The following is a 144,179-nucleotide window of genomic DNA, read 5'->3' as shown; positions in this document are numbered from 1 at the left end:
AAAGTGAGGGAGTTAAGATGCTACTTTTGTCCAAGAGGATCTGATAAAAAATTAATTGTAACAGTAAACCAGAACTCCAAGACTAGAATACAGGATCTTCTCATAAAACTGCAGCTGTAGTCCCAGAAGCAGGAATCAAAATTCAACTTTACTTTCTCTAAAGGATCAGACTCCTATCCCTTCTGCTGTAGAAGCACACTGCCTCCTTTCTTCTGAATTTGTGAGAATTAAACTCTGAATTAATGCAGCCTAAGAGTTGAGGTAGTCTTCTCACAAGTATGTATTTCAACTCCATAAGCAGAGAATGCAAAGATCACCAAGACTTCCACATTCCTTCCAAGTGTTTGGCTCCATAAACTTTCAAAATTTCAAAATTATGAAGAGTAACCCCTACTTTGAAAGATGATGAGAAACCTACTGTGAGAGGATTCTGGGCTGTGGATCTCATGATGACCTTCCAACCTTCCACTCCAGGAGCTGAGGGTCTAAATCTGTGGCTTTCAAACACAGCCCTGTGTTTAGCATTTTTTGTTACCTAGCTGTTGGCCATTTTTTGCTAAACTGCATTGACAAAAGGCAATGATGCAGAAAGCAAAATTCCAATTAGTTATAAGAAAAAAAATTCTCTCACAATGAGAGTGGGTAAACTCCAAAAATAGGTTGCCCATAAAAGTTGTGGAATCTCCTTTCCTAGAGGTGTTTAAAATTCAAAGCCTTGAGAAACCTGATCTAACTGAGGTTGACCCTGCTTTAGTAGGGGGAGGGCAGGGTTGCACTAGATCATTTCTGCTGGTTTTGTCTAACCTGAAAATGTGGACTTTCCATCCCCAGAGACCTTGGGACCCAACTGGAAAAAGCTCTGAGCAGCTGGGGCTGAATTCAGTGTTGATCTAGCTTTGAGCAAGGGACTGGATACTTGAGCAAGGGGCCCAGCGATTCTATGGCCTAATGGTTAAAGTGGTATGTCTTGATTGAACAAAAGACTTCAACGTGGTAGACCCCAATTTAAATGGATTAGAACTTGAAATCTGCTTTTATATCAAGCTGATATTTTCTTCTTTAAGGGCTCAAGGATGCCACTTTTTTAACAGAGCTCTGCTTTATCAAACTTTTCTCAATGCCACTCATCCACCGTAATTTCTACAGCTTCTCTGATTGTGAACACAGAGCCCAGCATGATGTTCCCATTGCTGCAAGGTACATGGAAATCTGGCCAGCTTCCTTTCTGTTACCATCCTGTAAGAGTCTGGTTTTGAAGACAAAGCTGACAGCAATGTTACTTTATCCCTGACTATAGCACGATGCCAATTAAGGGCATGTGCAGGGGAGGAAGCTGCATTATAAATATGAGCATGGATTTTTATTGTTCACAGCTGTCTTTTTCTCCTCAAAAAAATTCTCTCCCTGCCCTAAATGTTCATCATAATAGCTGAGAGAGACTGAATTGCTTTTCAGCTTTAATAATGAATCTGCAAGTGGAGGAAATAGGTTTTGTCTGCAGTTTCTGGAATTTTTTTAGCAGCAAAAATTGCTTCACATAATTCATTTATGTAAATATCCTCATGGATTAACTGCATCAAACTCCTTGACAACTTAAAACTGCTGTGCTTGTGTTACTGCAAAGCATCCTGCTGCCTGACAGCTTTTGGCAGAAATCTAGTAAACAGACATAACTCAATTACATGAGTTTTAATACAAAACTGAATTATTTTATTCATAACATTGTTGTTCTATGTGTTTATTAAAATCTCCTGCTTTCCTTTTGTGTTGATTAAATGGAAGTCAAACTGTTAAAAGAATCATTTGAAGATATGCTGAATTCTGCTGATATAAATTGGCATAGTACCAGGTTTGGTCTAGTGGTTTCAGTAGAGCAGGAGAAATTTAACAATCATGCCTTATAGCCTAGGCAACTTAGAGCAATTGAGCATAAACCTGAGCAACTAATCAGCAGACTGAAGAACCCAAGTGTCTCTGGTCTATTTCCTCTAGGTTTTTAAATTCTATTTAGTTTATTTCTGGAAACAAACGGTTGCTGGAGAAGAAATTTTAAGAAAAGGCATATATAAACAATTTATTGTGGGCAAAAAAATATCTTTAGAATTAAGAAATATATAGTGGAGCTCTAGGAAAAAAAAAAGCACCATCAGCAAATAAAAAATGTTAGTTTCTTCCTACCAGTATCCATGTGGCTTTAGAACTGATTGATCGATGCCATCACATGCCAAAGATGATGTGCATTTGTGCATTTAATAAAAGCACATATTCCTTTATCCTTTGAAAGTCTCATTTTATCCACATGCACTGTGCGTACCTCACTGGAAACTACACATTTTTGCAGGTTCAGATCAGTCTAGGCTGTTACTGGAGGCAAGAAAACCCTCCCTGGAAATTCTGACCAGCCTGGGGAGTTTATGAAAGCTCATAATGGACAAGCAATAGCTCTAGCTTCTGACAAACTTCTTTCCCTCTCTCCCTTGATATATATAGCCCCTGATACATCTTAAGAATCTAAAAGCAAGATACCACCGTTTAGACTGAATATTCTGACACTGCTACTTTTGAATATGAAATGGTCACTCTCAAACACAGGAGCACAGAAGGAAGTGCTGCCTTCCACAGAAGCAACTGAATGCTCTGTGAGGTCCTTCAAGCACTGTGTTGGCCAGGCTGACGGAGCAGTTTCTGGCCCCTGTGTGTCAGAGCTCCTGACTATTGGCCCCTAGATGCTGAGGAACCGAGGTCCCACTCAAGGGCGAGGTAACATCTTGTTCCCATGCAGGACTAAGTACACAATCTGAAAGTTTCCAAGGAACACTTCCAAACTCTGGATCCTACTTATGCTGGGTGGAGCTGTTGGCAGTCGACAGTGACTACAGAAGCTAAGCACCTCTAAAAAGCAGATGGGTGGAAAGATTCTGTAATGCTGCGAGAGCTTCTTCTGTGCTTTGGGAATCTGATAAAATGAACAAGATAATAAGGTAATCTCAGACTATACAGACTTTTTCAACAGGAGCATGAAATAATATCTAGATTAGAGTCAAGTGGTTTTTATGTTAGAAAGCTCTTAAAACTTCTCAAATTTTCTTGCTTGGTAAGTTTGAAATGAAACAATACATTTTAAAAGCAAACTGCTTTCATTATTTTTCAAAGCTATATCTAAGGCAAGCCTCTATGCTTTTTGTTACGTGATTGCACTGTTGCATACAATGTGAAATTGGGGACTAAACCTTTAAAGCAAGAAACCAAGCAAGACATTTCATGGTTCCTGTTATGCATAGCCCTCTGATACTGGGCAGAATAAACTGACTTTTCAGCACAAGGCAACCCCTCTCTCTATTTGGAGTCAAACACCTAAGTTCTCAGTACAAGCAGAAAAAGAACAAGGAATACACTGTGAGAAGAAATTGAACAGTTCGAGGTCCCAGCACTGACACTGGAAATGCACAAAAAGTGGTGGAAATTGAAGCTCTCTCTGTTATAGTGGGTTTCAATGGCAAAAAGAAAGGCAAAATGAAAGGCAAAATGACAGGCAAAATGTAATGTAATTCCTAAGACTGTATAGTTCTAAATTTATGTATTTGATTTCCATAGTTCATTAGCTTCAGGGATGACTGCAGTCGTTTCCTTCTGCCTTTCATACAGAAATGAAATATGTGGGCAGTGTGTTTTGAGGCAGGGAGGGCAAATGAAGGTGAGTCCACAAGGGAGTTTAACTGACCTAGCATCAAAGAACCAACCTTGCTATTTTGCAGCTTCCCTGATGGGTGGTTGGTGCACAGCACAACATGCTTCAAAACAAAGCTATTAGGAAGGAGGTTAATCGATGGGCTAGACTGGGGAGGTCAGCTCTGTGATGTGTCCCAGAGGCCTTCATCATTATTCATCTTTACAGGCAGCAGGCTGACATGCACTTGTGCATCCTTTCAGTCCACGCACGTCTTCCTCACAAAAAGTGGGGCATACAGAATGGGGAAGGAAAGGATGGCTCCCCCATGCCGGGGTGTCACTTTCGATACAGTCTTGAAACACATATGACATATACACCAGGAAAAGAAGTCCTCCCAGGTTTTATAGTTTTGGTATAACTGTAGGATACTTCAAATTCCAATTTGAGAAACAGTCAGATTTATCAAACCAAAGTAAGTGTCCCTGTCCAGATTGAAGAACATGGATAGCCTCCAAGGAGAAAAGAGGGATCAGAATATGCAAGAACAGAGATACAAGGAAGAAAGTTATGTGGGGTCCGAATTAGTATCCCACAAATAGAATATTTTAAGTGTCCATATGGCAAGATAACAAAGACCAAGAAAATGACAATTTCTTGGTACTTCCGTTGGGAGACATTAGAGATTTTGTCAAAAGCTGTCAAAACCTGTTTTAATTGAAATTGAGAGGTGGTAGTTGAACAGAGTACTACCTAGTATACTACTGAACATTCAAGGGCTCTGATATGAGAAAAAAAAAAAAAACAAAAAACAAACAAACAAAAAAAAAAACAAACAACAATGATAGCTGGTAAATTCAGAAATTACACAAAATCAAAATGGGACTTACGTTAAGCCTTTGATTTTTAATTGTTCATTAGTGGCCCAAACTTGTTTAGATTGGTCCTTGTGAAGAAGAAGTTCCATCTTAGGCAGATAGACAAAAGAGAATTAAGACATTTTGTTTTTTTTCTTTAAAGGCAGGCAGGATTAAGCATAGTTTGTATAATACAGAAAAAAGCCAAACAGAAAGCTAGAAGATTAAGGGATTTGCGGGTGGGCATAGAACAGATAAAACATACACATCTGTAGCACAGAAATAAGTAAGAATGGAAGGCAAACTAAAGTGGGGAGAAAAGTCACATACTGTTACACCTGCTGTCTTTTGATAAATCACAGAAATCCCATTCAGTGAGGAGGGCAAAGCCTGAGAGAGTGGTAGTGACAGGGAAAGCAATGAGCCTGTCATAGGCACCTATTAACCTTGAAACCTAAGACTGCTTAGCACAAATAATGGTCATGAAAACAAGCATAGAGCAAAGAAAGCCCACCTGTTTATGAGTTTCCAAAATGCTTTGAATTATGAAAGCATAGTAGTTCTGAATGTAAGCACTAAGGCATCACTTAACATGTTTATGTTTTGGTGAGCTGATATATATTTAGATGCATTTGAATCCGGTCCTATTTTGACCCACTGTGAGCATCAGCATGATTCTAAGGTTGTTCCAAAGATGGATCTACTGGCAATCCAAAATGTAATTGTCTTGGAGTAGCAAAGAGAGAGAACTGTCTTTGAATTGCCTTTGTATGGTCAGCCTGCAATGTAATTTTCAGCACTGACTCCCAATTCTTCTTTGCACATTAATGTAAAAGAACAGACTAATGGACATGCTGGCTCCAAGAAATTTTTGTTTGCTGTTGATTCATATTTTTGTTGCACACACTGTTGTACACTGTAGATTGTACCCTAATGTTTTGAATGCTTTTCTCACTCAAAGTTAAAACTGACATGCTTAAAGAATTTAGCCAGAAAAATTATAGTTTGTAATAGTGATTAAAACTCAATTGATAATCTATTTTCAGTTACTACCACCAGGAATGTTAAAGCACTTACACAGTAAATGAACAGTTCCAAGAAATAGACATAAGAATTGGCTAGATATCACTGGAAAAAGGACATGGAACTATGGCGAAGCAGAAGTAATCCTACCTTCGTAGCCTAAATGGAAACAAAATTATTCTGTTGTTGAATGTTTGAAATACAATGACTGTATAATTTGCTCGGAACAAACATCATTAGCTTAGGTGATACTCATAACTCTCTTCATCTCAGTCTTCACATAAATCAGATCTACCCTGCCCTCAGGGATTTTTAGAAACTTTGAACAATGATTAATATTGACATATTCTTAAATATTTCGCTCAGATACTTGCTAAATTATTGATGCCTGTCAACTCAGTGATTATTTGAAAGAAGGATATTGGAATAATGGATTAAAACTCAAAATCAGATTATGTTTGATGTCTGTGTCAACAAAACACAAGTAATAAAAAAATCAAGTGAAACATAACAGATTTTTAAGGGTGGTCCGAACCACAGCCTGAACAAGAGCTGTATGAGACAGAACAATTTAGGATTTTAAAGGAAACAAATATTTGCTGAATGGCTGACATTGCTCTGAGGGCAGCTGACTGTCACCAACTTCTCTAACAATTAGGTTCTTCTGAGATAATTTCAGAATATGTTTACAGTGAATGGAATACCCTCTCATTTTTTCCTTTGATTAAATAGTACTTGTCACAAATGGCAATCTGAGCACAATAATGGTTTTCTCTTGCTTCTCAATTACATGTTTATATGTAACAGTGAAGAGAATTAATTTTACAACGAACCTCCAGTTCCCTACAAATACCTGACTGGGAACTTGTGTACAGAGGAGCTGCAGTGATCTAATGAAAGATGTAACACTAAGGCAGTTTATTTTAACTGGTGCAAGTTTGTCTGTAAACATTCATTAGTCTTGTTGCATCTTTCTTTACAGAAATGATAACAAACTTCTCTTGTATCCCAGAGAGAAGCAACATCACACCAAGTACTTACCAATTGTGTACAAACACAGAAGATCTAGTTACAAACAGACTGGTCTTCTGACTGGTTTCTGGCAGCTCACAAAAGGCAGAACACACTGGGATCCACCACCAGCCTCACAAACTATATAAAAGTTGAACATTTAACCCTGATGTTTAAATACGCTAGTTTATTTTAGCAGTAGCTCAAAGCTTTCTTAAGGACCTAGCCTCTCTCCCAGAGCCTGGAGCTAAGTGAGTCCCTGAGGCTCCCCTGTACAGCACATGGAGCATGAGGTATCTCAGAAAGATGCTTTTGTTTACCATCACCTTCAGCACTTCCTGCTGGCTGGAAGGAGAGTCACAGATTTCACTCCACCCCATCCCAAGGGCTGTGGGGACACAGCTCAGGTCACTTGGAGGTGGTACTGCAGAGCTCTCCTCTAGATGTTGCCCTTTGAAATGCAGTGTTAGAGCCTCAGCAGACCTCCCATAACACAGAATTAAGAGGACCCTCCAGTAATGTGCCGGAACTTTTCAGTCAGTGATGTGGATTTTTCACAGATGGAAGTCTACTCCCCTTTCTAAAGACTAACCTGTTATCATTAGATCTGCTGTTTATAAGGTTATGAATCTTAGGAAGAAATAACTGGTAGGAAAGATAACAGCCTTTTCCAACTTCAGGCATCTAGTGGGAAGGAAGTGCCAAAAAATACTGAATGTAGCAGAATGGAGGCCTACCCACCCTGCTCTTTTTCACAGCCCTTCACAACTCATTTTAAAAAAATAAGATCTATAGGTCAATCAAACGTTCTTGGTAAACAAGTATTTTGTTGCAGATTTTAAATGGCATTTGGCTCCTACACATGTGAAGAGATGCTTTGCACCTTTATCAGCGTCACAGAAGTTATGAGTAAACCTGGGTGCTCTACCAAGCACTAGAAGCAGAGTCTACATGCATGCCCTAAGGTGCATGGGGTGTGGGTGAAGTGAGACTGCATTTATGCCAGTATTCCTTTCCTTTACTTGACCCTCCCTCATGTCTGGGTTTCCACATGAAAAAGACAGCAAGCCATGACAGGTGCACAAGGCTCAGTCTACAGTTAGTCACTGAGGTCTGGAAAAGTCTGGTATTACATTTTTTGAGAACTTCTGTTTGTCTGCTTCTGAAGGATCTAAAGTGTTTAGAGACAGGGTTTTCCAGTTCTGATCATGTAAGATTATCTAGAAAAGGAGGATAATGTTGCATAGAAAATGAAGAAATCTCCTATTTCTCCAATGATTTAGAAACATCTGCTCCATGTATTTGTCATCCTGCTGCTTACTGCTTAAGTAGGTATCTCTTCAATTAATGCATCATGTGTAATGTTTCAAATATGTTAATTATGTTAATATTACATTTTTTAGCACTGGCTTACTTAAAACCTCTATTCCTCTCTTCTTCCTGAATGTTTGAATTTGTTTTCATTTAGGTGGAAATCTCAGAGGCAGAAATATGTATCTTCTGGCAACTATGATGTCAATACATACTGGGTGCTATATAATTCAGGAAAATGAAGAAATGATCCCTCTTCCTCTTCTTTTGTTCTAATGTACACTGGTTCAATTTTGTTGTATTTGTGTACAAATAGATACTCTGAAATATATTGGATATAACTTTCCAGATATCTGATATCTGATATAACTTTCCAGAATACTGAAGTATTCCCTCAGGAATAAATTGAATGAATTGAACTAAAATGAATTGAACTAAAACCAAAACACAATCAATTGTCACTCCAGCTAGCTGTCTTCCTATATGTTATATGAGTAATGCTACTTTTCTACTTTTACCTGTGGAAAAAGTCTGTCAAAGTCAAACTTCACAGCAGTTTCCATAATCAACACTCATGCACAAGTACCCTCTCAATGGTGGTAAATTCGAACTGTTGTAGGAATTGTATTAAGCTGGAGAATGTTTACTGGCTAAGAGACGTTAGGACGTATAAAGCTATTGAATGTAGCCATCTGATTCCTAAAACAGATTATTTCTCCACACTGTAGAAGTGACAGTAATATTATACACTACAACACAGTTTCACAAATGGCAATTTTCTGGTATCTGTTTTCTTAGTTTTATTCTGAACTATGCCACAATGTTTTCAACTCAATACCTCTGAAAATTAAAGTCAGTAATTTACAGATGTTTAACCTAAGGCGACCATTTGGGAACTTCTCTAAATAATAGCAGGAAGAGCAGTGCTGAAATGGCGGAATGGAGAATGTGTCATTATATAGGAGCATTACTGATCCTTCTAAAAGAAAAACATAAAAAAGACAATCCAGTAGCACCTGATAGACTCTGTCAGCAGTTAAGAACCCTGACAGTTGTTAGCAGTGTCTTGGCCACATATCACAGAACTATAAAACACTGCACAAGGTGAATAAACTAACTGATCACCATTTCCTTCTGGTCCACATGGTCCTCCACTGCAGAAAGAGGTTCTGTGCTCTCTCCCTCCATACACATACGCAATACAGGCCAGAATAGCCTTGTTATTAAAAAAAAAAACTAATGTACCTCTTTGGTTTTGAAAAAATAAGTGTTAATTAAAATTGCTTTCGTAAATTCCAGTTCTCCATAATGAATGTGTCTCTAACTCCCATAGTGTTTATAAACTCACTTTTGAGCTCCTGAGTTCAACCAATGAGCCCTGTTACTTTAGGTCACCACCAAAAAAACCCCAAAAGTGTGATCTTGTAAAGCTTCAGATAACATTCTTTGACACATGAATAATCTGACCAATGTAAATAAAGGATCTTCTTGAGATCACATTAAAGGTGATATCTTGTATTTCAATTTTTCATATTAGAGAATTAATTCTTCCTTCCCAGACACTGTTAAGCAGTTAACTGGAAAACAAATGTATCAAATTAATATAGATGTCTGCTTGGGAAGTCTGAGTGACTGTTTGCACTAGAGTAGACTTTATACTAAAAGAAAAAAAAAAAAGACTTATTGCAGCATATTCTCATCAGAAGAAAATAAATTTCAAATGCCCTATGCAGTGAATCATGCTTTATTTACAGTGTCAGTTTGAGAAGAATATAACAATAGCACTAATAAACAACATTGATCCAAAGCTTATTACATGAAGTTAAAGAGCTGCCTGTGGCTTGTGTGCCAGGCTTATCTGAAAGTAGTTCTAAGTGCAGTATTTTTGTCTCTGCATCCTTGTCTGTTCTGCTTTCCAAGTGTTAGATTGTATGAATTAGCTTTTCTTTTTTCCTTAAAAAGTTCCTGTTGTTCATATATCAGGTTGCTAGTATTTGAGGAGGGGTTTAAACTACGGAAAACACTATGTCATTGGCAGCACAAAACATTCTGGCTGTTCATAGCAAGCTACAAGAAAGACAACTGGTACAAGTTTCCCATTTTACATAGCAGATAGTGGTATCTTGTTGCATAGAATCAAAGATGCTCAGATCTGGACTAGCAAAATTCCTGTGTGCTGAGTTTATCTCCTACTCTCTGTTGCCATGTAATCCAAAAATGACAGCAATAAGAAACAAGAGATCACACTGAGCATAACCGGCTAAAATAATATTTTAATAATGCATACTGTATGCTCATTAATGCTGTACAGGCTGTTCTACTACACTGTTTACTCTCTGTAATGAAAGCAAGTTATCTGCAACTCTCCAATAAGAAATCCGAAAAGTTGGTGCTTTAGCCAGATGAGATTCAGCCTTTTTACCAATTACACTCGCAAGTATTGCCTCTGCCAGCCTGTATTTTACAGCTTTCCTTTGGATCTCTGCATTTACCCTGAGCTGTAACAAAAGTATGTGTGAAACATGGGAACATAGTCCATAAGTATTTAAGTGCTTAACTGACTAAAAAAAAGTCAGGCAATAGCTCCTTTTCACGTTGTTCTGCCAAATTTCCAAGCTAGCTGCATTATCAAGAATCAAGGCTTTGACATTAACTCTGCTTTTCAAAGACTTTGAATATCATCCATCCTGTCAAAGACAGCAACTTGCATTTTTCACTGAATTTCATTATGCTGAATATATAACTTGATAAAATGCCAATATTCTGCTCAAGTTTGGCTGCAGTACAGTGCAGTTACTTTTGTAAAGGAAGTACAGACTGAACTCCCTTCAATTTAGTACAAAGATGTGCACATGTTGTGCACACGAGGTGACAGTCTGCTGGACTCAGGGGATATTGGAGCAAATCTGAAAGGACACATTCAATATGAAGACAAGTATTAACATTCCTCTCCCAGACCCTTTATGATTTTTCCATGAACGGGATCATTACTGTTGGTAAAGAGAGTATCCTTTAAGAACCATATTCTCTCATGGTGGTCATGGACATACTTTTTCCTATTGACAGATACAATAGATATCTATTTTTAGTTATGTGTAAGGATAAAAAGATACTTTCTTGCCTTCTTTTCATTGTAAAACTCACACACAGTGAAGCTGTAAAATGCAAGTTTTCTATTGATGATCATTTTAGAGCATGCATCCCCCAAGGCTGGCAAAATTATGCCATTTTTTGAAGCCCATTTGCAGTGGCATCCTCCAATATTGATACATGCCTTGCATTTTTTTATTATTATTATTTTTAATTTAAAGGAAACTAACCACTGAATCTGAATGATGATAAGTAAGAAGAGAAAGAGATACATGGAGTGAGACAAAATCTGAAGCCATTCTTAAAGCAGCAGGAGTAGCAAACTATCGTATAGGCAGCCTGGAGATAAATTAATAAGATCCAGAGTAAAATTCAGCAACACAGATCCCAAGCACATTGCTTTTCTTTCTAACAAACATTTATTCTGCAAAACTGAATTGCTTATTACATGGAATTATAAAACCATATTGCTTACAGTAGCCTGGTTCCAGCCCCATGCTCCTTTTACAGCTCTGGGCTCCTTTAGGAGTGCATTAGCAACCATCAGAAGCATTAGAAGTACCGTTGTGGTACCTGCAGCCAAACCCCCCAGGGGAATCGGGGCTAGTATCAAAACTACCTGCACTGGTATACATCTCCTCATATCTGATTGCCTGTCTCAGAAACCACAGAATAAAACAAATGTGGAAGCCTTGATCCCAGTGCTGTTTGTTTTCAGAGTAATTATCACTGTTGGCAGCTCTGACAGAGAAGGAATGACTCAGAGTGAATCAGTACGTCCACGAGCAAAAGCAGAGTGTTTACAGCTAAAATAGGACACAACTACAGTTGCATAAGCATATCTATACTACAATCATAATAGAGAAGCCTATCATACATAGTACAAACCAAAGTGCTTCTTTCTCCCTCCTTTCCATATCCTCTATCAGTATTTTTAACATGAGGAATCATATCTGGATTGTTGCTAATGACAGATTTTTTCAGGGAATGTCATTCTTGTGGTCTTTCAAATGTTGCACTTAAGCCGAAATTTGGGGTTTCAAAGATTCTTTTAAACAGTATCAGTAAAATTTGAAATCCTGGACTGCCCAATCCATCCTGACTAGAAAAGGAAATATCTGGTTTTCTGTAGGGAAATAATTTATAAAAACCTTTTGCTTTATGTAAAAACTTGCAACCCCCATTCGAGTGTGGTGAAAAAATCAGTTTTTGAAATCTTTACAGTAATTTTCAAATCAAATTCTCCTATGGTCAGCTATATGACAAGATCAAATTTGCCTGCCATTAATGTACACAATGCACACCAAACCTTAAATACTGTTATAGTAAAAACTTTCCCAAATAACTACCTGTTGCTCTGTTTTGAGTGGATGTAGGCTCTACAAGTGGTGCCAACACCAGTTTTGCACTGAGACAAATCAGGAGTTGAAAATTTTGTGAATTAAGAAAACACCCCCAGGTCCGGAAAAAAAATTCACATCACTGTGGCCATGACTTGGGATTATAATACAGTCCAGTCTAAGTTATTGGTCTCTGCTCTCAGAGCAGTCCATATTAATCAACCGCTTAATGTAAAGGAGCCTTCACCTTGGCTCTCTCTGATCCAGTGGGGTTTCCTGCACTGTGACATGGTTCAACCAGGGACAGAATCATCTGTCTCAGAATAATACAGCATACAGCTTGTGGGAATGGAACATTTGAGCTGGGACTCCTCTAGGCTCAGGAAGATCTGACACTAAGTGGACTTTCTGGTCTAGCTCCTTGGCTATGGAAAAGAGGGTTGTGATCAGTCTCGTGGCAGCAGCGGCTGGAGACAAGGCTAAAAACCAAGATAGAGCTGGACTATTGGAGCAGGGCTGTGTCTGCAAGGACCTTAAAGTCAAAGTAATGTGCAGTGGAACTTGAGGGACTGAGCAAGTTGTCTGAAAATAACAGTTAAGGATTTAAATAGAATCTATGTGCCTAGTTCCACTTCAGATCAACTCCCCTGTGCCCAAGTTTTATTGTCTAACTCTTATGTGCCCTGTGGTACTCACTAAAAATATACAACGCCTGGTCTGCCCTGGATTTGCCTCAGATCTTTGTTAGCTGTTACATTCCAGCATGCTCTTTTCCATCCTTGGCAAGATAAATCTTAAACAAGACTGGGGTAGCAGAGTTATGTTTAATATAACTGTTAAGGCTATTTAGCCTTATAGCCCATAGGAAGCAAAGGAAATTTACTGTGAGACATCCCCTGTATGATGGCACACATCAAATATTTACCAAGTAAAACAGAACCTTAATGAAAGGCCATTTTCAGAGCTACTGCTTAACATTAAACATGCAGTCGTGAGTGCATAATTTGTCAAGTTAAAGCCTTAAATATCTTTATCTCCTCTAGCTCTCCACACCATTATTGAAGGTTAAAATGAGGTAATGCTTCTTTTTTGTCTGTTTGCTCTGGCAAACAGACTGTAAGACACTAACTGCTTGCAAACAAGGACAAAGTCACAGCCAAATGAAATGTTGAATTAATGGTCACCAGGTAGTTATTAAAAAAGATCTCTACCAATTGGAACAGCCCACACTGCATTACCAAATGGGGTATTTTTTTCCAAACTAGATATATCTGCAGTGATCCAACAATAAAACCCCCCTTCTCTAGTGCTAATAACTGCCTGAACCCTTGTGGTGTCACTTTTCACACAGATTCATTTTCTGAAGATGCTGTGGAAGACTGGGGAACAGCTCTGCCATCAAATAAATCCAAAGAATTTACAGCAAATTCTTCACATAATATGAAGAATCCTTCTTCTTAAAACTCAGCATAAGGTACTAGCTGCAAGATTTAATGATTACCATGAACTCCTTGTTGATCCTTTTGAGTGAAATTTGAGTTTACTCAAATCTTTGCTGGAACATGCCAGAACTGTTTTTTTCTAAGTGCCCAAGACTTTCAAGTATTAAAATTTTGGACTCAAACTGACAGCTTGTGTCCAAATCTTTTCCTCATTTAGGTCTTTGCATAGGAGACCAGGTGCACTGCCAACAGGCTGTTTTGTTCAAATGATATGCAAAATACTTGGCTATACACCAGATAGGTATCTGTAGAATATAAGGGAAATGGAATTTATACGCAGATCAACTCAAATCTTCATTTGCTGGCCAAATGAATTGTGCTTAATTCGCCTCCGGAAATGCTCTTCACATGAAGAGATGACACTTTGTACCTTTCGCATCTCTGTTCTATGGCTTCATTGTTGTTACCATACACAATGTCTGAATATTTTCACTGTGGATTAAAAAAAAAATTAGTTCTAAATTCAAGGAGCCCTAGAAGTCCAGTTTCACTATTCTCTGTTGGGAGATTTGTCTCCAAGACATATTGTGCAAGATCCTCACCATCTTTTCATCCATGCAGTAAAGACATGGCTTGTCGAGTATTCTCTCCATTTTGATTTATAGCTAAACTCTTCCTGACACACAAAAGAAGAGTCATTCCTGTTGGGGTTAATAGGACAGAAACCTATATTAATAAAGAATTTTTGGTAGAATTTAAATAAGTTTATTAGCTATTTTTTCCAGTGGAAAAAAAAGTTGCAGAACTAGAAAATGGAAGACTCATTTCATATATTTGTATTTTTCTGTAACACAATTTTATTTCCTATAACAGCCAGAAGAAGTTTCAGCAGATCGTTGAGTATATCTAGCTGTCCAGAAAATTCAAACAATTTTTTCAAAATAAAGGCTTATTGCAAAAAAAAAAAAAAAAAAAAAATATATATAGACTATGCTTTATTTTATTAGTATTATAAATTCTTCATGATATGAAACACAAGCCCTTTTCATCATCTGGAAGCAACTTGCAGCATACATTTTGTAGCATAATTCATCCACTTTTGGATATGGACACTTTTTTGATACTCAGAGGTGCATCCATACATCTTGTCCATACCAACAGTGTTCTTTTAAAGTACATCTCTTAATTGCTCCCACTTACTGTTTATGTATCACAGAAGAGTCTTGGAGTACATTAATAGGTTCCTTCTGGATGAAATGAAAGCTGAAGGTGGACCCTAGAAACCACCTATGACCACAATTGACCATTCAGTCCACAGGATCTGATCTGAAGCAAAACCCCTTGAGAATTTTATAGTATGGACATTAAAGACTTGATGCTAACAAGCCCTATTAGGCCACAAGATTAGCCAATACAAGTGTAGTCTAAGTGCATCCCTGTAAGGTTCTGTGGATCTGGAGGTTGGCCACCAGCAGCCACAGACCCACTAAGAAGCTTCTGACATACCCAGAAACAGAAGTTCAGGCGCAACAAGAAATTTAGTACCAAAACATTCAGGTCTCAGAATGCACAGATTTCTCACAGGTTTGGCAGCAGCTGAGCACTGAACAACACAAACAGGAAAAATCTTTTATGTACTTAAGCCACAATCCAGTCACCAATGTTCCCAGCTGGGCAGGTTAGGGCTCTTTCAGTTTGGAGTTTTTCGTGTTTGGTGAGCCCCCAACAATCTCTGTGCATCATAAAAGAAGTCTCAGCACTTAAATAATGTTTTTCCTCCTGCAGTGGACAAGCACTGAAGTGAATTACAGAGCTCCATACTCTGACTCCAAAAATTCCTCAATGAATACGTATGTGACCCTGTGTCACTGCAAGGAGACATTATTTGAGATACTAGAGGCATGCATTAGCACACCGTTGTGCCCTGACCAATTAATCCTGCTTCTCACAGGGCTGCCCAGCCTAAGTGGCACACCCTGCTGACACCTCCTCCTTCCTTCCAGGACCACCAGCTCAGCATCACATTCAACAGCACAGATGCAGCTTCCACACAACATACAGAGCTTTGGCCTTGTGTGACTGAATGTGATAACAAAGACTCACCAAAGAAGGGAAAAATAAAACACCTGGCAACGGCGCAGGTGGTCATGTCATTTTGCAAAAAAATGATTGCAGGCTGCTTCACAGACAACCTCTACCAAGTGCATTATTTACATCTGCTTTTTCAGTTCTTTGAAGTGGACCGGCCTAATTGAATCACCACTCTGATGTGTCAAAAAGACCAGTCCCACACAGCGACAGAAACGCTATATACCTACGGAACCACAACCGGCAGTAGCTGGCCGATAAGGAAATCTGCTCATGCCCATCAGACTCCAGACTTCCACAAAGGCACCAGCTAAGGAGAAACAGACCTCCTTCCAGTGTCTCTCAGGTAAACTGACACTCATCCTCTGCAATATTTTTCACAAGTAAATTAAGACAGGGCTAGTTTAATTTATAGTAGCCTGTTAACACTTTCTTGGCTAGTGTGGCGTTTATACTCCTCATCAGAGAACGTTTTCCCCTTGAGTTTCACACATTTATTATAATGCTACCGAACTTTGCTGTACAGTGGACAACAACCTACTCTGTAACTACACCATCAGTCTTTTTTACAGCTGTAGCCCACTCTGTACACCCTCACTGAATCAGTACCTAGTAAATTTAGAACAAAGGAAAACATGTATTTTTGAATCCGCTTCCTAGATCAGACGACCATTTCCCATCAAAAGTGATGAGTGCTTTCTGTGGCCTTCAGTGGACTTTTAGCAAGATCTGTGAACTGCCACCTTCTTGCTAGAAAATCTGTTTCTTTCACTTAGAGCATTACATATTTTAAACTTTGAATGATGTGAATGACTTAAGCAAAAAAAAAAAAAAAGGGAAAAGAATCTCAGGTATTTCTTGCATCTTGTTTTCACTTGTAACTCTGGCAATCTGGCATCAAAGTAACAATAGGGACACTTAGAAAATGCTATGGTTTATCTTCATTACAAAAGTAGAAATATGAACTTCTTTTTTGGCAATGCAGTTTCCACAGTGACCATGCAATATCATCTGTTGTTTGTCATATGGTGGTGTAAGACGCCCACTTTTTCTTGCTGATGTCAAAACAATAAACGAAAACTGAGAAATCCTGGCATGCATTGCACATATTCTTAAATATAGATCTGAAAGTAGATATCACTCACAATTTTGTTGAGTATAATCCTTTGATCCTCTGACAGAGAAATGTCACAGATAGATATATAGCCTGATCATCAAAGTTATTATATATGCCTCCCACTTAGCTTCAATAAGGATGTTTGCACAGGCAATGGAAGCAGTACTAGGGAAATTCCCATCACCCCATTTCCAAGGCTTGTCCTCTGGAATAGGATCACTGCAATTCTGGCAGTACCCAAAAACCTCAGACAGAAGGCGGACAAACTCTTCCACCCTGTACCGGTCACTGATGATCCCCACCTCCCCAAAGCTACTAAATGTATTTCATTAAGTTTCTTTGTAGATCTAACCTCAACTTCACCCTCTGTAAATAAAAATCATATATCTTGCCTGAACTAAAGGAAAACAAATGGCAATATGGGTTAAATCTGCTTAATTTATTTCCACACAGGCTGGTAATATTTTATGTTCTTAGCCATTCCAACTCATTCCGTGCCTCTCTTCCTCCTCATTGGAAGCTGTTACTTACTCATTGGTTGTACGCCTATGTGCGTATGTGCAACCTTTGCTATCTGGTGGAGTCATACAGGATCCGGGTTTTTTGAATGGAGCTCCTGCCAATACCATTAACTTATACATTATGCTGTCTCTGACTAACAGTTTTGCTAGCCTGAAAGCATTACATTTTAACTAGAAAACACTCATGGGATTCATATTTCCAGATATATTTGATTAATAACTGGAAGTATAAGGTAAGTCTCATGTTTGATCCTTGTTCACAGGAGGCGTATTTACATAGGAGCAGACAATGTCAGTCTTACATGAAACAGTTGACAACCACTGCCAGGGGGCTGGATTTCACCTCAATTATCTTTGACCCAGTGCCTTGCATTGTACTTTAAACAATGCTCCAGGAATGGAGCAGTCTCACAAACTGTGGATGTAAACTAGCCAATTTTATATCCTTGCCTCTGAAGAGGCATATTGTTTGCTTTTGGATCTGACTATTATCTGCTGGGCTGGGCTGGGGGGCAGGTTAAGTCCAAAAATAACTGTAGGGAAATTAAAATTCTATGTTGCTTTGCCAGCTACTTCTATTATTATATCTAATTATCGTGAGAACCTTTCCTCAGTTCTCACCAGTAATTTTTTCACTTAAATAACTTGTCATAATAGCTGCCATCAAAGCTCTTCTTTGATTCTTTGATTCAACTATAGTTATTTTAAATTCCTAAAATGACACTTGGAACTTTCTTGAGACAAGTTTTTCAGTGACATATCCACTGCATAACTCTGTCAAAGTCAGAGCAAAACCTGACTCCCTGAGTAAAGTTTTTTGATGAAACTGATTGTATTGAAATGCTTTATGCTATGGATAGGGTAGGAAATTCAAGTTTTAGTACTAGACTTAGATGTGAGATCAGCAGAGGAGATGCATTTGTCTTAATGTATAATTATTTAATTGCTATTAGTGTATTTTCTTTATTGCATTTTACCCTGTCTTTTCAAGTTCCTTGTATAATAAAGCAAAAGTTATCAAATAATGGGCAAGTGTATCAGAGAAAATGTAGGTATAAATTATGGGTGCTCTGTGCTGTTTTAATAAAGAATATTTTTGTTTACTTACTGAATTCTGTTTATGAGGAAGTAACCTTCAAACAGGTTATAAATATTTTCCTTATATGACTCAATGAATCATAGGGTTAAACTTTTTCTTTTTATATATAAGCATGAATTTCACTTTGTGTGTAACAAATTAGTTCTTTTTTTCTGTTCTATTAATAATTCATTTGATATGTTCACCTCCTAATATAAAGCTATGTGAATTTGCACATATATGGTTAAAAGTCATCTTGAAATCCTAGTGCCAAACAATTGGAAATAAAATCTGAGTCTTGGTAAGCCATTTCATTTACATTACCGTTTTAATGTAATATAGAATCTTTAGACTTGTTCTTCTGAAGAGAAAATTCTTGTAACAGGTCAACAGCACACCTGCTGTTAACATTTGGTTGAAGCTAAGATGTCATATAAAGGCTTTAAAGGTTCAAGTCAGATTAATAAGTAGGATTATATTTCTGAGCCAAATTTAGATTAAAGAACATGCTTTCTATTAACAATAGTATTCACCTATCCCAAAGAAATGTATTTCGTCACCTAATTCATATACCAGCAGATATGTGGAGCTACTCAGCTGGTTACTAGTTAGTTTTGGCTGATCAAAGTCGTTTTCTACTGAAAGACAAGAGCCCTTTGGAAACAAGAGCTTGACTTGAAAAAATCCAAGTTTCAGCAAGAATCGGGAAAAAATTTCAGAAATATTTCCATTGGATTTTCCATAAAGATTGAAAAGAATTATATAAATATCTGATATCCTCCACTGTGATCACCAGGCTTGGGTTTCTCTGGTGATACGATATCTCTGGATTTGCCTAAATAGCTCAGCAAGTTGATTACATAGCTGGTACTTCGTTTTATCCTCAGCTCTTGTACATATATTAATCATCCCCTAAAAACACAGTTTCCTAGGATTTTATGGAACTAAATAGTTCTTAATATAATTGAGTCTTGATACTTTAGTTAAGAGATGGATAGACACAAAAGTAGCAAATGAAGCATGTTACAGATCAGCTCCAGACGAAGTTTTGAGCTTTTTTACTTTGAAAAAGTTAATATTTTTCCTTCTGAATAATTACAATTCAATTTCCCAGACTATTGGTAATATTAAAAAAGACAAAACCAGGTAATATTCTCAATGTTACAGTGCGCTGTTGCTGTAGGATAAAGAGTGTCTGTCCCTCCTTCACAGTGCCTCCAGGAAGGCAAACCACTGTCACACTGGGCCTCTTGTCTCTGTGTCCTGGCCAGATTCTTGCTCTCTCTCCTAGTCCTCAAGTTTTGGGATATATTAATCAATTAGCTACAAAATATGCAGACCAATGATGACAGTTGTCCAGTAGAAGTAATAAGATTTTACATTCCCATAGCTGCTTTCCAGCCATGTCTGTAAGAACTGTTTAAGCCTCACATGTCAGAAACAACCTAAAAAGCAGTTCTTCTACCACATTTTTATAATCAGTTGCATATTTCTATGTTTTCTCATTTTATGTCATCAGCAAGGCCTTATGTCACTCTCTGGCTACATATTGCTACATAAGCTTCAGTAAATTCTTTCTATACAATGCTGTACTAAACAATTTTTTAAGAAAGCTTCTGCATAGTCTCACTTGGTCTGTCAAAAGCACTAATATAGTTTACTTAGTACTTTGTCAGATTACGATTATTTTTATGTGGGTTAAATGCTACTCCTATTATATATAATCAAGTCATGTTTGAATAGCTGCAAGTGAAAAAGCCAGTTGTGCTCAAGATAAAATGTTTGCAAATCTTGAATAAACCATTTATACAATTTAAGGAAAAGTGGAAATCAACTCTGGGATTTTAGTGCCTGGTGTGGTGATTTTTCTGTTCTAAGATAAATTATACTTTCATAACTTCTCATAATCCAAAGTAGAAGCAGCATGTGAAATGAAGTTTACTTTTTGCTATTATTTTCAGGTTTCTTCCATTGTAGTTGTTAACAAAGGACCAAAATAATGACATTAGTTTTAGAAGATGGCAGAGTGTGTAGCCATGGCAACGGAGAACTTGGTGTGTACTCGCCTCCCAGGTATTTACTGAATTTCTCAGGTGATGTCAACATGCACCGAGTTACTCGCTGCCACAGCCACACTTTGTCAGTACCTAAGGTGGTCAGGTTAGTACTAACTCAGCTACAGCCCAGTGAGCAGCCAAGGTATACTAAAGTCAAAGCCCCATCTCCTTCCAGGGTTCACAGTCAGCTGTGCTGACTCTCCCGTGCACTCTGATGCTCAGGCAGAAAGCAATCTGCTTTAGATTTATTGAAGACAGACATAGTTTGACCAGGAATGTCAGTGTGGAGTTAAAAAATAAGACATTGCCCTCCAGAATGCAAAATCTGTGGGCACCACTGCAGACCTCCTCACCTCCCCCTGGAAGTATTGAAATGACACAGAGTTAAATATCTGGGGACAGTGAAATGAAATACAATATACCAATTCAAGTCAAACAGCCTGAAAAGAAATGCACTGTTTTGATATTCCTGATGAAAAATTTAAAAAGGCAGAAAAATAAGTCTTTCTGAGCACAGTTTCAATGTTGTTCTCTCTGGGTCTTCTTAAGTGCTACTTTTAACTGCTCAACTGTATTTTAAATTACTTTAAGTTGCATTGCTTATGTACCTGAGTGAACAGAAATGTACGCAAACATGCTTAGGCAGGTGGTTTTTTGCATTTGTCCCTTATGCAAAGACTGGTTTTGCATTTGTCCCTTACAGGTAAGACTCTTTCAGTAACCAGTCTGCAGGTGAGTCCTCTCTCTTTCTGAGTTGTGTCTACTTACAACAATCAAGAGGAGTAGGGAAGAAAAGTGCTGCAAGGCAAGAGGATTGAACTTTTATGTTAACACTTAAAAACTTCCTGTGCTCATGCAAACTCTTAAACATAAATTCTAAAAACTTGGCAAAAAGGAATGTTGTTTATCTGATACCAGTGACTGAGTATGGGTGTGGGGAAGATCTTAAGATCAGCCATAGATGTCAGTGTAAATAAAGATCGGTGAGTTATTAGGCCAAGAGTTTTCTGACACAAGCCATATATTGATAGAAAATCGTATCATAAAATCATAGAATACCAGGTTGGAAAGGACCTCAAGGATCATCTGGTTCAACCTGTCTTGGAAAATTAGAATAAGTCCCAAGTACTGTCTTTGCCCTTGCAACCCTAAGTGGATACTAGTAGATTCTGAATTCCTTGCCCAGCCATACTTTCTTGTTTATATTTAGTATATAAACAAATTACACTAATCATAGAATTCTTAATGCTTATGCATATTGTCCATTAGCTATATTACCAGAGGATCTGCCAATGTTATGGTTTTTGGTTTTTTTTTTTTTTTCTATCCCTGAAGCCTGCTATACAATTAGTCAATGTGATTAAAGGCTGCAAATCAGAGGAAAAATGTTTGAGTATACATCATTCAATATACCACACTACCACTAATGTGCTATAGTGTTTCTCTTGCAGATTTTTAGTAATCTCCACCAAATTTTCTACTTAGCTATTAAGTATGCTAGCTTGTCTCAGACCCCTTAGTGTATGATCTTTATTGTGATCAGTGGAAAATACCCTAAACTGTAGCAGAACTGCCTAAGGTAAAAAAAAATAAAAATAAGGAAGTCTTAAGTTCACTGGTATTTTTAGGTATCTGTCAAACAGTATGAAGGATTTAAAAAGTTTGACCCTTTGGAGCCCCTTCCATCTACACAAACTTGCAACCCAGTTTTTCAGTTCACAGAAAACAACATTTTTCTCCTCTGTTTTACTTGGCTTGAATTTCAATTGGAACTTCTCTTTCCCACAGTGTACTCTGAAATGACATACAGAGAGAGAGAGAGAGAGAGAGATCAAGCATTTTTTTAATGGATGACAGAGCTAGCAATAAAGGTCTGCGACTTGCTAATTTTCAGTCAGCAACCTCTTCAGTAGTGAATATGCTAATTCATCATTATGCTCTTCAACTTTGAAAATGCATTTACAATATACCCTCAGGAAGTGTGCCTTGGCCAGTCTGCTAGCCATGTGTTAAAGGAGGAGTGAGCACAACATAACCTTGACTGTAGGACCTCCAGCCAGCGCCCCCGGAAGAGGACAGAGAGTCACCCTGTACCACAGCAACACAGAAAAGCTATTTATCATCAGCTACATGGATTTCAAAACAGATCAGTAAAAGGTTCTACATCATCTCATTTCTGGTTGGAAACGTCTAATGAAAAAGCAGGCTTTGCATGGTTATTTGAATGTCATTGTATGTGAAGCTGTGGTTGGTTTATAAAATAAACTAATCTGATGAAAAGCAATGACATGGTTCATGATTAAAGCTTGCAATCAGCAGCAAGTAATAAGACAGTGTGGAAGACCTCATGTTACTTTAGCCTAAGTAGTCTATTTGGGCCTGATGCAAGGACATGCATCTCCTAAATAAAAGGCAAAACAGGGGAAAGACAACCTGCAGTTCTGAAAAAGCTCCAAAAATCCCAGGAAAGAAGGATCTGACTGTATCTTCACTGAACAGCAGTCTTCACTCGTCAGCTGTGAGAGAGAATTCAACCACACAGTTTCTATTTTTTAGCATCGCTTTGGATATCGCATACATCTAGCACTGTAGCTGCAGCACTATTAAAATCAAACTTAATTTATGTTTCTCATTGTAACTGTAAATGGGCTTGGACTATCAGCTAGCTATTAACCTACGGGAAATGCCTTTTGACTTGATCATTGCTGTATCAATCTACAATGCAGACAACTGATTATGCCTGTACAACAGTATCAGCTGTCACCTTTTAATTTACTTAGCGAACAGTAATATAAATTCTTGACAGGTACTACAATCCATATTTCCCAAGCTGCTGTCAGCCATTCTGATAAGAGTAATACTGTAGTTTGCTAGAGTAGCAGCCAAGTTGATGCTTATGCATAAGCATGTAAAATAGAAACCCAGTCCTGTGGGAAGATATGTGCTGTACCCAGAGAAGCATTTTAGTGTGTGTTTATCTTTGAATACAAGAACAACCTAATTATTTCTGTGAGCTGACTCAGATGTTGAATATCGAGTATATGTTGACCAAATTGGCAGAACTGAAACCATAATACTGTGCACTTTGCAAGGCTGAACCCAACGGGCCTTTCAGCTCAAAAACCAAGGATTACTGATCATACCGGCAGGTCAGTCACTCATTATTGTTACATGCTCAGTATCAGTCAACTGCACAAAATATATTGAAAAGCATTTAGAATAAAGCTTTGCATTGAGATTATTTAATAATATGTTGAAAAAGACTAAGCAGAAGTACTAAAAAGTTTGAGCCAAATTGTACCATTATAAGTTTACATAGAGCATGCAATGACTTCATATCTGCTGACTGCAGGGCAGCCACATGCCTCTGTTTGAAAGCAGAATTTGGCTCTACGACAGCTTAAAAACAGAAAGAAGCCTTTCAAACCAGTTGGTGGATAAATACTTTGTACCAAAGGCCTTTGTATTTCAACCAAAATGAATCACCACACTTTCTGTTTAGACAATACTTTTTCAAATCAAGTCAGCCTTAGGAAAATCACTAAATCACATATTTGTATTAAAATACCTCTTTTTTTTTTTTTTTCTCTCAAATGAGAAGAATTCTAAACATTCATGACCTACATAGCTATTTTCAGATAAATAGGAATTAATTATATTTACAGGGCACTTCACTAATTCATTTTTACATTCTGATAGCAGAAAGCCTGTTAATGGAATTGAGATACTATAGCAACTGTTTAAATGTTTAATATATAAAACATACACAGATGGGATCAACTGACTTAGATGATCACATCTGATTATAAACTACATTATTTACCCTCATTAGTATGATTACACACAAGCTAATAACTAAAGAGGGCAATCAGACCACCAGGGATGACCAATGGCTGGTCAACTTCCATAGTTTTAAACATTACCAAAATCCCTGGTGTGATTTGGACCTGTGCCAGCTAACCTTTTCCCAAACAGTTCAGCTGAGAGCATGGGCCAGGGACTATTCCCAGTGATCAGTTTGCATGTGATCACCTTCTGAGGGGAAGAGAGTTTAGATGCATGGACATGAGTATGTATGTCTCAGGGCCAGAGAAAACTCCATAGTCCATTGAAAATCACAGACACGGAATAATTTCAGTTTGAAGGGGCCCCGGCAGTTACCTGCTCCAGCTCCCTGCTCATTGTAGGGCTAACTTCAGTTAGATCATCGCTCAAGGCCCTGTTCACTTGAGTTTCCTATATCCCCAAAGACAGGGACTCCGCAGCATCTCTGGACCACCTGCTGCAGCATTTGACCACCTTTATTGTGAAGCTTTTTTGCATTTCCATTAGTCATAATTTTCCTTGATTACAGTTTGTGTCTGTTATCTTGCCTCCTTTTGCTGTTCACCCTGTGAAGATTCTGGCTCCATCTTCTCTATAGCCTTCTGTGAAAGAGACACCAACAAGATCCTCCTGACCCTCCTCTTCTCCAGACTGAACCAATCTAGGTCTTTCAGCTTCTCATACATCATGTGCTCCAGCCTGACAAATATTCTGGTGGTTTTCCACTGGACTCACTCCAGTTTGTCAATGTCTTTGGAAGCACAAAAGTGGACAGGTACACTCCAACATAAAAATTGCTCCCCCAGGTTAGTGCCATTTGTTAACTTCCTGAGTGTGCTTTCCCCACTTTTTGGTCAGCAGCAAAGATTAATGGTTCCCATGAGATACTGCCTTGGCGATTCTTCTGCAACATCCTCGGTCTGGGCCTGACTCAAGAAGTAACAGGCTTTTCTTGAGATTACTAGTGTAGGGGTAAATTGACTCTTATATAACTGGAATAACACATATCCAAGATAATGATCTATATTCATTGCACCTACGAAATCTGGTTCAGGGTATCACAGATGTTTTTCATAGAGTCATGCTGGCACTAGACTGGATATTAGAAGCAATATAGCATCATTTCCATTGGAGCTAATGTAATTGGCATTTTAATGCACAAATCCTATGATGAAAAGCAGTATGTATTAATCCAAGCAGAAGTCTTTGCTAATTTGGTTTTATTACTCCCAGTATTCAAGCTCCTCCATTTATACATAACTCTGTCAATTCTACATTGTACTGCAACATGCAGCATAGATATAGTCTTCAGCTGAGCCAACTGTATTCGCTCTGATTAGAACCTGAAGAGCTTCCTTCTGCTACCAGATGGCATAGTTTTGGCTCATGACAAAGAAATTAACTCATACCTAGTCTTTAATGCACTAAAAAAAAATGCATTTTACTTCCATTTCGAAATCTGTTTGCTATCTGTTTTTTCAGTGCAGATAGTACTTCTGACAGCCCGCTTTATAATTAATCCTGACATCTTTGATGGTCTGTTTCTACATGGAGAAATGGTGTTTTCTTGTTATACTGGCATTTCACATCCCACTGAGTTCAGAACAAAGGTGGTTTTGCTGCATTGCTTGAATGCTAAGTTTAGAGTAAGAGATGACAAGGTGGATGTAAGCCTTTGATTAGGTGGATCCATTTTTAAGACATGATTGATATATAAAATTGGCATCAGATTCTTACAAAAAGAAAAGCCCATCCTGATAAAATCTGCAGTATTTCCTAGAGTGGTACATTAAAAGGGTAAGTATCTACTGCTGTTGATAAGTTAAATATTATTTGCTAGATAACACTAGTGTTAGCTTATAACCATCACAGGACTGGTTATTAGAATTTTTTCTACTTTACCCATATCAGGAACATGTAATTTTGTTTCAGACTGACAAAAATCAATCTCAGTACCTTTACCACAGGTGAGGCAGTAAATAACTGAAACTTGGAGGCTTTATTTGTGCCGCCTCCTAACTCTGCATGCCCTCTACATGGTGCCATCAGAAGAGTGTAAGATATGGCCACCTGTACTTGTTTGGGATAGAGGACCAAGTAAGATGCGGAACCCGTTTCCTTGGCTTCACTCCAACAAAGGGCAAGTCAACACCAGCTGAACTGCCAGTTATGAATTTTAAAGCTTCTGTGCTCTACCATGTAATACAAAAGGAATATTATATTGTATGTCTCACAACTTACCTAAGTTATTTTATAATTCTTTTCCCACTGCTTTGCTGAAGTAGTCATAAGGTTTTGGTAGGTGATAGAGGTTTAATTTTATTCCTTTGAAGCCGTGTTTATTTGTTGATTTTCTATTGCAATCAGCTAAGGTAGGTGTTGGGATTCAGATTCAACTATAGTTATGGTTCATTTAAATGATACTGAAGTAAGGCTTATCATCACATAGCTAGTAGGATCAGCTTTATTACAGAAACTAAGTGGCCTTACTGAAGTTAGGAAATCTAATAGCTTATGTGAAATATATAATGTTGCAAAATAGTATTAAAGATCAACCTCCATCTATTTTATATTTTAGTGCAAAATTTGCACGTGTACAAACTCTGCGTCTCAACAATAACAGACAGTGGTGCATCTGGCTTGAAACTGCAATTAAGCTTTGTGATCGATTTACTTAATATTATGTCACAGCATAAACACCGAGTTCATCTTTAAATTGTAAGTTCAAACAGGACAATGCTAAATTCAAGCCTCTGATAATCATAAAAAATCCTGCATATTCTGATCAGCAAGACATATCAGTATACAAAACTTTTAAGCAAATCTGCTAAAAGCAGCTATACGCAAACCAGATTGGGCACGTCCACTTGCACTGTGTTGTATAAATTTAGTTTTGTATATATTTTTTTTAGATTTTTCAAGATATTTTCTCATATTGCAGGTTAACACCAACTAGCAGACTGAAGGAGCTGTGTAAAGAGAAAGACTCCAGAAAAAGAGATTGCTGCAAATATTTTTGTAACCTCCTGAGATGCATGTCTTATATTGTTGGCCCAAAAATACATGGCAAGAGTATACCACCCACAGTGCAGCACTCCTCATGCACCAGGGTGTGGAACAGAGAGTGATCATCCTTTCTTCATTCTGCCCATTTTGAGCAACTGACACCTTGTTTGTGCGGTTGGGAAGATCAGGAGCTTTCCTCTAATATGCGATACTGGATTTTTTAATTTGCTAAAACAGGGTTCATTTATAACCTGAGTTATATGGATTAGATTATTTTCTATACACATATACACACATTTATAAATTTACTTCCATACATAAATTCTATACATAAATAAGAAAACTTTAAACTCCTGGGTGTCTTCTCTGGTTTGCAAGACCGAAGAATTCATGAAGCAACTGACTTTGACTATACTGATCCTGTAGTTCTGTACAAAGCAAGTGAAGCAGTTCCTAAACTTGCACGTTTATTTTGATTTAGTGCTGGCTCCTGTCCTCTCATAAATGAATAAGTCAGTTGCCATACAAAGGTCAGGTCTGATATGGGGAGTAAGCACCTCTGCAAAACACTTGCCAAATGGATCTGTGTACATAGACTGAGTCACATCATGGATGACCAACACTGAAACTGTATGCTGTCACTGCAACAGATCCTTCCAGTGATATTTACTGAATAATTATCTGAATGCACTGCAGCATAAAAAGGAGTACTATATGTGTCCTCCCGCTGCATCCAAGAAGGGATACAAAAGCCCAGCTTTAATATCATGAAGACAGAAAGCTATGATGGAGCTGTTCTCCATTCTCATTAGAGTAACTGTCATTCATAACCTGCCATTTTCCATTCCTGTCAGAAACTTTGCCGGAAATAAGAGATTTTCTGTTTAAAATGAAGATGCCCAGAACCCTGCACTCTCTCTAATGTTTGTGTGAGAGGTACTCAGCATTTCAGGGAGCCCAGCCCAATGTTTCCTATATTCTTTAAAAGGCTGCAGAAGGGTGAAGCAATATGTTCTTTCTGTTCTTTAATTTTGTTCACTTGTCTTATCCTGCTTTCTATTATGTGCTGAAAAAAACCTGAAAGACACATAATAATCTAGCTGTTCAAAATCAGGTGCTTTTAAAAAATGTATGTATAAAGCCTATATATAGCTACATATACCTTCTATAATGATATACTGTTTCCGAACACTTGAGAAAAAACTCTTTTGGAAACAGACTTACATTTGCATTTCTGAAGTGTGAAGGGCTATAAACCTTAATTATATTTAGCATACCTCATGGAAAAAAAATTTCCATATATTATATTCACAAAGGTTTTGATCATCTTATGTATTGATAGTTACCTAGTCATACCTTCTCTTCCAGATGGTTCCTGAAAATTAGTACATTAAAAATTCTGAAGTGCTCAAACATGGTAAAAGAAACTGTAAAGCATTAAAGAGAGGGAAGGAAAGAAAAACTCAAAAAGTTACCAATAGAAACAGGGACAACAAAAGAGAAAGACAGAACAGGCTCAAATCTAGCCAGCAATACATTAATTCCATCTGTCAGTGGTAGGAAATAATCAGAAATAAGAATTTAAGGTGGTCAATAAAGGAAAACAGTAGCTAAAAGGCTTATTTCAATGCAATACAACCAAGAAATTTACCCTAATCTTTCTCTTACACTGGAAAGTGTTCCCCTTTAAATAAATTGCTCATTTTATTTTTCACAATAAATCTGTGTGCTTAATTTTAAATGGCATGGAGAATTTTTTCTAACGCAGATAGCTCTTGAGTGGAGATTCCATAGTAATTTGCTGGAATTTCATGGACTGCTTTCCCTAGATTTGTGAACCCTAATGCAAGTCAGAAGGACAAAAATAGTATTTTTCCATAAATTCTTCTATTTAGTTTTTTATGATAGGTTTACTGTTCTGCAATTTCTAGCCTTCTTTCCTCTCTATTAGGCAGCTTTATTCAACAAGGCTCCACTTGTTCATATATTACACTTTGTTACAACAATTGCTTCCCATAATTATGGCAAATGGCTTTTGCAACATCTTCTAAATCTGTACTGAGCTGCTGAACTTTCGTGTGTTAATCCATAACAGGAAACCTGAGCATTCTTGACAGGTTTTCAGACTGAAGCAAACATTACCAAAATAAATAAAACACAACGTGTTCAAAATTAATTAGTTTAACCAGGGCAATTTTGTTTCTCATGAACAGAAATCTGAATGAATACAAAGAAAAATAATTTAATTATAAATATACTTGCAGTTGAACATAATGGTGCCATCAATTTTTTAGCAGACTCCACATTACAGTCCATGGGGGATCTGTTAAAATATTGATAGCAGGATATGGCCCATTATGAGGACACACAATGTGTTCTATTTTAAACAGATAATTAATAAAGATTTGTTTGAGGAAGATGTAAGAAGAATAAACTGTAAGGTGTATTCCAGTATATCACTGGAGTACATAAGGAGATCTAAAATATTGACTTTCACTCTTTTGTGCCTCGCAACATGCATGTTACTCATAGAAAAGAAAAAAAAAAAAAAAAAAGGAAACAGTGTGAATTGAAATATTTCTATTATATAGTATATACATATATTTTCCCTCTCTTAAACAATAAAAACTAGACTCCCCAAATAGACCCAAGTACTCAAGGAAATGGAATTATTTTTTTTTTTATTTTCTGCTTTTATCTCATCCAGGTTTATCATACTGGCAAAAGATGTTTCTATTGTTCTGAGAGAAGGAAATAAAAGCCTCAATTTTTAACTCAACCTCCTTGAAGCCTTACAGAATGCATAACAGACACAGACACTAATACAGTCTTTCATATCTTTCGACCTTTTCCTTCTTCCTTAGAAATAATTGAGGCACTGTTTACAAATGTTTTCCAGCTAACATTTTCCAATGGTTAAAAGAGGAGGAGAATATAACACTGGTGGCAATTTAGTCTTTGGAATTTTTATGTGATACTCTCTTCTCATTTTACAGTTTGTTCCCACACAAAACATTCATTCCTCCCCCTAATTTATTTCCTCTGCTGGGGAAAAGGAGAGAAGCACAAGTGTAATGAGGAAGGAGAGGGTAGTACAGCCTGTCAACCCAGCACGGTCCTTAGGTCCCAACTGTTCAGACTGACAGTCTCCTTCTGTTTGCTGTACACTGGGTTTATCTGCCATTTTGGGGCAGCCTTAAAAAGTATATTTTGGAAACAGGGGGAATTTATCACCTTCTAGACAGGGGTCTTGAAAACTGATGATCGAAACCTTTATCTTCAGGTTTCACAGTTTAAGTAAAGTGGAAGCTTATGTAACTTGTTACTTATTTTAGCTAGCACAACAATATATGAAGATGAGCTACGTGAAGACAGTTAGATGACAATGACAAGATTTTGGCTGAAGCAAGTTTTTGGCTTTCCCTGTTGGCAAGGCTGGGATATCTCTCAGAGCAGCAATTAGGAGTTCATCGCTCCCCTTGCCCCCCAGAAGGGATAGAAATCTGGTGTGTGTGGCGCAGCTGCCAAGTCTTGTTTGAAGCTGGGAGCAGTTTATGTCAGGACCACTATGCAAGGGCAATTATAATTGATAGGTCTTGGAAACACATGGCACCTTTACAAAAGCCAAATCAGCTCATTAAAATTGGTGAGATTACGCTAAATAATCATTAAATTTATCAGATTGGACTGACCTAGCAAATAAAGGAAAATGCATATTCCTGAATCCCCAATATCTAAAGTTATCTCAGCTTCTTGAGTTTCCTGTTTCTTTTTTCTCCATCTTTTACTTGTGTTGCCTAAGTCTAGCTAGTATACAGTGGTTTGATCCTGGTCTTACTAACATCGGTTTCAGCAGGGCTGGGGTTACAACCTTGAGCCTATTCAAACATAGCACATGAGTAAGCATCAGCTGGCTGCAACTCTGTACAGAACTGAAACCAGCAATCTCAAACAGTGTCATCGAGTGAGGCCAACAGTCATTCACACTGATGGAGTGATATTAGCACCTGGTGCTGGTAGGGTGTCCCCTCCTTTTTACAAAACAAGGTTAAGAAGTCAAGCATTGATCCTGAGGATTTTTCTCCAGCAGCTGCATGCAGTTTTCTGTATCTTTACTTCTGTGCCTTTGTTACTTTTTTTTTTTTTTTTTTTTTTTTTTCCCTTTAATGCAAGCCTTAATATAATTACTTAGTCCTTGTTTATATGGGAAGATGTTTATGTGGAAGATCTAGAGGTCTCTTGAAAAGTGAAACACAGAAGACCAAACATTTTGTGAGGGAAAAAGTTATACCTGGTCTAGTGTGGCCACATAAAGAAATGGGTAGGAGAAGCATCTTTTTTCATCTGTCTGAGCCTCCTCTATGCCTCTATCTAAAATGTGGGTAGAGACTACACAACTTCTCATAGGAGAAAAGAGCTAGCAGGTAGAGCAATCTTCATGAAGGTTCTTGGCTTCAGGAAATATGCATAATACCACATCTTGGATTTACAGGAATGGTATAAAGACTATGTTTCATCATAGATTTTCTATACACAATTTTATACTAAAACTGAATTTAATCTATCTTGCTGGTGGGCAAGAAGCTATGCACTATGTATTTTAGCTACAGTGGAAATAATTTGGTTTCTGTAAGTTATGAATGCCTGACAGAAGTGCCCTTCTTTGGCTGAAGAGCTGCATAGCCATGATCACATTGTGTGTTACAAGTACGCCTCTTGCAGCTCTGCATCAGGCAACATGATGCGGATATTCCTCCAATGTCAGATCATGTTTTGTGGTGGGACAGCATGAAAAGGGGATTTTGTGAGTTCCCACACTGAGATAGGGAAAAATTGATAAGGACTAGCAGAAAGATGAAGGATAAATCTCAGAAACCCTTGCCTTCAGCTCTTAATAAGATCTATGAAAATGATAAGCTAATGTTTTTATATACATCAACTTTCCTACAGTCATCAAAATGCAGATTAATTAATGTAACAATAAATCAGTAAAGAGAAAATGGATATAATGAAGTTTTGATTGCACAAATTTAATTGTTTGCTTAAGTTTTCATAAAGGGAACGTATCAAATAGACAAAATAATTTAATTTTGCTTTGTAACAAAGTTAATTTCTCTAGCATTTGAAGATCTTTTTTTTCTTAAACAACATTTAAGACAAAAATCTGAAAAGAGCTATTGAATACTTATGTACTGTCTAAAAGATAAATGCCAAGGGTTTGCTGTACAATTAGCAATCCACTTATTGGGTTTTAGAGAGAAAGGGCACATACTACGGCTTGCTATATAAGACTGACAGTTACTTTCTCTGTTAGCACACAGTCAAGATTTTTTATTAGAATTGCCTTAACAGCTGTGAAAATACTGCTTTGCTGAAGTGAAGATTGAAACAAAATTTAAAAATGGAATTGTTAAAGGAAAGTAATTGGGAACAAAGAGAAAGAAAGCGTCAAGTTTTTGTTTAACAAATAGTCTTTTTAAGCAAAGCATTCAACCTGATCTAGTTGAAGATCATTGCAGGGGGGTTGGACTAGATGACCTTTAAGGATCCCTTCCAACCCAAGCTGTTCTATGGTTCTATGATAAAAGAGCTGTGGTGATCATAACTGGGTGTTTGTGCTCACAGAAACAGAAAAAAAAAAAAACAACAACCACAGTTTTGTTTTGTCTAACAATTTTAATTCCTGCCAGCAACAGAAACATGCATAAATCCAATAGTGATTTTGGTTGGATGCTCACTATTTAGGGTAAGCTATAATGAGGTATAGAGGTTCCCAAATTTCTCCTCCAGAGGCATTCCTTCCCTTTCAGGAAAAAGCAGACAGCCTATGAGCCTCATCCCTGCAGAACTGGCTGCATGCCTAACAGGGCATTACAAGGCACAGAGATCATGGGTATCTGACAGTCTATGCTTCTCATTTCCGCAGGTAAAATTTCTAAAACAGAAGAATAATGAAAAAATCTCTCTTGACTACCATCCGTCTATCCCAGGAGTGGCACTATGGAAGTCAATTAAGAATAGCATTCAGTAGAAATAAAATACTGAGAGCACATACTGAATTTACATGCTGCCTTATATCTTTGCCTTATTTATATATGTCATGACTGGCCTTGAACCTAGCATTACAGTATTGTGAAGAGAATTTTGCATTTCAGTTTCCTAGGCTGGTCTCTTTTGGATATAATGATAATGGTAGGTGAGCATGGAACTAGTCCGTAAGCAGTAGCCCTTTTTACCTATCAGAAATTTCATTTTTTCCAAAAAGTCACATGGAAGTAAGAAGTTGTATGTTATATACACTGTATTTCACGTGCCTGCAATGCCCAGAACAGCTGTCTGAGAGAAGACAACACAAATGGATGGTGTCAAAGTTTTTGTCGCTTTAAGTGTGTAATGTGATTACCTAAGCTGAGGCCAGAAAAATTAATGTGAAGTTTGTAAGCAAAGGCCTTGAACTATAGAAATGAAACAACTGTTTTTGTTGTGTTAGGTCTTTTTCTTAGCAAAAATTCATGAGAAAAACATCAGAAAAATGTTTACTCCAGACCAAAGCAGTGCATCATGAGACAAACTAAGTAAGTGTCTTTTTTTAAGAGTATTTGGCTCTCAGAGTATGATGCAGTGACTACAAATGAGGTCTTATGAGATAATTATGGCACTACAGTTATTGCTGGCTGATGAACAGTGCTCAGATGTCTTCCCTGTTAAGAGATGTAAGTGGTGAGAAATCAGGTGAACATTTATGAACTGGAGCTTTATAGTCTTCCATGATTTAAGACTGATCAGCCAAGGTTAGCATTTAGTTGTGACATGACAGCCTGTATAGCTATACAGCTATAGCTGTAAATGCCCACACCTACACATCACATGAGGAATATCAAAGCACTTCATGTATACAATCCATTTAACAAAATACTGAGCAATATGAACATAAATACTTCAAATGTGGTTCAAGTAATTACCATTTCATGTAATAAACTCAAGGGTTTATTTATCTACATTAAGGATTGCAGAAGTAAAAATATTTCCTTTGGGATAACAAATAAATTAATTGTTCTGACTTCATCCAGGGATAGGAATGTTAAATAGCTTTAGCCAGTGCCTCGTAAACCCTTGTATAAAGCAAGCTACATTCAATCCCATGAAGTATTCCTTTACATAGAAAAAGCTCGTTCGTTATGAACGTTACAATGTGCATATTCATTCTCATCTATAAAACACATGTAAACATTGCTCCAATGAGAGCAATGTTTATGAGAGTAGGACAGTGAATCACCTTTTGGAACACTGAGATCACATGGAAATAATTGTTTCACTTGGAACCTGAGATACAATATGCCATGGGGTGGTGCTATACAATAGTGCTGTCATGTATCCTGCTTCTTTAAAGGAAACAATGGAAAAGAGCAACAGCCTTTAACCTATATAAAACAATGAAGTGATCATAGCAAGAAATGGCTTGGCAGGACTAGTCAGTGTCTCCTACACTTAAAGTTTGCTTTTTGCACAATCTTCAGCAAGCATTCCTCTACTCATCACAGTAAGGAACACCTTTTTCCAAACCACAGGAGGACTTCCCATTGAATGCAAACAAATACTGTCGAAACATGCAGGCAGACCACAAGATGTTTCACAGACCTGAGTTTCACAAACTATAGCCTAGGAACCACTGGGGCTCCACAGAGTGCTTGCTGGTGGTTTGCAGAAATTCAGCTGACTTAGTGATGTTGCTCACTCTTATTTTCTAGCTGCTGAGTTGCATTACAAGATGCCTGGAAATACAGAGAATGCTTCCCTAAAGCTGATCTGCTATGGAAAAGACTGCTGCTGTCGTCACAGGAACCTGAAGCAGCTGCAGATAAGAAGATGCCTGTATAGATGTAAGTTGGAGGAGGAGCACACACAATTTACCAAGCAAGGTCTGGTTTAAACAACTCATCCTTGTGAAAGGCCAGTAAAGTACATCGGGTGCCTTAAGAGATCCAAGGCAAGGAGGGGCAGGAGGGGAAGACACCAGCCAGTAATGAGGCAGTCACAGTCAGGCAATCAAACCAATCTGCTGCATTGTAAAAATTTGCCTCAGATACACAACTGCATTTCCTAAGCTTTTATGACACTGTTGAGTGTATTTCCCTAATCATGTTTAAGAAATAGTTTGCCTGTGTGCTATTCCCTCAGGCGGTTAGAGATGGAGCTTTTCTAATGAACAAGAAGTTCTGTGGCCATAAAACTGTATGAAGCAGACGTTTTTCAAAACCATTTTGAAAGATTTCTATCCATGTGTTTAATTACCAGGAAGTAAAAAATATGATAAATCTCTACACATTGTAAGTATCTTTAACTTATGTTTGCATTCTGTTATTCTGTGAAATTTTATACTTGATTTTGCTGCTGGTGATATTTTACAAAGTCAATAGAGGAGATCAAATAGCAGAACTAAAAATATTCAGAATTATTTCTTCTCTTCCCTCCCTTTCACACTTCCCATTTTCTGTCAGTTCTGTTTATTTTCTACATTTTCTGCTTCCAGTAAATCTGTGTCCTTTTAAATTAAACCAAAGCTCTGACATTGATACTGGGGTTTTTTTCTGGTATACCATTGATGATAAAGATTCTATGGGTCAAAAATTTCTGTTATTTACAGAAATATAAGCCACGACTCACACACTAGGGGATCAGTAATTTCCATAAAACCTGGTATTCTTTTATAGGTGAAACACACAAAGTTTCTTATATTTCAGACAGTAGCAGGCACGTGCCCTCTAAACCACATTTATTGTTAATTTTTCACAGTGTTTTGTTATTTGTTTTCCTTTTAGCCTGCAATGCTGAAGTCAAAGATTACATGTAAATCTCACTTTTTATTTGAAAACCAGAAGGCAATATGAATAATTTAAGAAAATGTAACATGTTATTTAAAATATTTTTCTTGTTAAACTAATATAATAATTAATTGAAATTCAAAGCTCTTCTATTAATGCATGGGATACTAAGAGATAATATATTTGGTGGTTATAACAATTAGTGCTTTTAATTCTCTAGGAGGTTCAATGAAGAGCTAGAATTTGAACTTTACAGTAGTCTTGTTAGGTGAGAGAGTTGTGTTGACCTCCTTTACTGACAAACTCTTCAAATACTACAATAAACTGCCTGTCTCTGAATAGAGCTAGTAATGCCAGTGGCCAGATGTTTGGGGCCAGAAGTCACAAAATAGCTTGATGCTCAAGAGATATCACTTCAGAAAGTTACAGAGGGTCCTTCCCAGGTGTGTGCTGTATTCATCTCGATCCGTCTTTTGTTAATATTCATAAAATAGCTTGCCTCACTCTGCTAAGCCGAATATTTTGAGCAATGCTCTCCTAAACACAGATGTGACTATGACAGGTACAAAAGAGTACTGCAACCCTAGATGCTGAATTAAAAAATAAATTTTTTTGCTCATGACTAAAAGTCTTTATCTCTCTTTCAATAGAGTGCTTTTGAAATTGCATAATGAGCTTTCAAATAGGCCCCATCAATGATTCAATTCATTAGTATATTAAATTGTCTGTCTCACGAAGTAATATATTTCCCATAGAAGAAGATAATTACATTTTTAAATGTACTTTTCTGCTGGATTTATTTTCTCTTAACTAGGAAAAATAATTCCAATCTCAAGCATATAATCTATTCCAATGGAGCATGAGAAAATATATTTACAAAACCAAAACCAAAGTTAATAAACCAATTCATCATTCCAAGTCTCAGGTGAGAGATTTTTGGACAAGAGGCATGGAAGCTGCATGTAAACAGAATAAGCCTGCAAGGTTTGTGGATGCTGACTTCATCTGCCTTCTGGCATTAGGGACATTTTTGTGTAGTTTCCCATTTACCTACAGAAATTGATCCATTCCTAGTAAAAGACGTTATATCCCCTTGAAAATTTCATTTCATATTGTCCCCTTTCTGCTTGTAAAACTGTTGAAAGTATACCATTTATATAATAATATATGTCACATTTCTTATACTTCAACCATATATTTTTGATAGGTTTATTTGCAATTATTTTAGTCCTTCTTCCACTGGCTACAGTAAACAGGTTCAAGTTCTACCCTTACCTTGGTCCTATCAAAACATTAAGATAGCAAAATAGTATCCTCTTAAGTTTCTACCAGGTTTGGTCCAGGGCATGGATAAAACAGACTAGTTGATTTAAAATGCACATTTTACACATAAAAATAGAGCATAGATACAAATAGAGCATTCACAGAATCATAGAATCATTTAGGTTGGAAAAGACCCTTAAGATCACTGAGTCCAACCATTTATGCCAAATATCAGTTTCTGACACATCCAGTAGCAATTACTGCAAAACCAGTGATGGCAATCTTATTTAATATTTAAAATAGCACAAGCTAATGTAGAAAACTGTAGCTATGGAGCAAATCTGCACAAACAGGGATGAACAGTTTTTACTGTTTACTTTTGAGAACTGGGTGGTTTGCTCATTTGTCATTCTGTGTGAAGTCTCCCCCTGTAATACAGGTTGATTATTTAAAAATATTTCTCAAATGTATAGCTACTCTCTTTTCCTTCCCGTTGTTCAGAGTCCCCCCGGATATCTTCCAAAATTAGGAACAAGATGACCAGGGAAAGAGAATACAGTGTTCTTTGGGCTAGGATTTTCATTGGGTTTGTTGCACCTTAGAATTAATGATTTAGTTCTTTCTGAATTTATCATAACAAATAATCGAGCAAGTAGCAAGGGAATCCATAATGGAAACCTGTTACTCAGTGCCCTTCTCTGACTGATATTCCACAGGCACAGCAAGAAGTTCAATATAAAACACAGTACACTGTTGTACCTTGCTGCATTTCTGTACATCATTTAGGAAGTTATTGACAGTAACCCTTCCACACACATATCCTACTCTCTGTAGCCACTGACAGTCCATAGTGATGAGCAAGCAGCCCTCAGTATGCTTCTACTCTGTCCTTATTCTGAATATGGGATCCTACACTGAGCTATCACTTTTAATGTTGACAAAATGCCCTGAATAATAAAGTAACTGGAATGTTAAACATACAACTGACGGTTTAATGGGAACCAACAGTTTAACAGAAACATAGAAGACTGAATATTTTCTTTTTTTTTTTTTTTTTAAATCAGACTTTTCCAGAATGATGCTTTAAAAAACAAAACAAAACAAAACAAAACAAAACAAAACAAAACAAAAACTAGATCTTTTATATTTTAATAGGAAGACAACACATTGTTCCATCCAGTTTCGTTCATTATCAAGGGATATTGACTTTTTTACTGGAATATCTCAAGTGCTCACTCCTTCCAGGAGTCATAGAATAATTAAGTCCGGAAGTCACAGGATAGTTAAGAACAAAGTTGTGTGGTTTTTTTCTTCCCATACACATTAAAATCTAAAACTAGAATGTAGCTAGCTGCGTATTTTTTTCCATTATTTTTTCCAGTCATCAAACATCTTTTGCGTCTTTATCTCAAATTCACCCACCTGTGAATGTTTTATTTCAAATACGCTCATATGTGAATACCACCTGCTATTAATCTGTGTGTGAATAAGTCAGTGTTGTGCTTGGACCCACGGCAGGAAGTCCATTTGGACGCTTTGAGATTCCTGCTGAAGTCAATTAGTCATTTCAGCTGTTGCTTTACAGACCCAAACCCTCACAGAGAGGTAGATACAAAACTGCACACCATAGACTAGTCGAGAAATCTATTTCAGAAGTTTCCCACATACGGATTTCTACAACAGGACAGCATCACCTGTTATTCTAGCACTGTGAGAGATATAGTAAAAGGAGACTGTTTTGCATCACAAATGACAAAACCACCTGTGGGACAGCAGCAGTTTATGCATTGAGGTGATACATATAACTGAAATAGAATTAAAGCAGATGGAGGAAACTTGACCCCTGCTTAGAACGTCTTATGCATATGAATTGTCTCATCCTGAGATCTCTTTGTTATTGTGAGCTCTGTGATAACATTAAGATTAAAAGAAAGGAAGCAATGCAATAACATCTTGGTTTTGACAATTCTAAAACTGGCTGCTAGGAAAAAAAATTATTACAGTAAATTTTCAAGTTTCCAGCTCATTCCTGAAAACAGCAAGCAGATAAATTTTCTACCCATGAACACTTATAAGCAGTTGTAAATAATCCATTCATGATGGACTTGATCAGAAATTGGACTGACTATCTGTGCAGGTGAGCAAAGGAACAAAAAGCTGGCTACTGAAGTGTACACTACATGAACAGGAAGGGCAGATTTTGTCAGGCTTTTTCATCAGTGTATGAAAGGATTGAGAATGTACTATTTAAATGATAATCTGATTCACATGTTTCCACCACACACAAGTAGGTTACACCTTGTAAGGTTGCCTAGTTCGATCTTAAGTTAAGTAGGAAAACTCACATAGTAGTTACAAAGAACTTAAAAATAGTACAAATTAAGCATAGAATATCTGGGGAAAAAAGTAGTGGATGAAAATTCTCAACCTATTCTAGAACATTTTTGGTTTTAGTTATTTTAGTATCCAGTCAAAACCCACCAACACAAAAATCTCTTTTTGAACAGCATCAGCTCCAAACAGTTCAGAACTGACGATAAGGTGTGGCATTCCTGTATACCGAAACAAGCAAATTTTGTGCTCAATATCAGCATAGACCAACTGTAAAAAATAATTCCAGCATTGCAGTTCTGACACTTCCACTGTTCCCTGATTCCTGTAATTTCACAACAGGGTGGTTAATATTGAGTATCATTGAAAGCAGCCTTTAGGCTCTATATGTGGACTTTCAGGAAGTTGTAGTGCTTTATATTTTGTAATTTGCTATTGCTCTGTGATACAAAAATTTGTACTCATCAAGGAATTACTTACTTGTAACTGAGGAGATATCAGGAGGAGTGAAAAACAGCAGATTTGTAAAGCCGGTGGCTTCCCAATTGAAAAGGTTAGCATCTGGTTCGTTGTACACTGCCTGCCCATATCTCTTCTCATATGCTTTCAGCAGCCCACTCTTTATCAGACTTATAACTTTTTTAGAAAGCGCAGAATTATTTTCTTCTTTGGGCAAATGGCATTCAAGATGTATGCATTTGTAGATATGAATAAAATGAAACTTTTATAGCTTAATTGCATTTGAAGTTAAATTACATAATAAAAACTGAAAAATTAAATATTAAATCACTGCCACGGTCATGTTGCCATTCCTATCTGCAGCTATTCAAATGGGTGAACCACCTCCAGAACCTCTGAAGTGATTCTTCATTCTAAAGCTTACTAAATTAAGCATTTTTCTTAGAAAAGATGGCAGGTAAACAATCTCTTTGAATCTTTTCTCCCTCATCCTGAAACATTTTTCCTCATTTGGATATATGCTGGAAAGGTCTATTTATAAGTTTTTTGACTAAAAAAACAAACCAAAGGAGACCAGAACAGACCAGGATCATAAAACTATCTTTAACTTCATCAGCACATTTTTTTTTTTTTTTTTTTTTGCCTTGGCTTCTTGTTTTTGTGGTGTGTGTTTGTGTTTTTCCTGATCAGGAAAGATAACTAAATACATTTCTGAGGTGAGGAAGGCATTTATAGAGAGACAAGCTTTCACATACCACCTACAAATGGTACTAATTAAACTGCAATGATATTTATATAGTGCCTTGCTAACTGAGAAATCCATAGCTTTGTAAATAACTTAGTCCATGGTGATGCTGCCTGTGATGCCTATACTTGGGCTCACTTCCTTAGGGGGGAGATCTGCCAGCTGCCCAGCCTTGTTTACCTACTCAGACACCTAAACCCAATGTAAACAGAACAGATCGTTACAGGATACCCAATAGAAGGTCTTTCCATCCTCGAAGTTTTCAATTTAAAAACAGGTTTTAAAGTGAAGACCTTTTAAATTCAGTTTCAAAATAAAGGAGCTATGGTTCTGCTACAAGAAACGTCACAGGGTGATCCTGGTGGCAGCATCTGGGTGTGCAGGAGGAAACTGAACATTGGTGCATGTGTCCGTAAGACCATGTATATGCTTTGTATTTTCCTGGTTGCTAGTGTAGAGGACATAATTTGAAAATATTACAAACACGATAAAATGTACTTTTAACCTCACTTTCTTAATATTTTTTTCACCTGAGAAGCTACCTCAAGAAAATCACGTTAAACCTAATGATACTAAATAAGTACTGGTGGAAGTGACGAGGCTAACAGCAGGTGCATACGATCTTTGCTATTTGAGAAAGAATGCCTTTTAGTCTGCTAGCTGAAGGAATTTTTTTACTGCAGTTTTGAGGTTAAGGATACATGATCCAGCTGTGCAAAATTCCTCTAACAAAGCGATTTAACTTTCAGGACTGTTTTCATATCAAACTAGTTATTATAGGACTGGCAATATCAAAACACACTTCTGAAGCTTTTTAATTTCTCCCCATTAACTTTGCGAGCAGCAGTTTGGACAGTACAAACCTAGTCAGTGCAGGGATGTATTTTTACTATTGACGATCTTGCAGCAAATGCAGTGGCACTTTGTGTAACCTAGCAGTGGAAATTTTCATAGAACAGATGATGTGTATGAATTTGAAATTCAGAGGCAAAAGAATAAAGTCACTCAAACAATGTTGCTCTCATATTACTATTCACTTTTTGTTATTATTCTTCTAACCTGTATTTTTATCTTTTGCCAGGTAGCTCTTCTGGCTTCTCAGAACTTGGCTTCTTTTCTCTTTTCCTTATTCTGATTCTAGTCATTATATTAAGCCACTTTCAGATTTCCTTCTTCTGTTGTCTTATTATCATATTTAGTTATTCAAAGCTGAGAGCGTGTTACTTTGTACTGATTTTATACAAAGAATCTACTCATAGTCATTCCATGGCAAGGTCTATAGAACAAAAGGAGTGTCAGGCTCATTATAGGACACTGTGTACTGCAAAGAACTAATCCTTTGTGGTAAATACAAGTGTGAGGGGAAGGGAAAATGACAAATGTTTGTGCCTAACATAAAACAGAAGGTTTCTGCTGAGATGTGAGACGTATTAAAAATTACTTTAGGAAGTTTTAGAATGAGGGAAAGATACACATATATTTGGAGAGGTGAGGAGAAATCAACATTTTATTTTGTAGAAAATCAAAGCTTAATGTGCTTAATATGCCAAATTCAGGTGATAATACACCTTTATCTGTACTCAGTCTTGAACTGATTAATATGTGTTTGTTCTTATACCATCAGTGCTCAGCTGACATAATGCATTTGGCTTCACAAAGATTACTGGCATAACTTTTTCCTTGTGTTTTTTTCACAGGAATTGCTCTGCTGCTGCCGCAGGGAGAGGCAGGAGGCAGTTTCTTTGCCAGTTCTCTCTAAGCCACTCCGTTTTTATCTCCCTATAACAAATGTGTTATTCCTTACCAAAAAAGTAAAATGGAATGAAGAAGCAATGAAAGAAGCAATCAAAGAAGAGGAAAGTTACCTGACCGCAGCCTGCACTACTGCTGGGAAGTAAAAGAGGGAAAAAAAGGGATGGATGAATTGGAAGGGGGTCGGGAGCAGGGAAGAAAGGAAAGATCTGTCAGGGACAAGGAGGAAAACTACAGGAAACCCCTTGAGAGTGCAGCTCCCATTTGCTTGACTGCTCCCAGAGAAGAAAATAGGACTGGCTGAATGTGCACAGTCCACACGAGAAGTCCTGTGACAAAGAAGTTCCTTCTTTGGCATTTTTCTATTTTTCTCAAAGAGAATAACCTGAAAAAAGACTGATTTTTTTTTTCCCCTCCTTATTAATTTTGAGCTAGGTTTCCATTATCTAGCCATGATTTCTCTGACTAGATGAATTGAGGTTAATGAGGTCACAGTAGCTCAGTGTTTGTTTGAATTTACTAAAATTAAACAACATGGTTTAACAGGCCAGTGGAAGGGAGGGTTTGCAGGCTTTTTCTGATGAATTAGAAAGCGAACTTCATGCAGTTCTTTGCAGTATGATGAGCCTATTCAAAATTTCCAGAATTCAGTAACAACTGCTGAGAGCTAGATTCTGCTGATGATAATACCTTTGCTCTGTAATTAGACCATTCATTCCAACTCCATGTGAACCAAGCTAAGAGATTTCAAACTAAAATGATCCAGGAACAAAGACTGAAAACAAGAAACCCTACCTTGTTTACCATATGGTCAGTAAATTTTGCCATGGTACGTAATTAGAATAAAAGAGAAAGCTTTATCTATATAAATGAGCTTTTGCCAAACTGAAGTCAACCTGATTTTATTTGCAAACAATGCTCTTGCTTTCTCAGTGATGATGATTCAGTACTGTGTTCCATTTTCTTCTGACAAAAAGGATTTCTGGAATAAAGTCCCTTTAACTACTCATGACAGTTTCCCACAGAATCAAGAGTGGATCCAGATGTTTGCAAAACAGAAGCCAAAAGAGAAGCTTCATGAATTCGCTCAAGAATGTTTTCATATTATTATATCGATAGAAAATTGAGAGATTATGTGTGTAGGAAATTGAATCTTAGCATATATTTGTACTCTCACAGCATCCAAACATGTAAAAAATTACTGGAACCCATTGTACTTGACACAATGCAAACAGAATCTCCTTAACAAAAAGCGAATGAGTGATTTTTATAATGATGCAATTACGGAACTTTATCTAATTTAGAAGATCAGAGACTGAAATATTGAATGAGAACTACTGTTATGCACAACAATAATACTTGATCTTATTTTCAATAGTGCTAAGACAGCAGATAAAATGAGCGCCTCAGATGTGGTTGCCAACTTGTACACAGGGTTTTTTTTCTTCTTACATCATCTGAACAGCTGAATTAAGCTGATATTCAGAGACTGTGGAGAAAGGGTGGCATTACAGCAGTGGACTACCGTACATAAAACAAACGTTTCTCAAAACTGAGCAGTTTGGAAATAAATATATCTTCTGTACAATAGCTGACTTACAGTTAGTTATTACACTCAGTGAAAGGCTGCTAAATAGCAGGGAAATCAGTTTGGAATGGCTGCATTGTCTCAGCACAAGTTTCCCACCACTGTTTAAAATATGCATGTCTTTCCTAGCAGTAAGATATGCATTGAATAGATGAATAATCTTATTTTTATGTATCGAGAAATAACCAAACTTTTGCTAGACTTGAATTCCTGTATAGACGGGAATCGATAAAATGTGAACAGGGCTAAAACTTAGTGAAGTGTAAATGCACTTTATGGTGTTTGCTGCCTTGCATCCCTAGTTCCCGGAGCTCTGTGCTCCCTTTGGAGCACTCTGCAGCAGCTCTCTTGCTGCCTGCCTGCCTGCCTAGGCTTGCTCTGAATGGAAATCAAGGCACAGTGGAAATGAACACATTTGCAGAGCCCTTCCGAGACAAAGTCAGGGTGTCATCGGGGCATGCACCTGGGGCAGGGAGCTGAAAAATTATTCCGGATCACACAGCATAGGCACAGCCAGTGTTTAGTAGAACACATGGCAAAGATTTCATAACAACTTGCTTGGGACAGGAAGGATGTCATAACAATTTAAGTTAGAGGAGGATGAAAAGGGTTTGCAATTACCCAAGCTGGAACTTGTATTTCAAGTTGAGAGCTTCCTAAATATCACTTCAGAAATCAAACAGATTTATCCCCTGGCCAAGTTTCACTGCTTCCTTGTCTAAAAAGAGGTATTAATACTTGAACAGAACAAAGAAGAATTATATCCATCTTCCAACTGAAAATAAGAACGTTGGGTAAGAAAGGAAATCCAACTGGCAGGAAAAGGTTTCCACAGGAAGTCTGACTACCTGTAATTTCCAATGAAGAAGGTGGCTGAGAATCTTATTTATCTGTCACTGCTGTCAGAACCATTGTAATATTCCTGTGACTCTCCATGGCAAATCACCGTAAGAACTTCACAAAATTGTCTTTCTATACAAGATACAGACATATTGTCAGAGAACACACACTAAATCTAGCCTGCTCTTCAGAAAACAGCAGTTTAACAAGAATATTTGCAATAGCAACAAAAGTCCTTTAGATCCTCAGAAATCTTGCGTTCAGGACAGCTTGTATGCATGTGTGTGAAGCCAATGAAAGAATGGGGAACCTGCGCTCTTGTGCATTCATTGAAACAAACCCTTTCTTCAAGGCAGACTTGAAAAATTTCTCTGGTGAAAATGAAGACATTACTCCCGATTAATACTCAGATCTGACTGACCAATGCTGAGCAACAGTAAGAATATGACACGCGTTATTTGAAAAGAAGTCTTTCAGTGGAAAAAGGCGAAAGGAAGACATTTTAGTATTGGTACCCTTCTGAGATGTGGTATATTTCCAAACAGCAAGACACGTGTTCCTGAGGGAGGTATTTATGAGCCTTAAGGATAAGTAATTTCTAACTGAAATGATTTAACATTGTCCAGAAAGGAACAAATGGAGCTAGATGTGGATAAATCACTGAAACCTCCTCTGAATTTGATATAATTTTAATAAGAAGTCCAGTAGGTGCCTTCAGGCACATCAGTGGTAGTATGTTTTCCACACTGTTTTCAACTTGCTATAGCAAGAACAAGTGAAGCAATAAAAGAACACTAACCAGGTGGCAGAGATGTCTAAAACCCACAGTTAATCTCAGTTCAGATGTACTTTAGACAGTGCAAAATTAAATTAACTCTTCAGTTGACAGCACACCTTTTGGCAATTAGATTGATCTTAGAAGGCTCTTTAAAAGATACAGCGTATGATACAAATTTTTTTAGGTTTTCAAATTCTCATCCACCTTCAGGAATAATTGTCATTTCTTTCTCTGTAAAACCTAATTTGATTACTAGTGACATGGATCAGGTGACTGTCACCTTTCTGTGTCAAGTCACTCCTCTGCACTGGAATGAAAAGCTAACATGTTCCTCATGTGAGTTTGCAGTAAATGTCATTGAATGGCAATACTGAAAATGGAGCATTACGGAGCAGAGCAGAAATTGCAATTACAAACAAGATACACGATAGAAGAAAAAACAAAACAAAACAACAATAAAAACAAACACCAAAGCTATAAAGCCAAGCATTATATTTAAGGCAAGAATTAAGTTTGTCCATGCCTTGAACAAAGATGCACAGCACAGCCACATCACTCCTGGGTTCAATAATCCACCGACTAGAGGTGAACTGAGCTCAGTGGTTCATGAAGACTCTGGCTGACCAGACTGAATTCAAAAGCTGAAAACCTACATGAGCATAGTACTACAGCCAGATGGACTAGTAACTGAAGTGGAGCACTGCACAGTTGCAACAATGCTTTTTCTAGTGTCGGTGATAAATGCAAATAATATCATTTGGGCTGTGATAAACATTACTTGGTCTGCATTAGGAAGAGCACAGCCAGCAGCTGGAGGGAGGTGATGCTTCCCTTGTACTCAGCACCGGTGAAACACATCCTGAGCGCTGGGTCTAGGGCCGGGCTTCCCAGCACAAGAGAGACACGGACATACTGCAGCGAGTCCAGCAAAGGGCTGCTAAGATGACTAAGGGACTGCAGCACCTGACGTATGAGGAGAGGCTGAGACAGCTGTGACCGCTCAGCCGAGAGAAAGGAGGCTCAGGGAGATCTTACCCACATGTCTAAATATCTGATGGGAGAAAAAAAGAATAGGGAGCTGGACTCTTCTCAGTGGCATCCTGTAAAGAGACAGAAGGCTGTGGGCACAACCCGAAATGCTACAGGACATTCCAGTTAAACACAGGAAGAATCTTTTTTGCTGTGAGGGTTGTCAAACAGTACAGCACGTTGCCTACGGAGGTTGTGGTGTCTTCATCCTTGGAGATATTAAAAACTTGGCTGGACACTGCCCTGAACAACATGCTGTAGTTGACCCTGCCTTGAGCAGCACGGTTGGGCTAGCTGAAGTCCAGAGGTGCCTTCCAACCTCAGCTTTTCTGCAGTTCTGTGATCCGCCAGCACCTCCAGTCCCACGGCGCTGGTGCCTGAAGCCATCCAAGCCGAGCCATCAGTTGCTCAGCACCACAGCTCTGGGCTGCATATTTCTTCTATATTTTCATAAATTCAGTTGCCATGGGGGAGATGATAAATTTGAGAGGTGCTTCTTTAAAGACATCTGATTTTGAGAACTTGATTTAAATACAGCAGATGCCAGTAAATGGCAGTTTAGGAGTGCTAATTATGCTCTGAATTATGATGCCCTTATATTTGATTATACATACATCTTAGCATCATTGCACATAACATAATCTCTACATTTTATTGGTCAAAAAGAGACCTTTAATTTAAAGAAGAAACTGAAGAAAACTTAGCCATTTAAAAGTGTGAAGTAAGTGTTTTTGATGGAAGCTTGGTATCTTTTTGGTATTTGTAAGATCTTATGAAAGACATTTATCTCGTCTAATTTTGTTTAGAGAACTAACTTTTCAATGTCTAAAGTAAAATGAATGCTGCCTTATATTAATATTCAATCAATATAATTTGAAATATTATTTTCTTCTTCCACATACTCACTGCAGAGCTCTTACTCATAAGCATCTTTTTAATATATATTTTTTTTTCAATTTCATTTTTTATTTGGTGCAAGTTTGCAAGTCATTACTAATACGCACCTAGTGACTGACGTGATAGGGACAAACAGTGGCTTTTCAAGATCTCTGGGAGACCTTTGGGTGCTGATGATCCGGTTACTCACCAAATGCCCAAATTCACCTTTGTTGCCTAGCATTAATTTGTCACACGGAGCACAGCAGGTTTCCACTGCAGTGATCGTCATGTCTAAATTTGCAGAGCGCATCCTGGAATAGGCATTCTCTGGGCAACAGAAGCTCTTGCTCCTTTTTGGTACAGAAACTTGATAATGGAATTCATTTGTATCACTTGTTTAGAAGCCAGTTCTACTTTGTTTTTTGGGTTTTTTTGTATGTGGGTTTTTTTGCTGTTTGTTTTTGTTTTTGTTTGGTTTTTGTGTTTTTGTTTTTGTTTTTGTTTTTGTTTTTTTACAGAAGAGGCTGGTTCCCTGAGGCAAGAATAGTGAGACTGATCAGCAAGAGCTAGGGTAGTTCACATGTGAGGGAAAACGTTAGCAAGAGAGTGCCTTGCCTTGAGACTAATCTTTCTTTCTGGAGGCAAGGGACTGCATCAATATATGATCTATTAATACAGCAATTTTATGAGATACACAATGTCCTAGACTATTTAGCACTCAATGAAACTTTGCACCGCCTGTCAATAACTTCAGAAATGGTAACAAAATGGGCTTTTGGCACATCATTTTCAGCTGACTAACCGGTGGTTGAAGGAACTCATCAGTTCTTTAGCTGACAGGTTTATCTTCTTTTAACACTACAGGGAGGGAGGTATGGTGTGAAGCAGATATACCTATTTAACCATTTTTCAGTTCTGACAGTCAAGGAGGCAACAAAACGTTCACACCTTGGGCTTTGATGTCCCCTCTTGTGTAAAGCTGTTCTGTTCAAAACCACTTGGAGATGTGCTGCTTTTGTTTTGGTTGATTTCAACTCTCTCTTCCTCACTAGCTTGTCAAGCTGCAACAGTGAGCTTCAAGAAATGATACCCTTTCTTCTCTTGCCATGTAGGTATGGTGCCCCTCCAAACTCATCCTCCAGCTTACAAGAGCTGTTTTTCTTGGTGAGATCTGTTTGCTTCCACGTGACTTGATAAGGCAACTAATCCTACTGTGAGGTCACTCACTGTTAATTGTCCAAGTCCAACAAAATAACTATTTCTGACCCTGGGCTTCCAAAAACCACCCAATGTTTGTTTTCACAGTGAAAATACTATGAATGCGCTATGGTATTTGTGAAGATCAAAAAAAAAAAAAAAAATGTGGAGTATGTTGTTCGGTTTCGATGGTGACATGCAAGAACTGAGAGAATGACTTCAGACCTGGGCAGGACTCTAAGAAGTGGTTTACGAATGTGTGCTCTCAATTGAACTTGGCTCCCCGATATTCCGAAGCCGTTTGAGTGATTCTCGTTTTCGGTTCTTGTTTGGAAAGGTATTATTTCCCTTCTGTCATTGCTCAGCTATCAGCTTTAATAGCCGCACTCCAGACCTACAGTAAAAATGTGTAGGTTGCATAGAAGAGACCTACAGTAAAAATGTCTAAATTGCACAGAACGTCACTAGCAACAAGTAAATCAAAGCCGCGGTAGAAAAAGGGCAAATAAAACACCACGATTTTCCGGCTGAGGAGCATTTGGCAGGATGCTGGTGTGGGGGAGACCTCAGTGACCACAGCGTCCCGTCACCCCCGCGGACACCGGCTCCTCACCCCCGCGGCCGCCGCCGCGCTCAGCACCTCCCGGCTCTGCGCAAACGGACAATTTCCCGAAACCCGCGTTCCCGCGGGGCTGCCCCCGGCCGGGGCCGCACGCCCCGCGGGCGCGGCACCAGGGCAGCGCCCGCCGCTGCCGCAGCCCGGCCGGACCCCGCGCCGGGGCCGCGCCGGCGGAGCTCGGCGGGGGAGCGGAGCGGAGCGGGGCCGCCGGGGGCACCGCACCCCCCCGTACCCCCCCCCCCCCACACACACACCTCCCCGTACCCCCCCCCCCCACACACACACCTCCCGCGCCTCCGGGGCCGCCCGCCCCGGCCCTGATTGGGCCTGTGGGGAGGCCCCTCCCGCCGGGCCCCCGCCCGCCCGCCCGGCCGCGCCCGCTCCCCAAATACACCTTTGCGGCGCCGGGGAGCGGCAGCGGCTCCCTGCCCAGAGCCCCCCCCCCCCCCCCCCCCTCCGCGGGGCTGCGCGCCCCTCGCGCTATGGTGAGTGAGCGGCGGCCGGGGCGCGGAGCGGGGCGCGGGAGCGGAGCGGGGCGGCGGGGACCCTGGACAGCGCTGGGCCCGGGGCGCCCGGCCGTGCCCGCGGGGAGCGCGGCGCTCGGGGCCGCGGCTCTCGCCCGGCCCTGCCGTGTGGGCTGAGCCCCGGGGTGGGAGCGGGGAACGCGGGAAGCCCCCCTTCCCCTCCGCACCCCCAGCCCCGCTCGCGCCGCGCCCCGAGGCAAATTCTGGTCTTGGGAGAAATGGGGAGCGGTGCGGGGCTGGGAGCCACGGGTGGGGGGGGGACTGGGGCGGCCTTTGTGCGTTGTGAGGCTTTCTAAGAATGTGCTAACTGCCACTGCCCGCCAAGCCGGAGAAACCCACGCAGACTTGTTTTACTGCATTACACCTAGGTAAGGTTTCTTAGCTGGTTCATTGCCCTGCATGGCTTGCACACAAAGCTGGCATTTCGTCACATACTTCATGCTCTAACGGTAAATTCATTTTTGCGTTTGTTATTGCAGTTCCTTTGTTTTCTAGGAAGAATAAGTGAAACCCCAGCCCGTGTTGCATTCATTAGGACTGGCAGTTCACTTTTCCAGTTGATTTTCTGAGCTCCGCTATTCTTTCTGTTTTTTCAAGACTTTAAGCTTGTAATTCTCCTTCTGAGTGGATAGAATTGTTTCTGTGGCTAAAGTTCAGTGACCATTACTAGCCTAGGCATAATAGTTCCTTTATAAAATCACCTCTGTGTATAAACATGAGACACTTGAAAAGTTTTTCTCTCGTATGTGAAGGAATACTTTTATACATCTTGTGTACTCCCTCAACCTTGATCTAATGCTGATCCTAAAATGGCTCAGTTTTCAGAGCTGGTTGCTTATTCTGTGTATGTAGTGAGGTGGCTTTCTAAGTTAGAAGTTCAACAGGAAAAAAGTCCTAAGGAAGGATGCAGTGTTACTGAAAGTGAGTATTATGATGAGGTGAACCATTTGTAATGGTGTATTTGGGCTGTGCACTGTCACTGGTCTGCAGGTTACACTGTGCTGCGTATGGCTTAGTCTAAAGAGAAATGGTAAGACTTTTGATAGTTGAAATCCTAGTAGGAAAAAAGAAATTTTTATTCACTCAGATTTTCCATTGTGAAGTCTCAGTATGCAGAGCTACAGAAGAATGTACCAGAGCAATTTTTCATAACAAGTCTAAGAGTTTAATTATCTTTCCATGAATAGAACAAAGTGTTTTACTTATTTGGAAATGGTCTAATCTTATAGTTTTTCCTACGACAAAACTCCCAATGGAGCCTTTTCTTGTAGTTACGATTAAGCTGATTTGTTTCCAAACTGCAGAAAGTAGGTGCAAGGAAGCATACACTTTAAATCACATAAATGGGACTGCTGCTTTTCTGGGGTTAGCAACAAAATGGTGACAACTCATGCTGGAAAGAGATTCCAGTAACGGACTATTTTACATGATTAATCAGAGAAGTTAAGCAATTTAAGCAACCAGAGAATGCGTGCAAACGTGTTACAAATGCAAGCATGGGAAGTTCTCTTTACTGTAGAGAGGTTTCTTGCTTGGATTGTGTCGCTCTGGGGTGCTACATATGGCCATACATTCTGCAACTCTGATGACTACTCTCTTTCCTTTGCCAATAGCAAGAACCTTAAATGAACTAGGTGATTGTAAGGAAGCATGAGGAATACTGTAATGATGATATAAAAGACTTTACGCTCCACATTCTCAGAAGAGAAGAGCAACTGCTGAAATCATGCTGATCTAAAGCAGGCAGGAAAAGTAAGGAAGGAGAAAGAAGGAAATCACATCTGGAGATCTCTTGATTGTATTTTTTTCCCATGGAATTATGTAGCTTGCAGCTATTATGAATCATGACACTGCAAGATCACGAGGCAAACATTGGAGGAGAAAGTAAGGAATTTAATTCTACACTGGCTTTTTTTAACCCTTTTTTGACTGTCAATAAAATGGCTCACCATCCTCTCTCCCACTGGTTCACTTGCTGAATATTCACTTAAATTATTCAATTAAGTTTTTGATGAACCATTAAAAATGAGAATTCAAGGTTAGTCTTTAATATCGTGTCTGTAAAAGTAAGTACTAAAGTCTTGTATATTTGTCTTATTCTGATTAATGCTTTCTTCCAAAAACCTGTCTTTAGCCATTCCATGACAGTCTGTTTCAAAACAGATCCCATAGTGAAATCTAAGCATAAGTAAGAGTTTATAGCAAAATATAACACTCAGAACATCAGTAGCAGTCAAAACCTGGTTATGTCATGTAATAAAAGGTAAAATATCACAGCCATTATGATGATAAATGCCATCCACCTGTTTGAAATTCTAAAAAAGTACCGGGACTCAAAATAAGCAATCTAAGAAGGCAACGTAGAGTTTGTAGCAAATACAGATATTTTCCTTTTAACTCAAATGAGTTGTTAAACCAAAAGATGTTGTAAATTATACTTTACTTAAAAAAAAAAAAAAAAAAAAAATCAAGCACCTCAGTAATCTAAGGAAACAGACCCAACATTCTAAATTATCAACAAGGAAATATGTAGGAGAAGGTACGGGACGTATTTTGTATTCACTCTGTAGACAAGCAGCAAGTTTCCTTTTTTTATACAAACTTATTTTTTTAAGAAAAGTTCAGTATAGGTAAAAAGAAATGTTTTTGAATAGTTATTGGAAACTACAGGACATGCTTTAAGGAATTTTGTGATAATGATATTTAGAAATCATTACATTTCAGCTTGCACATTTTATTAGCAAATGAGAATTGAGCCATGGAGAGCTGCCATTAGAGTTTCTCTGCTGGAATTCCACTCACATTTTGTACTATTTAGTTTGTAAAGATCTTTGTTGTCCGTGTGTATATAAAAATTCACATTTATTTAGATGCTTTGTGTTACAATTAAGATTTTTAGCACCTGAAATTTAAATTAAGACAAATCTCACATTTGACATCACATTGAATATTCTTTTCAGCATGTTTTGAGCATTTGAGATGTGACTCTAATGTATATGATATAAGCAAGTCTTGCATGACTAGTCATACCAGGAGTAGAGATTCAAGTTTATAATTGAACAGATATTATATTTTTAAGTCAGTGTTCAGGGCATAAGTCTTTGTTCAAGAAAGCAACGCTGTTCAGGACATAATATTAATATCTGTTTAATTTTAAAAGCCCAGTAGCATTTAAGCATGTACATAAATGGGCTGAGGCTTCTAGCTAGGGCATAAACAATAAATTTTTTTCTGGTAATAAAGGCAGCAAAATTTGCCAGAGACAGCAGGTTTTTTATAAGGTTTTTGTTTATAGATCCACCTTCTATGAAACAATGTAAAAGACCATGTTAATACCTTTAATAAAGCCTTTTACTTGTAACACAGGTTATTGATTGCTACTCATTTGGTAACATGATGTTCTCCTAGTTTTTTGGTTGTCCTACTGAGGTGATGCCACTCTTAGGTCATTAGTGCTAGTGTTTCCTTGTCATTTTAGATCCTCATTTATGGCCTGTAGCTCATACAGGATGCTTATATATTTTTGTAGATGTGGAGTCTGGAGCAAGCTGACATCTACTCCCTTTTCGTAGGAGTGCAGGTTTCTCTGCTGTCAGTTTTTCTGCTGCTTCATGACCTAAGTCAGAGCAAATATGTTCTCTAGGGATTCATTTTACTTCCCCATAGAGAGATTTCACTAAGACCTGTTCATTGCTTCAGACACCAAGTAAATTTGAGCTGTAGGGCTTGCACAAGCCTTCAGCCTTTGGGAGAATTTCACCCACAGTGAGCACAGTCTTTTGTGATATTCACTTCCACTTATTTTTCATTCATATTTCCTATTATATGATAGTTTTCTTTAGTGGAATAAATGCCTTTGATAAGAATATTACTGCTTTCACATTCAACTGTGGAGTATTTTAACTAACATTCCCATTTGACTGAAATGCCCCCTTCCATAGATCAGACCCTCGCTGCTACTTTTAGGCACCCTCCCTGCTCCTTGAACTTGGCAGTACTGTGGTAGCCATTATTCTTGATTGTACTGCTCTGACTCCTTAAATTAGCTCCTTTGTGTTACTTAAAGCCAACTTTTGAATTGATTTTCTTAGTGCATATTCATACTAGAAGTAGCTGTTCCAAGAGAATGGTACCCTGCTAGTAGAAATATTCAAACAAGCCACCTCATCATGCAAGTCAGCACCAGTAGGCTAATTTCCTACAGGCAGCACACTAAGCCTAGATGATAACCAAGCTGTGACCTTATGTATTATTTCCAAGGGGTTGCTTCTTTCACAAGACCCCCTGTCTCTACCTCCTACGCATATGTGTCTGCCTGAACGTGAAGGGAATGCTCTGCTGTCCCTGCTTGAGTTCCCTAGGGCCAGGGGAAAAATGCCTGAAGACTTGCATCCCAGCATGGGGCTGTGGGGCACAGAGCTGTCTGAAATCCTCTCCTGGGACTGTTTGGCTATGCCTTGCGCTTTACGCATGGCTATGCCCATTGATTGTTTCAGCCAAATCCATACTGAAAATAGGTCAGCCATGCAGCGGCTCGTGAAGAGAGCTTTAATTGTGTGGGTTGCAATCTAGAAAGCAGTGTGTGTGCATCATCATGGAGGAGGCAGGAACCAGTTCCAGAGATTTTATCAAGCACTGTGGAATCCAGCCCTCAGCCAGCTATTTGTATTAGAGTTGAAGGGAATATCCCATGCAAGTCATCCAATTGTTTCAGTGTGAATAAAAATTTCTTACTATAAGGCAATGTGCTAAAATCCTTTGATTATTTTCTCCTCCACAAATGGAAATGGAAATAAATGCACATTTACGAAGTGAATCTCTTCCCCAGCCCCATTCTGAGGTATTCAGAACAAAAATGTATCACTCTTTTGGGGAAAATAGATTTTGTGGGAATCCTCCTGGTGTAATTCTAAAATGTCATCAATTCCAGAGGATGCGGTAAAATTTAAGGTTTCTGTGGTGCTACATACAGTAGTTGCTGCTGAACTCTCCACTTGTAATGAGTAATAGCACAGTTATTTTTGAGTCCCCAGAAACAGGTTTCTCTATGGTATATTAGACAGGAGTGTGATGAGTGCCTTTCTAATGCTGACCAAGGTAAACCTGTGTTTAGTTTCATTTTAACCTTGCATTTCACTTGACGCTTGATACAGATGGAGACTGACAAAAGTTGTTCAGGGAAAGCTGATTTCTCTCCTCAGCAAATACAGAAACTCTTCACACATGAAAGAGCATTAGTGAAATGGAGGAACACCTCAGCAAGATTTCCAGTTTGTTGCTTGGAAAAATTGGGATTTTGCATTTGCTCATAATTATTTCTGTGATTTGAAAACACAAGACAATATAGGCAGTTGCTGTATTCTGGATAATAGGGAGGGGTGTCTATTTATATTAATAGCTCTGTGGCTCCCTAGTCCTGAATGCAGGCACCCTGGAGCCTAAAATACTCATTGCAGTTCTTGTTTTAAATAGCACTGCTAAAAATGGCAAAATTTCCATGTCTTTGGAGAAAGCATGCATCAATCTAAATTTTCTTTTTTTTTTTTCTTCTTCTTTTTGCCGAAATTGTCTTCATAGTTTTCTATTTGCACTGGCAAGCTGAGAGTGCAAAACTACCTGCCTCACGTTGAGAAAAGTATTTGGTGGATTGAACAACTGTTCAGATTTTGATGAAAATATAGCCATTAGTCCATAGAATTCACAAAGCACATTTAAAGGTAGGATTTTAGAATTTTGACATGGGAAGAAAGAAATGAAGAGAAGGATAGTCTTGTGGCTTAAGAAACTTAGCAAGGCTTTCGATCAATGCGGAACTGATTTTTTTTTTTTGCTGAAAAACTGTAGGAAATCATGACTTTAGGAAATCAGGAATAATTACAATCAATTTTAGGTTGAATTAAATTCTTATTTTGATGCAGTTAAAGTTAAAGGCTCCCAAACAGGTTGAACGATGTTAATAAAACAAGCCAAGAGGAAATGCCTTTCCTATAAGCAATTGCAGAGCCTTCAGAAATGAGAGAATGAAGTTAAACCTGGTGTGTGTTAGACATGAAGCTATAGGGTGAGGACACCTTCCTTGTTCTGCTTTTATATATAGCACCTACACCCTTTTATGAATCTTATTGCAAAATCTATTTGAATTTCACTTGTAGAAATGTGCAAGTGTTTTCATCCCATATTTATTTTTAAAATCTGGCTGCAATTTTTTAAAAGGTTTGACCTGATTTTTGTAAGTCACTCAGATCTACTGAACTCTTGGCCACAAAAAATCGTGCATCTCTGTTCAGGAGATCTGAATTCACTTAGCTCATCTGCAGTCTTTCTTTTGTGATCTCTGGCATGTCTTACTTCCCCGCTTCTAAAAGAAGCATCGTAATGCTCCCTTTCATATCCCATTTTTCTGTTTTAGCTATTCAGAGGGCAAACCCTTCAGGTCAAACATCATCTTTTATTGTATGTTTCTGTATGGCCCTGATCTTCATTTGGGCCTTCTGGGAGGTTAAAATAAACAAAAATAAACATCCAGCAACAGCGATAGAGCAAAAGCAGGAGGCAAGATAACACTGGTACAATTTCTAGGCTGAGCAACCTGCCCAAGGATGAACTCACCAGACAGAAGGTTAAATACCAGTATTTGAGTTTAAGCAAAGTCTCCATAAGAATTTTCAAATGTTGACCAGGTATCAGTCTCACTGACAGAATGGTGGCCTACATGAATCCTTAAAGGTATTGAAATAGTCTCCTTCCCAGACAAAAAAAGCTGTTTGTGTGGTGGCAATGAAATAGCATAGAGGAGACCAGTCTTTCTGTCATGAGTTAGGCATGGTTTGCAAAACATTTTGGCAGGCAGAGGCAGGGACTGCATTTGTAGTATGACACTGAAAATCTTCAGCTGATCTGAAAAGTAGTATTGACTTAGATCAGCTCTGCATTTACGGCATGTCACATGCTCCAGATCTGTGGGAGATGCAGCATGGTAGTCAACTACATGTGGAAAAAGTCATTGACCATAACAATGGTAAATTTTAGAACCAACAGAAACATGGCTTAGTCAAAATTTGAAGTGTGCAGCTAGACCATGCATGAAATAGTGGTGGGCATCATGACGGAATAATCACTCTCTTAAAAGATTAGAGACTGGCACTAGCAAATACCAGTAATAAATGCTTTTAACTGTTGATTAATATATGAAATGTGGTTTCATGATATCTTCCTTCCAGTTTCTCTTTGAAAATAATTTGCAGTTCTAAGCAATAATAAGGTCTAAGCAATAATTGGTTTAAATGATAGATAGAGGGGAATTAAAAGGCAAAAGTATCTTTTCAAATAAGCTTTGAAGTGGTGAAGAGCAAGGAGTACTGATGGAATACAGGATTATGACTTACATGTAGCAAAAGCTAAAAAGGAACATCTAACCCTGCCCACGTTGTGGGCAGATTTTTGTTAGCAATAAATTGAAATAGGAAAAAAAAAAAAGATAAAAAAATTAAATGAGAGTAGTAATGGCAGAAAAGCTTCTAATGTGGTTGATGTATTTTAAAAAAAAATATAGCTAGAATTTATTGCAGTTGCTGTAATGTACTGTATTGTAAATGGCTGATCTATCTAATGCTGGAATAAATGCGCAAAAAGAGGTATACACATCCTCACTGTCTTCTTTCCCAACTGTTACTCTATAACCATGGAAAACACTCATAATTTTCAGTAAAATATTAATAAATGCATTCAGATCTTTAATGCTAAACTTAGGTTTGGTACTCTGTCTTTCAACAGAGAAGCTGCATAATTTAGGAATGCAATCTCGTCATCAGTTTAATATATTATGGGCAGTGTGGAAATTAGATGCCTGTTATAAACAGTTGAAAACCCAGAGCAAAGGTTGACAACATGAATATTCTGCAAAGATACTTGTGATACTGTGAGAACTTAATTTCTCCATTGTCACATGATACTTTTAAAGTTAGTGCTTTTGTCTTGCTGAAATTTGCCAAGTACAAATATATAAAACTAATGTTTTGCATTCGCAACATCAGCTAAACTGTAAGCAGAAATGTCAAAGGCTTCTGACCCCATGTAAAGGAAGATTATACACAGTGCAGCAAACTTTCTTTCCTCCCCGTTTTTTTTTTCTTTTTTACCTGCTGAGAGTGCACACTCCACAAGATTCATGGTGCTTCCAGATGCTCCAGAATACAAAAAGGCTTAAAAAAATACTGCCTTCGTTTTGGCAGGAAATTCTTCATGAAATGCTACCTTTCTTTATCCTTAAACTTGGGTCTCCGGTTATATCCTCTAGAAACTCATGCCTCTCATTCTCTCCCTCCACCCCATCTTTACACGTGGTCTCTCAGCCTTTTCATCATGACATTTCATGCATTTCTAGAAAAAGGGACAACTTCCTATATAGCATCCTCTTGTGCATATACACAAACACAGACTATATACACAGGAACCTACTATTTGTGATGGGATTCCTTTCACCAAGAACCCCGATAACAGTAAATTTATCTTTTCAGTGAGAGGAGCATTTCTTTCCAGGATAATATTGAAATGACATTAAAACCTATTTGAAGTACTCCTCGGAGTACATATGGACTTGCTAGGGCCAGAATTTGATTTTGGTTAATTTGCAGGTTTTCTTCCCCAGTTCACTGTCCAGTCCCTCTGCCCTTTCACTTCTGAAACAGCTGAAGTGTTTTCTATGCTGGCTTGGAGCTACTATTCACAGCACCAGTATGCAACACAGCAAGTCGGAGACATTCTATTATCTAGCCCCATTGTTGAAATGAATGTGGCTTCTTAATATAATGAAAAAAACAGGTGTTCAGTGGTGGATGCCCATTTTACAGATTTAGCAAACAGCACATACAGAGTGGTTGTTCTTTAGCGCTTTGATGGCAAATAGTACTCGAAGGGCCTTTGATGTGGGACAGCTGCTACACTAAAAGTGAGCGTTACACTATCTGGGTAGTTTGTCTATCACTGCACAAGCTGAAGTGTTGATACAAAGATGTTTATCAATTCCATTTTACATTGGTTTTGGTTCTCAGCGAAGTAAATCTGACATGACCCTATTAATTACCTCAGTAAAGGCAACGCAGCCAAGATCCCCTGTAGCCATTGCCTGACGCTTCAGGGTTCAGGTTTCAGGCCTTCACAGATGGCTGGCACTTAATGTCCGTCGGTCAGCTGTGATTGCCCCATGCCTACCTGCTGCTGCTTCTCCGTAGCTGACGCTCTCATTTGGAGCCCTAACCCCCAGAGCAAGGCTCTCAAGCTGTGTTCCGTGCTCATTTTGCCTGAGGACTGAAACCCAGAGACTCCCAGCACTGAAGAATAAAGTGCCACACCTTGAGCGAAGAACCGAGTGCCCTGGTAGTTTCTTACCTTCTGTGGTGGCACGGTGGGAGGAAGGTCTGGCTTGCCATTACTGGTGACTGCTGACACTAGTGCCGCCTCACTGGAATGCAAGTCAAGGCCTTGAGGAAGCCAGGTAAGTGGTGCTTCCATCCCGGGATCTCAGATGCATGTGCAGCACTAACTGGTGTTTCAGAAGGCCTAGTGGAGAGAGAAGAGAGATTCCTTACAGGTGTATGGTAAAAGAGAAGTGAAATCTCTTTTAAAAAAATAAAATGTAAAACTATGAAGTCTTAAATCAATAACTATTTTAAAACAAAATATTAGAAAATAACATATGAAATGTCCAAGTCTAGAAAGTATTTACTTCTTTATTAACACAGGGTAACACCATTAAACAATGCAGCAAAACAAGTTATGTCACTCCCTGCCTCCCATTAGATGGTAGTGGGGCAAAACACTGAAACTAGAAATTGGATCTTGGCAGCCAAATAGGGGTGATAAACATGTATCCTTCCTTAACTGTGCAACAGAGAGTAATATATAACCAGCAGAGTTGGTTGAAACACAAGCTGTAACTATCACAAAAATATTTCCCTTAAAATCTAAAATATTGCTGAAAAGCTCCTTGAAATTATAATTTCAACATTTTCTATGGGCTATACTGACAGATTACCCAAATATTATTTGCATAAGTAGCCACCATACCTCAGTGGTTTTGTACTATATAAAAACCAGTATATGAGTAGGAGAAGTGTCTGTGCCTTTGCAAATTGTTTTGCTCTGTTGCCCATGTTTTCCTTCTTTCTTATGGATTTTTTTAATCCTCATGTCCTTCCATAGGCTTTCTTCTATACTTTCTTCTGGTTTTATCTCCTTGCTCCTTTATTCTGTCTGTCCCTCCCTTCTCTCCTTTTTATCCTTCACATAATAAAGAACAGCAGACATTGCAAAATAATGCTAAGGTAAATGAGAAAAACTATGCTATCTGAGGAGTGGAGCAAAACTTTGCTCTTTCAGACTTGGGTAGGAATACTGTGACGTTAACATTGTTGCAGTCAATGCAGTCACACAGGTTCTGAGATTACCCTGTGGTTCATACAATGCACAAAGTTCGGGTTCTGTATCATAGAAGCATATTAGTTTGGATGACAAACGTATTTTTGGTAGGAGGTTTTAATCTAATTCTAGTCTTTTGGAAAATTCAAGTCCTCTGGTGAAACCATCTCCCTTGTTTTATGGAAAAAATATCTGCATTTTCCCAATGAGAGAAAGACCTGAGGCCTTGCCCAGAAAGTCACAAAAGTTTGTGGGGAAAGTAGCAGGAGAATCCTTATGGTTAAAACACATTTAATTTATGTCCATATTTAAACCCTGAATTTGTACCTCAAATTAGAGGCCAATGATTGGTACATCTGATCAGAGATTCTGCTCTATGTTCTTTGTTAACCCTTTCTTGGATTTCCACTCTTCCAAGTCTCTTAATCTGTTTAATCTCTGTTAATCTGAAACGCCTGCCACAGAAATCAGTGAATTTCAATGGCATTTACAAGCATTTTGAGCCAAGCACATGTTTCTGTGCCAGTATGTGCCTAGAACTCTGGCACTAAAATAATCCAGAATTGAAGTAGACACTTGAGTTTCAGAAAAGCTGTATGGCATTATTTTTATTTTTGTGGGATCTAATATTCAATTTTGATATCGTTGCAAGAAGCTACAATTCACCAGCTAATGCACTCAAATCAGTATAATGCATTGTTTGAAACATGCTAAATCTTTCTGAAAGCATCTGTTATAACTGGGGGAAAAGTACTGACTGAGGCTTCTACTACTTGATGATATTTTTAAACCGTAAGGATGGATCTTTTCTCTGTTGTTTAGCACTACTGAAGGTTTGGAAAAGTAGCATATATGTCATGTGTTTTCCTTTGCATCATGATCGGTCCCTCAATGATCCTCTGATTTTCGCTGAAAATATTAATAAAACAAAAGTTAACAATGACTTGAGACGTTTCTTTTCAAAGGATCTCACATTTCTAGATATGAATAACCTAAATTTCTGCTATGGTCTGTCTCACACATTCCGTTTGTTTGTTTTTAAATAGACGTGTCAAAGCTGAAGAACCCATAAATATTTTCAGCTTGTTTTTCCTCAGGGCCACATTTTCACCTCAGACTTTACATCAAACTGCCACCAAAGCCAAGGGGAAGTTCTACAGAGTATGTGGTGAATATGGCAGTTACCTCTGAGTTAGTTTTACATGCCTTCTCCCTGCTGCTGTCATTTGCATGTGCTGACTTTTCCTGTGCAAATGTAATCTGAGAAACACTCTGCAATTTGATTTCTTTCACATGCTTAAAAGAAAAGTAGAATAAATGGAACGGAAGGATTTGAAAGATCAGTAGCTGTGATAACTCCAGCAATTGCACTGGAGACAGTAACAAGCATTGCAGAATGAACTTCAGTAGGAAGCCAAAATCTGTCTTTTGATTTATTTAATTTTTTTGTTTTGTTACAGAGGTGGTATACACTAACAGCAGGCTAGTGTTAGGCATTAAATGCATATTTACTATGATTAATTAACATTAATTTCTCTGGATACCACATGTGCAAGCTCAGTATTTCATAAAATGTCTCATCTTTACTTTGCTTCATCATTTTAGTGAAAAAAGAAGCCTGTGTTTTTAAAGACAATATAAATTAACATATTTACCTAGCTTTCTCTGCTTTAAATGCATGTCTGCTGTATTTTTCCAGAAGAGTATTAAAAAGCAACAAAGTGATAAACCCAATAAGAAAACTGTAGTGTATTCTTAGAGCATTCAGTCTCCCAAGATGTCCTGATAGCCTTTGGAACTGTGCTTTTCAAAGGTAAGATCCACAGCTTTTGTGGACTCAGATCTTTTCAAAAAAATAGATTTTGAAAGGGATGGACTGTGAATAACTATAGCTGCCTGTACATTGTGTGAAAAATGACAGGCAAATCGGTAAAATAAAAAATGAAGGTACTAATTTACAGTGCACATGGCAAAATCCACAACTTCATTTTGTAGCAGAAGCCATATGTAAGCATTTAATAAAAAAAGGAAGGTGCCTGCTGGTCCTGCCCTGCAGGTATCGTGGAAGAAAACAATTGAGGAAGTAGCTGATTTCTCCTCTTCTTCAGGGCTGCTTTCTTTGCCATGGGCTCTAGCTAAAGCAGAATCAGTAGCTGCATGACAGCTGTGAAAACACCTCTTCAACCGTCTATTCTGATTGAATACACCTCTTCAATCAATCTATTTCTTTCCCTGTCAGAAAAATTACAAGGACATGACCTCACTGCTGCAGGATAAACCATTTTCACTAATTACAAGTTCCTGTTATTAGCTTCCCATGCATGGTTTTTAACTTTTCCAGAATCTCAGATGACCTCAGTTCTGTGTTTACCATCACATCCGCACACCTGCCTGCAAAAACCCAAAATGAAGAGTCAAGGCTGTATTTTCCTTCAAAAAGAAGAAAACATGCAAATCAGTATTTCTGTGACAACAGTCACAGACCTGCTAGGCTTAATCCTATTCCTGCTATATCCAGAAACCTGCTATTGACTTCAGTGTGAGTTGGCATGAGTGCTTAACTATGAATAAATATGAAAGGCAGTTGTCGGTGATTTTCAGCATGAAAATTATTTTGTAGACATTGTAAACAGAAGTAGCAAGTGGCAAATAGTCATTCAGAAAACTCCACAATTGAAAGGTACTAATGAAACACTTTACTTGCTACAGAACTAGTTTTCAAACAGTTCTTGAAGATCTACAGAGTTCAGGGAAGCTTTTAGTACTTTTATTTATAAAACTTTTAGTACTTTTATTTATAAAACTTGCTGTTCATTATAATTTAAAGCTGTGAACACAAAGGGAATATTTAACCATATGCACTGTCATAAGACACTACAATCCATGGTTTATGTTGCTCTACAATGCTCCAGTATCTTTGGGAAAACAATAACAATAATGGTATTTATGCAAACCTATGTGTCAGTTGTATAAACAGTTACCCACATTCAACTTCAGTTGGATGCATGTACAGGTCTCAGCAAGTAAGTGTCTTTGAGGAAGTAGGAGAATTATTTTATCATCTCTGAAGATGCTTCACAGTTATTCCAGAACATGGTTCTCACATATGAAGTTACTTCATGCATTGGCAATTTGGAATTTTTAAATAGCTTATTGTTTCATTTATTAAATAGAAGATGCAGCAATCCTGGCTAAGTCATGAATACTAGCTAAATATTTCAGTAAACAATAGGATGAGATAAAAAGTTACTAGATGTCACTCTTATTACAGAACATTTAAAATTATTTTTTACGTTCTTTTCTCCTAAAAGGATTTTGATCTATGAACTATATAAAAATCAGATTTTGCACACATTTGAAGTTAGAGGTCCAGTAAAATGAATAAAGTTATAGGCAGTGGTGAGTTTGAGAGATTCAGCTGTAAATAGGTATTTGGAAAGAATCAGTAAGCACAACTGACAATTACTTCATATTCTAGAACTATAGCCCTTCTCCTTTTGTGGATTCTAATTTACATTCCACTGGCAATGGGCAAGACTTTGATCTTTACATTTAAGTCCTGCTCACTGTCATGAACACTCCATGTCCTCGGGACAAGTTTTAATTCTTGAAAAGAAAGAGTTCTGAAGACATAAATTAATTTCTTAGCTTTCTTCTTATAATATCCATTAAGGTATTGTACTTTCACAAACTGCAAATGCAGACTAAATGCTATATTTAGAATATATTTCTTTAAAGTGTGAGAATAGTTTCCAGACACTTTGGATTGGTTTTGCTTTTGCTTGTCCTCACCGCAGCATCTCCTCTGTTTCAACTGCGTCCTTATCTGGGTACCCAGATCCCTTGAGATATCATCAGTTATGTCAGTTCAATATCAGGACTTCTCATAAAAAAAAAAAATAAATCAACTTAAGTAATGTGTTGTGGTTACATACAGGAGCTTGTTTCTAGTGTTTGTGAGATATCGTTAGCTCTGCCTCAGGAAAAATGCCCACGAGCAGTCGACCTCAAGAGCTCCTACAGTGTAAGGAGGCAGGGGCTTCCAGTATCTCCACCAGAAGTTGCTCAGCTGGTGGTACCAGGTGGGCTTCGGGCCAGGGCTGAGGGTGTGAGGATGTGCCGCAGCCGAGGGCTGCTCTGCCCGCCCGAGCGTGGCGGGGGGAGGCAGGGAATCGGGTGCTGTGAGCTGCCTGCTGGGCTTGCTAGGGAGTGTTTTCACCCATAGGCTTTGACTCACAGGAAGAGAATATTTTTCCCACGCTATCTTCTCAGCATGCCTCCCTGTTATTTGGTCCTAGCATAGGAAAAATATTTACCCTATGAAAGCACATGTGATACTTAAAATGGCAAGTATATATTTTATAAGGAACATTTGGGAATCAGTCCTTCCTTTAGCTACATGCCAAAACGTGGGGGCAGTAATCAGAGTTCCCCCTGTGCCTTTAATTGAAACCAGAAATGTGGCTGCAATGTAACTTTCACATCTGGAGTCTGGGCTTCTCCCAGGGCTGTATTTGGATCCAGGGATTTTCTTCAGACCATTAGAGGGAAATGAGTCAGTCACAAAATCAGTATGAGAAATTCAGTGATACTTTAAGGTTTTTCCCTGTCTTTAGGAACACTGGTTTCTATATCAGGCTATAGAGCTTGGTGTTATTACACAAATGTTAATATTTTAAAGCAGCAGAAATGTCTGTCTCATGATGACTTTAAAATGAGACGTATTAGCCGTTTTGAAGTTTACTTATGTATTCTGTGAAACTTATTTTCTGCTGATTACAATACAGACAAGATGGACACTCACTTTCTTCTCCGAAAACAAAGGTAATTATTTGCTTCATCTCCTGGCTTGGTAGCTTGTCTAATGTTGCAGCAACACAGATCACAATCCATTGAACTTGGAGCACAGAGGAAACACCTGACTGTGTTTCCCTGTTTCTTAAAACACTTCATAAAGAAAAGGAAGTAGAAAGGTGAGGAAATACCACATTATATGGGGAGAAAGTCTTTCTTGTAAGCAAGGTCTAGATTTTTAGTTTCTCCTAAGCAGTCATATAGGACAGTCACTGGGATGAGTTACAACACTGAATTTGGATTTTCTAAAATGTTTGGAGTGTTAAAATAATAATTGATTGCTATGACTTGTATAATTTTACCATAGGCACTTTATTCCCTTGTGCTTAGCTTTGTAAGCACTGCAATTCCGCTAGGTAGTTCAGTAAGTGCTGTGGTGTGCTGTGGTATTTCCCTGCCACCAAAAGTATGCTGTGATTTACAGAAAAGTTTTGAGTATACTTCTCTTAGAAACAGCCCCAAACAGAGCTATGTCTGGCAGCAGGGTTCCTGACACTCGAACTGGGCTTGCACAGCACACAATGGCAATTAATGCTTTGGGAAAAAAAAAAAAATGGTAAGACTACTCTTAAGGGCTCTGGGGTACAGAGAGATCAGAATTAGGGATGACTTGTCAGAAAGAAGGGTGGAAGTTTGGGGGAACAAGCAGAAAAGTTAATGCCTGACAAAGCATATTCCTTTTGAGAGCTAAAGTGGAATTTGAGATTGATGAATTTAGTAATTCCTTGGGTACCAGTAAATTATTGTAAAGTCTACTGTCCAGCATCATGTCTCATCCTGGTCTACAGAGAGGATAACAACCTTTTCATCAGTTACTGCCTTTGCTCAAGTATCAAAGATCTGTGCTGTGAGAGAGCGTAGAATCTTACTGGGAAAAAAGGTATTATGCTGTAGTGTAAGTAAAGCCGGTATCTACATAAGGGTGGTAATGATTTAGGATTGAATGTTCACCTATACATTGGATTTCTTGGACCTCGACTCCTTGGCTTTTCAATTTTCCTTTTATAGAGTTATATTCCTTATGCAGTTTGATCTGATTCATATTTTAATTACATTTGTGTTGCTGCTGCAGATTTAGAAATCCCATCCCTACTGTGCATTTTACCTAGTATGCAGGTTACACATAATATGGTCTCTAAATTATTCTTGTGTAATGACACAGTTATCCCCAGGTAGGTTAGCAAATATATTTACTGTGTCTGCTGTGTTAATGACAGGACCAAATTTCTGGAAAGGGGCAAGTGAGGCATCCTGAAATTCCAGTTGATGGGTTAGTCTCTGACTGGGGAGATGCAGGAAAACATCTCACTCTTCACAAGGACACATCTTTTCCAAGATGTCCTCTACCTAAGTCAACAATTGGCAGTTTTCTATTATGTACGACTCACTACCATTTAGAAATTTGTAAACATATTCCTCTGTCTCCTCTAGTTACTTATATCTTGTGGTCTCCAAAGCAGCAATACTCAAACAAATTAATGCTTTGAAGGTGCATGCACTCTGAACATGTTTAAGTTAACAATGAAGCAGCCAAAGAGAGCTTACTTACTTGTAGAGGATTTAATAAGACTAATAAATACTTACCTTGACTTCTTAAAATATTAACTTGCATATTGATATGGACTTGATCATTTTTTTCAGAGTACTGTAGAAGCCTCCTTAAAATTCTTGGAAAGAGACAAATCACCAGGGCTTTGATTCTGTTGCTACACACAGCACTTGAAGTAGAAAAACTAAAGTGCCGATATTGCACTTCAGATTAATAAAACAAAATGATAGGATTTAGTTATTTTCCCTGTGTTTGTCTGCTGACAGGCACAACAGTTGAATCCACAATGAGCTGCTACTGATAGGGTGAGGGGTACTAACCTGTCTTGCCAGAAGCTGATTGTGTTTTGCCTGTGGGTAAAAGTAACAGTTCTTGCCTTGCTGCATGCAGAGGCCTGCTGCCTGGCGAGGGGCAAAAGGCAGCGATTTCTGAATCCCACAAGATTAGGGCTGGGTGGGAATTACAAGCCTCCGCCTTACATAAAGGCAAGACAAAAGTTAACAGCTGCTTCTGTTGAGGCAATGACTCCTGAAAGTGCTGCAGTCATTCTCGTGCTGGAGAAAGTTAGATCCAGTCAGTGGTATCATCTGACTGCTGCAAAACAATTTTTAAAAAAAGTTCTCACTCAACATGCAGCAGTTCACCTAACAAAGTTATATTTATGATTAAAAACAAAAAGGTGACCTTATAATATAATACCATATTCTGTCCTACTCTGAGCAAAGGACTCTGCTTATAATAAGAAAAAAAGTATTTCATGTTGCTTCTAGTTTTTGTGTCATATGCATAAGATAAGATTATAAACCACTTTTAGCTACTGTTAACAAAGAGTATTGCTTAATTCTTATAAATGGCTATGTTAATATTAGGAGGTTTTACTGTATGATTAATTCATTGTGCTGTATTTCATGACACTGTCAAGGAAATGTTTTAGCAGAGGAAAATACTCAGAAGCAACTCTTACAAATAAGCATACAGGAAGGCATTTTGGCTGTAAGACAAGTATAGATGTAAATATACAGTGAAATGTTTGCACAGAGCATTTTGAGCACTGTTAAGTTAGTCTGCTGCTGTGACTTTACTATGTAAAGTCATCTTCATTTTTCAGAGTGGCACAGTGCCATGTTGCAGTCATCCAGACACTGAATAAATTGGTTGCTTGTAGCTTGATTTTACAGCAGATTATTTAATTTTAATTTTCAGTTTGATTCCCAAGGTAAATATGACAACAAATAATATGGCAGAGATGGAGAATTCACATTAAACACTGCTGCTCCCCTGGGATGAGCTCTCTGAGAGCGTGTTTGGAGAGGAATTGAAACCAGAAACCTTTCCAATGTTTCCTCATGTTTCTTATTTTTTTGTTATGGTCAAAAAATGTCTTTAACAATGAGAGGGCTGGTGTTCCTCATTTTTGAAACACATCTGCAAATGTCTGACTTAACCTGTGATGTCTGCCAGCATCTTTCTCCTACCTTTTTAATGTCCATTATACTGATGACATTCCTGCTGTAAACTCTACACTGGCGATTCATTATCTTTATCCTGTCAGACCTTTTAAACCACTGACCTACTATCGCTTGATTGAGACAGGTTGTCCTATAACACAATAGACTTTTTTTCTGAATTTGAGTTATATTACGTGCAAGATTCACTTAGGATACCAGATACAAACTTGATGCTTTAATAAAGGAAGACCTAGTATATGCATGGGGTTTTTTTCAATATTTGAATCCTCTGAAGTGTCATGGAATTACATTTTCCACTTTGTTCCTTTAAGCATGTGATTAAGGGGGTCTTGTCATTGCAGAGGTCAGGAAGGGTCTTGAAATGATCACTGCTTGAAAATTGTTATGCCTATTAAGTTGATATTGGTTTTTGAAGTGGTTTTATCAAAGGGACAGACCATTTGTTTCTGGGAAAGCAAGAACTTCGGGATACTTAGAAAACAGTTCTGCAGGAAGCTTTCTTCAGGAACTGTGTCATCATTATTTGGAATTTAAAGAGCTGTACATTAATGATACTGGGTTTGTACAACAGTATTACTACTATAAGCATCATGGATTTCCACTTTCTTGCAAATCAATCTGCTATTTATGAAAAATCAAACTATTACTTATGACAAAATCAATGATAATTTTGTCATAAATAGCAGTGGGCAGGAGCCCAAGATCACGTTCAGAGAAAGGGCCCAGGTTCCAGTCCCCAGCAGAACAGGAGGAGGCTGCATGTGGGTGTCCTGAAGCACAAAGAATGGCTGGCTGTATCACAAAATGAAGCTCCAGACGCTGTAGCTGCATGTCCAGCCGCTTTGTCGACTCAGGGACCTCCACATCCGTGACCATTTTGCCCCTGCACAAGTCCTGGCCCATCACCATCTTCTGGCACCTCTCCTTCCCGCTTGGCAGCTTCCAGAGACTTCAGGTTTTCCAGGTGTAACATAACAGTGTAACTTCCTTCACAGAACTGATTCTACCTGCCTGGATATTTTTCCTACCACATCAAATGTAATTTAATTAGAATACAAGATGCTAGCATGAAAGTGAACCCCCAAATAATGCCAGATTATTGTCTTCTAGAAACAGAGGAATAGCTTCACCAGTGGGAAAAGAAAAAAAAAAACACTGTCAAAACTATTGGTAATTGCTGAAGATCATTCACTTTGTTTGTTCTTAGTTTAGTGTAAGTGCAGTAAATATTTGTTGGTATCTAATTTAACCATTAATTCAGTCTTACATTCTTCAGAGAAAGAGAAACTTTTTTTTTTTTTTTCAAATAGCAGCACATATAAATGCATTTCAGAATTAATGTATTGCATTCACTGGGATGTTTTGAATATTTTATTATACGTTTTTTCACAGAAATATATTTCAGAAATATTTTTTTCTTCCAAAATGCTGGTATACTTGATTTAAAAAGTTTTAGTAGTGCTACTTTATATACTCAAGATTTATCTTGAAATTTAAGGCCCAAAGTCAGCAAAGCACGTGAGTATACATGTAAGATCCACTACAGCCATAAAAATTTTTATCCTTTGACAATGGTGTATATATATACTTATGTTACTATTTTTCTTAACAGTTTTTTTCAGTACACAGATCAGTCTAACTACAGAAGAGGTGGTTCTTTTCTGCTTTCCTTTGTTAGTAAAGCAATACAAGGTTATATAATGGCTCCCGAATAAAGATATTTTTACAGTGTTTATAAAGGAAAGTATTATGTATATTTATCTTTTAAGAGTGTGGTTCTTGCTTGAAATTTTTCACTGCCTCATTTGCTACACCACAGTATTCAGCAATAAAAATTAAAGCATTACTGATATCCGTGCGGTAGAAACAAATGAGTTTCTCTGTAAAAACTGAAATAAGAAATATAGAATGTTACGTAAACATTCTTCAGCCTCCCGTTCTTAGCACTGTGTTTATTGATTCTTAATAATCTTGATAGATGTCCCCTAGGAGCTGCCCTGACCCCATCAGTATGACAGAATACTTTAAAAGGTCCTTTTCTGCCAAGTATTTTTTTTCGGCAGCAGATCCGGCCAAAGTAGCTTCTGCCTCTTTCTCCTCTTAGCCGTGGCACTTGCGCTGGGTCGGCAGCACTCCTCTGCTGTGCCATTCTTTCCAGCTGTTTCAAAAGAAGCAGCTGATAAACTGTATCAGGGAATTAGTTATTTTTAACCCAGGTACAGTTGCTGTGTGACCCTAAAAGCCCTTTGGGTGTCTCAGGGGCTGGAATGAGCAGTGTGGTGAACAGGTTGATTAAAGCCATAGTGCCTCTGAAAGAAACAGTTATTGTAGTTTGTCTCCAGAGAGACAAATGTCCTCAGCTGCTTCCAGAGTCATCAAGAGCTCTCAAGGATTACCTTGTTAGAGTATTGTACCAGGATGAGAGGATCTGATTCAACGAGATACGATACAGCCATTAGAAAATGAAGCCTTCAAAGGAAGAACCTTTATCAGGTTAAGTTTTACTGAAAAAATGTAACAGACGGGGGACAATCATTAAAACGAAAAGTTAAGCCCTTTTTTTTTTTTAATGTGCTGTTTGAGAGATACCACCTCCAAAAGCATAAAAATCCCTTGGTGTTTCCAAGCAACTATGTCATCTGTGTGGTCAAATTCCCATGATGTTAGCTGTCACCAGTCAGCAGCTTTTACACGAGGCACTGACCTTTGGTCTTGGATGGCTTGCTGTTCCAGAATTGCAAGTACTAACTTTAGTCATACATTTCTCTATTACAAAAAGGATATCTTGGGCATCAAGTAAATTGAGATTTAAGTATCCATAAAAAAAAATCAGTTTCATTGTGTTGTCTCAGGTAGTTCTTAATAGCTGCTAATGAAGAATTAAAAAGGTTTTCTCATTAGAATACTGCACTCTACTCTTCCAGAAACCTCATTCATCAATGCGACCAAAGATATATCAGATAAAACAACTCCTCTGCCTTAATTACCGGAGTCCTAATTCAGCCAAGAACTTAACCATGTGCGCAACATTAATTACCTGAAGCACTGAAGTCAGTAGGGATTACATGCTTAAAATGGCACATGATCTTAAGTACTTTCCTGATCAAGGTCCTAGAAAAGCCATTATTTTAATGCACCTATGCTAAAACTGTCACATCACAGGAATTTAAAAGAGAAAATAAATGGTTTTAATTTCTTTTTTCATTCTTCTTGTTTTGTAGGGGCACACATTTGTTCCAGTGGTGATTTACAGCTACCAATAGTCTTCCACAGTGGTTACCTTATCTACTATTCTGGCATCTTCTGCTCTTGTTAGTAAACAGAAGAGAACTACTAAACACAAAGCCAAGGACTCTTAATCTCAAGAGAGAGTCTTTGTACAGTATGTTCTGTACAAAACTGAAAGACTTGAAGATCACAGGGGAATGTCCTTTCTCCTTACTGACTCAGAGTCACATTGCTGAGGAACATGACAAGGACTGCACAGAAAACAGTTCAAGAGCAGCATTGCCCATCTGCAAAGAAATCCATGAAAAAGATGCACAAGGAAATCTTCCACAAAGGAAAACAAGCAGAAGTAGAGTGTACCTGCACACATTAACTGAAAGCATCTGCAAACTAATCTTTCCTGAGGTAAATAGCTACTGAATAATAATAATAATAATAATAATAATAATAATAATAATAATAATAATAATAATAATAATAATAATAATAATAATAATAATAATAATAATAGCATTTAATTTTAAATATTTTAAAGCATTTTATGCAAGCCTTTAGATATAAGCCTTCAGAAACTTGTTTTGACTTCAAAGCTTGTGTTCTTACGTAGTCCTGTACAGTTTAAGTCCTCATTTCATCCTCTTCCATTCCTGCTGGATACAATTTTGCCACAATAAGTTATGTACTTTCATATCATCCCTTCCACTATATTTTCCTAAATTTTTGCTTTGTATTTACAAATTTTCACTGATCATTTTATTCATTCCTTTGAAATCCATGTATTTCTGTAGCATTTGTTTTTACATAGAGATACAGTTAGAGAAACTCTGCCTTTTACCTAATTATGTAAATTATGTAGTCACCTCATCAATTAACCTGAATCCATACTGCTAAGTACATTAGTCATTATCACACAAAAATTGAAATAGCTGTTTTCACCTGTTATGATGCTAACCCCCTGCCATACTATTTTTAACATTACTGTCTGTGTTTACCAGAAAGGTATTCTTAGGTCTCTGTTCAACTCAATTGAAAACAGGTACAGTGCATGCACAGTGGTTTGCTTGAGTGGAGATGAAAACCACGGTTTGTCTCTAAAAAGAACATGAAAAATGCAGCTCCATAACATTCAACACTTGGGCTTGCCTCAAAATCTGTGGAAAGCGTGAAGGAGCTGACTGGTATATATTGGGACTACAAATGGCAAATGACCAACTCTGTATACTCGATTCAAATTCTGTTACTTGACATTCAGCGTACCTTACTAACTGTGCTGGAGTTTTGTTAAATCTATGTGCAGATCTGCTATCACAGCTTTTCATCCATTACCTTTTTGTTAAAACTCTATGTTATCAATTTTTGATAGACCCCTTTTTACCTCTGCTGCACTTACACAGAAGAAATTAATCCCTTCAGATGGATCATTAAACATATAAAGAAAGGACTTTTAACTCAAGAATTAACCAGCAAAGCGCCCCTTCTACGGTGTCATGATTGCTGTATTCCTTTTCAAGTATAGAGTTGTTGTTGGGATTTTTAATGAAATAATTGTGTTTTTTCTTTAAAGAGCTGTATAAATATATGCAGCTGTCTATTATATAATTGTGATAGGCTAGTTCATCAGCTGGGACAAAAGCTTGGTAAAGCCAAGGATATTATGATCATGTACCCCAGGAGTTACTGAAGTTCATGGTTATTGTCACTGCTATTTACAGTTATTCAAGTCATATTCATTGGAACTTTGTCCAAGTATAGTAGTCTGTTCTCATGCTGATTTGGGGTCAAGACCTAAGCATCTTTCCAATCCTGGTTCTCCATAGAAGGGTTTTGCTTGTTAAAAAATGGATTTTTCATTGCTTATGTACTTTATAGTGCCTTAACTATCAGCATCTAACATAAACTTCTTTCCAATTGGAACCTCCAAAACAGGGGGCCGCATCATAACCCCCGATGGATTAATGAACTCCTCATGAAAACAGTGACTTGTGCATGGAAGTCCAGGACATAGTGAATCCAGAATAACTGTTGATGAAATCTGAGATGCAATGTAGTGCATGCGATTGTTTTATTTGCTTCTGTGGGTGTATACTGAAATACAGAGAACATTGCTCAGAGTTAAGTAATGAACTGGATGGCGTTTGACTTACTGTACCAGTTTATAGACAGATGTAATTTATATTGTGTTCATATACATGGTAGAACAGTTGTTTAATTTAGATTTTTGCTTGGAAAAAAGCTCCAGAATATATTGCCTATCTTTTACATGGTATTTTCTTCATGTGTGCAAACTTTTCTTTTGAAAATACAAAAAGTAAAAGATGCAGCAGAAAATGCTAGTTTCTTCAGGGCATGAGAAAGAAAAGCCAGAGCACAGCAAGCCTCACAGGCAAATCGTATCGTGGCAGTACGGTACTATGCTGTGACCCTGTCTTTGTGGGAAGTTTGAGTTTTGAATGATCAGAGACTACAGACATGAAACAGCTTTACTGGCCTCAGCAATGTGAAATATGCATGTTTGGAAAGTGTTGCGTCTGTTTTGGTTAGGAACTACAGAAAGGATATGGAACCATGGGATCAAGGTAAATGAAGGTAAATCAAGGTAAATCTTCATGATACTCTAAAAGGGTGTTTTATTACAGAATCCATTCACAAAGGTTATCTACAGTGGCTAGATTTTCATCTGGAGGATATTTGGGTTTGCAGCATACATAGCCAAAATTCTTCTTTTTCTACAAATACAAAAAATATGGCTGTAATAATAAATGGACATAATACAGATATAACTGGCTTTTTCTGTTAGAAGAATATATTTTAAACTGAAAAGATGTCTTTCTACATTTTGCATCCATGGTAGGGTGGTTTTTTTTGGGGGGGGGATGTGTAATAACAGTAAGTTGGATTTGTTATACTTATTTCTTAGCAGCACTGTCTACTGCCATCTGACAACTTGGAGGTAAAGCACATCACTATATTTAAAACACATAACCACTGCTGCACATCAGCTAAGGGGCTTAATTATAGTGGTACTGGAGCTGGAGACATCAACATAAACTAAACCCCAAACACAGAAATGAGATGGTGTTTCTAACAACTGTACCATCTTGAAAAAAAATATGTTAGTTCAAGGACAGCAAAGTAATTTTTCTCTGTGTAAAAATGTTATTGTTATGATAAATTTTCAGAAATAACATTTTAATCAATATACCTTTTTTCTTTCCCAGTTTGAAAGGCTAAATCTTGCACTTCAGAGAACACTTGCAAAACACAGAATAAAAGAAACCAGGTACGTATGTGTAATGAGTTTGCAACTAACTTCACAGCAAAAATGTTTTGCAGACAGTTTATGAGGGCTGGGGTGGTAACTGGGAATCAGGACTCCTGGAATCTGTTTTCAATTATCTTGTCAAATTAATGTATAACATTTCATGTAAGTAAGTTAATACTGATTTAGTTTATTTTAAAATAGTCACAAATATTTAACTCGCAAATTTGACTTAATGGGCAAATTTAGCCATTTGTTCAGGGAAACAGGCAAGGACTTTTCTTAAAATGAGCAAGGGTTTTGGAGGAACTTAGAGACTACTCAGGCCCAGATGGAAAGGTAGATATAATTGTATATGGATCCAGCTCAGTGTTTCTAAGGTCCCAGGAAAATAATTTTAAATGCAAACAATTAGTATTATACAAAATAGTTTGGCTTCTGATACAGTGAACAATCACACGCTACGGATATTGACACACATGTTTTCACTGGGCTCACTGGGTTCTGGTTTCTGTTTCTGAGCATCTCAGCTTGACTTTCAGCAGTCCTTAGTACTTATCCAGTATTAATTGTTTGAGCCTTGTCGGGAGTGAGAATTTCTTAGCAACTCATTATACACTGAGGATTGAATTTATTGAATGCATCTGAAAATATAAGCCCCTCAGTTTAAACCTCCTTTCAAAAGCGGAGAAAAATAATGAAGTTGGAAACTACACTGTTGTTTACCTTGATAAGAATAGATAATTACAATGTATCTTTTAAATTATTCTCGATATTTTCAAAGCACTTTATATGCATTGACCGAATCAAAGACATCTGGTCAGATGTGCATTGCAATTGCTGACTGGCTTATCGATACGAACATTTTCCCTATCTTTAATTATGTGTTGCTTCCTGGAGTATTAGTTTGAAACAAAAAATTATTATGCTATTCTGAATAATGTAATAATAGATGTAAAACAGCTCTAAATGTCTGTATTGCTTTTGCATATAAATATATCTAAGATATTTCACGTGAAGAAATTCAGAAAGCATGTATCAAAAATGTATTGCTTATATGGAGGTTAACTGAAGTTACGTGCCCTTCTCATCATTTTGGGTCTGACATTCAGGTTGATGTTTATTGACCTCGGGGAACTCAGAGGGCTGCAGTTTTGTGTCACAGAATTTGGACTACTACCAAGGAAGAAGTAATTTTAAAGTTAATACTTGTTATTGGTATTTCCTCCCAAAACAGAAACACTTCCTCACCTCTTTTGAATTTAATGCAATGCAATCCCAATGAATGCTTAAATATAAATTCCAATCATATTTTACAATATGTTTCGAAATATAGTTATGGTTTCAAGCAAAAAACCTGAACCAAGCAAAAAACAGGACTGTTGCAAACTAAGAGTTTTTAAATCAATGACAGTCTATAGCATTTGGCCTTAGTCCATAATCAGCTCAGAACTCAGACCACTAAAACTTCAATTTATCACAAGTGCACAGGATAATCTAAGATCCTACCAAGACCTTATTTTGAATTAATAAAAAACTACCTATTTGATCAGCAAAACTTGATCTGCACACATTAAAGACAGGGTTTACTTACTATTTTTACCATGCTAATCTTGATTTTTCAGAGGTTTTATTTATATTTTTATGATCTTTACAGAAAAACTGGGGACAGAGAAGATTTTGAAAAAATAATCAGTGATCATGCTAATGCAGCAGGTAATGTGAACTTGTTTAGCAATAGATATATATAAATATATAGATTATATATGCTATAGATATAAAATAATAAATGGTTATATAAATCAGCCTTGTTACAAAGAAATAATTTCCTACGTGTAACGGCTGCAGTGATGCTGACAACGCACAGCCTAAACTGTGATCTCTGCAACTGACAGTTCAGGGTGTCAAAATTTGAGCTAAAGAGATGAGTTTCTCAAGTCTGAGATGTCATAGAATCACCCACCCCTAAGATTCAACATCTAGAGGGACTTGTAACATACATTCAGTAATAAGGTACGGTTTCATACTCGTGAAAACCTGTTTGATCCTTTTAATCTTCTGAAGGACTGTAGTCTGTCAGAAGACAACTGCTGTAATTTGCAATACGGAACTCTCTGGCTACAGCTGTAATAGTAAATTAACATTTCCAGGAACGGAAACATGGTCTTCTGTACACTTAAACTGTTAAGCTGGTCCTGGCACACAGCTGGCCCATGACAAATAACACTTTTCCAAATGAATCCCAGTAACGGTTGGGGAGTTGAAACATTCCCAAGTCAGTCTGCAGGCAGCTATGCTGTTAAAACAAGTTTACTAGCAAAGATGTGAGCTGTTCAGTGCCAACTGGCCTCAGTGCCCTCGAATATTCCTAGGGTCATTTTATTTATTGGATCGGGCATAGTATTTATATCTGCACGTGTGCACGGATCCTATTTTATTTTTACTTTTTATCTGTATTTTAAGTTTATTTCTTTGTACCTCTTTGTATTTCTTTGTATCAAGCTAAGGGAATTGGGTTAAATCATGTGCCAAAGTGTGCATTCATTCTGTCTACATCTCTGCAAAGAACAGAGTCGTGGATCCTTCCAAACTACAACCTGTTGTCTCCCTGTTTTCCGGGCAACATAATTATGTCTTTGGTTACAGCAGGCCTCCCTCAGGTGTCAGTGCTGGATCAGGGAAGGATGTTGCTAATTTTATTTGGTCTAGCATGAAAAAAAGCGGAGGTTAGCCTGAGATTCAGCGTGATGAATGCAGCTCTGACTAAAATGTGGTTCTATGCAGGTGTTCCCGTGGAGTCTCTACGGGAATCTCTTGGTGAAGAGCTATTCAAAATATGCTATGAAGAGGATGAACACATCTTAGGGGTTATTGGAGGAACCCTTAAGGACTTCTTGAACAGTTTCACTACTCTGCTGAAGCAGAGTGGCCACAGCCAAGAAGCAGGAAAAAAGGACAGACTTGAAGACGCTTCCATATTATGCCTGGAGAAAGATCAGGACTTCTTAAACGTGTATTATTTCTTTCCTAACAAAATCACGAGTCTTATTCTATCTGGTATCATTAAAGCAGCAGCTCATATTTTGTACGAAACTGAGGTGGAAGTGATGCTCATGCCTCCTTGTTTCCATAATGACTGCACTGAGTTTGCTAATCAGCCTTATTTGCTGTATTCTATACAAGTCAAAAGTGCAAAACCTTCCTTATCTCCATGTAAACCACAGTCTTCACTTGTGATTCCCGCCTCCGTGTTCTGTAAGACTTTCCCGTTTCATTTTATGTTTGACAAGGATATGTCAGTTCTTCAAATTGGAAATGGGATAAGAAGACTTTTGACCAGGAGAGAATTTCAAGCTAAACCCAATTTTGAAGAGTACTTTGAAATTCTTACCCCCAAAGTAAGCTGCACTTTTAGTGGAATAATGACAATGCTAAATATGCAGTTTACTGTACGAGTCAGAAGATGGGATAATACTGATATGAAATCATCCATGGTAAGAGACTTTTTAAAACCGTTACTTCTGTGAGGAATTTGTTTTCTTCAGACAGAGTTAAAATAGCCACAAAACATGGTGCATTTTGCATTGCCTACCTCTCAACATCTAGTACAACTGAATAATGATGATTTACTGAAGGCACTCTAGTGTAGTTCAGATTCTGAAGCCAATATTCAGCCAAAACTCTGCTTCAGGACTTCTACACAAGTAAAATCTGACTGTTAATTTGATTTTATAAAAAAAAAAAATAAATTTGAAATATTGAGATGAGCTCAGTAAATTGAGATAAAGCCAATGTCGTGCCCAGCTGCTGAGAATAAGGGCATCTCCAACACAGAGACAGTAGCAGGGAAAGCTTTACTAAAGTGCTCCTCAATCATGTGGAAACAACAGCTCTAGTGTTTGAGGAAAGAAGTAGACATTTCCTTTGCTCATTCAGCCTTTAGTATCTTCAGTATTTTGGTATCTTTGATATTCTTATGTTTTCATAAGATGCAGTTGCCAAAGGTCCCACTTAGTTTCAGCTGGTGGGATTACGTACTATTTTTGCTGAAGCTGGGTCTATGACAGATGACCTTGGACAGTAAAAGACATTGAATATTCAATGACTGCTTTTATTCATCACTGGCCCCAGCTGAATTCCAGCTTATGTACAACTGAGGCACTCCAGGATGAATTACCAGTTCAGATTCAATACTCCAAGAACTTAAATGAAGACCAGTAATAAAGGTTTCACACAGTTATTAATGAAGTGGTAAAAAATGTAGCCCTGATTAGCTACTTCATCTCAGATCCGTTTCTGCACAAAGCAACAGTTTAATGATTACAAGGGGTAGTAGACTCTGCTTTGATTTGCATGTACTTACAGATGCAAATGTCTACGAGCAAGTAACAGGTTTTCTTCAAAAACTGGTCTTTCAAAGCAATGTTAAGTGGGGATCTGCAGCACCTTGCACATTACACAACTGAATACAGAAGGGACATAAAAGTGCTTCACACAAAATATTTTGCTTTTTTAAATCATTAAAATGGGTTATTTCTACCATTTGTGCCTTTAATTTTAAACTGCAGTGAGTACTGAGCATTCTGAATTTGAAGCAGATTTTTGAAATTGAAGCAGATTTTCTCACTTTATCTTACAAAGAAAGTGGTGCATGAACCACACTTGAGTTAGCAGAAATTCATAGGCCACTACAGTCAGTAACATTTTTTTGAGAGAGGAAAATGCACAAAATTCTTCTTTTGTTATTCTTTTCTTCCTAAAATAAAATTGATACTGATACTCAAACATAATCAAGCATTTATCCTGAAGTTGTGGCCTAACTTTTGTACCAGAAGGCTCAAGCAAAATAAACTTATTTGATGGCTCTATCATTTAGCGCCCCATGTTTTCTCTTAAGCAACTCAACGAAAATGTAAGGACTATGGACCAGTCTGGTTTTCCTGCCTTTCAGCAAAATGTATTTCCTCTAAAACTTCTTGCCTCTAAACCATTGCCATGCACGTTTTGCATGAATTCTTGTTTCTTTAACTGTTTCAGGTAATGGATCTTAAAGGCCAAATGATCTATATTTTTGAATCCAGTGCCATCCTATTCTTGGGATCTCCTTGTGTGGATAGACTAGAAGATTTTACAGGACGTGGATTATACCTTTCCGATATTCCCATTCACAATGCATTGAGAGATGTTGTTCTGATAGGAGAGCAGGCCAGAGCTCAGGATGGACTGAAGAAGAGGTTAGGAAAGCTAAAAGCAACCCTTGAGCAGGCCCATCAAGCACTTGAAGAAGAAAAGAAGAAGACCGTAGACCTTCTGTTTTCAATTTTTCCTGGAGAGGTTGCTCAGCAGCTGTGGCAGGGACAAGTTGTACAAGCCAAGAAATTTAATAATGTCACAATGCTTTTCTCTGACATTGTTGGATTCACTGCCATCTGTTCCCAGTGCTCACCTATGCAGGTTATCACCATGCTTAATGAGCTTTATACTCGCTTTGATTACCAGTGTGGAGAGCTAGATGTCTACAAGGTACACAATTTATTGCATTTCTGTGGGTTTCTGGGGTAGAAAAGGAAATGAAGGCTAAATGGGGCAGAGGATAATAGAAGTCCCAAAATTAATTTGCCCTAAACCTTCATTCTAAGAAAGACTTATTAAGATAAAACACAAAACAAAATAATCAATAGAATTAGCCATTCATGCAGCCAAGAGAGAAACTCATCAAAATTTAAGAGTTAATTTTAAAAAATAATTTCAATGACAGTGCTGTGATTCTGGAGCAAATAGATGTTTAATGTAGCTATGGGTGCCTGACAGCAGGTGAGCAAGGAAATGTATTTTAGCATCATGCCCAGCAATAAATACAAGCTGTGCAGTTTTTCCTTTTGAATGATGTTGGAGGATTTGCCCAGGACTTAAGTCATTTAGAAGGATATGCTAAATATTCCTGCAGGATATGCAGGACGTTTCAGTCGCTATGTGGGTACAGTTCTTACTGAAGCCATAGACCATTCTTTTATACGTCAAACAGTCTAACAGTAAGGAACAAATATGCCTGTTTTAGGTTGAGACTATTGGAGATGCCTACTGTGTCGCTGGAGGTTTACACAAAGAAAGTGAAACACATGCTGTTCAAATAGCATTGATGGCCCTGAAGATGATGGAGCTGTCAGATGAGGTGGTGTCTCCCCATGGAGAGCCTATCAAGGTCATATATTTTATTGTATTTTATATGGTTAAAGTGGGAATTTTTGTTTGGTTGGCTGCCTTTGGGGGTTTTTGTCTCAAGGAAATTTCGCACCATTGCATTAACTCAGACCAGTTGGGGAATCAAGTGTGTATGGCTGGAGAAGCTGACCTTTTTACTTCTATGAATGAGAGTTTTGTGAAGAAACAGAGATCTGAATATCAACCCAAAAGACTTAAATGCAGCGAAATCAATAGGTACACACTGACATGCTGCAGTTTTTGTCAGTAGCGATAAATTTGTCGGTGGCACGGAGTATTCTGTTACTGTTTTCTAATGAAGAGAAAAAATTACACCCAATGAGAACATCAAAGTCTTTTGGGGTAACACATACAAATATGAATCATCACAGATGTGTTCTGACTGCAGTAATCTGCACATGCTTAAAGGATTCTGTTGCTGTTCTTTTACAGGCAGATACCGAATCACTACCGTAAGATAACGGCATTAATGCTGTCAAAGCAACTGCTAGATTCGGCAGTAGTTATATTTATGGCTTGCTTTCAATGAGGACTTACACATGTACTGAACTTTTCATGTAGGTTTGCCTTCCACTGGGAAAAAAAGAGAAAGGCCTGTGTGCATGACAAATGATGTGGACCTTCTACTAAGTTCAAATGTCCTGAAATGGGGTCCTATTATTTTTAATACAGGTGTCAGTTTATTATGTATTTCATTTACTCATTTATAACACTTCTCTGTTCTTTTGTTCCTTTAGAAATCTTCAGGCTACTTTGATTTTAGATTAAGGAAAATTTGTATTCCAAGACAAAGAACATAGTTATTTAGAGGATTACATGCTCCACATTTATCATGGAGAACAGCAGCATTATATTATAAATAAATGTTTTGGGGTTTTTTTTTTTTTTGCAATTCACAATATCAAATTAAATTATGCTTAAAAAATCTGAAAACTGCTTGACAATATTATAACACATTTATAATTTCCATGTAAATGCTACCTCTATAATTTTGAGTGAGGAATGCTATTACATTTTAAAAAGTAATTTTAAAATAGGGAGAAAAAATTGTATAAGTACCTACTAGAAGCCTCTTAGAAGAAAACTGAATCTATTTTTAATGAAAGCATGCATCTATTTTAATGAAATGCTTCATAAAAGCATTGGTTGTTTTGCAGAGCAACAAATATGACGCACAGAGTCTACTGTATTTTATAAATCAACTGCCAAAGAAAAAGGCATGACTGCAAACTGCTTACTTTAAATCAGACTTGTATATCAATGTACATATTTCAGCCATCTTTGTTGTGTGGGTAGATTTTGCTTTTGTTGCAGGCTTTTCTGCTTTTCCACTCAAAATTATAAATTGTGACTTCTTCATAAGATGATATTCTCTTGATACATAAAGAGTGGCACACATACTAGTGTACTACATGCAAGCACACTAGTGCTTGCTGACATCATGCCATTATTGTGTCAGAGTGGTATTCTGAAGAAAACTTGTCTACGTATGTATAATGCACATAAGAACACATCTCAAAAAAAAAAAAAAAAAGGGGAATATAGAAAGCAGCACACCAGCTAAGCAAAACTCAAAAATCTGAGTTACAAAGAAGAGGTATCAGAATGTTTCAACTGCTGTATAATTTGGTTAAGATTCTGTACTCTGGGATTGGGATTTACTCTATGTGCGGTCTTGTTAATAGCGTTCATCTGGAACTACAGCGTGTATATTGTCTTTGCTATCCCCTAAGACTTGTCTTCTGATCTTAACAGCAGAGCTACTACTATTCATTAACTGTCACCAGGCTAACAACATTGTGTCATGTAATTCCTCCCAGGAAAGTATCCAAGTGTCATAATAACTCCTGCTGATGTTTCTAGATCAATTTACTACCACAGAGACCAGCGTTTTCACAATCATATCAGATGAAGGATTACATACTATAGATGCAAAGCAAGGTAAACTTCAGCTAGTTTCCTCTACACGAGCAGTGATGACCACAATACAAACATTTTAAGGAGACTGTACTAACTCCACTACTCTAACTCTACCATATTAGTAGCTCTTTTTTTTTTTTTTTTTTTTAGTTGAAGAATAATTTATAAAACTGACTTTAACCATTTTATTTTACCTAATAACGCTGTTCTCTGTCTTTTATTTAAAGATGCGTATTGGCCTTCATTCTGGATCTGTCTTTGCTGGTGTTGTCGGGGTTAAAATGCCTCGTTATTGCCTTTTTGGAAATAATGTAACCCTTGCCAATAAGTTTGAATCTTGCAGCATACCTAGAAAAATAAATGTCAGCCCAACAACTTACAGGTACAGTGCTTCATATCTGTAAAATGTCCACCTAAAGTAGTTACTGTAATAGTTCATTATCTCTCTGTTCTTTTTTTTTTTTTTTTTTTTTTCCCTCTAATGTACTGCTGTTGATTTTCCTTCTCTTTTTATCAGACTTCTCATGAATGCACCGTGGTTATTTTTAGTCAGAATGCAACCAGCATCAGCAAGAAAAAGCGTGAAACAGAACAGCTGATATTTATTTTTCAGATGTTACATTTAAAATAAATGGACTGTGTGGGCCAACTTTGCTTCTGACCCTGCAGCTCTTGCCTTTCTTTAATTCTCTCATAGTTGGCTCCTGTTTGAGCTATGTAGCTTTCAGTGTGAACTGGATGCCAAACCAGCTGCAGGTGCCCTTGAAGATAACAGCCTAACTGAAGAATTATTAAATGTCGCCCTACACATCTTCATCCTCTTTTGGTTAGGGAAGATGAATGAATAGGTTGCAATGAACCACACCAGCGTTTAGTTTATACTGGTCTTGATCCCAACTCAGTTTAAACCTTTTCGTATGAAACTTAGGCTGTACTATTTATCCACTCAGATCAGACGTTTTTAGCAATCTGTACTACGTGATTATGCAGACAGCCAGCAGGCTCTCCCATGGGAAATACAGCACCTTTCCTTTGTCCTCTGAACCTCATACTCTCTTTGTATCATCTGTTTAATTGTTCTTACAAATCACTTTGCAACATGTTCATGGCCAAGTAATAATGTCTCATAGGTGCCAGGCAAAATAATAGGAAACTCTTTCACATTTGATAATAACAACCATCTACATCTGAACTCCAGGTCTAAGTCTGAATTTTATGCCACTGAGCTGATAAAGACTATTGTTTCTTCCAGAATGGCCAGAATTTTTATAAGAATGAACTGCAGAGAGTGAATCTACTAGTAGAAAGTGATATATCTGGCTGGGTAAAATAACCAGAAATGCAGTTATAATTCTTTTTTTTTTTTTTTTCCTTTTAAGGAAGTTCTGCTACCCTCACTGTAGCCTGAACAGTCAGTTGTTCCTACTCAGCTCGTATCCACTGCCACGTATCTGTTAATGCCTTGTGGCAAGGTTCTGTGACCAATGTCAGACAGAATTTGGCACAGGATCCTGACATCCCCTGCAGCACATGCTATGTGACTTACAGAGTGCCAAACTTTAGATTATTTCACACAGGTGATTTAGATAAAAGTAGCACATGTATTAGGGCACACAGTAACCTTTTCAACCATATACCCTAAAGAAAGCCAGAGAAAGCATTGGCATCACCAGTGCTTATGCATGTCAGAAGAACAGTGCTGGCCAACAGTGATTTTTTTTCCATATCTATGTGGAAAATAATTTTGAATGATAGTGGCTACAGTCTTTTCTTAAAACCATTAGACACTTCGTCCGCACAAGACTTGCCTATAACTTGTGGCATAAGTAGGTTTCTGCATGGCTGTGTATTCATCTCAAGAGAATGTTTGGAAGGAGTATACCGTTGAAAAAAAAAAAGATAAATCTCTGAGAAAATACACAATTTGGGTAAAGGGTAAACTATTGTTATTACTGTTATGTTATGTTTGGTTTTTTTCCTGGGTGAATGATGTGTTAACATCCTTTTTGTTTAGTGTTTTGTTTTTTTTTTTTTTTGATTCATACACCAATTCTAAACACATATTGATAACATTATGGCACTTTGCACAGCTTCTGTATATTGTAATCATTGTTTGGAAGCTTAGATACCAGTCACTAGTATTTATCCCTACGGATTAGCTAGCAATCTGTGTTTCAGATACAGAAGACCACTGTGTTCAGTGGACTCCTGTGTGAAAAAGGAGAATTACTAGAATTGGTAAGAGGATCTGAATAGTTTAGTTATTAAGCTTTTCAGTATTTCATTAGCTGAAACATTAATTATGGTGCCAGTTTCATGTGCAAATCTGCACTAGATTTCAGTACTAAATAATTTTTGAAAATATTTACAACAAACATAGCACCTACATGCAAAACATTGACAAGACAGAAAAAGAGAGGCAATATTCCGGTCTGTGATGGTGCACAAGTTAATAGGCTATGAAGGTTACCAAATAAACAGTATTTTTTTTTTATATTTTCAGTAAATAACTTATAAATATTAAATTAGATTCTGCCCTACTACATTCTGTGCTGCCGGACATGAAGAATTATTTAATGTCTGCACTTGTAGTAACAGTTAGTGACTGATTCATTTTTAATCAAGTTGATTCATTTTTGTTCTAGGTTGTTAAAGGAATATCCAGGTTTTGTGTTCACACCTCGCTCAAGAGAAGAGCTTCCACCAAATTTTCCCAGTGATATCCCTGGAATTTGCTATTTTCTGGATGCTTATATTCAAGGAACAAACTCACAGACTTGGTTTCAAAAGAGAGATCTGGGAGATGGCAATGCCAATTTCTTGGGTGAGGAAACAGGAATAGATTAAACTGTACATTCACAAGTGTATAGAATAAATTTATAAATATTTTGATTGTTTTGTATAAATTGAAAATTTTTAAAAATGTATGAAACATGAAAGCACTTTAGATTGTTAACACCTGAAAGCCAGTATTAAAATTTCAGGAAGTATGTCACTGACTACTTTTTATTTTTCCTTCGCATAAGGAACATAGTCACTAAAATAATGTTGCAACTTCACTGTTGAAAATGCTACTAAAAACTACATTTTTCCCTGTGGTAATTTGTGCTATGTAACAACTCTCTCAGTTCTCTCTGTGTTGGGAATTCTAGATGTATTGTACATGCAGTGTGTCAGGAAATGTAATGTGCAAGTGATGCAGCCACATGAGGTGTTGTGAGCTGGTGATTATCAATTAATATTAAAATATATTTTCTTAGTGATTCCAGAATAAAATATCCATTAAAATATTGTCATTGCTATCACATACTCCTTCCAGTGCATCATTTGGGCCTTATCCTAGAAGCTGCTGACCATCTTCTAACACTGACTGCAGTCAGTGTGTTGGCTCAGCGTCTTCAGGATCAGGCTGCTAATTGTAGCTAATGCACATATACATAGCAGAGTTTGCTGCTTACTGTTTCATGAACCTTCTCTTGTGTATAAAATTAATATAGATTAAAACACTGTATAATCACATACTAAAGACTCTGTAATCATCAAACAATACTTTAGTTCTTGGGGTTTTTAAAATACAAAAAATAATGTCAACTTGCTATTATGTATTCGAGCAATAAATGTTTTCTTTTTGTTGTCATTTAAATTGGAAATGTTTTAAAGTAAGTGTAATAAAACATGCTTTGCCGTGTTTGTTTAGAAAGGAAATTCCAGTCAGACTGCATAAAACGGGACAGAACCACACCAGTTTAAGGCTGTGATCCTTATTCAAGGACAGCAATGTGGGTATGATGTGTTACTGAAGTGTCTATGGTATACTCACTTTAAAGTTGCCAGGGGAATCTACAGGTGAACAAAAAGTCTTTAAAACATATGAACACATCTACGAGGTATTAATATTACTACGGTACTAGCTTTTCTATTGTGGATGGTGGAACATGAGTGGAGAACTCTCAAGGGTGTGCCTCCAGAACCGGCAGAACAGTTACAAGTCCTGAATTTAGGATTCTGCCTCTCTGACTAGCAAATCCATCTGCACAGATATTTCTCTGCGCCACACAGTTTGCTCCCAGCTGCAGGCTGGAGAACTGCACTGCTTACACACATACAAATATTTCCAGTAGTATCAAATATTGTTAGTTATTATTCTAACCTCTTAAACTCTCAGGTTTTGTCATATTGAGCCATAAAAGTTTTTCTTCAAGCTACTTGCTACTGAATCAGATTTTGCTCTCTGAATATTTATAAGGAGCAATTACATTAGACTTAGGTGCCGTTCTGTTCATTTTCTGAACTTGACTGGTTCATTCTGAAGCTCGATACACTGTTTTATCCTACTATTTTGCGGTAGGAACTCATACAGAACAAGTGCCATCAGAGCCTTGAGAAAAATCCTTTTAAGGGACTAGCACTAAGAACATTTTAAAGGCATATTTTAATTTAGATTTCCTGTAAGCAGCACTAAGCAGCATTTAAACAAAACTTGAAACATTGAATCCTGCTATTGCTTGAGGTCTCCAATATCCATCCAAGATGCTTATAAATAATTCTGTGACAGAAAAATGGAACCCGAAAGTCTCTCTCTATTATATATATATACACATATCTCTCTTGCACATGCCATAGATATACACACATACATACAAGCATATGTATTTGTAACATTTTTAACAGCAGTGTTTCGAGGAAACAAGAACTATGCAAATCTTGGTGACTGATATTTGCAATATTATTTTTGTCAGAAAATTCTGTTCTGTTGCCATAAATACCCAGAGGCTAGTAGCAGTCCAATGTGGGTGCTCCTGGATTTAAAAATGTGGGAGTATTTGGCTAGTGAATCTTCAGTAGGATCATGATACTAAATCAGTAATGACTGAAGTCAGTAGGAATCTATCCCTCCCTGTCATCTGTTGAAGGTTAAGAAACAAATAGACTCTTAAAGAAAGGGATTTCTTTCTCCATATCTACCGAATGCAAGGGACTCTTAGGAGTGAATTTCCGTTAGTCCCTAGGAAAGAACTATTGCTGGACTGGATGATGGTCATTCTCAAAGCCAGGCTTCACATAAATCTGTCATTCAGTAGGATGTTCATCATGGCAGTTCCCGACACCTTCCTAAGCGTATGTCTGTAAAATAAAATGTGCCCTAGGCCAACGTTCTTATTACAAATCAAATTCATCTTCCAACATTACTTTTTATAACTCTCTAATTTTTAATACACCCTAGGCTATATTACCAGCTAGGATAGAATTACTGTAGAATTCCTTTTTATTTCACTAACTTTTTTTCTGAAAAGTTAAAAACATTTGCATGTCTACTTCAGCCTTCGTTCAGAGAATAATTGTGATAAGGCACTCACGTGTACACATAAAGCAATATGTTTGAATCTCAGTGAAGAATATAGGATTTAGGCATAAATTTAAGAAAATAATTCAAGAAAGTACTTTAAAATGTACTTGTGTTCAGACCTGTTCTGAAACAAACCCCAGAAGTCCGTGTTTAGCTTTAAGCATAATTTAAGAATTTAGATCTCACTGAAGCTGTTCCTCAGTTTAAGATTTTTGCTGAATGAGTATGTCTTTAATAAGGGACAATTATTTTCAACTAATCTTTTCATTTAGATATTAAATAGTCTTTTTACTTTTTAACTAATATTTTCACTTAGATTAAAGCCAGTGGGAAAAAAAGGCATCAGAAAGCCAATAAGCAAATTGCTGAGATAAAACAAAAGGAAGGCAATTTAACTGATACAATACCAGGAGATATTGCAAGGAAATAAACCAGCTGGTTTTAAGCTGATGTCTTGTATAGTATTATGTTGCATGGTATTGTGAAAGTCTTCAGAGCCTATGCAATGCTATTTATATAAATATACAAATACCTTAGTATTATGACCAGAAACAGTGTTGTTATTATGTGAATTTTTATTTTATTAGTGGATGAAGATTCTGTGGGGCTGATTCCTGTTGACATATACACTGTATGATGGAAGATAAATTTTTATCATACTGCAATTTATTTGCCAAAGAGGTGTCAGTGGCCCTTGAAATAAAAAGTGGATCCTTTGAAATCTTTTGAATCTTAACAGTGAGATAGCTAAAGTAAAAGCTATAGCAAAAGAATTCAACTAATTTTATTTCATTCAGGCAAGAACTGATAAAATTTCAGGGAGATGTTGAAAAAAATTCTCACTGCTAGTGTTAGAGGAAGTGCAATTAGTGTGGAACCGTTCTTTCTGAACTACTGTGCAAAACCAAAGCAAACAAACAGAAAATGACAGAACAGTAAAGTGCACAGATAACTGAGCCCCGGGACAGATCTACTTTTTCCCGTGAAATCTTACAAAGGAAGACTTCAGACCTATCCCCTCAACACAGTTTATTTCTCTCATTATTTTCTTTTTCATTCTGTGCAGAAACAACTGCAACAGATAGTATGGGAGGCAAAATCAGTATTTCCAGCCAAAAGCCATCAGAATTAAGGGGAATTTCTCCTGAATCTTGGCAAGGGGACCCTTTTTCAAACCCCACCCATCTGATAACCTAGCAGGCCACTCTAGCTGCTACCGTTCTTTATGCATGCTCATTGTTCTGCAAAAGCAGTGGAAGGGGAGCTTTTGTTTCCTGCAACAGCAGTAATTTTTGTGGCTATTTGCCATATAGCATAGGAGGGACTGTGTTGCTTTCAAAGCCCTGCTCCAGTTTATCAGAAATCAGCTTGGCAGGAACCAAATTTAACTTTAAGGCTGTTTCTGAAATAAAATCTAGGACTTCCCTTTCTATGCCTAAAGTCTGCAAGATGAGTGCCACAACAGTCTTTAGAGACCTCTAAAACCATCTCTGATGGTATGGCTGCTCACAACTCCATAGGAAGGAAATAATCAGATATAAGCTTTGCTTTTTTTTTTTTTTTTTTTTTTTTTTTTAATTTCCCAGTCCCATTTTCATGAGTTCACTAGCAGTCCTTTTCTCCAGAACAACTGGAGAGAGGAAAAACTCACCATCTTATGTTACTCAGCATTGCTCTGACACAGAAGCAGAAATAAAATACGGAAGACAATCAAGGGTTCTGGAAGCTCTGCTACATCCAGATGCAACAGTTTAAAGATACGTACTTTCCTAAGCACAAATAGTAGGATCTGAATGTTAAATATGCAGTTAGGCTGGAACACGAAGCTGGAGAGCCAGTCAAACAAACTGTGAAAGAATCTAAAACAAAGTAAACAACCTAATAAAGTTGTGTGTCTCATCCGCTTCAGCAGATTTTTGATACCGACATTAAAGTCAAGTTGAGCCAGTGGTTTCTAATATAAATGGAAATGAACACATTGCTTTGCAGCCCCATTATAAGAACTCCTCTGAAGATCTGTGCTGAAATTGTTTCCCATCTTCTGAGCAGTACAAAGTTACAAATTCATGTGCCACTACACCAACAAATGCCATGTTCATATGAGTATCCTGCACACGCAGCATGTAATGGGAAATAACCTAGAAGAATACATGCAGTAACATCCCAAGGATGTGAAAAAGGGCAGAGTAAGTCGTAGATACACTTCCACTCTTCTGATTTTTTCAGCCCAAACAAAACCTGCCAAAGAAATATAGAGGACGGCAATGTTCCCAGGAGCTCTGGACTACAAGCCTATGAAAATCAAGAGGAGTCTTTCCACTGATTGCAGAAGGTGTTAGGGAAGATTTGGACATATGATTAGTTTGCTCTGCATGGCTAAGATTACGTTCCTCTTATGGGAGGATGTAGCAGAACCCACAGAGTTTCTCAAATCTATATGGGTTATTGCATTACAGAACAGCATTGACATACTGAGGGCTGCTTCTGTCACAGCTTGTCAATACCGGTATTGGACAATTCATGTAATGGTATACTGAAATAGTTTATAGTGGTACAGTAGAAATAATGAATCTTGATGAAGTGATCTCAAGAAAAAGAGCGTATTTCTGCACCTGAGAAGTATTATTATGACAATCCCAAATGTCAAGTCTCAGACCATTATGATATGAAACAGAAAACTAGAAAATACCCATAATTCAGTTTGATGTCAGTGAAGTAACTCCATCTTCAGTAAGTGAAATCCAGCAATACCATAAAAGGCAGCATTTTTATTCAGGATTACAGTAGCAATATAAACTTTAAGAGTGAAATCCAAAGCAAAAAATACAATTTATTAAAATTCTTTGGTTTATAGCACTTGTGTATTAACGCAAACCATACTGAACTGACTGTAGATGTTCTTGGCCAGCCAGTGATTTTCCCAGAGTTACTGTCTCAGGAACTGCCCTTTCATACCACATAAAAGGATCCTGTGCTACTTTTTGCTTTCATGGACCTCAACAAGAATTTCCAGATAAAGTCTGTGTCTCAAATCAGGGAAAAACATGTATACCACCACTTCAAAAGTACAGCAGTTGCTTTTTTCCTGTAGTCACAGACTGCAATTCTTTTGGCTTTCAGATGGCCAGCACATGAAACTCTTCCTGAGAAACATGTTCAGGGGGGACAAAAAGTGGAGAAGCTTCCTTGTAGGATTTCAGTTACAGAAAACACTTTCTAAAAGGCTCCTTTCACACCAGCATTCCATCCCGTGCATGTCCCAGTTGTGGCCATGGCTCCCCTCCCACTCCTGAACACCAAAAAGCAGCAGGGCAGCAGGTCATGAGCTGTACCTAGGGCATGAGGGTCCCCAAATGGGAATGAGAATGCATGGTATAGTGAATAAGCTGCAGGCTTTATAGAAGTGCATCAGATACAGTCAAAATGGTTGTGTGATGTGCATAATGCATGTGACCTAACAGTCCTGATACCAATAGGGCTGGGCCTCGAAAACACAGCCCAGTATTAACAGCTTAGTCTGACATGTACTTTATCTTGTTGACCTAGACCTTCCTACAGCTGAAACTAAGTCTTGACTAAGACCTACCAGATAGTCTTGATTCAGCAGGCATCTGGAATGGAGGCTGGTCCCTCTCAGCAAATCACTTGGTTGAATTCTTTAAGTTGCCATCTTCCAAACTTTTGAAAGGGCATCCCTGTTTTATAAAACTACATTAACCATTGTCTGCTTTAACTCTGCCCATGCTGTTTTCAGTTCACATTTTACAAATATCACCTCAGATGCTAGAACTTCCACTTGCATTACAATGGCTTAATTGCAAGAACAGCCTGCAAACGCAATCTACCAAGCCTGAACCAAATCAGAAGAAGAAAGGCAATTTTGCAGTTGTCTAAAACAATTTTGACCTTTTAGATACCAGCACTTTTGAAAAAATGTCACTGGGGTACATAAAATTGCCAGGATGATCTACATTCCAAAAGCCGTATCCGAATATAATTTTATGTAATCTCTAGTATCATTTTGTGAGCATGAGCAGTTACCTCACATATAGACTGAGCAAGTGGATTCCCTTCAAACTTAAGAAGAATGGAGATGTTGTTAACGCTGATTCTCAATCCAGTTTTTTTTTTTCCTGACTGGGATGTGCTATCAGGACTTCCTTGACATTTGTATCCTCAAAATTATTTTATAGGTGTGTGAAGACTACACAACATCAGAGGGCAAAACTCTCAGGTGTTGTCTTTGATCTGCCAGTAGTGTAGATTTACTACCACCAGTAGGCACACAATGATTACAAAGGGCATGTAACTACAACATTTGTATTGTAGGATATGTTTCCCCATTTTCCCAAAACTTCCTTCCTACCAAATAAGAAAAGTAGATGGTGACCTGATGTACTCCAATCCTAGTTAACTGGTGACACTCCTCAGATATACAGAAATAGCCTTTTGTCTGGTTGCAACAGCATGATTTATTACATCACCTCTGTTGCCAATTTCCTGGACATGGACAAATTCTCAGAGATCTGCACCTCTTCAATTTTTGTTTGTTTCCTACACAGATATCTTCAACCAGTAGTTTGGTTATTTTTTTTATAAACATTTTCTTTCCTCCCTTCAAAATTAGCATATTGTTTGCATGATTTTAACTGGTTATATTGAAATTTTTTTCCTGTTCATCCTTTAAAAAACCTAAATTAGTTTTCCCAGTAGATTTGGAATGTGTTAAACTAAGTAGAATTGGTTATTATGCCTACATGTCCTAAAAACAGTGTTTCCATCTACTGTTCTTGGAATGCCTGAGATGACGTTTGCCAAATTTCTAATGGCTGTCCACCCATAAATTTTCTCCTCACTTTCTAGCAGGCTTAACAGATCTTAACACAGATTTGAAAGTTCACCAAGCCATGGATGAGATTTCGAAAGATTTTAAATGCTGTCACTTGTTAACTTACATGGAAGTCCCAACATACATACTGCATCTTTTTTTTTTTTTTTTCCTTTAAGTATGTTAACAGTTCAAATTTTAAACTTATTTTGTATTATCTTACTAAGGACTAACTTTTGCAATTTTACTTACATCTAGGATCCATCTGATTGATTAGCATCTATGGCTCTGCTGACTTCACATAGCAAGGTAGCCCAAGAGCTACTACAGTAGTAGCCCATCAAGTATTCATTTTATATTCCTCCTAGATAATCTCATTATTTCTTGAATATATTTTGTTTCTTTTTAAGCAAGCAAAAAAAAATCAGTAGCCCCCTTAGGATTTTTATTTTATACACTGAGACCAGGTCTTTAGATGGTACAAAGGGCTTTAAACTAAATGAGTTTTTCAAGCGCTGCACTATTTTTTGTTTTGTTGTTTTATGTATATGGTAACATACAATGACAGTGTGTTATTTCTGAACTGTCCTTGTCACGTTGCCAGCAATCCTCTTCTCAAAACCTCCTGCTGTAAGGGTCATACCTTATTGCTTGGAGAACCCTCTGAGAATCTGCACGCAGCAGGTTACTGATACAGCGCAGTGTTTGTTCACACTGGCTACTGACAAGGACTCAACAACGCACAAAAAAACATGACTGAAAAGCACTCATTATGCTTTTAACTTCACTAGCCTTTGGAAAATGAATGCACAGAAACGTCTCCTCCTCATATTCTTCACTTTTTAGGGGGCATTTATCTTCCCAAAAGCGAAGTGGCTGCATTGGGATATGAAACAACTGAGGGCGCATTTCTGTTCCCGCGCAGGCAACCTCTGCAAAGGCCACGGCCGCCAGGGCAGACGCTGCCCCACACGTACCTGCCCAACGGCCAGGAACCCGCCCGGCCCCACGGCTGATCTGACCCACCGACAGGCAACTCCCAACAACCCTGGGAGAGAACCATCTGGAAAATCATCTTTGGTGCCTATCAAACTGTGAAGACAGAGGTTCGAAGGGTTTCCCGCTGAGGCGAGCGTGGGGAAAATAAACGCGAGAGGGATGGCTGTACTTCCGAGGCCCGTCCCTCCTGCCCTCTCCCACGCGCGGCGGCCTGCGGCGACCGCGAACACCGTTATTCCCGCCGCCGCCTCAGCACCTGAGGGGGAGCAGGGCGAGCCGCAAGACCTTGGCAGTGCGCGTTGGCAACCCGTCGAGCACCCCGGCCTCCAACTCCCGGCTGGGCGGGTGTGGGGGGGAGCGCGGGAGCCGGGCAAGCTCCGGGCAGCGCCGGGGCGGCAGCTGCCGGCGGCCCCCGCTCCCGCTCCCGCCCGCCCAGCACCCGCATTCCCCCAGACGCTCCGCAGTCCCGCCCCCGCCTCTGATTGGAGAAGAGCACAGCGGCAGCTGTCGCCATTGGATGCTAGAGAGGCGGCCGTGCTCGCCATTGGCTGTCGGGGGATGCCACTCGAGGCGGTGGCGGCCGGGGGAGGTGGTGAGGCGATCGGGACCCATCTTCTGCTCCGCGGCGGCGGCGGCGGCGGGGTGGCGGCGGCGGCGGCACCATGGTGAGCTCCGCCGGGCCGCCTTCCCTACCCGGGCGACTGGGGGTGACGGAGGACGTTCGGTCCGGGCTGGTCCGGTTTGGTTTAGTCTGGTCTGGCCGGGCCCATGGTGGGAGGAAGGAGGCTGAATCCGCTTGGGAAGAGGGAACCGTGAGGGGAGCCGGGCCCCAGCCCCTCGCTCCGGGGGGGGAGATGGGGCGGGGGGGGTCGGTGGTGTTTCGGAGAGGTCGGTTCCCGCGGGGCGAGCGGCCCCGGGGTCGGGTGGGGTGGGGTGGGGTGGGGTGGGATGCTGCGGGGCGGTGTAAAGGGGCTCCCCGCCCGGTGCCTGACCCAGCCGCCGCCTCGCCCTGCCCCGCAGTACGGCTTCGTCAATCACGCCCTGGAGCTGCTCGTCATCCGCAACTACGGCCCCGCCGTCTGGGAGGACATCAAGTAAGTGCGTGTGCGTGTGCGTGTGCAGGGCTGCATAACCGCCCGTGGGCTGGCAGCGCTCCCCAGGGGGCGGCTCTCGGCCGTGACAAGGACCAGCGTGGAACCTTGCCGCCTTTCGCCCCGCTCGGGGCCTGCCTTAGCGCCGCGGAGATCTGCCGCCTTCCATCTTCACTGGTCTCCAGGAGCCGCAGCGGAGGCGGCACCGGTCCCTGCGGTTCCCGCGGTTATACAGGGTGTATGGCAGAAATAACGCTCAGGCAAAACGTCCCAGAAGCCACGGAAGTCCTCCCTTGGGTCAGACCACCAGATGAACCCTGCAACCGTTACATCTCTTTGCATTCCTAAAGGAGCTGAAACACAGTTTTTAGCTAGTAAACCATCAAAACCTAGTGTGAGATTTTGGTAATGTGCTTAGCTTGAAATTAAAAAAGGTCTCAGCTTTACATAAATACATATAAAAATGTATGTATAAGAATGATTTTTGGTTTTATTCTCTTGAACCTAATTTCTTGTGTCAACCCTTGCTTGACTGGCAGTATAACATGTTTCCAAGGAGATTGCTATCTTCACTTTAAACTTTTGGTGACTTGTGAGACTGTATAAAAAGTTTGAAATGGGTAGTGCAAACAAAATTCTATTTACCATAAATATGGTAGTACTGTTACTTGGCCAAAACTACAAGAAATATTTTTAAAAAGACATAAATGCTTACAGAGTTGTAAGCTTACTTTGTAAGGCTTCAGGTAACTGTAGTTAGAAGAAAGGGTTTAATACGATCTCTTGGTATCATGTTTTGAGGGAGAAGTAGACTATCCATCTTGGAGAAAGTGGTCTTCTTTCAACAGGATACCACCTTCTATACTTCTCTCTCCCATTTATATTGGGCCAGTTTTAATATATATAGCTGTCTTGCCATTGTCCTAATACAATTTTTGGAGTTAAAGGACTGCTCCTGACTGTGAGATTTTTGTGACCATGATGCTTTTTCATTAATCCATTCATTAAGAATGTGGTAATCTTACGCAGTACTATGAAATCAGAGAATCATAGAAGTGTTAGTTGGAAGGGACCTCTGGAGGTCATCTAGTCTGGTCTCTGTTTCAACCAGGACTGTTAGCGCCACTAGATTAGGGCTCAGCTATGACTTTTGTCAAGCCGAGTTTTTAAAATCCTTTTAAAAAAAGATGGAGAGTCCACAATTCTGGTTCAGCAGATACTCGCTGTTCCAGTGATCCCTGATGGTTAGTCTATAAATTAGTCTTTGCAAATGCAGTTCTATGGATTGTGTAGATGAGTCTTCAGTGAAATCCACAGTTTTGTGCTGTAAATTGTGAGCTATATATGTTTCTTTTCATTACATACCTTATCTAAACACACTGATCTATTTTGAATTCCTATGGTTTGATACTGGTTTTATATGGCACATGTAATTTAAGAGACTTAATAAAAAATATAGTGATACATATATAATTTTCCATTAAAGTTATAGTATGTATAAAATATAATAAAGAATGTTCACTCTTTCGTGGCATGCCATCCCTTGGTAAGATGCCTTTGAATGTTAGGGTCTACTTTTGTCCAGATAGCCCACTGAAAAGAATTTGTATTTAAGATCAATCCATCTGAGAAGATGCAAAGTTTCATCTTCTAGTACAAGATCATGCTGCACACTGTCAGAACCTGGTCATAATTCCTGATGCATTCTATCTCTAAGATTTTACACACACGTGATATAATACTGAAGGTAACTAAAGCCTATGAGGAGCATTAGTCATTTAATGTTCTGGAGAAATTTAATAGAGAGATATGAAATATTCTGCTACAGTCAGCTGTGAAAATTCAGGAAGCTGTTACATCCCATTTCTGGTTTTCAACTGGGAAATGTTTCTGTCTTGTAGCAGCCCAACAACTAGGCTCTGCTATTAACTCACAGAGAAGGTGGCTTTCGGGAAAGAAACTACCACAACACCACCCAAACAGAGGAATGGAACATAATCTGCAAGAAAGAGCAGGAGATGCAACAGCTGCCATAGCTGCTTATGCAAAAGGTGTTTGAAACAGGATATTTATTCAGCAGGATTTATCTTAAGAAGTAGTGTATCCTAGAGTTTAAAAACCAACAAACCAACCCCTGTATATCTCACTGGAACAGGTTATAGTGGTGCTGGTTTAGGGGATGGTGCAGGGTCAACTGTTAGCCACTAAATGCTTCTTGTTTTAGGTACCTGAAGTTCTTGTGGTGCACTTAGAGAGATGTTTTGGAAGAGGTTGGATGTTTTACCTTATGTAAGCAAATGCAGACCTCTTGCAAAGGCTTTGTTAGAACTGTTAGTCATGTAGGAAACAATGGGAAGATACAGACCAGTGTTGCGGCATGCTGGATTGAATCAGTTGAATCACTGATGATTGAATTGGAGGAGTAATTGTTGAAGTCAACAGTCTTTGGCTGTTTAAAAAAAGTGAGGAAGTTTACCCTGTTAGTGTGGTTGGATTTGCAACAACTTAAGCATTTCTGTGAAGCAGAAAGGCCTCTGGGTAGTTAAGTACAAAATTTGGTATCTAGCCTTTTTTTTTTTTTTTTTTTTTTTTATGTTGGGCTGATCACATACTGCTATTCTGTTCTCCCTGAAGTCACTGCAGAAGCTGTGAATCAGCATTGCAGAGTGGTGGGTTGTGATTGCTGAGTGATTCTCAAATGCCAGTGGGTGAATTTGTACTTAATATTGATAGAAGTGAGAACAAACCATAGAACTGAATAAACTGAAGTAAAGAAAACAGGTCATTCTTCAGAAAAGTACATTCAGAAAAGTTAAATACTGAATTGAAAGGGGATGCTCCGTGTGAAGCATGAAAACTCTTCTGTAGCTTCTTCAGTCAAAAAAGACACTGAATGGAGTTCTTAAATACAGAATTTGGGAGACCATATAATTGAATTTAATGTTCTTATGAGAGTGATTTTTTTTGTTGCCATCACTTACTGTTAATCAGAATGATGATTTCAAGTCTCATTTCTTCCATTTCATTAATTTTTCAACATTCTTATGAAACCACGATCTATCTGAAAAAGATACATACTGATTTTATTTTTAAATGTCCCAGAGTAGAATTACTGGGAATGTTAAGACTCCATGTTTTTTTCATCCATTTTTAAAACAGAGCATAACTAAATAACATACTTTTTTTTTTTTTTTTTTTTTTTTACACATCAGGCAATCTTTACAATGAGGCATTAAGATAATGGAAAAATTACAGTATATACTCTGAAATTTTACTGAATATCAATTTTGTCGGATCAATAGAAACATGGCTTTGTTTTGCTAAAGAACTAGAATTAAAATGCTTAAAACCTGAAACAATTCAAAGCCATCTATTTCTGAACCAACATTGTTGGGCCCAAATAGGTTGAATTCAAAATAAGATGCAGAACACTGGCATATGAGCAATGAAAAGTAATCTCGATTTATGAAGCCTTTATTAATTGTCTCAACTGCAAAGTCTCAGAAATTTGTTCCTCCTTAGTTTTTCTCTGGCTACCAGTCATGGAATTGAGAATTCGGGCTTGTGAACAGTTTTATCATGATGAAGCCCTGGAATCATTAGAGGGATTTAGTGAAGCTGAATGAGAGAGGAGGAGTGAGAGCCACTTGGGAGAGTCCTTCTGCAGTCGCTGGATTTTGCAATAGCAGATTTTTTTTTTGTGGAAAATGAAGATGATTCAGCATAATACTGGCAGTTGGAAGCTGCATATGTGCTTCTCATTGTAGTTCACTCCTTCAGTCCTCGGAAGAAGAGACTCAGGACCTGGAATACATGGAGACGTGATCCTTTGATCAGCATTCCACTAGTTCTGAAAAGAGTTATTAATAATTAAATCATTACCTAATGCTGTTAACCACACTTTTTTGCTGAGAAGACGCTTCTGATTTGTGCCTTCCCTGCTTAAGAGAAAACCTCTCTCAGATCCCTTGTTATTGTTAGATCCAGAGGACTATGTCAGACTGTGTGGCCACAGTCCTAATGTCTTGGAAAGATGGTTCTCAAGATTCCTTTGGCATTAGATATCTTCAATTGCTCTGCAGCCAACATAAGCACTAACTAACATAAACTAAAAATTGTCAGGCCTGACCACTCTCACATGCATGCAGTTGTATGCAGTTGTGTGATCAAGGCCAGATTTGCACTTCTGGGTGATATGGTGGTGTGTGGAATTACTTTCTATGTACCTGTCTAAAACAAAACAGAGATTACTCACATCAAAAAAAAAAAAAAAATCCAAGGTTTATGAAGTTCTGTCTTCACTGCTATATTTTGTGGTGGACATATTTAAACAGGTGTGTGGTTACATATTTTTAAAAGGGGCCTCTATCATGATCAAATCTGAGCTCTTCTGCAGCAGGTGTCACATCTGGCTCATCTGAGCTGCCAATATATGTGGGAAATTCTGAGGACTCCATTCAGCAGCTCTAAAGGTTTAGTTGTATAGCAAGCATTAACAGGGATGTCTTCTTGAAGTAGCTCCAGGACAATATGGGAGCTAGAGCAATGTTGCATTCAGGGAGTATGTACATAGTCATTTATCCTGTGTTTCCCAACAGTTTCGCTCTGTGTGTGACTAAATGAATACAGAGTTTTCCCACAGGCTCCTAAACCTGAATTTAGACCAGGGTAGATGCTCAAACTGTGGCACTTTCAAATACATAGCCAAGAAGAGAAATGAGAACTCAAATATCTTATTAAGAAATGCATCAAAATGCTTCATTACAAGACTACAGAATAAATCAGTATTTTTTTCCCACAGAGATATGTGAAAGGTCTGGTTTTGGGAGATGAAATGGCACAACCAGTTAACTGCACTCTTCATGTTCCTTCTGTTTTTATGGTACAAGTCCCCACAAAAACATATGTAGCCTGATGAGCATGAAAAAACTAGAACAGAAGTTGAAAACTCACATGCTTGCAAAAAGTAACTACCTAGAGGTCAAACCACTTTTTAATTGATTCTAGAAAGTATCTGTGTTGAAACTTGCACAGTAGCAAGATTGGCAGTTTGTGCCCCAAGAGCCGTGTATCCTTTGCTGGCTGTACGTTAGTGTGGGATGCAGAAAGCAAGTAGTAGTCTTATTTCCTGGTGCTCAGTGCTTAATGTATTATTAAGGCATCATCCTTCCTTTGCCCTTTTTTGTCCTCCTTTTATGGGTTTGGCTGGCATGTGCTGTCCACACATGCTCTTACATGCCAAGATTCCTGGTCTGGGGAGCCTGCTGGGTAGCACGAACTTTACATGGACTCAATGGTCTAGACGTGCCCACAAAGGAAAAGCAAAAGTCAATCTCTTGTCCTATGAGGAAGGAAATTTTTGTTGTTCTCTCCCAGACCTCACACATTATCACCTACCAAGGCTCCAGGCCAGTTCTCTTCAGAATTTGTTTTCTGTAACTGTCCTGCTGTGGTTAAAACAGTGAAACACCAAAGGTTGAAGAATTATCCTGATGGAATGTAAGTGGAAAGCTTGTCTCCTCAGTTTCACATTGGGTTCAACTGAGGTGGTAGAAAACTCTGTACAGTTTGGGGGAGTGAAGTAAACTGCAGGGCTATCACTTGCCTTTAGAAAACTAAACAGACACAGAAACTTTGACATCATACTGGTAAAGGTTAACATAGGTCAGGCTTTGGTTACTCAGTGTGGCATTTGCCTGAGGTTATATATTGATTCATGGGATAAAAAAAAAATACAGAGTAGCTGTGCAGAGTAGTTGTGCATTAATTGATTAGGCTCTCACCTCAGTACTGAAAGAACTGGTAGCCTGGAGGAAGAGGAACAGGTTTTGTGGGCTCATGTGTGCAACTGGTAGGCTGTGTCATGTAGGCTCAGGGAGGGGCAGGGAAACGTACCTTGGAGCAAACTTCACTAATGTTGGTATGAGTGGTACCCCAGTCCGTCTTTCCTGCTTTCCCAGAACAACAAAACAAAGCCCATCAAATGCTTATACTCATTTTATTTTTTGTTTTCTAAGTTTTCAGATTACTATAGTTGCTATATATAGGGCAACCCTTTAAAAAGCATCTAAAACAGCACCATAGTCTACACTAATCTGTCTACAGTGTTAACAGTGTCACTTCTGCTAGGAGAGAAGATGGACAATCATCAGTTTACAATGTAAAGTTTTTAGAGAAGCTATATTTGTATTTGTAGATACATATGCATATAAACATTTCTGTGTATGTATATGTGTGTGTGTGTGTGCGCGTTCATATTATGTCTACATAACCACAATGTGTCCTGGGCAATAAAAATGCAAACTAAACAGGAGATAAGAATCAAAGATCTGTACAAAATGTAAGATGTGGCATTTCGGTTAGTTATCATGTATAGTTGAAGGGAGTGAGAATTGCTCCAATTATTTGTGGTGTTTCTCAACGAGGGCTGATTTGCAAGGGAACATTGGTGCCAAACTCCTTTTAAACATCTAAGTATAGGTTTGGATGTGCCTAGGAATTCCATTTTTATGATCCCTTAATGCCTTTGGGATTTTTCCCATCCAATTGCTGCCTTTCATATTCCTTCCTTATGTATTTCTCTTGCCTGGAACTGTAGAAAAAGTCCAGGTGTCTAACAGAGGGGTTATGGATTTTGCCACACAGACATGTATAGCTGTATATCGTAGTGGTGGTAATCAGTCTCGTGTGAATCATCTCTCCTGCTTTGTTGAACTGCTGTGATCTTGCTTGGTATGACCCTTTCCCAGCCCACAACTAATTTATTATAAAGAATGCTTGCTTTACAGTTTATCTGGAGTCACTGATTCTTTCAAGCTCAAAAATATTGCAGACATACTGTGTTATTTAATTGTCTTCTCACCATGAATGCTGATGAAAAAATAGACTTGTCACTAGAGTTTTAGCTTGGAAGTCCATACTTATTTTGGGTCGCATAGGACTCAGTTATAATTAATTGCAGTGGTTTGTGAAAAAAAATGAAAATCGATTTTTCACTGTCTCCTTAGCAGCATGTGGGTTCAGCCAGTGATGGAGTGTTGAGTGTTCTGTTCAATCAATCTCATAACAATTTTGAAAAAAATACAGATTACTTAGAAGTCAGAAAGAGGCTTTGGAAAGCCATTAGTGGTGAAAGGACAATAGATTAATTTTATTAATCCATATACCTCTTAACATTAATGAGTGTTTATCCAGAAAGTGGAATTAAGTAGGAACATTTATTGTTATGTTTCTAAGTCCTTATGTCATATGATTCCAATGTTCTAAGTGGTATTTTTCAAGTTTTCTCAAAACTAATGCTGAATGGATGATTCTTCATGGGTCTGGAGGTTAATATTCACAAGATTTGTAGGGTCAGGACACTACGCCTCCTGCTCTTTTAGTTTCTCGCAGCGGAAGGACCTGCTTGGAGGTCAGGAGTTTAAACTGTGTGGCTGCCAAATTCTTTAATTTGTCTGGGAAAGGCTTGGCTAAAAGGAAGTAGTGGCACGTTGTGAAACATGGTGTGAGTGTTCTTGCAATATCTCTTAGGTGCTTTGCAGTTTTCCCAGAATCGGGAAGTGTTTTTAGACCTGTCAGGATACCAGGTATTACAACCATATCACTCACTTTTATAAAGTAAATGCTTAAAGGAGTATTTTGTAAATACCATTCCTTTTAGTCCACTTATGTAAAAGGAAGCAAAATAATACTAGCTTTATATTTTCAATAATATTTTTAGTATTTGGAGTAGTAGCAAAGAACTTGTACATTTGTTAACTGTATCTTCTAGGATTATCTTGTTTTGAAAACCTACATTAAACACTCTCACATCCAGCCTGTAAAACTGGGAAATAGCTCAGAACTCTGAAGTCTATAAATATACCTATTTACTTTACCCAGAATGTCATTTTCCTGGACAGATTCCCATTTTTATTTAATCTTGTAACTTAATATAATTTATGTTTTTCCCAGCTGGGTGTTTTAAAATATCTCTGGACCATCCACAATATGTACAAGTCTATTTTCCTTTTTTCCTTTTGGGAAGAATGAAGAGAGTGGTTCAATATTTTTAATAATTTTTAGCAAAGCATCTTTGTGAAATACATGAAAAAAAAAAGTTGAGAAGCATTTTGAAAACACAGACCATCTGTGAAGTAATATAATGAACAGTGAGCTTGTCATTTTAATGTAAAAGAGATGCAGAGATGATGATTCTTGTTTCACTGATACCATCTTTAGTTCTGACACATGTAATTCTGTTTAATGCTGTTACTTTTGGAACGGAATTAAACTTGACATGCTCCTATCAGTGAGATCAGAACCGTGCTGGGTTTCTAAGTGCAATAGTGTTATTTTGTCATTAAGATTGTTTGGACTGGTCTCTTCAATTTAAGGAGCACTTTTTCCATCCTTGGTACACAAAGAATAGTTAAGCACAATGGTGGCAAAAGTCCCAGCAGAAACAATACCTATCCTGGAAGAAGTTCTGGAGGTGGTCTTGGAACTGGCTGTTGTTGTGGTGTGTTCAAGGTGACACACCCAGGGCATGCACTTCGGACTGGAGTTTTGATAGGAAGAGATCCAGCTGTGCTTTTGGGACACTAGGTGATCTGCTAAATTGACGCCAACAGCTTCTAAATAATGATCTTCAGGATACAAAGTAATTGTTCCATTCAGTCCTGTACCATCTTTTTTTCCTGTTTGTATCCATTACATTTTCTCAATATTTACTGCATGCAAGGTTCTGTAATGGGAAGGGTTTTTCTTCTGTACGTTTTGGGTTTTGTTTTGTTTTGGTTTTTTTTTTTTAATTCCAGCTTTATGACTGACTACAGGCACAGGTTAGCAGCTGCTACTTTGCAGGAATAAAAAAGTTTTGACAGCAGCAACCTTCTTACTGATTATGATTTATTCAAATTCCCCTTAAATGCTACAATCTGACTGCAAAACTACATTAAAATCCACTTTGTGCAGAATGGACTATATAAGTAAGACCAACCTGATGTGGCATCTTATCCAACCATGTTGTCTGTAAAATCTCTGAAGATGGCAAAAGGAATCCTTACTACATCAAAATAGAGAAAATATTTTTCTATGTGAAATAAAAACATGTGCAATCTGTGGTGTAAAAATCTGCAATGCAAGATCTGTTCTGTTTTTAAGAATGGTTTTTGTTGGAATGTTTGTCCACACTTAACATTTCATCCATCTCTGTGAATTATTAACATCACCTTTGAAAATTAGTAGTGTGTTTTCACATACTAAACTTGTTTCACAGTGGGAAAGATTTTCAAAGCGCCCATTGTACACACATAGTATCACCTGTAATGCTACTCTGTGCTGCTAGACCAGCAGCAGTTTGGGGGGCTGTTAGCATGACTGATGGAGGAAAGGCTGCTTTAAGACTTGATCCTGCTTTGATCTCCTCAACAGGAATTTTTCCATTGATTTCAAGGTCAAACCTGTACGTGAAAAATGGCCTTAATATAGCTGTGTTATTTTCCATGGTGCAATGATTAAGGCTGTTTTTTCCCAAGTAAACTTCTTCACATTAACCTGGGTAATACAAACATTCTGGAGAAAAACAACAGCATTTTAGAAAAGTCTGGGCTGGAATCTGTTTCCCACAATTCGAATAGCTCTGTGTAATCATTCAAAATTAGTCTAGAGTAAATAAAAAGGGCTGCCAGACTGTAGCAGTTAGGATGCAAGTTTTGAACCATGAAACATCACATCCCCTGTGCTGACAACAGGAGTCAGTTTAGGCAAGAGCATTAAGATCCTGGATTTTTTTAAAGTTTTCAATGTAAACTTACTAGAGAGCAAAACATACCCTTCTTTTGTCTCTAGAAATGTAAATGAGCCATTAATTGTAAATTCTGTTCTATTTGATTTAGAAGTTATTTTGAAAGGGGCCATATAAAAGTTATAGTTTGCTACTGTAGTGCTGCTCCTTCACTAAAGAATTAACCAGGGCTTGGGAATTTGCCAGAGCATGTTGCTTTTGGCTCATTTCCAGTCAATCCCTTAAGAAAGCCACCAACATGTTATTGCTCTTAATGCCTTTGTGAGCAAATGCCGCAATCTGCAGAAAATGTTAGAGCTATGCTAATTTATTCCCATAATTTTATCTGGTCAAAAACTGGGAATAAAGGTTGCAACAAAACATTTGAAGGGAAATGCCACAATTTTTCATAAAGCTATGGATTATGATGTTTTCTATGAAATATGGTCAGCCAAATGCAAATTGTTTTCATCTAAGGATGCCATGTTATATTGGGGTTCTAATCCCCACTCATGAACCATCTGTCAGCCAGGAGAGGGAATGTGCTCAGATGAGAAAAGTTGCAGCCTTCTGGTCTTTCAAAGTTCACATACTCAGGTTTGTAGCCATACCTTGTTGTTCCACACAGGCAGGTGTTTTTTTCATATGTGGTACTCATAGACGATGGAGTTAAAAACAGCTGTGTCACACTGGAGGAATTACTGTTGATGGACAGCCAACCGCAGCAGCTCTGCGAAGCTGACAAAGCAGATCCACTTTTAGTATTAACTATAAAAGTTTTCACAACACTATCATATATTTCTTTGTATCACCCTTGTAGAACCAGTTCCTTAGCGTAAATGCAGGCAGTTTTGATAGATCAGGTAGGGGTCAGGTAATTAGGTGAGAGAACTTCAGCCATAAGGAAACAATTTAGGGATTGCCCATTCACCCAAATGAACATTTCAGTGATTTTTTTCTGTTTCCTAGACTGCTGGTGGTCACATCATGGTCAGCCTCTCTGGTGCTGATAGCTGTGATGCTCTGCTTTCTGAAACCAAGTTTATTAGAGGACCTGCAGTTCTGTAGACTTGCTGAAGGACAGCTGCCTCTGTAAAAATAGGAGTGTTTTCACATTGCATTGGCCATTTTGGATAAACTTATGGCAGCATTTTGCCATCACATGTAGTCTTAGGGCTAATCAAATATTTTAGAAAGAAAGACTTCTGGAAGTTCTCATGCTGTCAGGTTACTGAGGGAGGCAGAAAGGCTTCTGAAGCTGCAGACACGGTTCACTGGAGGCAGGGGAGAGGCTTCACCTGAATTCACTGGACCCCCTATCCTGTCCTCACCCACTCTGTCTGGCTGCATGTTTTTCTGTACACACAGTAACTTCTGTGACCAGGTGATGAAGCAGACAGGGAAATCGATCCAGCAGAAAAATAACCTGGAAAAATAAATATCTAACTGAATTATATTTCAGCTCAGCATCTAGCTAAATGATTGAAATGTACCAGCACAACAGGGCTTAGAGGTATGGAGAAGGAATTGTCCTGGAAAGGAAAAAAAATATTCTGGAATTTAATAATTTTCAAGCATAGACTTTAAAAAGGCAGTTTTTGGACACAGGTTTGGATCAGACATTGTCACGGGATTTGCCATATTTGTAGGACAAGCAAAGAGATTTTTGCCCATGGTTTTGAGTAGTGTAATCCTCTACAGGAATAAATATTTAATTTGACAGATTTTCTAGTAAAAATTCCCCAAATGAGATTAGCTTTTGTTGAGTTACATTTTTTTAATATATTTTTCTCTGACTCTTTAAAATAAAAATAACTAAAAGTCAGGACATTTTTTTGTTTTGGTTTGGTTTTTTTTTGGAATATTAGCCTGCAATACAAGCACTGGGTCCTTTTCATATACTGCTGGAATGCCCAGCAAGACTTCTCATACTGAGTGACAGTGAAGCCTCAGACCAGTGAGTTTCACCCCAGAAAATTATATCCGAGGAATGCAAAAGTAATTGCTAATTGAACTGATTTTTGTTTAACTTTATCAGTAAAGTTATTTTAATGGGAAAGATGGCTGCTAAGTGACTTAAAGGATCTAGAGAAAACTGGAGAAGAACAAAATAGCTAAAATAATCTAAACGGAATAGGCATTGAAATAACCAGAGGTGCTTTTAAAAAGTGGTGGCTCAGAGAAACTGCAGGCATTGAAGAAAAACTTTGACAAACTAAAGACAAAATAAGAAAAAGAGAAGCATGATTTGGTGGAGAGAAGTAAACAGGAAAAGTTCCAGTCAATGCAATTGGAAAGAAATGTAAGAAGTTTCAAAAGAGATACCAGCATCATCAAACTGAGTCTAATAGAGAAAATTCTCACACTCAAAAACTGTGTCTTCTGGGTTGTGCAGTGTTTTTGAGGATGTTCATTGCTTTTCCAGATGTGTGTGTTATCCTTTGGTGGTTTGGCTGAGATCAGAGAGACTAAAAGGAAGCACAGTGTGTATCAGAGATGTGGGAAAGTTTGTTCACCCTTTGCACGCTTCCCTCCTAACTGTATCTGACTTCCAGTTACATATCATGTTATGAGAATTAAAGAATCAAGATGGTTTTCTTTTCCCATATTAAATTCAGTTCGGTTCTTAGGAAATGTAAACTCTACCTTCTTGTCCCTGACTGACCTCACATGCTTCAAGGCAATGTTTCCCACTAAAAACTCCGGCACCCGTCCTACTTAGGAAAGGAAGGAATATGTGGCGTGGGAGCTGTTTTCAGGAATCAGTGGGACTTAATATCCTGCAGGCTTATCTGCAGGCCTTGGGGTATGAAAATATTTTGGAAAATGAAAATAAACACCCCCATTAAGTTTATTAATGTTTTTCATGCCCTTGAATAAAGATGTTCCTTTTATGTAGAATTATGTAGGATGTCTAGTCTCACCTCACCTATAGCCTTGTCATATTACTTTAGGAAAATTGCTTGGCTTGTTTATAGCTCATTATGCCCATTCACGGAGTGAGTAAAAAAATGTATATTTCAAGTAGCAGTTACAAGATTTCATTAATTAAAAAAAGTAGATATATTTTTGAAATAGAAAACCAGTGTAGTATAATTTCAGTCAGCAGTAAGAATGTGATGGGCAAGATTAAAGAAAGATGAAGAGAAAAAAGAAAATAATGGGTTCCAGACTTCCACTGATAAGTGAACAGATTATCAAAGACTGATGATTACTAATTGGAAGGTTATATGACAAATAATTTCATGTAGGTTAATAGAATGCTACCATATGAGGTTGGAATCAGGCCTTATCAGCAGTACCATTTGCCATCTAGCAGTTTTAAGATGAACAGAGTACTTAATTCTCAGACCTCTTTCCCTTTTGAGTAACACAGAAAATGTTTCTGTTTGCATGGCTACATAATTCCACTACAATTGTAAATGCTGGAATTGTTGTGCAGGTATTATTATTTTGTATTGTTTCATTTTTAAAATAAATGTGCCCACTCTAGAGAATCAGAATCTAGGTTTCAGTCAAAGACTTTTGTTTTGATTGATGGTTGATCATGTTACGATGATGGAGACAAAGATTTTGATATAGATGGGAATGTAGGATTTTACATAGTAGATTTAGAATCTACTTTGTATAGGTTTAGAATTCTTCTGATGACCATTAGAAACTAAGAGCAGTTAGAAATATTGGCTCTTAAACTGTATGTTTGAGCCTTATCTCAAGGAGCATTTCTGTCCTACTCTGGTAAAAGCTCTTCATTACAGTAATACTAGTAAATAATTTTTTAATCACGGCTCTCTTCATTTCTATGTTAAAAAAATAATTATTCCAGTCCTGAGTTGATGAATGTCTTGGTTTGCATGACGTGTGGTCTTTTATAAAAAACTACCTAATTGTCTGCCTTTTTTTAATATTTTATCTCATTCTAAGGCTTTTTCTGAAAAACAACTTCCTGTACTAATTTTGCTTTGTGTGTGTGTGACATAGAAAGTGTGATTCAGTCATTCTCTTCTAGGTTTTCCTACCTCTTTGCCTTCCTTTTGTCTTTATGAAGTGTTTTGCAGCACAGAGCTGTGTTTAGATGAAAGGGTATCTTTTCGTTTTAATGAGGTAGCTGTGACCCTCCACTTGCAAAGATACTGTCAATGCCATGATTGGATTAATTTTGCAGAGGCAAAATACATCCTAAACACATAAATTAGGGCATGAGTACCTGCAAATGGTCTCCTCTTTTGTCGCTATTTCTGCCAAGCATATTGTCTCTATAGAGTCATTGTAGGTGAGACCACAGAAGGTGAACAGCTATTATAATAAAATATACTGAGGAAGGAGGGTGTGCGCCTTTGCCAAATGAGGACTTCAACAAACGGCGCATGTTTTCATCAGAGATTGCAGTGTGCCCCCTGCACATCCCACTGTCTGCTGAAGGAGAATGTGCCAAGGCATGGGAACAAATACAGAATACACAGGACAAACACAGACTTGCCCTGGCAGCAGGGCAGGGTCGGGGCCCTGTCCATTGGCACGCTCCGTGCGCGGCGGCACCAGCCATGCGTGGCAGCTGGCCCATCAGGGTCCCAGGCTCTGCTTGCCCGTGGGGGGGCTCCTTGTCCTCCTCCCAAGGGCAGGGGGCTCAGCCACCGCTGCAGCACCAGTGGCCTGGCTCCTGGGTTAAGCACATGGGGTAAATCAAGGGGGAAGAGGCTTGTGGGCCCTCCCTAGTAACTCACTTGTGCCAAATGCAAGGTTTGGAAGGCACAACAGTTCAATGCCTAGGGTTATCAACTTGTTTTCCTCAGGAAATTAAAAACAGCCTACAGAGTTGTGCTGCCTTTTGGACGAGCTGCTGACTCCATGTTAAAACTGAAGAGAATAGTAAATGACCCTGAAAAACACAGGAGGTGTTCTGGTTTGGTTTTTTACTTAGTGGTAGTATGTGTGCATGTGACACGTGCATGTCTTGTCTTAAACCTGGGGTTGAGAATTGTTTCCTTTGGTGAAGAAATTTATATTTTATTGTGCTTTACCTAAGTGGTGACACCTCACTCATGAAGAACTGATGTGCAGTGTGAGAACAAGGCCTTACAAAATCCTAGCATCCTTTTTTTTTTTTTTTTTTTTTTTGGTTTGGTTTGGTGGTTTTTTTTTTTTTTTTTTTTTTTTTTTTTTTTTTTTTTTTCTATCTACTGGGCACGTGCAGAATCCCAAAAAGAAAGGTGTTTGATTAGGTACCTACAGCTGGATTTTAGACTCCTCTTTGAAGATACATGCAAATGGTTGTTAAAACATTCCATGCCTTTTGTAAATAAAGTGTAATCAAAATTGGAAGTAATGAAATCACTCGCTTAAAAAGTGTTTACAGAGCTCATCTTGGGCTGGATTATTCGATATGCCCCTATTTTAAAATGCAAATTCTGTCTTTATTAGTTCTGCAACTTATTTGTGAGGCTCTGTATTGAAAAGTTGTATTTTCTCAGAGCTAATTATTATTTTCCAGAACACATGTGGTCTGAAATATTTGTATTGTACCTGAATGACTCTGAGAGATGCAAACAGATTTATTTTTAATTTTCTATCTTAAATAACTTCTTAAAGGTCGAACCTAAAACTTACTTTATTTAACGGACTAATACCAAACAATATGTAACTGATATATCAACATGGTACTTCTTCCTCAGCCAAAAAGATTTTGCTTTATTTTCTTTTTAGGAAGGAGGCACAGCTGGATGAAGAAGGACAGTTTCTTGTCAGAATAATTTATGATGATTCCAAAACCTATGACCTGGTTGCAGCTGCAAGCAAGGTCCTTAGTAAGTAATACAGCTGTCTTCTTTGCCCATTCATCACATAAAAGATAAACCCCTCCACAAAAATCCATGTAGCAGAGAGAAACAGGATTTAGCACAGAGGAAGTGAAAATAGGCTATTGGTCATAGAGAGAATTTCTTAAGAATCTCAGAAGAAAGGATATTTTTTTTTTTTCATTTATCTAAGATGTTGATTACTCCTTTTATTCCCTGAAGTGATTATTACTTCCAAAGTGTTCCAAGTCATAGGTATACCTGAAACTGCAGTAATATACCTCATCCACAGAGCATGGTCAGTGTTACAAGGAGTTGTGGGGTAAAAATATACTGCTGTAGCTACCTTGCCAGTATACCACACCCAGGTTTCAACCACTGCTGCAAGAGCAGCCTGTGAATGAACCCTTGATCTCTCTGCTAAACAAGCATGCTGAGTTACAGAAATGTTTGTGGCATGGGCACATCTCATTTCATATCTGCCATTGATCTGAGTCACATTCATTTTCAGTCATTGCAGCTCTGGTCTGGAATTTAAAAGGTAGAATTGTTCCCATTAGCATTATTTTATCTGCAGTCCCAAGCGCAGTGTGAATTTGCTCTAAATCAGTAATTAGCTAAGGACCCGTAAGACTCTGGTGACTGTAGTAGTTGTGTTGAATTGGAGCAGCTGATGTGGTTTCATGCTATTGTAAACCAGAAGTAACTTCCCTGAGGTGAGCTCTACTAGCAACTGAGTTCCTTTATTTTCAAGTAGTCATGTCTTATCTGTATCAAAATCTAAAATGCTGTACATGCGTGAAATGCACAATGTGGCAAAGTCATAGTGGTAATTAGCAAATACTAATTAAATTCCTGTATTGAATACTCATTATTTACCCTGTGGCCCCTGAGTCTTGTTTTTATCATATTCTTGACCTACTGGATCTGGGTGGAATTTAGGTACTGTCTTTCTTATTGATGAATATGAGACTAAGGCAGTAAGCAAAGTGTGTGAAATGCAGTGTTTGGACTGAGTCATATTTTCCTCTTTTATCTAGATCTAAATGCTGGGGAAATTCTGCAGATGTTTGGGAAGATGTTTTTTGTGTTTTGTCAAGAATCTGGTTATGATACAATTCTACGTGTCTTGGGCTCAAATGTCAGAGAGTTTTTGCAGGTAAGAATTTTTGCCAAGTCATTTCAGATACCAGGCAGAAGTATTGTCTAGTCAACAGATTAGATTGAGAGTTGGAGATACAGGTTGTGCTTTATAATTTCCCAGTTATTTGTGGAGAGGTGTCTAAAAACTTCCCTCCTTAGTATTTGTATTCTGTAGAGCTTTTCACCGCTCAGCAGTTTTGGCATTGTTGTTCTTTTTCCCGCTCAGTTAATATATTATTCAGTTAACTGATAGAGTAATAATTTTCCCATAGCTTCTTTGACTGTTCAATTTCATAAAAAAGTAGTGAGAAGGCAGGTAAGATGAGGTTGTAGAGGCATTCATAAATCTAAAATTTCATTTGAAATTCCAAAGAAAAGTTTTGAACAGGACTTTTCATATGTAACAAAAGTATGAAGTACAAGAGACATGGAAAACCCACCAATTCAAATTGTCGGCGCATATTAAGTAAACAGACTTACCTTGTTTATATTAACAGAAAATGTGGTCTTCAGATTTGTAAGATATTTTCTCTCCTTGGTTCTCGTTGAGTAATTACAGATACATTATGTACACAGCTAGGGCTCATAGGGAGCTTATCTCTAAGACGTTATCCTTCATCCATGAGGGTGGGATAGAAGAGCAGTGTTTAAGTCAGTATTTGTGCTTCTCTAACTGCAGAACAGCTTGATAATGCACTGTAAAACAACACAAAATGAAAATTGTTTTTTCAGTAAAATGGAAGAAAGTAGTGACTTCTCTAAAGTGTGATTTCTAACTGTAGAAAAAATGGGCTTCCCTTTTTTGTCACCTGAAAATTGTTCACTTCAAAAAACCACTTTGGATTTAGATTTGTGTTATATCACTCTTGGAGAGAACTGTGTGCAGTAATGAGTTTAAAAACATTGAACTGATTAAGATTTCATGGGAGATTGCCCAAAAGCTGAGTGTCATATCTCCACTGATTTTCACTGGAAATTTAGCAGCCTCTTGTCATCTGTTGCCTTAAAATCTCTCCAGCAATAATAAGTGAAAAGAGAAGTGTGCATAGTTTGCTGGATTATTAGAATATTTACTTCTGTGTCCCACTACCTGCCCCAAAACCTGGATTGTTCCAGAGCATCATGGATGTAGTCAACCCAGATTTCTTGTACAAATCCCATGGAGTGTAACTGCTGGGCAGACAGGCAAGGTATGTTCATGCTCCAACACGTGCATACCATGTGTGATCTGTATACCGCTGTCTGTCTGTGGGATATGACATCCTTTATATTTCATAGCTTCATTCACAGACTGCCCTCAAAGGAAGCCTTCAGATAAATGTAATTTTTAAAGATGACTGATGTACTGACGTTGCGGTTAGGGTTGAGTAAGCATAGGGGAGGAGGAAAAAAAAAGGTGTAGCTGGCCTGTTGCTCCATCAAGTTTGGGTACACATGGATGGGCCAGTCCTTCCATATTCCTTTCCCTCATCCCCTTTTCCAGAAAGTATACTTCTCTTTCCATTCCTTACCATGTGTGATGATGAAAAGACTGGACACGTTTGTAGTGCACACCAAACCTCTATAAAAGCGTGAACAGCTTACATTTACATTCTTCCGATGACAGTGTTTTAAGCTGCTTTGTTTGAACTTCACTGTTAACAGATGACTTTGGCTATTATACACTTCTGTAAATTTTAACAGGACTAATGTATTGGTAGCTGTGCCAGAAGTGTACTTTTTAGCTTTTTATTATGATGGAAAATCAACGTTAGCCATGACTTATTATTTTTGCATCTTCCAGCAGTCAGGTTAGGTCAAGAAACTAATTTATATACCTGTTACAAAAAAGGTGCAGATTGGTTTTAATGTGCTGAACTTCTGTCAAATTCTTAAAATATATAACAGAGTTCCAAAAGGTGCTTCTTGAAATCTGTACTGAGTCCAGGATTTGCAAAATAATTGAGGGCTGCAGCTTTTTAAAGCATGTGAAAATAAATCTTATTTATGTTCTGTTTCCCTTAACGTCTCCGAGAAAATGTAGTTTATTCGTAGATGAAACACAGGCACTTCAATCTTCATGAAAGAGGAAAAAGATAGCACAACTAAATCTAATATTTATAGTTTCTATGAAAAACACAGGCCTGGAAAAATTGTGAATCATATTGAAAGAAACTATGCCAAAGAGAAGTGGTGTGGAAAGAGGTGCCTCCTAAGAAACCCGAAGTGTGCTTTTATGTTACGTTTAGTAGCTTTCTGCTGAATGAAAATCAAACATTGGACTAGTGGTTAGTTCTCTCATTTAGGGAATCATTTGCATGGCTGTTTAGTTGTTCATAATTGCAGCACAGTAAATTTCAGGGGTCTAATTCAACTTTTAAAAAAAAGTTTCTGGATGCTCTATACCACATGGAGCTGAACAGCATTTCTTGTATTTCAGGTGCCAATCACAGCTCTTTTGCTTTTAGATGGGTCAGGACCTGTCTGATTCAGTATTACTGCTTGTTCTTGCAGGTCCCTCTGTGTTTCACCATGGAGCAGATAACTTCTGTCCAAAACTCTAGAGTTAGTGTCTCTGGTCCCAGCACAGTCGCTGGCATACATCTGAGCAGTCTAGGAGCCAACAATTCAGGGAGGGAGCTTAGCCCATTATTATCTGTACCTGACTGCCTCTCTGGCCCACAGCAGGTGAACAAACTAGAAAAAAAAGACACATTTGTTCATCCAGAAGCTGCCATATCAATTTAAATTGGATCAAACACAGAAAAAAGTAGGAGTGGGAGTGACAACGGCAATGTCTAAATGACAGGATCTGGGAGTGATTTCAACTCCTTGGTCTGAAAGCATATCTGTACTGCTTCTTACCTGTGTGTTGTAGCAAGGTTCTGACTACAGTAAGCTCTTAACTCACCCCATAATCAGTGTGCATAGGAAGAAAAGACACATTGGGGACTGGAAAGCAGCTGCAATACATCCTGGGCAAGTCCCCCACTCTGGGTGGTTGGAGAGTGAAGTCTGAAGGACATCCAGCGTGGGCTCGCCTGTGACACTGCTTGGACAAAGTCAGTAATGGGGTAGTAGGGTGGCGAAGTGGTCTTGCAGAATGAGGCTACTGCCATTTGTTAGCGACACTTGTGCTGGACTTAAACGTTAATAATTAGACAACCATCTTATAAAAATTCTGTCCTTGACATTGGCTGTTTCCCATAAGAAACTCCTTTTGAAATTCTTCAGGTGTTGCTGACCGTATCACTGGAAGATTACCGTCTTTTCCCATGTATGTCCTTAAGAGGTTTTTTTCCAAAAGTTCCATATATCCCAGCTGGTTTTGATGCTTTTGTACTAAAAGAGCAGTTCTGTACCCAATTAAGGAGATTGTGGGGCAGTCCCTTGGAGCCAGTCAGCTCTCTCACTCTTTTCCCATCCACACTCTTTCGAAGCAGTCTCTTACAATTTCGTTGTCTTGAACCCTGCAAAGACCTTACAGAATTTGCCTTCAAGCATTATACTGTCTGCAACTGAATGCCCACTGACAGCTGGAATTAATTGACTCCCAATTTGTTGCCTCTTCAAGTTTAAATTTGGAGGTGTTGATATAGCAACAAAAACATGAATTTGAAACACACTGGAAAACTGAAGGAGGAAGTTCCAGGCTGAGTGCATCCTACAGAATTCCTTTCTAAGAGTCTCGTTTCCTCTGGAGGCCTCCCAGGAGAAGAGACAGCTGTTCAAGCACTTCACAGCTCACATGAAATCAAATTCAGTATGCTTCCACAAATTTGATGATTGACAGATGCTCATGAAAGGTGGAGAGTGGCCCAGACAGCACTTGGAAAATATTTTCACCTCACTTCTTGTGTTGGCGGAAAACAATATGCAGAGCCTGGTGCTAGCAGTTACCTGGGGGGGTGGGAGAACAATATTTGAAATATGCAGTAATGTTCTGGACTTAAGATACAAAGGAGTTGTATGAATTTTACAACATAGGTAAATAATTATGTGGGTTGCAGCACTCTCCAGCAAGGTTGCTCTAGGTTGTTCTGTCTGTGTTAAATATACATTAAATAGTAAACTGGAGCCTTTGTAATTGCTTCATAATCAAAGTTGGAGCTAGCGTTGTCTTCTAAGTGTGATTTTGATCTCATTGTTCTTCTATTTAATGTCCTTATTAGATAAGCCTATCAATTTATCATTTAGCTTTCCTCTCTGGAAGACAATTTGTCTGGTCAAAATTTAAATTTAAGTACATAAGATGTCCAGGACATCAGCTGGAAAAATAGCAGACCTCTTCCCTTGAATAACCTGTTCTAAAACATTATTACAGCAGCTGTCGTATGTTCTGTGTATTCGCTGGATTTTTTCAGTTATTCTCAAAGTATGTATTTGAGGTTAGTCTTCTAATCATTTAAATCTTTAACTTTGAGACTTTGTTAGGCCCTGTACACTTGGGTTGCCTGTTACAATGTCAGAACTAACATGTTTCATTGAGAATACAGAAAAAGATTAATATTTATTCAGACATGTATATTTGTATCTGACATCTAAATTCACATCTGAAGAGCAGATTATAGGGACTGGAATTTGGAAGGGATGAAAATGTGGGAGATACAGGATGGAGAAACACACACAGGGTTTTTAATCATCAGAGTGTTTCAAAATGAAGTATAATCAAGCATGAATTCTTACTGTGTGGAGTAATTTTTAATAGTGCTAATTTTGATGCCATTCATTATTCCAATATTGCCAGAGGAGATGGAAGGACCATCACAAGCTACCTGAAAAGCCTGCTGTGATGACAGTTCTACAAATAATAAGACAAATGCACCAGAGTGTGAGCAGTAGGAGAAAAGAGATGTTGATGTAAGATTAGACAGCATATGTACTTACTTTCTTTGGAGCTAATAAGCGAATGCCTTATATTCATGTTTCTTATTTCTTCTTCCAGAACCTGGATGCGTTGCATGACCACCTTGCTACTATTTACCCGGGTATGCGAGCCCCTTCCTTTAGATGCACTGATGCGGAGAAGGGGAAGGGACTCATTCTGCATTACTATTCGGAAAGAGAAGGTCTTCAGGATATTGTCATTGGAATCATCAAAACAGTAGCTCAGCAGATCCACGGTACAGAAATAGACATGAAGGTAATGTCTGAAGGGTTGTACATATTGGAAGTTTATATCATTATGGACAAAATCAAGAAAAATGGAAGTGAAGTGATGGCAAACAATCATTTTCATTGTTGCTGTCCTCAGTGAAGCAGTGGCATCAGTAGTGTCTCAGGAAGAGCCATCTTCATTTGTGCTGCTCTAAGGACAGGTCAGCCATGTGCTGGGAAGGCCAGCACTAATTTGCAGACAGACTCAATCGGGAACAGTTCAGGACAATATCCTCTTATTCAGAGAAGGAGATGACATGTACAGAAATTAAGTCCTGGGTTATTTGGGGTGCTTTTTTCCACTTTATTTTATATTTGGCATATATTTCTTGCTGTCTGCTGTGTTCTGTGCGAACATGGACATTTTGTCTATGTGTCCTAGATTCTTCATCTCTGTGCAAACTGTGAGGCTGGTGTGCATTGATGAGGCCTGGCTGGCGAGCAGAGCATTTTGCTCCCAGCCTGCATGCCAGGTGCATCCCAGAACCAAGATGTGTTTGTGGGTCTCGTACTACCACAGTGTGGGAGTGTGGCTGGACATACACCTGCAGCCCCAGAAGCGGAAAAATGTTCCTCAGTCACAGAGTTTACATAATGTCACATGTGCTAAGTCACTTGTGAAATGGGAAAGAGGCTTCTGCTTTGTGTCCATACAGAGCAACAGAAAGATTTAATTGATCAGGCCTTGCATAAGTAATGGTATAAAATCAGAGCTTGATCCAAGGTGCAGATATATCTGGGGAAAAACAGCAAATAAAAGCTTTTTGGTGTTAGAAATATTGCAACCGATATAAATACTTTTCCTTAAGTAGAAAGAATCTAAGCAGGTACAGCAAGCATTCTTTTATTTTTAAGTATCCCCTAGTCATACTACATGTCTAGCACAGTTTATCTGTTACAGTTTCATGAGCGTATCACAAAACCATGATCTTGCTCAGATAAGAGATTTACAAGGAACCCAATGACAAAGGTATTTGTACTGCTATGTTGCAGTATTTGCTTTCTAGATTTCTTGCCATAAGCTAGCTCAGGTTTATACTGAATGCACAGTTCTGTATAGTGATGGCGATATAATTGATGTCTTTGTTTTGATTCTACTTTGTAGAAGTCTGTAATTCAAACTTTCACAGCAGGTGTTGGTAATCAGATACGGAAGGATGCAACAGAATCAAAACAATCCTTTTCTTAGGCCCTGTTTATTCAAAGTGTTGAGACAGACAAGGAGAACCATGTTGGAAAGTTGGCTGCAAGAGTGCTGAAGCTGTTGCTTGACAAGCATTTCTTTTGGTAGCACAGGCAGCTTATGCAGTCCCCCTTCTCTCAGTGCTTAAGCTTGTCCTACAACAGCTTCTTCAGCTGTGTCTCTCCAGCTGTTTTGAAGCTATAAAGTAAACTAGACGGAGGAAATTAACTGGGTTCAAAATAACAGTTGGGTTTTTTCCTGGGTTGTTTTACCCACATCTGTTCCTTTGTGTGGTTTGGTGTTCAATCTATCAGAGAGAGTTCTGTCAGCATAGTCAAGGGCTCATGCGGAGACAAAAGTGATTGGTGGGGCAGAGGAGAAACCTGGGTTGTGCAAAGCAGCTACCAGAACAAACCTTTGACAAACTGTGTTCTCAGTCTGGATGTTACTTTGTTGAGAAGATTGTATTGGACAGTACTGATACCCATCTAGAACTTTTCACAAATAATACATGTTCCAAAGAGGTTTAAATGTTGATTCTAAATTTACTTCTCATTCTCATTTGACTTCGTTAGGCTTTTCTGGAAATTTTATTGTTGTACTGTAATTAAATAGAAACTTAGTAGTGTTGGTCAAACCTACTGTAAGTGAGCACAAAGTTTAATTTAAATCCCAACTATTCTTCCAGACCATCTGAGCCAAAAGCACATAGGTACCTAAAAATCAGTATCACCTCTAAAGTGAAGAAAGTGCATATTGTCTGTATTTGATTCTATCTGTCACCCTGTTTTTTTCCCTTGTCCCTATTAGGAATTCATGTGCCCTCAATCATGAACTTTTTCTTGTTAATTAAGCTGGTTAATTAAGCCTAGCTTTTGACACCTTCAGTGACATTAAGTAGTGCTTTACTCCACAGGTACTCACTAACTTCAGATAAGCAGAGAATAATCACCTACTTGTTTCTGTAAGATGAGAGTACAAAAATTTGCAGCTTATCCACACAGACAATGAAAGTCTCCCTCTGTTACTCCACAGGTCAACTATTAATCATTAATGGTAAAGAGTGATGGTTTTAAAGCAAAGTAAGTCTGCCATTGTAGTACCTGGCTAGTTTTACACTTTTCAAAAATATGAGAGCAGGATTAAAAAATTGACCAACTTCTTTCATCTTGATCCCTTGCCTCATAATTTAGTAAATAAGTGCTTTCATGTTTCAGACTGTTAGTAATGCATTGTTTGAAATAGCACAGCACAGAAAAACCATGCTTTTCATCCCCTCAGTGTTTATGGACCAATCAATGCTTCCTCTGTAAAATTTTTGGTTTGGACTTTAGAATTTTGCTTAAGGAATAATTTTATTTTGGAACTGATGAGAGCCTCAGTGCCTGGCCTTACATTTCTGATGTTATTATGGGAGTTGCTTTCTGACTTGCAAGAACAGAGCTGAGATCCCCAAAGCTGTCCTTCCAGATCTCTTTATCCGAAGCATTTACATAACAGTCCAACACAGGACTGGTTTAGTGAGGTCTGCAGTTCTCTTTATGTTAGTGTAAAGTTGATGTCTGCAATTTGATGTTTAATAGTTTATCATACACTTTTCTTCCTCGGTGGTTTAGAAGAAATGCTTATATAAATTGGCTTGAGAGAATGCATGCTTCTAAGTCTGTGGTTTCATTAGATTTTTCTTGAATTTGTCTTACATATTACCAGTTTCTGTGAAGGTGGTAGCAGATCCTAATTGCTTACAATAATACTGGTCTTGTTTCATTAAGTGGTTAGATTTTGTTTCGTGGATTATGCAGAATCACAGACTGGCAGAGGCTGGAAGGGACCTCTGGAGGTCATTTTGTCCAACCCCTGATGCTCAAGCAGGGCAACCTAGAGACAGTTGCTCTGGACCATGTTCAGACAGCTTTCAACTATCTCTAGGGATGAAGACTCTGCAAACTCTTTGGGCAACTGCTGCCATCATTCAGTCCCTCTCACGGTAGAAAAGTGTTTCCTCATGTTCAGACAGAACCTCTTGTATTTCAGTTCGTGCCCATTGCATCTTGCCCTGGCACCGGACACCACTGAAAAGAGCCTGGCTCCTTCCTCTGTGCACCCTCCCTGCAGGTGTTTGTACACATGGATAAGATCCTCCTGAGCCTTCTCTTCTCCAAGCTGAACAGTGCCAGCTCTCTCAGCTTTTCCTCTTATGAGAGATGCTCCAGTGCCTTAATCATCTTAGTGGCCCTTCACTGAACCCTATCCAGTAGTTCCATGTCTCTCTTGTCCTGGGGAGCCCACAACTGGACACAGCACTCCCAGTGTGGCCTCTCCAGCGCTGAGCAGAGGGGAAGGATCACCTCCCTCAACCTGCAGAGAGAACCTAAGGAGTCTCATCATCACAAGAGGAAAAATAAATACTGAGAAAAACACATTGTTTCTGTTTTGTCTCAGATTGTTTCTTTGTGTGCAGAAATAACTAACTAGGAAAAAAACCCGTTTAATTTTATCGTGTTTCTGCAGTTTCACACAGAACTGTTATACATACATACATATATATATTTACATGTTCTTTTGATATACAGTAGGACTTCCTTTTTCCAGAATGGTGTCCTTCGGGAAATGTACCTTTTCTTTAATAACTAGGCTATGTGTGTGCTGAAGGCAAGGAGGGAAAAAAAAAAAAGGTCTGTTTGTCTTTGTTAAACTCTTTTAGCACTGGAAGGAAGGCAATTTGTTTTGAACTTGGATTCACAATTCCGGTTGAATAGTTTAGGAAAGCCTAGGTTGACAATAATTGATTAATTCGTTGAAATATAATTTTCCTTATCTTCCCTGATACGGTAGTATATTTTTAGCTAAACAGAGCTAAGACTATATAATTTTTGCAGCAGGTATTGTCCCAAGAATTGTTGCTGACTTTGAGAACACACTAAGAATATTTAAATTCTGCCAGTCTCAGTATGAGAACTAAAAATTTTCATAGTGCTGGTGACCATCTTTGTCATGAGATCTCTGTTGGCAGCCTTCAGGCTGTGCCTTCTCTTGCTTTGCTTGTCAGAAGTTGTTTGTGTATAAATGATGGTGACCTGTGAAGGTAAAGTCAGGACAGAGATTCCCTCAAGGCTGCAAATGGTACGGGTCAGTGAAGACTTTTGTACAATTCTACAAAGCCCAAAAATCTGTTGGGAAAACAGACTTCTGCAATTCTATTATTATCTGAGAGCAGACTACCAAAATCTTTCTTTTAGACAGAGGAGATGGCTTACAATATGAAATAAGAAAAAGCCAGAGGAAATGCTTGACAAGATGGTAATTTGTGACTGTCTCATTAATAATGGCAATCTAAAGAAACAAAGCCAAAATGTGACCAGCTGGAAAGCTGACCTAAAAACTACTTAGGTACTTGTTAGGGAGGGCAAACATTAAAATGCTGGCTGCATGTGAAGATAAGTCAATTGTGGAGTGTAATCAGTCTCTGATTCTGACACAAGGGTGGCAGGAAACTTCAGTACCTCCAGATGCAGAGATTTGGTGCAGTGAGAGTCTCTGCCCTGAAACCAGCTGCCAGGTGGAGACATCCCCACAGGTTTAACTTCGGGTGTGCAAAGCTAAGAGCATTTCCACAGTGAACTGCTTTTCCTCAGGATCGCCCTGAAACAGCTGCAGCCAAATTTGTAAAGTAACATTACGCAGTCAGTTTTGCTCAGAAGAGATCAAGAATTTAATCTTGAATTGACCTTTAAATGGCAAAAACCTGACTTTGTATTAACCTTCATGATTTGATGGAAAAAGATCCCTGTCTGAGGACATTCTGTCTTTCCCCCATGCTGAGATACGAGTGTATCTTGGGGACATGCTCATATCTGTAGAGTATGAGTCTAGTCTTGTAGATACATCAGTGAAAGTTTAACAGATAGCATGTATTCGTTATACACAATGTATATACACTGTATCACTGATTTAATATCTTGTGTGAAGCTCACCGAATATATTAAACCACAAAGTCATTTTAAAATAACTGTTCTCTGAATTGTCCTTCCCTGAAACACTGGTGTGACTTTTCATTTGGCTAAGCAAAGACAAGCTCTGAAGATACATCTCCTGGAAAGCACAGGCAGGTTAGCAGTTAGGGGTTATATATTCTCTTTGAAACCAGGAGACTGATTTTTTCCTTCAATTTTTAACAGCAGTTACTATGGTGACTGAGCTCTTAGACATGGTGAACTGATGTCACTTCACCAGCTAAGACCACAGAGGGAGGAAGAATCAGATTCCTGGCTTTGTTGCTTCTGTCACGGAACTTTCATTTGTCAAGCATTTGACAGAGGCTTCATCAACAATATTTAAATGATACTGAAATTCTGTGGCTTGCAAACTTCACTTGCATAATGAAGCAATAGATAAGTTCTATTCTAGTTAGGCTTACTGCAGAGTATCTAGGACAGATCTTTATGCCAGGTAAGTATCTAGCCAATTAGGTTGGGGTGTAAGTACAAGGGTGAAGGGACAGAATTTAACATCTTATGTTAATGGCCAGAAGTGCTCTTTTTACATTTGCTGTCAAGGTGGATGAAATCATGAGATAGTGCATAAATGATGCAGGTAGAAAAGACATAATGAAATTACATATCCAATAGGAAGTTATTTAAGGGTGAATCAGTAGCTTTCTTAGCCTGGAGAGAAGTGTGATTGTAGATTCTGTTAATAAAGGTCTGTGCATGGATAACCAGAATCAAATTCAGTAAACCTGCAATGTCCAGAGCCTATCAGGTTTCCCAGGAGTCTGCAGCTGGCGCTGTGGCTGTCTTGTAGATCTGACACATTTCCATGTGTTTGGCCTGTTGTTCATTTGCTCACTAGTGTGATGCACTAACACAGCAAGCATTTCTAGATGCCCTGGAGTCTGGTCAAAAATAGTGTTGCAAATGAGCTTGAAATGCCTGGGAAATTTGCAGCTTTGCACTGTTACTGACACAGTTTTAATCTATAAAAGTTAGGAAAACAGCACATCATGTGTGATGACTGACTTCATCACTGTGTAATCTTGTAGGATCTGTGGAGGGTCGTGTCTCAAACTTAGCTAGACATCTTGAAGCATGTAGCAGTTCTATTTTTATAGGTGTTTTCTTTTAACCAACACTTGAGTTTTGTTTGTTGATGCATCATTCATTTCTATTAAATGGAAAAAAAATGGGAAATTATGAAAAATCTATTAGGTGCTGCATGGCAGCTGGAAAAAACCTGTAAGTACCAGTGCAGATTGGTAACAGAATACTAGTATGCAGTGACTAAGATGGTTATTAGGTGATAATATTAATATCTCTGGAAGTTGACATGCTGTTAATATGAACATTTCCTTAAAAATTATTAGATCTTTAAAAATTAATTTTAGGACTGCTTTGCCAGGTGAAGAAGCTTTTCACCCAAAGCGTGCATTTTGGTTTTTCATTTGTGGCAAGAGCAACTCTTTGAAGTAAGATTCAAGACTGGAGATGATCTGGAAGCATAGATCAATTCTAGTGATAATTCTACACAATTTGGAAAAGGTTGCTGTGTATAGTCTCAGCTATCCCTGGACACAATAATAATACAATAAAACCTGTGGGAGTGTGTATGAGTGATAGAAAGTAAGAATTAAGACTGTAATTTCATTCTGTGAATCCTCTATATGGCCACGATCTCTCACAATTTCAGTGATTTAAAAGAAGAGGAAGACACGGAGAACCTTTAAACCCTGAATTCAGAGGGAAAGTAGGTCTCCATCTACTACGTTCCATTTTTCTAGACAATCTCATATAACTTGTTTTCCTCAGACAACCACCACATACTCTTCCCAAGGTTTACCTCAACTCATAATTTCCTGCTTCTCTTTGCCACACACTGCCATAGGGATTACCCACACGGTTTCTTAAGGAAATTGGTTTTATCGTCATCAACATTTGAACTTGTTCATCCATCCAGCTTTAGGTACCTACATTAGCTGGTAAATTTAGTAGGCTGATCTTTCTCTTAAGTTGCTTACGTATGCAATAGAAAGAGAAAACTAATGCAGCACATGGTATAGAGCACCTAAGTCAGGCTCCTGCTCTGAACTGTCCTCCAGAAAAGCCTCTCTTCCCTTTAAATGATTAGCCAAATAGAGATCAAGGAACCTTCTTAAGTTAAGCATCATTTAGCAATAAAATACTGTTTTGTTGGTTTACACTCCTCCGTTTCTATAGGAGCAAAAAAAGGAATCGGCTCTCCCCAACCCATCAGCTAGCATGGCTGACAGTTGTGGAGGATAAATATTTAATAAACTAAACATCTTAGGGATCGGGTGCAGTGACTATGCTATCTGTTCTGTTTTCATATTGTAACTGTTAAGTCTCTGTGGTTAGACTATGTGTAAAGGGCAGAGCCAGGGTGCATTAGAGATTTTAAGAAGTTTTTTTTTTGCTTCAGTGGCTTTGGGATCAGACTCTACATGAAAGTAGAATCAGGTGCAACATGTTCCAGAAAGTTGCCGCTAAACAATACTGTGTAAATAGAATTGTTCTGTTCCAGTCATTAAATCTAATCAGTCTTGAGAAGAGGTGAATTTGGCCTTTCAAAGTAAATTATGTTACTCCCTTAGTTATTAGCTTTAATTATGCTGCGGTACATGACTCTCATGTCAGACAAAGTAATCCCTATTAATTTCATATTTTTTACTAACTTGGAGTAAAATTACTAAAGTGTGAAATGCCATATTCAAGACATTTATTTGAGCTTAGGCTGAGGTAGATGATTCTGGTTTTGCTGTGATTTCATTTAATATGGAATGCACTTTAGCAAAGATTGTCATTGCTTTTACTTCTGTCTGTTGGTCCTGATCTTGCAGTCATCACTGCTTGAATGTGTAAGGACTGTATATTCAAATATCTGCTCCATCCACCTTTCTCCTGGCTGACTGTGACATGCTCATCCTCTGGTCAGTGCTGTTTGCTGTTGTATTACAGTCCTTGCAAACAGCTTGCATCAAAATAAGGATTCAAATGGTCTGTGTAATTCAGGATTTACCACATGTTCAGTCAAGGGGAGGGCCCTGTTTTCTGGCATATACCAGTAAAAGCAAGCATAACCTGAGCCTTCACCCCTGATTTTAGGATGTGCATTTCACTTGGACTTTTTAAATTGTATTTGAGTGATCTTCAGTATGTTGTTCATGGAACTGAACTGTAGAACTGTGGCTAAGCAAAGGCATAATTATTCACCTGGAATTATAAAGATCTTCTAAAATCAGAAATACTTACTGGAATATAGTATTTTTCAAGATGCAAATACCATTCTTTAATTCACCTTTCTGCTCTAAATGTATTCCCATCTTCATACTGGCATTCCAGTTATTAATGAGTAGCAGAGTTTTGAGTTTTTCATTTTTTCCTTCATTTTCCTAGGTTATTCAACAGAGAAATGAGGAATGTGACCACATTCAGTTTTTAATTGAAGAGAAAGAGTCCAAAGAAGAGGACTACTATGAAGACCTTGACAGATTTGAAGAAAACGGTACCCAAGAGTCTCGCATCAGTCCCTATACTTTCTGCAAGGCCTTTCCTTTCCATATAATATTTGACAGAGATCTGGTGGTCACACAGTGTGGCAATGCTATATACAGAGTCCTTCCACAGGTTAGATTATTCTCATGCATGAATAATGATAGAGTTTCCTAATGCTAGATGCTTCACAGGTTTGTTTTAATGATGAATAAAATAGATTTATGATTCTCTGTCGAAACAGCATTCCTGTGTAACTGTATAATTCTTGCTACATTGTGCTCCCCCTGTCTGAGGAAGGACTGTGAAAATAGCCCTAATTGTACAACAGCTCTGCTTCTTATGATCATATCCATGTGAAGTAAGAGGATAAGCTTGAGCAGAGAAAACCTGATCACCTCCCCAGTGCAGGTGTCAGCTTGATGCCTGATTCTTTCTCATAGCTCACTCCAAGAGGCATTTGTTATGAAAGTGGGAGATAACTCTTTAAAGTGGTTGTCAGACAGTCAGTTCAACTTGGCCTGGGGTTCAGGAAATGATCTTGCCCATAGTACTGTACAGTATAACAGCAGGTATATAGTCTGTATATATTACTTGACATTGTGTGTGTCTGTGGTCTGAACTGAATGCAGCTGCTGCAATTTCCTCTGGTTATTTACAGTAAAAGAGTACTCAGAGGTCCATTTAATGTTACTGTTTATGAATAGGATACCTCAGTTCTGGCCTGAGAGAACTGACAGTGTTTCTAAAAATAAGCAACAGGTAAAAGCAGTAATATGAGAGAATCAAATGATCTTTGCAATTATGTGGGCTGATGTTGCACATGCAGCATTGTTTCTGAATCATCAACATACTTTTAAAATGCAGTCTTATGTTACTTGGGTTTTCTTACAATTTGTTTTTGGTAATTTCTCTCTGAATTTTGCGGAAGGATTTGAAAGAAGAGCTTTGTAATGCCCAAGGGCATTCGCTGAACAGCTATAACTAACTATTCAGCCTACTGAGGATGACTATCAGAATCCTTATTATCAGAGTTGATGCTTTAGAGAGCATAGCTAATTGAAAAGGGAGTTTGAAGGAGGTCACTTAGGATGAAAACACTGAAAAATTTTTTTTACTGTAGAGTGGGAACAGTCTGACAGATGAGGAATGTGGTAGTCTAACACAATTTTATAAAGTCATCTTGCAGACTAGAATTGCACTTTGAAGTCAGTAGACTTCTGATGTAAAATACTTAGTTTAAAAGCCTTCTGTTTTAATGGAGAAATGCATAAAGTATATATTCCCTTCCATTCAGTGTTGTCATCTAAGCAAATTGAATATAATGACTTCATGTATATTTTTATTATAAAACGTAACAGTCTTTTTTTTTTTTTTTTTTATTCTAGCTGCAGCCAGGAAATTGCAGTCTGTTGTCAGTTTTCTCCTTGGTCCGGCCTCACATTGATGTTAGTTTCCATGGGATCCTTTCACATATCAATACAGTCTTTGTACTGAGGACCAAGGTAACTAGAGAATATTCATTTGGCTTTTCTTTAAGTAAGTATGCTTTGGAAGAGATAAGAACTGATGAAAGCTCAGAAGTCTGCAGAGAAAATTGTTTGCACAGTAGTATGATCAGTCCCTTCTGAGTCTTGAGCCAAGAAAAAGTCACAGGTGTGAATTCATGTGTAGTTATTAAGTAGAATGCTTTACAGGAATGGTGAAGTACATATACTTCATGTCTGATGCTTTCTTTGCAAGGGGCAAACCCATTATATGGCTTCGTACCAAAGTAAATGTAGAAAGGCAATTACATTTACTTTTGCTTCATAACAGTATGGAAGACAGGTATGAAATGTGTTCTTGCTTGGGCCCATATGTTCGTTATAGTTCTGTGTCATTTTGTCTAGAGAGGGCAAGAGAGGAGGTGGGTGATATGAACAAATGCAGCATGTAGAGTATCACCAACTATGTCAAGGAGCCTGTTTATTTATAGAAAACTGTAGTTGAGAGAAACCAACAAGATTTCTTAGAGATGCTCCCAGACACAGACAGAACTTCATAGAATAGGCAATATTTTTGTCTAACTATTGTTAAGAAATGACACAGAAGAAAACAAGAAGTTATGAACATGAACGTAAAGAAAGATAACCATGCTTTGTACCTTTGAGGTAGCAAATCACAGCATTAAAAGACAGGTAGTGTATAGTGTTCAAATGGGAAATTAATTGGGTTTTAATGTAGACTGTAACTCTATTTGAAACATTCTGACTGCCTTCATAGTGAAGGCGTTTATGTACATGGTCTGGTGCATAACACACATACCATTGCTCTTATATAATTGTGACTTTTCATCACCAGGAGGGGCTGTTGGATGTGGAAAAGCTGGAGTGTGAAGATGAACTGACTGGCACAGAAATCAGCTGCTTACGCCTGAAAGGGCAAATGATCTACTTGCCTGAAGCAGACAGCATTCTCTTTCTTTGTTCACCAAGGTACTTTAAACCTTAAGAATACTGTAATATTGATCTTCATTTTACAGTTGCTAATTTTAAGAACACTTATGAGAGTAGTACTACAGACATTAATTGGTTCAAGTATTGATTTTGTTAATTTTGATGCGTTTATACTGAAAGAGGGAGAAGCATTTAAACATCAGAACTTGACTGATGATTAAATAATTCAGTATAAACATGGGGCTGCTCTGGCCCAGTTTGTATGAATAGGAATTCCTCATGATTACCTTATTTATGGGAAATCTCGTCCTTTGTTTCTTACTCTTAGAGTGCTAAGAAATGCCACAATGAATTGTTTTCCTGTGTGGATTCATATTTTATACTTCTGCAATAGTTTTAATGTAATAGAGCAGTGATGATTATAAACAAATGGTTGGAACAGGGGACTGAATGGAGGGCTTCTTTAGCTAAAAGCACGTTGAGCTAACACATCGAATTGCAGTTACGATACATTAATCTCCTGTGTAAACTGGAGAGAGTGGATGAAGACAGAAAGGGAATAAGCTGCCTTACTGTAATACTGCTTTTATTTGTGTACTGAAGTATATACAATTGATATGTTCATGGAACTCGTCAATGAGAATTCTGCATTGAAATGGAAAAGTGAAGAGCCATGTGTTAACATGAATGAACACAGATAAGGTATTTTGTAGAAGGGATATGTTGTACAGCTCATCACAAGTTCAGAAGCATAACCTTTCTTCTGTTATTCAGCAGCTTCTGGTGTTCATTGAGTTTTAAATGCTCCTTTGTCAAGTTTAATTGTACCAATATTATTATATGTTTCTCCACATTGCAGTGTGATGAACTTAGATGATTTAACCAGAAGAGGTTTATATCTGAGTGATATTCCATTGCATGATGCTACCCGTGATCTGGTTCTTTTGGGAGAGCAGTTCAGAGAGGAATATAAACTAACTCAAGAACTTGAGATCCTCACTGACAGACTGCAGCACACACTGCGTGCACTGGAAGATGAAAAGAAGAAGACAGACACGTAAGAACCAAATCCTGATTTTGAGCTGAAACACTCACAGCAATATATTATTTATAGCTACCTTCTTTAAAAAAAGAACAGAATCTTGGAAGGAATACAAGAGATATTCAGGGCCGATAATTTTGGAGTCAAGAAGGAACATTTTATTTTAATGCCTCATAGGGTATTTCTTTATTTAGATTGTCAGATGTCATCTGCAGTCTAGGCTGCTACATGCACAGGTGTTTTGATGGCTCCCTCCCTGATAAAGAAACCTATGAGAAGTGAACTCACAATCCTTTTTGCTTTGTGAATTACCTAAAACAGAAGTTTTGAAAACTTTCTTTCATGCAGTCCATGTAGCCAAGATGAATGTGATGAGTGCCCAAATGCCACTATTCGACAGAGTTCTGTAAACCAGCTGTATACCACTTTGTCTTTCTGGACTGCCATGCTCATAGGTTAATAGAACAGGAAAACATACCTTACAAGCCTCAAAAATAGTCTATGTAAAGGTGAAGTTTTGCAATAGGCTAATACTATGAATGTGTTTTTATAGTTACCTGTAGAAATGGATTTGGAGCGATCTAGATAATACTACTATCTAGATACTAGTACATTACAATAATAAAGTATATGCACTAGGCCCCAAATCCATTTCTACAGGTACCTATAAAATCACATTCATAGCATTAGTCTGTGACTGCTCAGCTCAAGGACTACTGGCAGGTAAATTAAACAAAAGTTTGTGTGACAAGCAGTGTGGGGTTGATGGTTGACTTTCATTTAAGAAACACAGTTCCCATCTCTGTAATAGAGGAATTTCATGTGGATTATGCTTGTTTAGTAGTAGAATTGACATTTGTTGTGCTATGAATTCTATTGAGAGATGATTTTTTTTCTGTAGTAATGTAAATTATTGTTAAAAGACTTGAAAGGGATGGACAGAAGAGTCAGAGGAAAAGGAAGCCTAAAAAATACTTTTTTTCTATTCATTTCTGTTGACTTGCTATATAAAGTCATTTTATCTTCAGGAATTCTAGCCTTCTTGGCAGCTGCTGGAACAGACAGTGTCAGTTACTATATCATGTGCCAAAAGTATTCACTAATTACAACTCATGCAGTAGTGAACTTGCCAAAAATGCAACTAATGAGGGTTTGTGCAGGAGGCTGTCTACAAAATGATGCTCAAGATTTGTGAAACAGTCAAGAGATCTTCAGCTTGCCCACTTAGATGTGGAAGGAGGGAAATACACCTTAAGATGGCAGTTAGAAAGTTGAAGGAATACAGAAGAGTAGAATGAAGCTCTGTGAATGTGATTTGGATTTTATTTGCATAATTTGTAACGTGAACAAGTGTTAATATGTCATATAGACTATTAATTAAAAAAACGTGCAATGAACCGTAAAAGCAACATTCTCAACAGAAGACAGAGCATTTAGCAATGCATGCATTGATCAAAGGTGGAAAACTGTTTGATCTCTTCACGGCCTTTTTTGCAATTTTTTGCAGTTTTTATGGTTCTTTGAGCAAAACCAGATTATATGAGCTGAGGATATGGCAGAAATACTGAAGCAATAAGCAGAAATGATCCAAGACAGTATTAACAGATCATGCTGGAAGACTTAGTAATATAAGCCTTATTTTGTTGGTAGTTTAGATGTGTGTAATTTAGTGTGTGTTCGAAATGTCATGGCTTTAGTTGTGCTGATGTAGATCAGTTCCTGTTTCCCAAATAACATATTCTTCTGTAAACATCTTTTATATTGCTCTTCGATGATGTGCATATGTTATAAACTCTGTGGGAGGTACGAAGTTAATATTTGAAGAGTGCTGATGTAAAGACCTTTCTCCACATTCTTTCTGTTTAGCTTGTGCTTTTCTTTCCTTGCATGTTTAGATTACTGTACTCTGTTCTACCACCATCAGTGGCAAATGAGCTGAGACACAAGCGTCCTGTTCCAGCTAAGCGGTATGACAATGTCACCATTCTTTTCAGTGGCATTGTTGGATTCAATGCCTTCTGTAGTAAACATGCCTCTGGAGAGGGAGCCATGAAGATTGTTAATCTTTTAAATGATCTTTACACAAGATTTGATATTCTGACTGATTCACGAAGGAATCCATTTGTTTATAAGGTAAGCAGAAGATTTTAAAAGTATTTAATCTGTGACTTTCCAATAATTTACTATCATGTCACTCTTTTCCATCCTTTGGATTTTATGCTTTTTTAAAAAAATAGCTATGTTCTCAGTCTTGGAACTCTGTTTCCTGATATTACATAGTTAAAGAAGAGTATGTTGTTATTCTCTAAATGTGTGAAGGAACATAAAAGGCTTAGCAGGATTTCTGCACCGTCACTCCTTAGGTGGATATATAAATCTACTTCCACGTTTAGCAGGTGTGAACACGTATACAAGCAGTTTGTGGTTCTGCTGACCCTGTGCTTTGAGTTTTTCAGTCGTATACCCGGGTCTCCTGGTTGTAAATTCTAACCTATTATTCATTTATTCAATGTGAATTTCATTCCTTCATTAAGAATGAGATGCAGTTGCAGATTGGTTGGTAGCATGTAGATATATATATAGATATATAGATATATATATATATATATATATATGTATCCCATCTATATGTACATCTGTATGCTTGTGTGTTTATATGTATAAGATTCATTCCTAGATTTTACTATAAATCAATTTTTTGTTCTGTACCAAGTGAATCAAGGATGTGAGTCAAAACAAACATAGTGCTCATAGTGAATTTCTACAGAAATTTCTACAGGCTCAAGTTCACACAATCACAGTGTCATTTTAATTTGTTACATTGTGGACATACAGTAAATTCTCTTCAAGAACAACCAGAGATGATGGGAATTAGCATGATTTGAGTGAAAGTGAAGGGAAACTATTTGAAAGGACAAGCAGACTTGAAGGAAGCACTGCGTCCATTCTAGTACTCTAAAGCCCACAATAATAAAGTAATTGAAAAATATATATCTTCATAGGTGGAAACAGTTGGGGACAAGTATATGACAGTGAGTGGTCTACCAGAGCCTTGCATTCATCATGCACGATCTATCTGCCACCTGGCATTGGATATGATGGAAATAGCAGGCCAAGTTCAAGTAGATGGTGAGCCTGTACAGGTTAGTAAATGTGGGGTATTATGATATTATGATAATGCTTTGAAATGCACTAATGCTCAAGTCCCAGTCCATGCAAGCTTTGTTACTGTTAGATACTAAGAGTGATACCTACAGATAATATGAAGGGTCACATGTAGATGTGAATGTGTGGTTCCCAGACCTTAAAATCTTATTACTGTGCTTAACCTTTTAAAGGGCTAAGTTAGGTCCACGTCATTTGTGCCTGTTTTCCAGTCATTTCAATCTAATTGACAAATTCGCATTGCGATCAAGTACAGTTTGTTGAGTCTTCTTCATCTCAATGAACAGAACAATATTCCCTCACTGATATTTTTGATCACACTTCAGATCCTCCTGTCAGCATGAGAAAATACTGCATTAAAAAGAAAAGTAGAGTTCCATAGACAGTTATGGCAGTGATTACTGGCAACACTGTATATTAGTGGAAGTTCATTCATTGTGGGATTTTATGAAGATGTTGTGGCATTAATTCAGATCTGGGGAGGCTGCATTGACCTGTCCTCATCAGAAGGCTGTGAGAGCAAAATAAGTAATGAGCGTGATGGATATTTCTATTTACATGAATATTACTGGTCTAACACCTGGCTCAGATCTGTGTACTTCACTTTGTCACTGGGCAAAGAAGTGATAAAGTTTGATTTGGGTCTTTACAATAACTGTAATGTGCCATAAGCATGAGCTTCTCCAAACCCGTCCTATCTCTTGAGCTTTTAAATGCAAAATAATGTGATGTTTCCTCTGAGAAACATCTTTTTTTTCTTGACCTACACCATCCATTTGTGCATATTCGGAGCACTCATTAATTGCAGACCTGCAAAGTATGCCTCTCTTTCCACTTTTTTTAATTTCACGGTACGCAATAGCAGCATGGCATCGTGCATGCTGGAAAAATAGGGACTTTGTTCTTTCATGTGGGAGGCAGAGCCATGACACTACACTACTATAAAAAAAGATGACACAAAACACAAAATGCAAGGCTTTGGAGAAGTAGGAGTGGCACTTTGAAAAAACAAACTCCAGTAGATATAAATGGTATCACACCTGATTTAGTCAGAAGCACCAGATTAGTTGCATTGATTTCGAATACTCAACTTGTTTTTTTTCTCTCTAAAGATAACAATAGGAATCCATACTGGTGAGGTAGTCACAGGTGTCATAGGCCAAAGGATGCCACGCTACTGTCTCTTTGGAAATACTGTCAATCTAACAAGCAGAACAGAAACTACTGGAGAAAAGGGAAAGATCAATGTCTCTGAATATACTTACAGGTGAGTGATGCAGTATTTTTATTGGTGTTGACATCTTAAAAGAATTCACAACATAACATCAAAGTGTCTTTGGAGTTGAAAGTGACAGTAGTCCTGCAACACATTACTTAAGTTCATGACTTCTCATGAATGTATGGCAGACTGCAGCATGATATACCATTATTGGTATGCCAATTTAATAATGATTTTGACTCTAATGATACATTTGACTCTTTTGTGAATTTGCTCACATACTTTTATCATGTTTAATATTTTATATAGTGTGTGGTATGCATGCATAGTACATACATTTACATGTTTTCTCTTTCAATTTCAGGTGTCTTATGACACCAGAAAATTCAGATCCTCAGTTCCACCTGGAGTACAGGGGTCCAGTTTCTATGAAGGGTAAAAAAGAACCAATGCAGGTTTGGTTTTTGTCCAGAAAGAGTACAGAGACAGAGGTATGACTAACCAGAGTATTTTTTTTTTTTTAAACAAGGCATAAACATGACAAATTTAATCTAAACCACTGAGATCCATTTGCATTTGCAAAACTAAATGTTCCCTAGAAAAAACTAAGTTTTGTGCAACACTGTTTCATTAATGCATTTACTATCTTGACAGCACATTAACATCCTTGATTATTTGTCTTTGCAGTTTGTGCAGTCCCTGAAAGAATACTTTTGTATTTTAAAAAGTCCTTGAGGGAATGCCAAGTGTTTAAATATTTATATCTCCCTCTTCTTACGGATTTCTCCACTGTACTAGATTTTGTAATATAATGTCTGTTTCTGTTTAGCTGACATGTCTGGTTACCAGCACTTCAGAATTCACCATTTGCTTTCTTACAGTGAGTGAATAAATATGCCTTCAGATATTTAGGCAACAGTCCAGCAACTGCTTGCAGGCAGGTTCACTTCTGATGTGTAAGGTGGTCTGTTAACCCCAGATGGATCTGCTTGTTCAGACACTGTTACATGTTAGAGGTCTTGCTTTAGAAATATATAGAGTGAAAACTATTTGTTCTAAATAACATATGAGCCTAAATCCTCTTCTCAAGTCGATGTAGGTTAAAGCTCTTCAAGCACTCAGTGGTCTTTAGGCTTATTCCTCAATTTCAGAAGTCTGCGCATGTATTAACCCATATCTCATTAAAAGCCAATGAAATATAGACTCATAAGTGTGCTACAAACTTAGACAATCAAGTTACAGTATGCCAGCTGATTTGCCATAGCTGAGCAGGTGCATATATTCCATCCATTGCCAACAGGAAGAAAAAAAGAGTAAAAATCATTTACATAGCTTGAATTTTGTCCTGAAGTAATAAAAAAAGAAAGAGTTTTAAGAAAATGTATTTAACCTTAAAAATACACCTGATTAAAATAATGAAAGTCATCAGTTACCTTGGCTGAAACGATTCTTGTTAAGTCACAGGAAATTAATTACATATCTGAATACACATGTGCTTCTGAAAATAAAATTTAGGCTGTTACTGTTTGTGCTCTTTAGGAGACTTAAACCAGATTTATTACCACTGGTACCCAAGTATATGAATACAGACTTTTTAATGGTAACTCCCAGTATTAACCCCCAGTATTAAACTTCATGGGAGATCCTGTACTTTAACTCTGCTGAAGTCTGTATTTTAGTATATATTACTTATAATAATATTCTGGGTGTCGCTTCTGATAATTTTCTATTTTTATTCTATATCAAAATTAACTATAATGTCACATGGCTACCATTCTTTCAAAGCTGTAGTTGTATTTAAGATATATTTTAATTAAACACCTTTCACTTTTTTCTGCATTATAAATTATGTCCTATCATTTGTATCTGGGCGTACTGTAATTCAAATGTAAAATTTCAGAGAAGTACCAAGTCAGGTGGGTACTTTCCTTGTTTCAGTCTCACACATGTTTAATATGACTGTAGGGTTCGAGTAGTTTAGAATTTTAAATATTGCAATGTCTGTTTAGAGATCTTGTACAACAGTTGGTTTTGTTAATCCTCACAACAGTCCTGCGAGGTAGTTGCTGATACTATTATCTAGTAATCAAGCTTTGTAGAGGGTGACATGGGAGCAAGAATAAACCTGACAGAAAAGTACTGTCAGCCTGATTTTCAGGAGCACTTAAGACTCACAGTATAATCACATTCAAAAAGTCTCTCTCATTTTTGATAGTTTTTGTTAATTCTGCAATTGAGATATACATGTAATTTTTACAGATAGAAGGACTTCTCCCATCACAGGTGTCTCTTCTAAACTGTAATAAATTTGGGGGAATGGGAGACTAGAAAGATACATTCATGTGGTGATTGGAACTGGTAATCATTTTGTCAGAGGTGATTTTGAAAAGTGAAAGAAATAATCTTCTAATCTTTTAATTCTTTTTTACTCCTGGCACAATTTCATCTGTCTGTACACAAAAAGATGCACTGAGTTTTACTCCTTTAAGATTTTCTCAACTGTTTGCAGTTTCTCTTTGTCTTGTGAAGGTACTCTTCATGTTATTTCTGACACTTTATAGGCTGTACATAACAGTTGTAATCCAAAATCAGAAATCAGATAACCAACTTCCTGTGTTTGATTACCTTAGAGTAATTGCTTTGCTTTAGACAAGGGTGTAGTCTTGGTTTTCTTTTCAGAATCTTACTCTCTCTGACCTTTCAAACACACACACATGCCAATATATAATTACGCGCAGTGCTTTTAATTTCAGGGGAACTGTTCATAACGATAAATATAGCATGTTAACATATATTCAGAAACTATATGATAAATTTCTTGAAATGTCCCTCTGGAATATTGAAAGAAGTGGTGTTACTTATAGAAGTAAACAGGAAAATATTTCTTAAATCACCCTGAAAATATTTCTGCTGATAATTCTTTTACTGTGAAGTTTTCTACCTCCAATATCTTTAAAGCTAGGATAGATTCACAGTAGAGATATATTCTGCTTTTCATTATATCCCTTAGAGAGTGATTAGATCAGCATTTGCAAATTTATCAGCATAATATTTTACCCTGAAGCCCAGTTATTAATATACGGTGAGGAAAGAGGACAAAATACTTACAACTGGCATAGATGTGAAACCAAGGCTTAGAATATGCTGTCTCTCTGCTAGACCTGTAGAAAATGATGAGGTTCGAGCAGCTCAGCATACCTCAAACTTGGTTCCTAAGTTGACATCCCTAATATCGGTCAGCATGAGCAGCAGTTACTTCTGAGAAAGACATGATTTTCAAGAATCAGTGTTGGTTTGGAGTGCTGCTCCTTTACTTTTTTCCACTTAAAATATCTCTTCCATGATACCAGTACAGCCAAAATTAGAACTACATCAAAAATATACATAGAACAAAAGCAACTGTGACCAATTACTCATTTTGCATCCACTTGTTTGCAGGTTACAAAATTAATCATTACTATCATTAATTTAACAGAGGTTCAGTTGCAGCTTCTCTCTTGAGAAACAGATTTGTTGTAAAAAGTAAAGCTTGCAGAGAGCCTCAGATGTGTGACTGCAATTTCCATCATTCCCCACTTTCAAACATCTTTCCCTTCTGCAATGTCCCTATGTTACTGATGGGAACAAGTTAAAAGTATCTCAGTCAGAGCTGGTAGTTCATCAGGGAATGTAGGAATTGTTACGTTCCTACATACAACACATACGAAAGGAATATGTGTGTTACCTAGGCTGTGTTTTATTATTTTTATTATTTACTGATATTGGTTGCAAGTTGTAAAATGTATTTTGTCACTGCATTGACCCACCATGTTGTTGCTTCAAAGAAAATCCCTTACTTCTCAAATTCTACTTGCATGCACTCAAGGAAACAAAGCAAGATGCTTTCTGAGCTGAGGGAAGAGGAAGAGGACGCTGGATAGGGTGCAATACTGTCTCCAAATAGGGTGCCAGGCAGTAAGGTTGAGTTATGGATGTTTATTCATGTCGTATCTCCCATTGCCATGTGCAGTGCCACTGTCTTTTGCCCTGCTCCTGAAATCATACTCACCATTTTTCTCCAGGCTTGCTTGCTATTTTTTTTTCCTTAATGTTTAGTATTGTTATATCTCTGCTATGAGCATGTATTTCAAGCTTTCCTTTTTTTGATATGCCTTTTTGCACGTCAGTCATGTGGCCCTTCCTACCACCAAATCATACTGAATAAAATTTTGTAGTATGCACGCCCCAACTAACCACTTCAGTGCTTCACACCTTCATCTTCATCTCTGAAGTATAGTGATTACGTGAATCAGTGACATTTCTGGAAAGACAGGTATTTCAGTTGTTGGGCAGAACAATGAACCTAAAGAACTACTCTAAAAAATGATACCTAAAGCAGCATTATGAAAATTGTTGTATAAATGTTTATCAGATTTAGTTCTGCTATTACCATGTTTCTGTTCATTTTGTGAATAACACTTCATGCCCTGTGAATTCCTGATTAGAAAAAGGTTCCTCTTTTGATATCATCCTGCGTTTTCCCTTTGTAGACACTGTGTAAACATTTTCTATATTGAAAGGGGGCAGTTGTTTGTCTGATACTGCCATTTGAAGCATGTGCCAATGTACTTTTTCTGAAATGCTGTTCACTTACAGTGTATTTCCCATTGATTTATATTAACTAAATTAAGTTGTCATGTTAATAATAGATTGCTGGACAATTTTAGACCACCTGTAGTGCTTTGATTCTTTTCTGATGGATCCCCAGAATTGAAAGGCATGCTGCTGGGACATGGTTGTCATGGTTGCCTTCTGGTTTGGTCTCTGTAATTTTCAGAAATGATCTTATTTTATTCCTTGGGAAGACCTGATAATATTCTAGGCATCATGACATAATTAAGGGATGTAAAGCTTGTAATAGGACATGGTGTCTTTCCTCAGCTGATACAGTTAGTTAAAAGTGGACAAAGTTTCAGATGCGTAGACCTTCCATAACTTCAACATACAGTGCATTTTTATGTGAATAATATCTGTTCTTATCTGACTGATAATTTCTGAATATTTGCATTATAAAATAGGATAGTGCAATTACTTTGTGTATAAAAATTGTCTATGTCTAGTATACCTTATCAGCACAGAATATATATGTATAAATGTTTCATGTTAATGTGCAAAAGAAATTGCAATAAATTATTTTTTCCACTGACTTGTAGAAGTGTTGGGCTTTTCTTTTCAGTGAAAGTTGTATTTCGTTGTTTGATATAAAACAAGTGTATTCTCCATTGTATAATTTGAAGTCCAAGTTTAAATAATTTATCGAGCCATTGTTCCATTGTTTGCAAACGGCCAAGAGTCTCCCACATTCAGGTTAATGGATCACATCCTCAGGTTAAAGTAGTGTTCAAAAGGTGTAGATTAGTGCCCCAAGCATAGTAATCAAGGTCACAAAAATGCATACATTCCTTTGAAATGCTTGGACAATATTTAACAGTCAAAAATCATTAGCCTCCCACTTGGAGCAGGACTTATGTTACCAACCAAAGCTTTAGGAATGGGAGATGAAGAGAGGAAGCCACCTACGTTCGTTTCCATCATCTCACTGGACAGCAAGGTATCCCAGCACTCCGTGAGAGATTGCCCTCGCCCTCAGAGACACATAACAGCAATTTGCACTTAAAGCTGGTCAAGCTGACTGAAACTTTTATGGTGACTCCCAAAGACATGGGATTTGCGACAGCTGTGGTTGTGCATTGGCATAATTCATGCAAATTGACGTGAGGTGGCTGAAGGTTCCATATTGCGCGTCAAGCTGATGGAGGACGGCATGCCAGAAAACTCAAATAATGCTCTGAGTTTCTATTTTACCTTATGAATCATTTTGAAGTATTAAAGCTCCAGTTAAGCTACTCTGTAACATAACCAGTTTCTTAAAGCACTAGAATAATAGCTCATATATTGTGTTCATATAAGAGTTCTTTATCTCAAGGAAAGCAGTACAATTTAGACACTTAACCACTATTTATTACTAAAACTGGTCTTCACTTAAATGCTGTATTCAGCTACCAAAATTATACTAAAATACTGCTCACAGATAACAGTTATAAACTTCTGCAGGTATTTGCTTCTTTTATGTATGCTCTATTGCCTGTTTTAACTATAGTGATTTACTTTTTCAATAGAAGCTCTGTAGCTGAAACATGAGGCAGAGTAATTACCAAAGTCTGTTTCAAAGGCGTTTACAAATGTATTTGTTTTAGTACTTTTTGTAAAAAAGTTGAAACGAGAAGAAAGGGGAAAGCAGCAATGAAACTGCAGATTATGGAACGCATAACTGTTTGTAATCTCCTGAATCACATGCTTTCCTTTGAATTCAGATATGCAAAATAATTTGAGTTTCCTTGGTACTACTAACTAAGTCTGTGGCCATGCAGGGAACGCCGGTACTCTACTGCTGTCTTAAAGCTGGCACTGCACTTTGCTTCCCTAATGCAAGGCTGAGTAGTCTGATTGTTGCTAGCGTTTCTTGGACAGTATACGTCCTTTTTTTCCCTAATACATGGCTTGAAAAACAGCGGAAGGCCTCACTGGCTTCAGCAGATCTTGAGGCAAGGTTATTAAGTGCATACTATCAATCTTTAGAAGTTACATTATAAAGACTTCCACAGCCAATGAGGCCATGTGATAATATGGCCTATATTTTTAGATGCTGATCATTTCATTGGCGTTCCCCGTGTGGAATTCTATCAAAACTTCATTCTTTTTTTATTTATATGGGTAGGCAAATATGTGTGTTTACTTTTTTAGCAAAAATGTTATCAATTCTAGCATAGCAACAGGGATGTATTATGACTGTGTGTACTTTTTAATCACCAGTGCATTTCTCCCAGGCTCCGTTGGGATGTTGCAAGTTACGAGCCTTATGCAGTCAATTTTTATTTATGTTTGTATGCCATAAGGTAAAAACTGTAAATCAAGTCCCCAGTGGGAACAAACTCTGGGAACATAATTTCATGTTTAATAATTTTAGGGGAAAAAACTATTGCCCAGAGGACTGTTAATTCACCCTGCTGCTATTGGTCTGTATTTTGTTTGTTTGATTGTTTTTAAAGCAACTACATGTTTTTATTCTTACCTCACAAAGTCATCATTGTGAGCAATTGTTCATTAGCACCCAGAAAAGACAATTTAGCTCTTACATACATATATAAAATATATAAATACACACACACACATATAAAGGACATCCTTCAGGAAGGAGTCATGAAGACAAAAGTGCAAAAAACAATTAGGTTCTGTGAGATTTTTTTCATTAGGTTGTTACAGTGTTTAATGTAGGTGATAGTACAAAGCATTATCTGACTAGTTACAAGCTCACATTTGAAAGACAATCATATGCACAAGAGGGAAATAAGAAGGGATATGCTAGCATCTGATATGAATAAGAGCTGGGTGGAGCTCGAGGCCCCAGAACTTTTTCTTTGAACTCTTTCTTTCAAACTCCAGTAAAATCTAAAGCTAATAAACATCTGGGTATGCTGCAGCCAGGCTGTGCCCTGCAAGATATGCTCTTGTACTCTGAAATTTTGGTAGCCGTGTCAGCAACAACTATCTCCATGGAGCCAGAGCAAGCCCTGAGGCATCCGTATCCTAATGTGGTTTTCATTCACCACGGAGGCAGGTCAAACACTATACATACATCATCACAAACTGTAAAATGGTTATTCAATGCATTTCCAGAGCCATCATACATTAAAAAAAAAAAAAAAAAAAAACAAAAAAAACCAACCAACCAACCAAATGAAAAAAGTTATATTGGGTCATCACATTCTAGCGGTAGGAGAACTTGAAGAGAATTTGGTACTCACCTTCGCCAGACAGTCACCAGGCAGTCATCGTAGTGGTACAAATGGAAGCTTATGGGATATTGTAATTTCATTCTGTCACTCACTGTGATGGTGTATCATCTCCAAGTAAAGGGATGTTGCTGGACTTACAGTTCTGTTTTATTTGAATGCCAGGGACACAGAGAATGTCCATGTTATTATTTTTCAAATAACAAGTTAATTTGTTTCCTGGGGGGAGTCTCAACTGTTGTCATTTCATGTACCTACCTGACAATGAAGGGGGGAGCAAGTAATAAGCCAGTAAACACAGCTGGGCTAATCTAGCTGTAAAGAAAAGAAAAAAAGTGGTTCCATGCCCCAATCTACAGCTGCATGGACAAGGCACTATTTTTTTTCTCCATTGTTCTTCAGACTTCTGGCTGGCTTTGGGTGACAGTTGTGGAAAAACTGCAACAATACGTGCTGTCTCCACCAATTCACTCTTTGTTTGTTATTAGCAGGAAAAGGCTAATGTTCTTTTTCACCATAATGGTCGATGGGTCTTTGTGCCAAGGTGACTGTTTTGGAGATAACGACAACCAGGGAATGTAAGAATAATTTTATGATTATTATTCTGGGATGGAGATGTGTGTTCTCTGTTACAAAGGTTTTGTTCCAGACTATTCCACATATCCAGCAGTCAGATTGACGTTGCCTTTGTTATTGTTTGGTTTTTGTTTGTTTGTTTTTTGTTGTTTTTTTTTTTTTTTTTTTAAGAAATTGCTATGGGGATTTAAATATATATAAAGTGCCTAGTACAAATTTTATGCTATAGTACAGTTGTACTTTCAAGGGAAGCGATTTTGTGTGATGAGGGTCTCTGAACTTGCAGCAGTGAGCCAATGCTAGCACACATTTCTTTTTATCTGTTCATATGCTGGGCACTGCTGGCATGAAACCTGTGTGTGGTTTTTTTTTTATATTGCAGGTTCTCAGGGTCATTCTAGCCTTCCAAAATTGATTTTACAATTTGATAAGTGTGGTGTCCTGTCTAGTGCTCAAACAACTGACTTGTGATTAAAATGACAGAACTTAGCTGAGTGCAGACAAAAGACTGAAAGTGTTCATAGTTCCTGGCTGGTGTTAATCATAATCCTGAACTAGAGAAAATTAAGTCAACAGTCCTTGAGCCTTTGTTTAAAAATAAAGACTAAACAAAAATCCCCACAAAAACTACACAGTCATAGTTTCAGATGAGAAATAAAACTCTTTGAGTTCAGTATTGCTGGCTTCAGCCCCTACGTCAATATGAGCATGGTGTTGTAATGAACTGTGTGAAAAATCAAACCACCTTCATAAATCTCACTGAAATATGCAATGCACTAAGTGTGAAGAAACACAAATCTATTTCTCACAAGTCAACACTGTGCGCGAGGTTCCTGGAAAGAAAAAAAAAGCAGGTTATGTCCTGTTATTTTCAGACATTTTGTGCAAGTCAACTTAATGGCAATTTTATATGCAAAGTGTTCAGAAACAATCTGATTTTCAAAAAAACCTGTATTAGGAGGTTGAAAAGTTAGTATCCTTTTCCCACAGAGGGCATAGTGAATCATTCAGAGATTTAGCAGCCTGTACAAGAAACCAGTCTTGCCTTCTGTTGTGTTATAGGTGTGTTTGTGGGCAATTCTGTAATGATCTAGAGGATAAGAAACTTGCCCACAAAGTGAGGATACATGCCGTTTCACAAAGCCTTCCTTTCCCACATCATCCTACCTGCCAGGTTTTATAAATACATCCATATATATATATACACACACACAATATATATATATCTATATATCTCAATCACACTTTAACTAATGTGTAGGCCACCTTTCTTTTTTCTTTGCAACTTGAGCCTGTGTCCACAGAAGAAGATGCTAGTCATGAGGCCTATACAACAAGTACAATAATGCTGCAGTAATCCTGATGAAGTGCTGTGTGGGGTCTGCGTGTTCACTGTCTAGTCCTTGTCCCTGCAGTCATTCTTTTCTGTTTAACATAAAACATACGAGCGATCTTAGGAGCACCATTACTGGCAGGGAAGGGTGCACCTAGGGACAGGAGGGGAACACCTGAGCTCCAACTAGAATGATCAAAAAGTGTCTCAGATTGCGGACAAACATTGTTTTCTCATCTGCGGCTCATACTGTGTAAATGTAATGTTTGGTTTGCATGAATTGTTAAACTGGAGATGTCAGTATTTTCTTAAGTTATAGTTAATTGGTTTCTTAACATGGAGATGCCAAGAAAAAGTCAACATTTGTTTATGAAATACTTGTCCTAGGACAGTGTTTTTGCTTACTCTCATTATTGGCCACTGATTCCTTTTTGCATTACTCTTTCTTAATTTCTGGCCTCAGCAGGTTAAAAACTCTCCAATAAATTGTTCAGAAAGAACCTGCAAAATGAGGAGCTGCTGCAACACGGGAGATCATGCAGTAGCCAACCAATAAATCTGACTGGGTAGCTCTTCACTGGCACAGCTGCCAGTCCCCAGTTTTT

General features: G+C 38.0%; 2 protein-coding genes across 4 annotated transcripts; both read left to right on the top strand.

Annotated features, from left to right (window-relative positions):
* Positions 1-50,166: 50,166 nt before the first annotated feature.
* Positions 50,167-86,813, top strand: GUCY1A1 (guanylate cyclase 1 soluble subunit alpha 1). 3 transcript variants are annotated; one of them, XM_042808264.1, is made up of 9 exons: positions 50,167-50,220; positions 71,769-72,180; positions 74,994-75,055; positions 76,692-76,750; positions 77,819-78,528; positions 80,072-80,557; positions 81,093-81,236; positions 83,404-83,558; positions 85,822-86,813. In XM_042808264.1, the coding sequence occupies exons 2-9, from the start codon at positions 71,932-71,934 to the stop codon at positions 86,021-86,023; spliced, it is 2,067 nt and encodes a 688-aa protein (XP_042664198.1). In that variant the 5' UTR covers positions 50,167-50,220; positions 71,769-71,931; the 3' UTR covers positions 86,024-86,813. The 3 variants fall into 3 exon arrangements, with proteins under 3 accessions (XP_042664198.1, XP_032863157.1, XP_032863158.1); XM_033007266.2 differs by lacking the exon at positions 50,167-50,220 and adding an exon at positions 50,404-50,627; XM_033007267.2 differs by lacking the exon at positions 50,167-50,220 and adding an exon at positions 51,896-52,143.
* An 8,102-nt stretch (positions 86,814-94,915) lies between these two features.
* GUCY1B1 (guanylate cyclase 1 soluble subunit beta 1) lies at positions 94,916-139,024 on the top strand. The gene is made up of 14 exons (XM_042808231.1): positions 94,916-95,015; positions 95,371-95,444; positions 110,911-111,011; positions 112,043-112,161; positions 117,070-117,267; positions 125,874-126,104; positions 127,358-127,474; positions 128,313-128,446; positions 129,267-129,464; positions 131,345-131,582; positions 132,452-132,592; positions 133,727-133,881; positions 134,198-134,324; positions 137,699-139,024. Exons 1-14 carry the CDS (start codon positions 95,013-95,015, stop codon positions 137,720-137,722), a joined length of 1,860 nt encoding a protein of 619 aa, XP_042664165.1. The 5' UTR covers positions 94,916-95,012; the 3' UTR covers positions 137,723-139,024.
* The last annotated feature ends 5,155 nt before the right edge of the window (positions 139,025-144,179 follow it).

This window comes from Tyto alba, unplaced genomic scaffold, assembly GCF_018691265.1.
Source record: "Tyto alba isolate M040663 unplaced genomic scaffold, T.alba_DEE_v4.0 Super-Scaffold_6, whole genome shotgun sequence".
Lineage (NCBI taxonomy): Eukaryota > Metazoa > Chordata > Aves > Strigiformes > Tytonidae > Tyto > Tyto alba.
The sequence above is the reverse complement of the archived record's forward strand: the minus strand, read 5'-3'. Positions and strand labels throughout refer to the sequence as shown.

Bases quoted from the DNA above. Each gene is read 5' to 3' on its own strand.
- GUCY1A1 (XM_042808264.1), top strand. From the start codon at position 71,932: ATGTTCTGTACAAAACTGAAAGACTTGAAGATCACAGGGGAATGTCCT. The intron at 75,056-76,691 runs GTACGTATGTGT...TGATCTTTACAG, and splicing joins CACAGAATAAAAGAAACCAG to AAAAACTGGGGACAGAGAAG. The intron at 80,558-81,092 runs GTACACAATTTA...TGCCTGTTTTAG, and splicing joins GAGAGCTAGATGTCTACAAG to GTTGAGACTATTGGAGATGC.
- GUCY1B1 (XM_042808231.1), top strand. The intron at 95,445-110,910 runs GTAAGTGCGTGT...TTTTCTTTTTAG, and splicing joins GCCGTCTGGGAGGACATCAA to GAAGGAGGCACAGCTGGATG. The intron at 117,268-125,873 runs GTAATGTCTGAA...TCATTTTCCTAG, and splicing joins GTACAGAAATAGACATGAAG to GTTATTCAACAGAGAAATGA.